Source organism: Rattus norvegicus, chromosome 10 (assembly GCF_021556685.1).
Source record: "Rattus norvegicus strain SHRSP/BbbUtx chromosome 10, alternate assembly SHRSP_T2T, whole genome shotgun sequence".
In the NCBI taxonomy this organism is placed as follows: domain Eukaryota; kingdom Metazoa; phylum Chordata; class Mammalia; order Rodentia; family Muridae; genus Rattus; species Rattus norvegicus.
Window position 1 is genome coordinate 52,133,944 of NC_141543.1, and position 102,528 is coordinate 52,236,471.

Genomic DNA, 102,528 nt, shown 5'->3' on the forward strand with positions numbered 1-102,528 from the left:
CGTTTCCAGGCTAATCATTAATGTGCTCTCTAGTGTTTCCTTATACGTTCTGCATGTGAAGCCTGATTCTGCAGCTAAATTGCTGCAACGAATATGGCTTAAACTACCTTCCGGGTCTGGATTTCAGTCACTTCCTCCAGAAAAGAGATGTTTTCTTTTCAATGTTTATTCATTAAAGAAGTCGTTCCCAAGTATTTTCCATTGGCCGGACCAGGACCAGGCAATGACGGCCCCCAGAGTCGAGCTGGGGATCTAGAGGCAGAGACTAGCACTAAGCCACTCTGAATTAGACAGTGATAGAGTAAGTGCAGTTGGATCCAAGCGCTAACAGATGCGTCTACTGAGGATGCTGGTGACTTGGGATCAAGCTCTGATATCCCTGAGCTGCCAGTGATTCTCCAAAAATGGGTGATTGGTTCCGTGGGCTCCAGCTTCTCATGCAGGAGCCAGGACTTGGACAAGTGGATTCTCCAAGTTTCAATGACAAGAGCCTCAAAGGGCTAAAGGGCACATCCTTCACCTGAGGCAATGCACTGCGAGATGCCCGCTGGACCACACTGCGCACTAGTCTCCCCAACTGTGGCGCCTGTGCGGTCGCTGCATGTGGCCACAGCGACATCTCCTGGAGAGAGGTAACTCTAGCACGTGACCTTCCGCGAGCCTGAGTCCCGGTGCTGCTTCTCAGTATACAGCTTTCCGGCCTGCGAGCTTCAAGCATGGCCAGGAGAGTGAAGTCACAGTCCCTGCGGGTCCGAGGACCCGACCCTGGGGTTTAGGTTTCGCGCGACGGAAACGGAGGACGGGCCCCTGGGTCGTAAACAACACTGCGCCTGCGCACTCTTGCCTTTACGCGAACTCGTCACCGCTTGAGAAATTTGTCCTAGATGAGTTGCCATCTGTTTCCAAGACAACCCAGGAGCCTCCTGGCAAGGGCGCGCGGCCCAGCCTGCAATGGCTGCAGCAAGTCCCAGTGTCTTCCTGCTCATGGTCAACGGGCAGGTAGAGAGCGCACAGGTAAGCAGCCACTTACTCCTCCCGTTCCTCTCCCTGGGCTCTCTCCTCTGCTCTTAGAGAGTCAAGCCATTGCTCTGAGCGTCTCAAATAATTGGGAAGGCGAACCAGCATTTGAGAACCTTGGTGCCAGGTTGATGGACCGGACAAGCACGAGTGAAAACTGACCTCGAGGTGTTGAGCTGGTACCAAAGTCACACTATGGTCTCTTGCTTGGCTCCTGTTTACTTGGTTGAGTGATGGTCTAGAACTAATGGGATTCAGCCGATCATTTAACAGCTAGGAACTTAGCGGAAGGCAGTGGCCAAGTGGGATTTGACCCGGGTCTGACAGACAGAACTTTGCTACATTCTTCTTCTGGGCTGCTTGTTGAAAATGCTCATTATTCCTACATGTTCTGAGGTTTGGCTGAGATGATTTAAGTTCTACCAGGTCTGAAGCTCAGTAGGTGTTCCTGCCTTCCCATTCATTGGTACTGCATCCTCCGTTTTCCAGTAAGTGGATGCCTACCTGGGCTGCTTCCTCTGGACACCTTCCTTCAGCTTCTGCTCTGGGCCTTCCCTTCTTCCCGGCCCTCAGTTCTAGCCATGTTCTTTGGCCCTGTAGCTTCTTGGGTTCCACTGTAGCTTCTTGGGTTCCACGGCAGCTCATTTCTGTAGCTCTAACTTATGCCCCGAGGCATGAAACCCGTTCCTTCCTCAATCTAACAGGGCTTGTCAGATAGACATTGGTTTCCTGGATGCAGAAATGCAGAGGAGCGTTGGGAGCCAAGCGATGATCCTTAAGCCAGCTAGAGAGTAAAGAATTCCCTGAGGGTGAATTCTGAAAGATGGGCAAGGGGCCTGCCACATGATGGACTGGGAAAGACAGAAAACAGAGCAAAATAACCCGTGATAATTGGCAGTCTGGGACTAACCCCAGTTTCATTTCCATTCCCTGTCCCTGCTGAAACCCATGTCCACATCCTCAACCCCAGATTTCTCATGTTCATGATTCCTACCCACTGCACCTGCCTAGCTAGTGTGTGGGTCCAGTTTGCACTTTCTAGACCAAAGCCTGTATACTTTTCTCTCAGTTTCCAGAGTACGATGACCTCTACTGCAAGTACTGCTTTGTGTACGGCCAGGACTGGGCCCCAACAGCGGTGAGTTGGACTCATGGGCCTCCCCTAGAGCTCTTGTGATTCTTAAAGTTTTCTCATATGCTTCTATTCCAGACCCAACAGGTAGACACTAAGGTCAGAGATGACCCAAACATGAGCTCCTTTCTAGCAAAGCTAGTTTACAGTATACTACGGGGTTCACTCATCTGTGTTGGTGGCAGTCAAGAATAAGAAGTGGCAGCCTTCAAAAAAGAAAGAAAAAAGAAAAAAAAAAAAAAAAGACGTGGCAGGCTCTGGAGAACCAGCTGCCAATGGCTATGGACACCCATCAGCCAATACCCCCCCCCCCCCAAAATGTGGCCCCTTCTCAGACAACAAAAACCAACCAGAACAAAATAAAGGGTCTGTTCTCGAGGTTTTGAGTTCTTTACCACAGGAAGGGGCTGCAGTGAAGACCACCACCACACCATACTTCATTGTTTGCATAGCCTAACCTTCACAATAGTTTAAAAAGCCAGCCAAACATGATAGCATCTGCCTGTAATCCAACACAGAAGGCTGAGGCAGGAGTGTCTCTAGGAATTCAAGGTCAACTCTGGGCTACATATAGGAGGACCACACAACTGGAAAAAATAAAAAATCCAACGTCAGGGTTGGGGATTTAGCTCAGTGGTAGAGCGCTTGCCTAGCAAGCGCAAGGCCCTGGGTTCGGTCCCCAGCTCCGAAAAAAAAGAAAAAAAAAATGTCCAACGTCTTTGAGCCAGAGTTTCTTCATCTGTACCACAGACATGTTAATACTTTTTGGGTTTTCTCTTATGATACTTGCATAGAGATTAATTCTATTTTAAGTTGTGTGTCTATATATCTGTGTATGGGTATGAATGCAAGTGGAGGCCACAGGTCAGATCCCCTGGAGCTGGAACTGCAGGTGGCTGTGAGCTACCTTTGGGGCTGGAGAAAATTACTGAACAGAATATGTACTTTTGCAGAGGACCCCAGCTTGATTCTCAGCACCCACACTGTGGCTCACAACCATTTATAACTTAGTGACTATTATTGAGTCCCCTGGGAGTGACCAATGTCTGACAGAGTCCCCATCTTTGTGGAGAACATCTGTACTTGTTAAGGAGACACTACGTAGGATACGTTCTGTGCTACGTTCAAGGACAGGTGGAATGAAGAGGGAGTAGATCAGGAGCTAGAGTGTACAGGTAACTAGGAGGGTAGAATCTAGACCAAGGCATTTCAAGGGCGGGTAGAGACAAGCAACACAGAACTTACATGATCTCTCCACCTTGCCTGCTTAAATAGAAAGGTCATGGGTTCCTGGCACTCAGACCAGCTGTCTCTGCCAATGTCTATACAGGGTCTGGAAGAAGGGATCTCACAGATAGCATCCAAGAGCCAAGATGTACGGCAAGCACTGGTGTGGAACTTCCCTATCGACGTGACCTTTAAAAGTACCAACCCCTATGGCTGTGAGTCTGTGGGCCATGATGGAAGGGGTAGATCTTTACCACATCTGCCACCAATCTCCTTTAGGTGGCCACTGCCAATGCCTGGGTTTGTGCCCTAGCTTTTGATACACTCAGCATCTTCCTTTTTTGTTAACTGCAATCTGCACATGGAGCAGTGCTGTGCACTTGGATGGAGGGTCTGACTCCACGTCATCCAACTTCCTGTTACAGTACTCTAGTCAGCTCCAGTATCTGCTCCTCATCCTGTGCTGGTTGCTCAGGGCCCACCCTCTTCTGAGCCTTTTGTTGGTATTCTGGGCAAAGCTTTCCCCTCATCCTATAGCCACCCTTCTAATCCTGAGCCCTTACAAAGCTAGGAAAACGAGCAAAACAATGGAGGCCGCCAGGACAGGTTACGGTTGTTCTGTAAGGTTAGCAAGAGTGTAGTCCAGTGAAGTTCAGAGAACACTGTTGGGGGAAGCAGCCATTGAGAGTACAGCGTACTGTAGTACTAACCAGAGAACTGCCTGCCTGAGTCCTTTACTGAGCACATACCCAACAGAGACCAGCACTCAGAGGTGAGTACAGTGTGACAAGAGCTTATGTGTGACTGACCTGAGACTTACTGCAACAGTTCTCAGAGGAACAGCCCATGTGCCCACAATCACCAACAGTTACAGTTAATGGGGATGGCCAGGTATGTAGCACTGAGAATGACAAGGCTGAACAGGAACTATCTGAGTAACTCCCAGGTCACCTTTGGTGGCAGAGTGAGAGGCACAGCTTTTTTTATCCTTCACTGAGCACCACCTGTGTGGTGCCATTCTAAGGTTTTTAGACACAAGAAAGATCATGAGAGAAAAAGTTGGTCTAAGGCCATTCAACGGTAACTACAGAGCCAGCTTCCAGGCCTCACCTGTCCTTTGGAGTAGAAGATAGTAGTGGGTCTGGCTGGGTGTGAACAGGAAGCATTTTTAAACGTCAGTATGTTAAGGAAAAAGTACCTGAAAGGCCATGATTTCTTCAGGGTGTCAGAGTTGGTAAGGCCACACAAATCAGCAAGGAAGGAGGGGCTCAGGGTGGGCTCAGGGTTGGCACAGGGCTTCCATAGGACTTCCTGTGTCTACTCAATGTTCTAGCTCTCCTTCCCAACTGCCAGGCCACCAGCAGAGATACAGAAAGTAGTGGGGGAACACAAGCCCTGGGTATGGACTGGGTTCCTAGGGCTCTTTTTTTCTGGAGCTGGGGACCGAACCCAGGGTCTTGCACTTGCTAGGCAAGCGCTCTACCACTGAGCTAAATCCCTAACCCCTAGCCATCACTCTCTTAAATGTCTGTTCCAGCTTTCAACTAGGCACACCAGCTACTACTCCCCTTCCCTGATTTTCCTACATGTCAACCTTGTCCTTTCCAAGGGCCACAAATTGTACTCAGCGTGTATGGACCGGACGTGTTTGGGAATGACGTGGTCCGAGGCTATGGAGCAGTGCATGTGCCCTTCTCTCCTGGACGGTAGGTGCCCATGCTTGACTTGGCCCCTGGCCTGCAATTTGCCCCTTACCGAGCAGGCAAACCTTGAAAATAGTAGTTTTAGACTCAGACTCTCTGGCCACTGCTCCTTCCTCTGACTTGGGCAAGTTACATTCAGGGACCTGGGTGGCCTGGCACCTTGGAAAAGACCCATGTAAGTAGGATATATGTACCGCTGGAGAGGGACAGTAGTGAGTGTAGAAGGAAGAAAGTCCAGTGTGGAGCCACACACTTTGATCTGTTCCTCAGCACATCTCTGTATGAAAACACTTGTTTCAGGCACAAAAGGACCATCCCCATGTTTGTGCCAGAGTCTACATCTACACTACAGAAGTTCACAAGGTAGGTCTTCTGCTTGCCCTTGATCTAATGGATAACTGATTGGCCAGCACCTTCTACTAAAGCCTTCATGCATTGGCACCACAGGGAGGCCATTTTGGGTAGGAACAAGAGCAGCAGCCATGCGGAATCTGGGAAGCATGTTCACACATAGGGCCCTTCGTCCTCTTTACAGGCCCTGAGGAAGACTTAAGAGTTAGGAGCAGCCAGTGGCCAGGATATGACAGTGAGAAGGTCCCATACAACAGGACAGAAACCTTGGAGAGACGCCTTAGAGGAAAGGCCTTCTACCCTTTGCCACATCCAAGTAGGAATTTGCTAGACCAGCTCTGCTGTATGCTATCTCTGCTCCCCTCCTGGTTGAAAAGGATGAGAAGAAAATGAAGGGCCACTGGGTTCTCAGGCAGCAGCCAATGAGAAGCTTCTTGCAAGCTAGTATCAGGCAAAGGGACCTGGGCAGAGTCCTGATAGGAAGAGAAAGCGAGCTCAACCAAGGAAGTCATCTGAAGTCTATACAAGGAAGGGACAACATTCACCATTGGCTCCAGCCCTAAGATTCAGATCCCCATTGCCACAAAATACTCTCTAGGAGGAGCTCTCAAGAAAGAAAGGGCTTCTTAGCTGTTCCTGGGCTAGGATCACCTGGGAGAGATACCACCAACCTTCGGGACTGAAGTAGTAGGTCAGGTCATGATAGTGGGCTTAGATAGAAGCCATAGAAGGGAACTAGACCCTAGTTTTCATAGGGCTGAAGAAAAAAAGGTTCTGGGCTTCAAGAAAGACTTATGGCTGGCTGCCTTGACAGTACCTTGCCTTAACCTATCATGATAACCCAGGATAGTTTCTACCTTGTAGTATTCTTAGTAATACCTATATAGACCCTCTTCACAAATCCGGTCACCTTCTCGGTGTCTCTGGTCCTCCCTCAGTATTCCTAAAGTTGTTACTCAGACCACTGCAGTATCTCCAATCCAGTCCTTCCAGAGTCTTAGGGTGTTGTTGCTGCTGGAAGCACTGTGGCTTACCCTCTGCATTTGGGAGTCTCTTGAACCAGGATGGCAGTGGCCTCCCTTGTTTGCTTCCCTTTTATCAGCCCTTGGATTTTTGAGCCCACGAGGTTCTGCTCTGCTTCAGCCCTTGCCTGGAACATTGTTCTGTCTCTTCTCAAATGGAAAAAGATTTTTTTCACTTAAATGTAGAGAGAACTTTGTGGAACAACTCCACCAGCATTCCGGTTTGCCTGAGGAGGTAGGACTTTGTCTACTTTCTGGGTAGTTTGGAGCAGGCTTTCTGGTAACCATGACTGTAGAAGAGAACTGGAAATATGGCCAGGGTGCCTACATGCCAGGATTGCTCTGAGACTCCTCATAGTACTGAGTGCAGTTAGAACTTTTATGTTGGGAAACAGAAGAGAGACACCCACTCATCTAGTTTCTAGAATGCTTAGCTGTAGGAATCCTGGCTTCTCTACTTAGGTTGTCTGAACTCTTCTCCTACGGCCCCCTCAGGAACTCCTACCCAGCAGTTTAATAGGACTGTGATGTCTAGCCTAGAAGTCCAGAGATCTAGCCATAACCTCAGCATAGCTGTAGGTTGTGGGTGTGTAGTCATGGTTACAAGAATGCCTGCTGCAAACTGTCCAGGTAGAAGACGAAGTCCTACCTCTTCAGGCAAACAGGAATGCTGGAGTTGTTCCACAAAGCCTGAGTTAGTCCTAGCTGCTGTGCTTGGGCTAATTCTGTATGCTCCAAGCCTATACAAAATGCAGGGTCTGTATCCATATATCATAGAGCTGTGGGTGGGGCCCAGGATCTGAAGTTTGGGTGCAATAGGATTGTGAATTACAAGACATTTGTAGGAAGTGCTTCTGAGTTTGCCAGCCAGGGCCTGGGGGCTGAATGGTACCCTTGGCTAGGTGAGACTTTTAAAAGTCAGATGACCTGTCGCTATCCACAGGCTTCCAGGGCCAGATCCTCCCTAGAATGGGTAATGTTTCATACAGCAGGTGATAGGGTGCCTTCACTTCACAGTCTCATGAGGTAGGTGCTATTATTACCCTATACTAGATAAACAGGTTCAGTGGTGGGGTGTGGCTTGTCCTGGATCCCACATAAGGAGACAAAGCTTAGGAAGCTGGATCTGGCCCTTCTTGGGGTTAGGCTTTCTCTCCTGGTTGTACTATTGGCCCTGCATCTCTCTCAACATTCACCCTTGGCTTAAAACCACAAAAGACTTGGCCAGGCAGGCTAGACACCCCTTGGAGCACCTGGCACTATTAGAATTGTTGGCAATGGACCCCTAACAGGGGACATCTCCTGGCACCCCGCTTGGCCTATCAAATAGGTAGGAGGTTGCCCTGGCACCTAGAGGAGGGGTTGCAGGAGAAATGCTACAACCTCTTAAGCCTGGAACACTCTTGTTCAGTGTCTGAAGCCAGCAAGTCCCAAGTGCTCCTCACTGGTGTTTTCCTGTTCTCAGCTGGTTCATGGGACGTCGGCCAGAGTACACTGACCCCAAGGTGGTGGCCCAGGGTGAAGGTCGGGAAGGTAAGACTGATGCTTCAGGTAACTTAAGGGTTGAGATGGGTCCCCAATCCCTAGGAGCCCAGAAAACACATGTGTGAAAGTCAAGGAGCTTCCAGACAACTGGGACCTAGTGATATACAAGACACCCAAAGAACTTTCTAGACCACCACCTACCTACACAAGGGCTTCAGCAGGTGGTTTCTGTCTGTCCCAGTCAAACCCAGCTAATGCTCAGCTTCTGTCCCCAGTGACCCGTGTTCGCTCTCAGGGATTTGTTACCCTCCTCTTCAATGTGGTGACCAAGGACATGAAGAAGCTGGGCTATGATACTGGGCCTGTGGACACACAAGGAGTCCTGAGTCCCAGCCTGCCACAGGGAAACCCACAATAAAAATGTCAGCTTTTCTCTCCACCACTGTGGACCAAATACCTTACAGCCCACACACAACCAAGGACATACCAACCTGGCTGAGAAGTGGGGGAGATAAAGATAGTTTTATATAATAAAGTGTCACTTTTTTTTCAGAGATTCTGGGGCCTGCATTTCTTGATTTCTTCATTAGCACCTCTCTAACAGAAACAGGCCTGGCGCCCAACAGGATGTACCCAGTAGAATGTCATGCTGGAGTGGAGGCCTCTCCAGGACTGCTGAGCAGTTTGCACAGAGCTGACCCCCCCTTTCAGTGTCTTCTTCAGCATCAGGAAGTTAGTCACTTGCTCCATGGCTGGCACTGTGACTATTTACCGTATTGTTAGCAGACTCCCAGGGCCCTGAGCGGCACCTGCCTTCCACCATGCATTCCTGTGCCCTACTTCCATCCTGATCTTCGTGTGCTGCCTGAGGATAGGGAAAGAACCATCCCAGGCAGGAGACTACCACCAGTGCGGGTTCCGGGCAAGCGCCGTAGCCCAACACCCTGACATCTGTGGGCCCCTAGTTTTCTCCACGCATGCTGGTAGTGTGACACATGAATTAACATGTTGTCAAACTACTCCACAACTGCTGGTCTCACCAAAGCTTGCTGTGGTGCTGTCTTCTCCGCTGTTCTTGTGAAGCACCTCTTCCACGCCCTCCACCCTTGCAGAAGGTATAGACCTCACAGTTCAGCAACTTCATCACCCAAGGTCTCTCCCTCAGTCCAAAACTCCCTTCTACACCTGATGTCCTTTCTGTACACTAGCCCTCATGGCTGTCAAGTCAAGGCACAGAAATATACCATTTCCCAAGAGGCTCTTGCATGTCTGCCAGTCACGGTGAGAAACCACACAGAGGAGAGCTTTGGAGCCCAGTGACTGGAGCATATCTGGAATGTAGGATTATACTAGACATGTGACCATTAAGACACATGACACCTAGGTTTATCGTTTACTTACTGTCACAGCTGTATCTACCAGACTGTTCACCTTTTCCTAATCAAACCATAAGACTACATTTCCTAGGCCTCTTCTGTCACACTGTTAAACTTATGAAATGCTGGAAGGTTGTTCACCACATAGAAAGCCTGACCCCTTAAACCTCCAGAGTTGCCCTTACTCCTGTCCATGGAGCCCTTGGACATCCACACTGAAGGCAGCAGCATGAGAGAATAGTGTGGTGTCAGATTCCAGCCAGAAGGGGTGCTTCAAGGATACCGGTGCTGGACATTTTGTGGGAGTAAATTCTATTATGTTCTATCCTGAAGAGAAAAAAGGGAGGCAATGGGACTTAGTCCTGTATGAACTCTTGACAAAGAACTGTTATAAGGAAAGAGCTTATGGTGTGAGTGAAAATCAGAAGGTATGGCACACAGCACAGACTGCAGTGGGGAGTAGGCAGGAGTGAAGAACACACACTCAACAGCACAGAGCCACTGGCAGAGCTCAAGGAAGGTCCCATGGCTGAGCCAACAGCTCCAGGGAGGACAGCAGCATATGCCAGAAAAGCAAAGTTTGGGGAAAAAAACAGGCCAGTCTGTAAAATAAGAAAGGAACAGAAACAAAACTAAAGAATATTAACATCGTAAGATTAGGAAAGGACTGGACAGACAACTCAGCAGAGAGCATGGCTGTTCTTCTATTAGACCAGGATTTGACTTAAGTCCTGGCAACCATATGGTAGTTCATAGCTGTCAGTCACACCAGTCTGAGGGCATCCAATGGCATCTTCTGGCCTCCAAGAGTGGCAGACATGCACATAGCTTAGACATATATTCAAACAAAACACTCATACACAATAAAATTTAAAAAAAAAAAAGGCTAGGTGAGAGGACTCTAAAACCCAAATATAAGACTTAAAATTAGGGGTTGGGGATTTAGCTCAGTGGTAGAGCGCTTGCCTAGCAAGCGCAAGGCCCTGGGTTTGGTCCCCAGCTCTGGGGGGGGGGGGGGGGAAGACTTAAAATTAAAACAAAACACCCTAGTTTTTTTAATAAAGAACAAATGTAGAGCCAATTATGTGGCATGCCCCTTTAATTCCAGTACTTGGGAGGCGGAAGCAGGCAGATCTCTGGGAGTTCAAGGCCAGCCTGGTCTACAAAGCGAGTTCCAAGACAGCTAGTGCTGTACATGGAGAAAGTCTGTGTCAAACCAAACACAATAAAAGCAGTATGTGTCAATGGAACTTACAAAAGCAAAGGGCTCACAGACTGCTGAGGTTCTGAGGGAAGCAGTCTCCTGTCAGGGTCTCTGTTGCTTAATAAACACCATGACCAAAAGCAAGCTGGAGAGGAAAGGGCTTAGTGGCTTAGAATTCTACCTTGCAGACCATCACTGAAATAGGTCTGGGCCACTGAGGGGCACTGCTTATTGGCTTGTTCCTCGTGGCTTGCTCAGCCTGCTTTGTTACAGCAATCAGAACCATCAGCCCAGGGATGGCACCATCTACAATGAGCTGAGCATTCACCTATTGATTACCAAAATGCCCTACCAGCCTGCCCAATCCTATGAAGACATTTTCTTAATTGAAGCTTCCTCATATTCCAATGTCTCTAGCTTGTGACAGAAAAGCTGACGTAAAATTAACCAGCACAAAACCACAGGATCTATGAGCTTGGTACTCAGAACAAGTCTTGGCTGGTAATACCTACGTGCAGGCAAAAAGCTGGCTCCCAGCTGCTCACTCAAAGGATGGGCCTCCTGCAGAGCTGAGCCTGAGGCCATCCCAGACCCTTTCTGGTACTGGAGGCCTCACAGAGCCCCAGTACTGTGTATTTATGGTAGTGTCGCTCACCCTGCTACACTGCTGGCTACCTCGAGAAGCCTGCCTCCACAAGCCCTCAATTTTTGTTTTGTTCTGTTTTTTTTTTTTTTTTTTTGGTTCTTTTTTTCGGAGCTGGGGACCGAACCCAGGGCCTTGCACTTCCTAGGTAAGCGCTCTACCACTGAGCTAAATCCCCAGCCCGCCCCCCCCCCCCTTTTTTTCCCCTTTTTTCTTTTTTTCGGAGCTGGGGACCAAACCCAGGGCCTTGTGCTTGCTAGGCAAGCGCTCTACCACTGAGCTAAATCCCCAACCCCAAGCTGAACAGAGAAAGAACCAATCTTTGGTCTGAAAGGTAAGACTGAAGGCCTGGGTGCTCAGAGGGCTACCTGTAACAGTAACTGGTAACCTGTTAATCAAACCTACCTCCTCCTATCCAGGACACGTAAGATATGTGCCCGACTGACAGAAATCCTGTATGTGTAGAGGGTGGGGAGGTATGGGTACTCATGATCAGAGATGTGGAAGCATAGCCAAATAAACCCTTTCCTCCCCAAGTCGCTTTAGTCCTGGTGTTTCAGCACAGCAATAGTAGGTAGCCCTAAGACAGGAAGTGGATGGGAAACCACTAAAGCTTACTGAGAACTGGCCTCAGAACTGACAGCCATCTGGGCTAACATTTGCCCAGCACAGCCTTCAGACAGACTATGGCAATGTCCATCAAAAACAGAGCTGAGCCTGACTGCAGACCAAGCCAGCCCTGCCATACCTTGTCCCATCGGATGCTTAAAGACAGGACAGTGAAAGGACACAGCCAAAACCCACATCATGATACAAATGATAAATTATATTTATACAGTAAAGTATCAACAGTCAACACAAATCCAAAACCACCCACCAGCCCTGGGACTGAGAAGCAGCGGGGTGACTTCCTTCAGGGTATTCATCAAGAAGGGCATGGTGGCACGTGTGCAACACACATGGCAGTGGCCAGCGGCTTCATGATCAGTGCAGCGGGTAACAGGGACATGCGCTGGGTGGCCTGTGGGAGGAAGAGCCCAATGGCTACTGGGATGGGGATCCAGTCAGATGGGCTCTTGTCTTCTGGAGCAGAATCACGGGCCCACAGCAGGCAGTTCTGGCCCTAGCCTATACCATCTGAAGGAAGCAGTCTGGACTGGTGCCTGGCCTCCCTGCCCTGTGATACCTCCATCTCTCCCAGGCAGCCATCAGCTCAGCCTTCCTGAACAGCAGAGCCCAAGCCTCTCCCTAGGCCTTGGGTCCTGGGTGGAAAGGGTAGTTAGGAAGGGCCCTTGGCTTGTGGGGCCTAGGAACAGCATGTAGACTCAGACTCAGGAGGGGCCTAAGTGCAGTCCTCTCTCAAACAGTAATCACTCAGTCAACTATGTGGGTGCTGAGGGTCAAAACTTTCTCTGGATGCAGAGAGGAACTGGCAGGTGGCTGGGTGTCCTTGGAGCTTAAGGTTAAAATTCCATATTGCAGGAAAGACACACAAACTGCCAGGACCAATAAGGGGCAGTCCTTCCTTTGAAGAAATGCAATTCAAGATTTAATACTTTCCTTGAGGGTGAGGAGTGAGGACAGCAGGAGGTTGGGAGAGAAAGGGTAGTATCAGTGCAGTATGTTAAATCTATGCCACCTGAGGACTTTTTCTTCTCCAAAATAGGATACGGTTACTTCCTGGTCAGTAGCCTGAGTTGGAGCTGGCAGGAAGACAAATCAGGGCCAGTCCCTGTCATGACTCAGCTAGGGGGACCATCCGTGGTGACCTCTGAGCCCACAAGTGTAGAGTCACCTCCATTTTCACACAATCTCATTAACCTGAGCATGATGGCAGGGCAGCCAGCCACACTTCTGGTCTGCAGTAAACAGAAGTCCCTGGCAACCCCTGCATCCCAGGTACAAAAAAGGGATTAGTTGATAAAAACTGGCAAGTCACAATCATGCGTTGTTTTTCCTTTTAACCTTAAGATGTCAATATACTAGTAGCAAAAAAGCCTCTCAGATCTAGGTAAAATGCTGAAGTCAATTGATTTGGTAATTCATCAAAAGAGCTGAAGAAAGGAAAAAGGCAACTAGAGGCTACGGGTTTCGTTATTGTTGGATGTTTTTGTCTTGTTTTAATAAAATTCTTTTTGTATAATCAAATTCCCGGTTTTTTTGCTATAAAGAATTTTGCTTAGTTTTCCATAAGGCATATTTTGTCATCCAAATATCTCTTCTTTTAAAGTCTTCTTACAGTTAAAACCATAAATAAGAGAAATTAGACCACTAAAATAATACATGCCAAGACCTTAATTCAGCCAGACTTGGTCAATTCTATCAAAACTAGACAGTTAAATAAGAACCACGTTATAAAAATATTAGCCAAAAAAAGACTATTAGATAATTTTGCAAACTCAAATATGAAACTGTACTCAACAAAATGTGCAAACGTGCACAAGCACAGAGCCATAGGGCAGGGTCGCGCTCCAGTCAGCTTAAAGCTCCACACTGGTAGTAGTGTTTACCTTGAACTCACATTGAGTCAAAGGAAAATAAAATATGCACAACCACTTCCCAACGGTCAGTGTCAAATGGAGTCAGAGCTTCACCTTGTCCGCACCCTGAAGATAACTGGGGTGGGCAAGACACACACAATGTGACTGTCCCAAATTCTGGGCTAGACAGCATCCCAGAATCTTGAGCAACACTGATAAATACCTCCTTTCCAGACCTTAGAGGAACTGAGCACTCAGGAAGACACCCAGGGGTCTGACTAGGACAGTGAGGCCACCCTAAAGTCTGGATTGTAACAACCACCCTTTCACCAGGAAGCTGGACCTGAAGCTCTAATACCCCTACCACCATATTCTCAGCCACTACACAAATCAGAGTGAGTCCCCACTTGACGTCCTTGGCCCAGCACTCTGGGTGTTCACTCAGGCAAGTCCCCACGGGGCACTAGAGAAGGAAAGGGTTGGTTGTGCCCGCTGGCTGAGCTGCTGATGGGGGAATACCCACACTGCCTACCATGTTCATTGCTGTAGGGCCTAGTGGTGTCAATGAGGAGCCAGTGGCCCCCAGTGCTGAGTGTGGAGCTACAGAGGGCATGGGAGCCACCGTCTCCACCCCTGGACCAGACCCAAAGGACGCACTGCTTCCCAGGACAGGGCTTCCCCGAAGCTGGTTCAGTGTCAGTGGCTGGGGCTGGTTGACCTGAAAGGGATTGACAGGAGCTGGAGCAGCAGCACCTGGTAAAAGAGAAAGAATACAGGATGAGCCACTGGAAGGTACCACCTCTTCAGGAAAAGTGCACAAACCCTGCCTCCACTTTTGGCATTCCAATACTGATCTGAAGGGCAGAGCTGTGTTTCTGTAGTCTCCAGGAGACACTGGCAAACACGTACAGACTGTTGAGGCCAAGAAGACTATCACTGTGAGGAGGGTGAAACTAGTCCAGGGCTACAGAGATAGACAAGGCAGAGCCAAGAGTACTTGGGCTTGGATATTCTAGCTCCTATGAAGAGTGGGTACCCACAATGTCGCCAGCTACCCTGTTCCCTCTTCTGCCAGCCAGTCGTGGTTACAGGTGCCTGGGATAAGCCATGCAGTGGTCCCAGGACATAAACACTGGCACCAGGAAGACTTGAGAAGGCCTGCTGTTGGGAAGTTAGCCACCCAAGTCTGTCTCAGCTTCTCTAAACCTTTCTCACCCGAAAGGCTTTTCTACCTGTTACGACATAGCTGGTGGGTCTTACCAGGGTACATGGAATGCTATTAAGTCCCTCTGAGCTTATTAGGCACCACTTACCATCATGGTCTGCTCATCAAGGGGCAGCATGAGACACCATGACAAAGAGGAAGCTGCTATACTCTGACCTACTCTGAGGATATACTTCTACCAGAACCATTATGGACTCTGATGTAACCCCAGGTTCACTGAAGACAAAGGGGCTATGTAACCCCTATTCAGAAATGACAGATCCAGGCCTACCCATGTAGCCCAGATATCTGCCAAAACATCCTCCATCTGGCAATGGCTCCTAAAGTCTATGATAAGATTTGTAAGCAAGGCCCACCACAGTGCTTGACCCCCTGACACCTCTTGGACTCTGGCACTGGGAACAAGAGGCTTTTGGGCAAGCATGGGAACCAATCTAGATGAGGACCCAGGTCCTGTCCAGTTCCAGCCACAGGGCAACCTTTCTCTAGTTATACAATGCCTTCAACCATTAGGACCCTCAGAGTGGGATGGAACCTAGAAATTCCACAGCTCCAATTTCTGCCCACAGGCCCTAAATCTTAGTTTCTAGAGATCATATTCCTCTGCCAGGATCTGTATGAACAGAGAAGTCAAGTCCTGTAATCCCCTGAAACACAGAGCCAGGTCGGAGTTGACACTGTTAGAGGCCTAAGTCTGAAAGAATCCATGCAAACCAAGGGAAAGGGGGATGGTGTACTAGATGAAGAGCTCAGCTGGGGGGAACGTGGAAAGAGGAGGAGGATGGGCAAGCAGAGTGGATCATAGCCTGGAGTTTATGACTGCTAAAATCTCGCAGGTGGTTATTTAGCTGAAGTGTGACTCACGTGGGGAGGAAGGGGTTAAAAAAAATGGGTAGAAGAGGGTAGAAAATGAGCTGGAAGGTTAGAGGTCAGAGGTCAGAGATCAGAGCCAGGCCGTGGGGACCATAAGTACTAGTTTCAATGACTGGGCCTGTCCTCTGGCCAGTGCAGTACCTGGAACATGTGTAGAAACCTGTGCCAGGCATTATGACAGGGGCCCTTCAGCCTTAAAGGGTGGCTCATGCTAAAGGACTAAGGTAGTATTTCTCCTATAACATGTGATACACAGGACAGCCAACACCCTTCACTAGACCCAAATCTAGTACTAATAAGATCCTCCCTGAAGGGACAGTGCAGATAGCTTCTATGGCAAGTTCCTCTCCAGGAAGTGGTTTCTTCCCTAACCTCAGCATCTATACCCACCCCACCAGGCAGGCCTAGAGACCAATAGCAATGTGGAGTTCCTGGGGCTCTGCCCCTTCCCAGACACAGGTCAGCCATCCTTGAGAGGGGAGAAAGGGCTGGAAGCCAGCTGTAGATAGTACAGCAACAGATATAACCCAGCACATGCCTACCTGGTGCCAGGAAGGGATTGAGGGACTGAGCTGGTGGATTAGGCTTAGTCACCAGTGAGTCCAGGTTCACCAGTGCTGCATTGGGGCCCAGGAAGGACTCAGGTGTTTTCCGAGCACTGCTAGGCTTGCTCGAGGCAGAAGTCAAGGATTGAGACTCAAAGAGGTCAGGGCTCGTGGTTCTGCTGTCCTGGGGTGGTACTGAGGCCCCTGACTCAGCTGTAAGACAGAAACAAGGCAAGTTGTCTTCTCACCCATTGTTTATACTACTGTAAACAGTGTACACACACACACACACACACACACACACACACACACACACACACACACACACTAAATAAGTGAACAAATGAAAAAATACAATTAAAAAGCATTAAGTGGGCAAGCAAGACTCACAAAGTACTACACATAGCCCACTCTTCCTACCAGAAGATTAAGACTAACTAAGATGCTGGGGTGGACAGCAAAGTGCAGATGCATATTTGTTCACATTTACTTTCTAGTTTCATTTCCTAAATTTTCTTTCTGAATTCTTGTTAATATGTAAACAAACTATTGGGCCAGTGAGATATCTCAATAGATAAAAAAGCATGTTATTTCTAAAATCAACTAGGTGGTCAAATGCACAAAATGTTAGAAACCATCTATATGTACCTGGTTTTTTTGAAGTTCGAAGGTTGTCGAATTCAGAAAAATCGTCTTTAACTGTACCGTTGAAATTACTGAAGAGCTCAAAGGACCCTGAGGGGACATACAAGCTGATGACTGAAAGCATCTCTTTCCACTCCCCAGCACAACAGGTACCCAATCTGCATGGGGATAATGGGTTAACACAAGACTAGGGCTTCTCTCCCAAGTGCTCCACATCACAGTGTTAAACTTGGGTCCACGCTTTAGTCACTTGCTAGACTGGGAAGGCAACAGGTAGGATCAGAGAACATGAGTGCCTGCCACGACCTCCACCATACTCCTTCAAATGTGGAAAGGGCTGACAGTGTAGGAAATGTGTTGTTCTGGACACTGGGATAGAGTCTGTGGGAAGTGTCCCCAAGGAGTCCTGAGGTCAGTCTGCCACCCAAAAAGGAGACCAGAGCTCACATTTGGGGCCCAGTGTAGCACCTCTCTCAACTGTGGGTGTGCAAAAGGACTTTTGATGGCTGCTCCCATCTGGGATGGGTGCGGGAATAGTCAGTCAGCAAGCTACTACCAGTGCACCAGGAGAGAGGGAGAAGTGGTGAAGCTTCAGGGACCAGGCTGAGCAAAGTGATTACCTGAGGCAGGACTAGGCTTGGCAGCCCCCCAGGCATCAGCTGTTTTTCCAGCATCGGAGGCAGGCTGCTGTGAGGCTGCCCAAGGGTCTGAGTTCTTGGGGACAGACTGTATGCTGGCTGTGGTAGGTACTCCCCAGGGGTCCACAGAGGCAGCTGGCTTGGTACCTAAAGAAGTCAAGAGTCAAATTCAGAACAGGAGCTGCAAAGTGTTAAAAGAGTTTCTACTGCTTTTGCAGAGGACCAGGGCTTGGGTCCGAGCACTCACAACAGCATGCTCACTGTAGTCTGTAACTCCAGTTCCAAGGGATTTGACATCCTCTGGCCTTCTCAGGCATAGGCAACAAAAAAATGGTATACGAAAACAAACTCACATAGCCTTACATATAGACACATACCGTACCAGTAAGAACAGGCAGAGTCCAGAGGCTGCCAGATAAAAATGCCTAGAGACTGTCTTCTGGCAAGTGCACAGCAGGCAAAGCTAAAGGCCTTCTGAACATTCCCCATCACACAAGGGGCTCACAGGGGTTCCCCAAACCAAATGAAACTATAAGGAACATGTCTACTTCCCCTATAAACACAGGCTCCATCCCAGACATGAAGTTTGGTAACCCACATTCCGACTACTTAGCTCCCCAGAGGTATTCTCCCATCAGTCTTGGTTGGGCCCTGCTTTCAAATGGTTGAGAATCAAGGAAAGAAAGTAACAGAGTAGGTGCTCACCACCAGCTTGAGCAGTATAGGAGCAACATAGGGTGGTCAACTTATTGCATCACAACTACCCTTCTTCACAAGGGCGGAACACAACTGGTGGAATAGTTCAGCCGGTAAAAGTGCCTGGAAACAAGCCTGGTGGTCTGAACTCATTCCTCAGGACTTAAATGACAGGAGAACAAACTTCTACTAGTTATCCTCTGACTTCTACACACACACACACACACACACACACACACACACACACACACACATACACACACACACGAAAATATGAAACAAATCATTCCTCCTGTGGAAGACAAGAAACGCTTAAACACTGCTACATTCCCAGGTCCACCGCAAAATGTCCTGAACCCTGAGCCATTTAATGCACCTCATGCTTTGCCTTTAGTTTATCCCACCTTGAAACAATATACTGGACAGCTATGTCAGATTTCTGAATTTATCATACAAATAAGGTAAAGGTGTGCGTGTCTGTGTGCACCTATGTGTATGCTCACTTTCTGGTGACTAGCTTTAGTTACTACACATTTTATCTGTGACACATAGCTAAAATGTACCTATGAAAAGTCTCACAGACAATCATTCTGGTGGGCCCTGGGTGTGCTCTGTGTGGTTGCCTATTCTTGTATCGCATCTCTTTGTTCTGTGCACACAATGTCAGTTGTTGAGTCACAGATCCCTGCATTTTTAGCAAGTAATGCCAGAACTATTTCCACGCCGGTTCTAATGGTTTATAACCCTCTAAGCAGGACCTATCACCCTGAAGTTGCCTCAAACTTTCTGATGTAACCCAGTTTTTCCATTTGTGCCAAAGTGGTACTTAAGAAGTCTATTTTGCAATAGTTTTATGTTTGCTCTCTCCCTAATAAACATGTATATCTTTTTACACCCTCCTCCTACAAGGTCTTGGTCTTTTATCAGGCATCCTCTAGGGTTTGTCTGCCTAACTAACCTCAGCAGCATGAATTACAGTGCCCATCCATTCCGGCTCAGTCAGATCTTCAGTTGTCCATTACTGGGCTCCTTAAGCCTGTTGCACTGGCCTACTTACGACTCCTTCTCTGCACAGTATTAATCATCTTCACATATATTATGAAAACGATTCTTTTCTCCCTAAACCCGAGTTTCACATACCTCAGGCTCACTGTGTGGCTGACAATAACCTTGAATGTCTTTTTGTGACTGCTTTCCTATTTCAGTTATCTGAGACAGGGTTTCTCTATGTAGCTCTGACCGTCCTGCAACTCAATGTAGACCAGACTGGCAAGATCCGCCTGCCTCTGCCGCCACAGGAAAACCACACATTTGTTTACATCTTTAGTAAGTCCACTTCTAAGGACTTGGTTCTGACAGAGGAATTTCCACAGTATTCTTATCTTTTTAAAAACTTTCCTGATTTATATTTCTTTCCAATAAATCAATATTCCTAAGTGGCCTTGACCTAAAATAGTTGAACCCATACTGTCTAACTTGGTGTCAAGTTTACCTCAGTCTCCAGAAAACAGCAGGAAGTTCTTATTTTGTGTTCTTTAAAGGGAATTTAGATGTTCTGAATGCTAACAGAATTTACCTATAAACTCTGTGTGGACTTAGAAAGAAAGCATTATCTCTCCTTGTATTTTCTTCCTTCATGTGACTCAGGGTAGAACTCCATAGCCCTTTAGTTCTTTTTTGTTGTTTTGTATTTCAAGACAGGGTTTCTCTGTGTAGCCCTGGCTGCTCTGGAACTCACTCTGTAGACCAGGCTGCCCTAGAACTTAAAAGAGATCCGCCTGTCTCAGCCTCCCAAGTGCTGGAATCAAAAGTATGCACTGTGCCCCCCCCCCAGCTTTAACAATGTTTTAGAATCAACAAAAAGATAATTAATTATTAAATATGCATTTAAAAACTATAGTCAAATCTAGTGTGAAAAATATTTCTGCCTCTATTGTTAGTATTACTGTTTATACTGTAAATAATAATAAAGTGCTGTGATTAAAGAAATGCCGCCGCCACCTGGTGCCTTCAAATATGCTTCCGCAATTATCCTCTGAACAAAAGAGGATTTTCTAGGACTGCTGCCTAGGTAGAGACTATGATTTCCTGCAAACACACAGAAGTTGCTACCACTGTCCTCAACACTGGCACTATCCGGTTCCTTCCCTGGACACAGTCTTTCTTTGCTCACACAATACTGGAATAAGCTGCCTGAGTATTCTTCAGCTTCCTGAATAGTAACGTTTATAATGTTCTTCTGGCTCATTATCTCCTTCTAAATGAACTCTTCAGAAACCCCAAAAGTCATTGAGCTAGAAGAGATAGCCACACAGCTTCCATGCTTAGCCTGGCCACTGACTCCCTATGCTCCTTGAACACACCAAAGAAACTCTGCCTTCTGTCACAAGCCCCACTGAACCTGTTTCTTGCCCTGGTCACTCTGGAATCCTCCACTTACCATTCATCTAACCAGGGGTCTTTTCCTGATTGAATTCCCTATGGTAGAAGAGTGAATAATTCTAGCCCCAATTCTAGCCATGGAGGAACACCCGACAAGACTGGGATGTATCAGGACTCAGAGAACAGGGACTTGTCAGTCTTAGAAGCTAAGGACTGTTCTCTGAGATCTGAAAAAGAACTCCATTCCCCTGGACAGCTCCTGTGAAGTAGGACACTCCATGGGTGTTAAAGATGCCCCCATCATTAGTCTTTCAAGCACACAACTTTATGCCCACAGGGCTCTAAAATGCCAAAGGACCTACTTGGGTCCTACTCAGATACTGCAGTCACTATCCCCATACCCATGTGACTTCTGGTCTGACAAGGCTACTGGCTAGTATAGTGCAGCATGAGGGGGAATAAATGCAGCCTTCACTTCTCCCTAGGCTTGTTGCAGTGACACACCCAAGAGCTGTGAGCTAGCTAGATGAAGCAAGAAGCAAATCAAGAGGCACTCTCAAATCGCACTTTTCCTGTTCTCATGTCCTGCCAACTCCTACTTGGCCTTTCTGTCTCTAATGTTGCCAGAATTATTAGGTTTCTAAACCTTCCAGAAACAACTATCTCCCTGAGAACTACCACTAACCTTCTACCCCAAGCCTTCTAGTTTCCCTATGGGCCTGGAACTATGCTTCCAGATCCTCTACTAGCTGTGGGATGCTTTGCCAGGACTGTGACCCTGGCCTCAGTTGGATTCACACTACAGTACAGGAATGGTGCCTCATCAGGCATGGCTCTGTCCCAACTGGAGAGAGTATTATGGTAAAAATTCTTTGCCAGGGAGAAGGCTGGGCAAGAAGCCAGAATAGCTGTGGTATGATGACACAGAGATCCCAGGACCAATGCCATATGGGAGTCCTAGGGACTCAGCATGCCTTCCTGCTCTCCCCACTACTCACTGATGCCTTACAGGCTCATATAACAAACATTCCACTGCAAGGCCCACTGTTCTCTCAGCTAGATGTACTTGAGGGACACAGGCTGGGGAGACCTCACTGTCCTGTGGTCCCTGGCAACACCGAGCATCAGTGCCTTTCAGAAGACTGTTGCGGTCTTTCTTCTTGCCCCCATAAGGAGGCACATCCTACCATATCCAGCCCCTACTGCCCTTTTTTAAATGAAAACCTTAATGCTCCATGGGAGAGTTTTCCCCTCACCCACTCCCACAGTTTAAGGGAGTCAGATATTGCCTTGACAACCAGGGAGAATACTCATGGCTAAAATAAATCTCAACTCCCAAAAGTCATATATGATCTACAGAGTGAGCTTCCCTACTCCCTAGGCCTTGGGGACAGAACATGCAGTTAGCCTTCCAGGGAGCCACCAGGCATGTAAGAGAGCACTGTCTCAGACAATACAGCACAATTCCCACCCTGCAGGGCTCTCATACAGTGACCTCGATTCTAAGTGCCTGTGCTCTCTCTCCACAGGTGCTCCTTTTACTCTATACCATGCTGGCATCAGGACTGGAGGGAACAAAGAAATCTAGAGCTACAGGTACAGACATGAAGAGCCACTCTCATGGCCACACTCAAGAGTCTACACAGGAAGTACCTCAAGGGCTTAAGACTCAGTGGGATACTAGGGACAAAGGGTGTGGGACCATGGTTGTCCTTAGAAAACCCCTGGAGACTTTAGTAAAATATTACACTGTCTCCCTAAGCACACAGATTCTGGGAAGACCTAATAAAGATATTTAGTGGGTCTATTATGAGGTAAATAGGAAGCCAGAATGCATGCAAATCTAAGCTCCTAATGCAATCAAGAGCCCTGCACACAAGCCCCTCTAATGCAAGAGCCACCTACTCAAACACATAATAACCTAGGCTTCCTGCATAGTTGTCTTATTCTACCCTATCAATTTGGTTAGCATTCCTTCAGCCAAGCCCTGGGATGGTCCCTGCCTCTAAGAAGAAACAAGCCATTGTACCAACCTGAAGACAACAGGAAGCCAAGAGCAAGAACAAAGGGTAAGGGGGGATTCTGAGAATAAGATGACCACACCTCCACATATAGACACCCAACCCATGTCTTTAAGAAGAGTGGAGCTGGAGAGATAACTCAGTGTCTCGGGTACTTGACTCTCTTCCAGAGGACAGAATTTGGTTCCCAGAACCCACAGCAGGTGGCTCACAACCTATACTTCCAGCTCCAGGGAATCCAATGCCTTCTTCTGGCTTCCGCAGGCACCCCTACACTTGTGGCATACACAAACAAATAAAAATGAAATCTTTATAGAAGTTTCTCATGCAGAATAAGACAATACAAAGATTTGGAGGAGGATGAGAGGACAGGCTGCCTACACCTCACAGTCCAAGTCCTAGAGCTTACCCCAGCTACCCACCACCAGTCTGCACACCTGCAACACTCCTCCTAAGCCAGCAGCACGCAGAGCCAGTGGGAACAAAGTAGTCAAACTCAGAGCTCTGAACAGAGAATGAAATGCAGGCACAGCTCAAACCCTTGCCCATCTCAAATGACACAGATCATCAGGGTCAAACAGTTAAACCCAGGGCTGGGGATTTGGCTCAGTGGCAGAGCGCTTGCCTAGGAAGCGCAAGGCCCTGGGTTTGGTCCCCAGCTCCGAAAAAACGAACCAAAAAAAAAAAAAAAAAAAAAAAAAAGAAAACCAGTTAAACCCAAATGAGCTGTCAGGTTTCCATTCTACAAGTAATGCTGGGGTCCAAGGTGTGTGTAACAAGGACTCTGAAAGCTGATGGGCTGAATTTAGTGAAAGATAAAAAGAACACCATAGACACAAGTCGGTAGTCCTGTAGCCAGTAGAGTTTGTGAAGAGAGTGCCCTTACCCCTAACTCCACAGGAAAGTAGCAGGCACAGGAGAGAAAGGGCAATGAGGCCATTACAAGGCTCTTCTATACCTTCAGGGTCTGGCATCACTAGGTCCTGCCGTGTCACACACCCAGTAAATAAAGGCTTATTTAAAGCTCAAATGAGTAGAAGGGAGAATGGAACTAAGTTCAGAGAGACAGCAGCTTCCGCCTCCTCTGTAGGTCCATTCACATAGAGCCCAGAGGATGAATGAATATTCATGAGCATAGCACAGCCGCAGTCACAGTCCATACTGGGGTCAGCAAGAAGCCAGAGCACACCTGCTACCGCCAGGCGGAACTTACGCTCAGTCCTGGCCTTGGCTCTGGTAGGTGGGTAGACAGTAAGGGGGACAAACCAGCCAAGGCCTTCTGAATTACGAGGCTGTGAGGCCTCTTCAGACCAGGTGGCAGCTTTGTGTATGTAGAACAGAGGAGGAAGTGCCCCGCTGACCTGGCAGGCTCCAGCTTCCCTCCTCTGGGCTCTTAGCATTTCCTCCAAGGCCACTTGGCTCAGCAGTGCCCAGTGCTGTTTGGAAAGAACTGGTGACAACGGGCCCACTACAAATGGGGGCTTTCAGAAAAGCCTTCCTTTCATGCAGAAAGCAGCTCTGTGCTGTGGGAAGAGGCTTTAATAATTATGAGTATCCTGGGACTGAGGAGCGGCTCTTACACTTGGGTTTTAGCAGAGGCTGCGCAGTAAGCCCATATCACGTCTGCTCTGGAGCCTCAACGCTGCAAGAAGTAAAGCACCTGCCCGGGTCAGGGGGCTGGGCACGGCCCCGAGAACACAGTGACTCTGGCATCACTTTTCAATAGCACATCCCAGACAGGACAGCTGCTGAAAAGCTAGTGGCCCAGTCACACAGTGCCAACCAACACCACACGAATGAGTACCATGATTTCCAATGATACTTGGGCACATTTCACAGCACAGCAGAAGCTGGGAAATGTACGTGTGTCTGGGTGTAACTATACACAATGTGACCTCAATTAGGTTGCACAAAGTAAGGGGGAAGTGGACAGTTTAGATTTTACCAACAGCTGTCTCCATGCTGGAAGGAGATACTAACGTAGCAGAAAGCACAACTTTCCAGCAATCCAAGATGTACTACCACAACCCCTGTCTCTGAGCAGGGCATGGGGGTGTTTCTGGGCTTTGGTGATCTGTGTAGTCCTCCAGTCACCAGTAAAAATGTCAGGTGTGTGAGAGCCAAGAGTGGGCAAGTCCACAGAGAAAAGCCACAGGGATCTGCCTCAGAGAGCTATCCAGGAACAACACCCATGTTCAGAAAAGTTTTAATCCTCACTACCATGTAAAAATAGATATTGATCATTTGGATTTTAGCTCAATCTTCTCTTTTGAAAGTTAGACTCATAATGGCCAGAAACTAAACACAATGCAAATGTGCAACAGGAGAGTGTGTGTGTGAGGTACCACATCCACAGGGGAGATTTCTGGTCAGGAAAAGACTAAATTGCAGATAGACTTCCAACAAATGAAGGCCACAGTAATGTGACTTTGTTAATATAATGCACACAACAAACAAGTCTTTAGGAATCAAGGCATAATAGCAGGTTGGTGGCTAGAAGTTAAGTAGGGGTTCTTTCTGGAGTTATGGAAATAAATTCAATTCTACCTAGTAGCAATAGTTATATAGTTCTGTGAATGTGTGGGTTTTGTTTTGTTTTGTTAAATACTCTAGCTTAAAAAAGTCTGAATGGTAAATTTCCTCTCCATTTGAAGATCAAGGAAAGGACATATCCCAACAGAGCTCTTGGCCCCTGTCCCCACAGCAGCCTGTTTCCTACCCAAGCTTCCTGGCACAGCCTCTATATGTGACCCTGATCCCACTCACTAGGAATTCTCTATAGCTGGACCTGGATAATGGTCATTTAATAAAAATAACTATAGCTGTGTTAAGATCTGGGAGAAGGGAATGTCAAAGCCAATACTAGAAAATCTATCCCTAGGGGTTGGGGATTTGGCTCAGTGGTAAAGCGCTTGCCTAGCAAGCGCAAGGCCCTGGGTTCGATCCCCAGCTCCGAAAAAAAAGAATAGGAAAAAAGAAAGAAAGAAAGAAAGAAAGAAAGAAAGAAAGAAAGAAAGAAAGAAAGAAAGAAAGAAAGAAAGAAAATAAATCTATCCCTGGAGCACCACAATACTTTCATATCTGCCTATACTCTGCTCTTCAAGAGTACACCCACCAAAGGATCCCTGGTCTCCAAGGAATAAGAACTCAGGTAACACTACTTGGCCCCAGGAAGTCGGCAAGCTCCACATCACTATAGCCAAAAAAGTATGCCAAAAAGCATCTGAGGCTGACACAGCTTTTAGATCAAATACAAGCACTTGCAAGATAGAAGCCAGTCCCTGAACTGACACCCACTCCTTTCCCCTCACCTTTCTACCTGCGGCCCATGTTGCAATGCATAGGTCCCTGTGTCTGGATTTGCATATGCCCCCGGCCCCAGCATGATTCTCACACCTCCTAACACACTATTCTACAGAACACTATGTTTCTTAGTGCCCACCCACCTCTAAGATGCTCATCTCACTGCTCTGATCTGAGAGGCCCTTGCCAAGGCCTGGCTCACACAGCACTGCTACCCATTATCCCCATCCTGCCCAGGACAGGAGCCATTCATCATCTGTGTGTCCCAGACTCTTCATATGGCAGGACAGTGCCTAGCATTTGGTACACTTTAACAAACATCAAAGAACTGGGTGGAGTAAAAAGAAAGACTAGTTTAGGAAAAAAAAGAACACAGGTACACACATAACAGGTGCCAGGAATATCACCCGCAATAAATTAATTCTGCCAAGTTCATGTTTCAAATCAGATTAAAAATTCTCTCACATTTACCAATAAGCAAAACTCAGAAATAAAACTCATTAAACTTATTATTGCTTTAAATAACAAGAACAGCAGCAAACATGTCCTGTCTTCATTAGTAGTGGTGGTAAGCATATCCCATATCCAGCTTGTCTCGGATTTCTGTGTGTGTGGTGACTATGTGAGCTTGAGCTGGGTGCAGCTCTAAGAACTGAAATGTAGTCCACAGAAGGGACCGGTCGTTTCTGATACGTGGATGAGGCAGTAAGACATGAGCCAGCCAAGAGAAAGAAAGCACCTATCTCCCCAGCCAACAGGCAAGCCTAGGAAAAAAACAGCAATCTATTTACCAAATGAAGGCCAGGGGTCAGAAATGTTCGCAGGTGCCACGGTTCCACCCCAGGGGTTGGTCTGGTTGGCAGGGGTTCCCGTACTCCACGGCTCAGTTTTCTGTGCAACAGGGCCTGAGCTGGGGAGGGCATCCATTAAATCCAACAAGGTAGTCTGCTGCGAGTGGGAGCCTGGCTATTAAGACAAACAGAAGGAATGGTTTCATCTGGTTACATCCATAGAAAATATCCATAAACTATGCATAAATATTAGTTCTCACCACAGCACAGGCCTTCTGGGCTAAGTCCTGAATAACTTGGAAATTGAGCTGCTCCAACCCCAACCAACCCCACTAACGCCACTGCTTCCCAGAGAAGCTAGGAATCCAATACACCAAGGTACTTAAGGTTTGCCACATGCCCACAAGTTCCAAGAGTTCTCAGGACTCCCAAACTCTCTCTGGATAATTCTGGCATTGGCCCAGACTGTCATCACTCATCATATCCTGTCTGGTTTCCCAGTACCCAGCCTAAAGGAGGAGAAGGGGCAGGCTGGCTCGCTCTCTGGCTTCACACCCTTCCTATTCTCATGACCACAACATTTGTCATCAGGGCCCTGTGGCATCACTTCAGATGATGCCAGTAGTATCGCTGGCCTGTTAAGTTTGCCAGAAGTGGAGCCACATCCTGGTCACCTCTATGTCATAGCCTAGCAAAGTAGAGGAAAAAGGAGATAGGGTGAGGGGATGAAGACCAGTACAACCAATGGCTTCTGGAGACCAAAAAATGTTCCCAAGTACCACTGTGAGCTGACACTGCTGCTGCCGTTCTCCTTCTACAGGTGGCATCAAGTGTCTTCTCCTGGTCACTTTGTGTTTTTGTTACTGTGTTCACCACAATATGGATGGGTTCAATGTGGATTCAGCACCCTACCGTGTGACCTGAAACAACTTCAATTTCAAATACTTACCTTGCAGCAAGCTTTCACCTCTTTCTTTTTTGGAACTTTTACTGTGTCTCTCCGGCTTTCTTCCAGAGCCATCTGCAACCTGAGGTCATCACCCCGCCTGAGGCGTTCTTCCTGGAGTAGGACAATGGAGCTTGAGGCTGGGGGCAATGTTGACAGCCACACAGCAGGGCACAAGGCCACAGTGGCCAGCAACAGGAAAGGCCCTGCATCATGTGGCATTTCAAGGGAGAATATAGTTCAGCTGGAAACAATGGCTTTCCACTCCCAGAGGGCTCACAGAGGTTCCTCCTCCAGAGGCTGTCTGAGGTCATACCAGCAACACTCAGGCACCACCAAAATTGGGAAACAAAATATTTAATCTCAGGGCTGGAGAGTTAGCTCAATAATTAAGAGCACTTGCTTTTACAGAAGACCCAGATCAGTACATAGCACCCACATAGTGGCTCACAACCCTCTTAACTCCAGTCCAGGGGATGTAACAGGCATGCATGTGGTACACATACATACATGCAGGCAAATCATTCATCCACATAGAATGAAAACAGTGTTTCCTTATAGAACACAAATCTGACAACCAGGAAAGAATTAGAAAGGCTGAAAAACACATCATTCCAATCCCCACAGTGGACACTCCCTGAACAACTGTGCAGTTGAACGGTTTCTAGTGGAAACAATTCATCTTATTTAAGGGTAAGTCACTTGCAAAAGACAGTCTTGGCCTAACTTCTACATGATTAAAACATACTCTTGGGTTTTAGCTAAAAAGGCTGAAGCCATCCACCCATCCCAGAAACTTGCAGTAAGACGTCCTGGGCACCTTGATGATCCCGTGGAGCCATGAGCTTCCACATGGGTAGATTTAATGGCTGCAGGTTCTCTACGGGGGCAGAGGCCAGGATCAAAGCTGCCCATTGTTGCTGTTACAGACATACCAACTATGCCGGCCAAACCTCTCTGTGTTCACATTTAACACCCAACATTCTTCTCTCCATACGAGGGGTGTACCTTGCTGCCTCTGGCTGTCTGCACGCTTTCTGATGACTGAAAGCAAAGGGACACTGTCTAAAGGTGTTTGAATTGCCCCTTTTGCTCCTCCATTTTAAAGTAATGCATGCTTATTAAAAAGAATAAGGTATAGAGGGGGACAAAACCACACACAGGCTCAGTATTAGAGCACTTCCTTACAGAGGGGTCTGGGTTCCACCTTACACCACATGCCCGCATGCACACACTGTCCTGAAGCTTCCCTTCTAGCCTTCTACCTTCTCCTACACATCTGCCACTGGGTATACTGCCCTGGCAGGGACCAGGCCACCCCACCTACCGCCAACCTCAACCCAGGCCTGTCCTGCTCACTGCCCTGTACGCTGGTACCTCAGGGAGGCTGGAGGCACACAGCTCCCTCAGGAATCCCTGGACGATAAGTCTGCGTAGGAACTTCACTCAGGCTTAGCTGTTTCTCTGGACACTGACCTCCCTGAAACCCTTTCCTAGTTATAGCTCTGCCTGGGCTAGGGGCTCAGAATGCACTGTAGCCACAAGACAGAACTCATCAAGTAAGTGCCTTAAAGACAGGGCTGTGTGTGTGTCATCCTTTCTGGGAGCCATCACCCTCCCCCAGGAACGCCAAGGTAAGGACCCCACGGGCTCAACCCCCCCCACACTGACCTGTTCTGCAACCTCTCTGCTCATGGCAAGTGCCAGTTGCAGCTGCAGCTCCTCTTCTCCGCTGGTCTGTGGCCGGGCCTGCTCCAACTCAGAGGACACTCGTGGGGAAGTAGCTGTGGAATGGGGGTGGGGTGGGGGTGGGGGTGGGGGTGGGAGATAGGGAACAAGTCATCACACGCAAAGAGCTATCTCTCTTATTCCTACTAGCACAAGATAGTACTCAGTTTTCATCTCAAACCCACATGGCCCAGCCAAAGGATAAGATAAAGCCACAGGTATTTCAGAATTAAAATTAAACAATAGTCAAACAGTTGCACACCTAAAGGAGACACATGAAACCTTGGCTGGAGGTCAAGCCTCAGGAAGATCAAATCTCAGTCTTCACAGCAGATCTCTGCTCCAGAGAAATGGACCAAACAGAAACCTAAGATAAGAGTTCTTGGACGGCCTTCAGTCATGTGAAGTAGCCCAAAAGACCAAAGGCTCCAACCAAAACACTAATGTTTAGACTGCATGCTTAGGAAAAGGAAGCCCACACAGTTCTGTGTAGACCAAGTACACGCGGGTGTGTTTTGCTCAAGTATCTAGCTAGTTAACATTGACAAGAGGCTCCTGTGAATAGTGTTTTTATTGAAGGTGTGAAATGCAGAGTCCTAGCTGAGCTACCAAATCCCAAACCAGGAAATCCACATTCATAGTAACTGGGGGACCTTCAGGTTAGGAGTTGAAATGCAATGGGATCCGACGTCCAGAGTACGAGCGAGCATGAACTGAGTGTGTACCCACCTCTGTACACTCCCAGCTTCAATAAACCCTGCAGATGGAAGCCTACCCACGGAAGGAGCCATTGTGTCTGATGGATCCTGGCTCAGGTCTGCTCTGGGCTTCTGTGTAACACAGCATGCACACGCGCACTCTCTCATCAACTGCAGAGCTTTAGCCTCCTGCATTGGGTGGGACCTACAGAGTAACCAGCCCTCACCCCAGCCAGTAAACCTTTACACAGTGAATGGCTGCGTTCCTGAATGGGTGGGTGGGTAAGTGGGTAGACAAAAAGAAGGACAAGTTAATTTCATAGCTTGGGCTAATTGTTTTAAATGTTCTAACCTGTATTAATAACTTCCTTTTTTCATGCATTCTAGCAAAGAACTACCCAGACTGCTTACCACAACAGTTTCTCTACCTCTAGTCTAAACTTGGTTCCTAGGAGCTGCCTCCTTGGCAGAAGGTAAGAGGTCAGAAATAACTGCTGACAAAGATGGTTTCTAGATAGCCAGCCACGCCCAGGCTACAGAGATTGTAAGGTTTAACTTGGAATTGGTGGTGGTGGTGTAAGCAACCAATTTTCTCACATCTCTTGTCCTGAGCAGGCAAAACAAAAGCTGCAGTAAAAAACTCCATCCTAAATAAAAACCAAACCTAATCTCATCCTAAAGCATTGCATTGCCCCAATTATACTTCTCACAGGACCACTTTAGAAACACAAGTGGCTCAAGGGGAGGCCCCAAGGTCTGACACTATTACTGAGGTTAGGGAGTGGTCACAAAAAGGGGCCTATCATATCTGCCCTCTGAAAGACCCAACAAGCAGCTGAAAGATTCAGACGCAGATATCTGTACCCAAACAATGGACAGAAGCTGCAGATCCCTGTGATGGAATTAGGGGAAAGCTGGAGGAAGCTGAGGAGGAGGGCAACCCTGTAGAAGGACCAGCAGTCTCAATTACCTGGACCCAAAAGATCTATCAGACACTGGATCACCAATCAGGCAGCATACACCAGCTGATATGAGGCTCCCAATACATACATACAGCAGGACTGCTGGGTATGGGTTCAATGAGAGAATATACATCTAACCCTCAGGAGACTAGAGGCCCCAGGGAGCTTAGAGATCTGGTGAGGTGGGGACATCCTCGTGGAGACAGGGGAGGCAGGGAGGAAGTATGGGATATGCAACAGTTGGAACGTGGACTGGGAGGGGAAAAAAAATCTGGAAAAATAAATAAAATGCAAGTGGCCTCAAATTCACTTTACTGATTAGAGTAACAATATACTTTTTAAAATATATATTTTTGATTGATTTTTGTTCTCAAACTCACTGATAGGTCCCTACTTTCTCATACTCAAGAAAGAAAGAACTCATCAACTAGACTGGAGGGGACAAAGGCAGTGAGACAGACATATCTAGGAGGCAGACCTAGGAAATTCCTGCTTCTTGTACAAATCCATACCAACCCAGGAATGAATGGTTGACAAATCCCCTGGTGAGATCAGACACAGTAGCAACGATGTCCTGTTTACAACTGAATGGAAGTCCTGGGAGTCACACTGGCTTGGAGAGCTCAGAAAAAGGATCTAATCCTGCAGAGAAAGCTGCTCTACGGCCATCAAGTCACCGGAGATCCACCAGGTCAGGAAAAAACAATGCTCTGAGCAGACTGCTGCAAAAAGATCTCTCAGTTTTCAGGGCTACTAGATATACCTGTGAGACCAGATGAGCTTCAAATGCAAATGGAACATACTGTTACAGTCACCAAGGTGGTGAGAGTGATGCAAAGACAGGCAATGTGGGACTTCAAGACAAGGGTACTAAAGGGTATTCCTCTACACACTGTGCTTTTATAAATGGATACACAGCTCTCAGCTCCACAGGTGGCAGAATTCACAGCCACCACCCACACAATCAGCTGAGTATGCACAGCAGGCCCTGGCTTACTTAGAGACACTCTGGCCTTAGTGATGGCATCTCAACCCCACAAAGAGACTTTTGTGCCTGGGTGCATGATAGGGAACACAGATGTTCCTGTGAGCCAGGCCTGAATGGATTCTCTGACTAATTAACCTGGCCCTATTCTGAGCATCTGAAGGCTCACATTTACAGAGACACAAGGAAAAACAAGCATTTCCCTCAAAGTCTGTCCCCAAAAATGAAGACACAGGCTCAGTGAATAAGAGTTTGCTGAGCAAACATGAGTTCTAATCCTCAGCACACATTTAAAAAGATGGGTGCAGGGGGCTGGAGAGATGGCTCAGTGGTTAAGAGCACCAACTGCTCTTCCTGAGGTCCTGAGTTCAAATCCCAGCAACCACATGGTGGCTCACAACCATCTGTAATGAGATCTGATGCCCTCTTCTGGTGTGTCTGAAGGCAGCTACAGTGTACTCATACAATAAAATAAAATCTTTAAAAAAAAAAAAAAAAAAAAGATGGGTGCAGCTGTGCCCTCAGGTAAACAATGCTAGAGGTGGTGAGGAAAAGGAAAAGGGAGAGTCACTGGGATTCGCTGGCTGCCAGCATAGCTCCACGTACAATGAGAAATCTACCTGTCTCAAAGTAGAGTGCTAGTGCAAGACTCAACGGTCCTTTTCTGGCCTGTAAACACCAACAGTTGGTTCCAAACAAAGCCATTGAGACCAGGGTTCCCCAACTTGGCAGTGTTCTGACTATTCCTGATGAAGCCAACACCAAGTTAGAGGCTAGTCTAGGCTACCAGAAGACCTGTCTCAATAAAGACAAAAGTGAGCACAGGAAGTTCTGCCCCATAGCACATGCCTGTTATCTCAGTACTTAGAGACTGGGATGGCAGTAAGGGGTGGGGGTGATAGGCAGAACAGCTCAAGGACAGCCTTGACTGCTTTTGAGTTACGTACAGGTCAGTATGGCCTACCCTGTTTCAAAACAAAAACTGAACAGATGAGCAAACAATCTAACCAAGACATATATTCATGAACAGTTTGTCCCTAGCTTTCTATTATCTGTATAATACACAATGTTGGGACCAAACTCAGGCCAGTTGTTCAGATGGGTCAGACAGGCTACCCTTGGGGGAAGTGGACCCTAACTGTCAGTTCTCTTGTTGAAAGACCTGCTTACTGTCAACAGCCTGGAGGCTCCCAAATCCCCTCAGGTCCCAAACTGGGGCCCTGTCACTGAAGACTGCTAAATTAGCTGCTGACTAAGATAGAAATCTTTTTGTTGTACTTTTTGTTTTGTTTTTTGAAGACAGGCCTTGTTATGTAGTCTTGGTTGTCCTGGAAGTCACTAATGTAGGCTGGCCTAGAACTCACAGAGATCCACCTGCACCCGCTTCTGTCTCCAGAGAGCTGGGATTATATGTGTGCACCACAACAACTTAAAATGGGAATCTTAGGCAGAGCAGAGCAGAGTGGAACAAAGTCAGTCCTGTATCAGTGAAGGGAAGGTGTGCAGATTTTTCTTCTATTTCATTGCTCCCCGAAGGATACATAAAGCAATGGTTCCTTAGCATTCTCACAGCCAAAGATATCACAGTCAATACAGGGCTGTCTCACAGCAGGAGTGTCAGCTCATATACAACTACTGCAGGCCATGGAGAGAAGCTTCCAAGTCGTTGGCAGTTCTGGATCCAATACTAAGGATAATCAGGCACCACTATGATGTGTGTAGCTGTTAAAATATTTACAGACTTGAGTGAGAACCTGGAGAAATGCTTCTGTTAGGACAGCATGAGATGGAAACTCCACCTTCATTCTTTCTCACTCATATAATGAAAACTGAGCAGACTGACTTACCTGGGCCAATATCACACACACTAGTGACTGCAGGAGAGGTGAGCTCATGGGAAGGAAGAACCTGGCCTGAACAATAAAGGAGGAGGGGGCTGCCTCCAACCATCCAAAGGGCCTTGCCACTGGCCGTCAGGAAAGGGAGAGGCAAGGAAGACTGCTGAGGAACACTGCAGCTGAGAATAACCCAGAGCTGTACTCTGCAGTCTCCCAGCACCTCACACACCACTGGTACAGGATTGTGATTTGAGGTGTGGTCTAGCTTTGGGACTTGTGGAGCTATTAAAAAAGTTCCTAGACAGGGGCTTGATATGGTAGACTGCTGACCTGGCATAAAGGAAGCCCTCAGTTTGATCCCTGCACAATATAAACTGGGCATGGGTGGCACACGCCTAAAACCCCAGCACTTGAGTAGAGGCAGGAGAAAGTTCAAGGTCAGCCTTGGCTATATACTGAGTTTGAGGCCAGCCTGAGCTACCAGATACTGTATTTATAAAAAAAAAAAAAGTAAGGGGTGGGAGCTAAACACTGCAGCAATTAAAAATACTGGCTGTTCTTTCGGGACCCAAGTTTGATTCCCAGCACCAACACGATAACTCACAAACAACTAACTCCAGTTTGAGGGGATCTGATGCTTCTGACCTCTGCTGACACCAGGCACAAACGTGGTTCACACACATACACTTAGGTATACACACATATGCATAAAGTATTTAAAACACATGAATACACATCAAAAAATAAAGGCATTCTTATGCAGACAGCTTTAATTAAATTCATTCATTATGTCATGCTCAACCCCCAAAATAGTAGTACATAGAGTTGGGAAGAGAGGACTTGGTAGAAAGGAACAGGAGAAAAAACGGATGTGACGGCTCAGGTTGGCAAATGCTTGGAAGCTTGGCCATGTGTGCCTGTCACTGCTTTCTATCAGACAGACCAGGTCCTAGAGACCACAAGCCCAGTCCTGCTTGAGACCTTTCTACACCTGCCCAAGATACCTGAATTATAGAAAGAAGAGCACTGTGTACTTCTAGTTGAGGCCCATAAGAAATACACAAGAGCACTGGGATTTAAAATATGACATGGTGCCCTGTCTGTTTATAAATAATCCCTGAAGAATGAAAAACTATTTTGGGAGTTCCTTGAAGAACTTTGAAAGTGGATAAAATATTTATAAATTATTGAAACAAAAAGGAAAGAGAAAAAAGATAATTTTAAAATGAAAGTTTCTGCACAGGCAATTTAAAAGATGGTGGCACAGACAAGAGAGGGAAGACAAACCAAAGCACATGAATCACACCGTTTCCTAACTCACCCTTTGTGAATCTGGGTTTTGTTTTTTGAGACAAGGTCTCATGTAGCAGGCTGACCTCTAACTCACTATGTGGTCAAGGGGCCCTTTTAACCCTTGATCTTCCTGCCCCTTACATCCCAATTAAACCAAAAACAAAGGTTTACTTAAATTCATGAAGTATCTAAGTGGATTTGACCTGTCTCCTTAGCCATGCTGACTTCATTCACCTGCCTGCACGAAGGCATGCTCCCATTCACTCATGTGCTCTCCAACCCCTCCCCCGGGTGTGGAGAAAACTCAATGTCCATACTGACCTCAAAAGGACCTGGACTCTTGTCTGCATGCCTGCTGGGCCACCAGAGAGTAAAGAGACAGTCTATAAGACTGATGGGTTGGCAGAGTTGCATGGTGACACAACCATAGGACTACAGGATGTGCTTCCCCAGTGTGGTCCTGTGTCTGGGCAGCTGCTCCCTAGCCCTGCCCTCCTACCTGCAGTTACAACACCCGGTTCTCTCATACCTCCTTTGGATCCTGAACTCTTGTTCAAAACCAAAGAGAAACTGCCCAATTTGGGGGTCAGTGCTGAGACATTCAAAGCCAAATTTAGATCCATCTCTAGCAAATGTATATGTCTCACTCTTATGTCCCTTTTGTCCCACTTTCTTCTAGTACCTAGTTAATCCTGTGGTATTGCATGTGTTTTGTAAGCCCACTCAAATCCTCTGTGAAGTGAGCCCAGCAAAGACATGAAATGGTCATAATCTCCAGTAATCTCCTGGTAAGCCTGTCACGGTACAGGAGAGCAGTAACAGTCTTTGCATGGATTGCTGAAGCTCAAGGATTCCCCGACACTTTTCTTGGACTTCCCTAGAATCACACCACAGAATGCTAAAGGCTTCATCTAGAGAGGTGATTCAGAAGATGAGGTGATTGACAGCACCCACCTAGGACAAACCACCAGTTCCATGGTTCCTACACCACAAAGCACTCTGAGGCATTAGAGCACACTGGAGGCAGCAAACTCTTCTGCTTTCCCCTCCTCCCTCCCTCCCTTACTTTTAAAGAAGAGTAACTCTCACAGTTAACCTCTCCCCACAGTATCAGACACCAAGGAACAGTTTCCTGGCTTCTATCAGGATACAGCAGCAGCTCTGGCTCCAGAGGCAGATTCAGGAGAACAGCAAAGTAACCCATGACATTAGTGGGCTGGGCGCCCTAGCAGGCAGGACAGACAGGAGGAAGGAGGGAGGAACCCTGCTGTACTTGAGCTGACAACTGTCAAATCAGCCTACAGCAGCCTTCTTCCCCAGGTCTTGTTTTTGATCACTGAGGATTCTCCCGTCCCCCTCTGCCACATCTGATGCAGATTCTCAACCCCTCCCCAACTACTCGCTCAATCTCTTCACAGCTGTAGCTTTGCTAGTCCCACAGTACTTGGTGCTGGTACCTCAAGTAGGCCTGACAGGTGGACTGCTCACATCTGTACTCTAATCCAAGCTAGCTGTCACTTCTGTGACCTGAAACAAATTCCAACCTTGTAAGCCTGAGAAACTCCCCTGGCTTCTGTTGACACAGCAGTCAGTCTCAAGCACCAACTGCATACTCCTCCAACAGGAGGCCAACAGAGACAGAGGCCCAGTCCTTGTGGGGAATAGCCTTTATGTGAGTATGAGCATAGGAGGCTAACAATGCACAGTTAGAAGCACTGGGATAGAACAACTGCCTCTCTGCACTTCAACTCTCCCTCTTCCCTGCCTCTTGGACAGAATTTTGAGGCCTCAAAGCTGCCCTCATCTCCTCTCCACATCAGCAAAATCCAGGCCTCCAATAAGCCTTCTTGGGTCTTCTCTAGAACAAATCCAAAGACTGATTGCTTCCCACCTATCAGGCTACCAGTCCCATCCTCCAATCAGTGAGGCCTCCTGCTCCAGCTCTGCCTACCTCAAGCCAGAGAAATCCTCCCAACCCTTCTCAAGTGCTTCTAAGGTTTAAGTACCTATCCACCCTGATTCCTTCCACGCTGTGTACAAGGTAAAAGCCTTTTTTTTTTCCTTGCAGATTCTAGTCAACTGAGCCAGGTATGTAACCTGCAAAAGTCAGCACAGTGACAATATTTAGAAATTCCTATCAAGAATTAGGAAAGCCCTGTCCCCTACAGTCCCTCCACCAGGCCCTCTCAAGGAGGTCAAAGGAGATAACCCTGCAAGGAATCAGTACTTAAGGGACTCTAAAACCATTACAAGGGTGGCTAGAAACAGAGAGGTTGAGGGCAAGGAAACTAAACAGAAGCTAACAATGGATACAAGTCACAGATGAGATACAGAACAGAATTTGAGGGATTTCCAAGGTTATTTATACAGATTTGAAGGCAGTGTGGAGGAAAAAAAAAATTCTGGCTTGTGAAAGAAAAGCTATCCTCAAACCACCATCATGCCATCTTTGATCTGGACAAATCAAAGTCCCAAGGTATCTTCCCCTGTGGCTACGGTGATGCTAAGTCTTCCCCTGCCCCTGAGGGGTCTAGGGACCTAGGTGTACCCATCTCAAATAACTCACCTGAGTCACAGCCTAGGACAGAGGAAAAGGAGATGAACTCCATGAAGCTCTAGGAGAACCTGAGAACAGATCCTATGTAAGTGGTAGCAAAACAATGGGTATGCAACTTCCATGTCACTGGGAAACCCTTCCAAAAAGTTCCAACCCTGACACCAGTTACTGTGCAAAGCTGGTCCTCCTTACCTTTCCGAACAGTAGAAGCCAAAATCCCACACAAACTCTTAGAGGACAGGACACAAAGGAAAATATCCCAGGACTAAATATAGTGATCACACAAATACTCAAGTTAAGCAAGCTGTAATAGTAATGAGGCATGAATGAGTGAGAACTGTCTCCAGGGCTCAATAGAGGTTGGCTACCTTATCAGGGAAATTACACAAAGGCTTGCTGTTGGTGCCCCTTGGGCAAAAGTAGAAGAGAGCTTTCTTCTCAAGTGGGAACCCATTTATGACCAAAAGGAGATTAGACAGAGTATTTTCTTGTGAGCAACAGTGAAAATCTGTTTCCAGTTTAACCTGCAACAGTGTAGCTCTGACCAGGATGCATTATTAATTAGGCAAAAGAGAAGCCCCATTTTTTAGTTACCCATTGAATTCAGCCTCTTCAAACACAGTGACCTAGAATTGACAGTACAGCTAACTCTCTGTTCATTGTGACAATGGGGATTTCAGCAATGATAACAGGCCATTGGAAAGCAAAAATAATCCCACTGGAAGCCCCACAGTTTTCAACTCCTACACTGGGAATGATGGCTTCCAGTGACCATCACTGAGGGTCTGCTACTAGCTTTCAGAAACTGAAAGCACACATTCCCATCTCAAAAAGCCAATCGCTTGGGTCCACTACCACTCTGTGGCCTGGCAGGCAGCAAAGCACCCTCTGGTCTGCAGAGCAAGGGATACAGGGAAGATAGGATCATCACCCACGCCTACCCACTATGTAGTTCCCCTTTAAGCTGGTGGTATTGACTGTGGGCAGGGGAGCACAGGGCTGTAAGCTCCCAGAGGAGAGGCAGAAAGGATTCCAAGCACTGGAAGCTAGCTAGACAGGAGGTCCAGCAGGAGGCAGGGAGAGAGTTGGCTGTACTGGCATGACAAGCCCCACCCTCAGCAACCTGCATGGCATTTCTACGAAGAAAAGTAAACCGCTGTCCCACCTCGGGCTGCGCGGTCACAAGTGAGGCAGGGCTGGGCCCAGTCGCCATTTGGGTGGGAGGCTAGGCCCAGGTGCGGCAGGCAGGGGTGGCGCTGGCTCAGTGGCTGCAGCTCCTCACTCTGACCCAGCATGGCCCCTGTGCGGTGCTGGGGGCACAGAGAGGCCTCTGGCGCTGTTGAGCAGGGACACACACACATACACAAAAAGAGACACACCATTAGAGGATGCGCAGCAGTGCGTAGAGGACATAGGCCAAGACCACCCAGGGTTCTGCCTCATCCCTGAAGTCAGTCCCCTGTGCCTAGAAGTCATGAAAAGCCTGTTGCCACACCCTGACCCTGGATATTTCAGTTCAAGACCAAAGTCTAGGAAATAAAGAACAGTCAGAGCTAAAGCATCAGAACCTTAGAAGCCAGGCAGGGTCAATGACTAAAGATCTCAGGCATGGTATAAGAAGGGTCTGATGAAACAACCAGGCTTCCACACTCCCATCTTGTCCCTGTACCTTGACTTCCTACCCTGTTTAACTATAGTGGTTCCAGCCCCTTTGTATCCTCCACAGGAGGGTCCTTGAGGAAAATAAAGCCAATTCTCCTAATAGGCCAATCTTATTTTTTAAATTATCTTTAGTTTGTTTGCTTATTTTGGTGGGCAACTTAATCCTTAATGCAAGGAGGCTTAAGTCTACCTTCGGGTATAAATTATCTCACAAGTCATCATCATCACATAACGAAAGCAATTCAAACTCAAAAAAAGAAAATTATGATAGCCAGAAATAATATAAGAAAATGTTAACCTGCTCCAACCCTAATAATAACTTAGAATTCCTAGAGGCAGGAAGCCTGACTTTGATGTGCAAATCCCTTACATAAGACATTCCTCAAAATTCTAACAGTGGTACAAAGAAAGTCAGACTGAAGCCTATTATACAGTGGTGGGAAATGCTGGTGTGCAGCAAATTAAGAAGGAAGAGTGCTCTGCCATGCTGGCCATGCAGATAGCACACACCTGTCATCCAGCACCCTGGAGGTTGCATAAGGAAATAGCAAGTTTGCAGCTAGCCTGGCTACACAGATCACTTTCAGAAAGCAAAAACCAAAAGGTTTCTGTTACACTGACATAATGTGCTGTTCCAAAAGATACGGGTTTGGAAGCCCGTTTCTGCTGCCAAAAGATGAAGCTTAGGCATCTGAGGGCCACCAGAGACACCTCTCTCTGAGTTCAGGGTCCTTAGTAGCTACCCAGTCCTGAGAAACAGAAGATGAACAGTGTGCTTGGGTAACTTCTTGACAATGCCCAGGAAGCCAGCAGGATCAGAAAACAGCTTCTACAAGGCCCAAACACCACTTCCTCTCCCCGAAACCTCTTCTGAATATAAAACAAAGACCCAAAGTGATCCAACACACAATCAGAACATAGATCAGCTCTGCACAGTACAGACCCAGCCATACAACCAAATCAAATCCTGGAGACTCTTTTGCATATGTGAGAAGGAAGTCTTGCTAATGCTAACAGTGTTCCTTTCTAGGTGAAACAGATATCCAGCCTTGTATCTCTGGTTAATGACCTATAATAGTAAACCCTGAGCCTTTACAGAGACCTGCAATTCAGTCAGTTCAGAACAACACTGAGTGAATGCAAGGTTCAGAAATAGATGATCAAGTGCAAGAGTCGTTTCCTCCTGGCTACCAGGTACTTGAGTCCCTGTAGGTTTGGACAGCAGGGCAATCCCTTTGCTGACAGACATTCTTGGACAAAAAAAAAAAAAAAAAAAAAAAAAAAACCTGGCAAGACTGGCCTTGGAGCCCACTCTCCCCCCCAAGAACTTAAGAAGCCTTGACTAAATCCCCAGAAGACCCACAGAACAGCCAGGGGATCAGAATCCCCTTTGTAACCAAATCAATCCAAATCAGGGAAGCTGTCACCTGGGTGCCAGAAGCTGAGAACTGAGGTTCTCAGATGCTCAGCCCCAGCACCTGCCACTCAGTGCTCGAGTAAAGGTGAGGTACTTTGTTTACTCACAGCCGTGGTAGGACGCCGGCGAGCCCCCAGCCTTGCCATACTCTTGCTCTGAGTAGCTGGTAGAAAGGTTGGGCTGGCTGGAGCCTCGACCGAAGGTGATCTGGTTGCTGCCCACACCAGTGGCCACCTGAGCCATGCGCTCTTTGGTTTTGAGAGCCTGAACCCTCTCAACCTTCAGCCGCTCCTCATCCTTGAGGAGAGCAACCAGTTGCTTTGACTTCTCTCGAACATTAATACCCTGGTCCTTGCCATCACGGTCAATGTACTGGAAGTCCTTCAGAGTCTGTATAGCAAAGATGTTCTCCCGACACTGCTGGGCCACCCGCTCAGAACCTGTCTTGATAAGGTAGTCCAGCAGTGTCAGCGCCTTGTATACATGTCGCCAGTTCTTGCCATGGTCATTAAGCCGCTTCCAAACCATGCTCATGATCTCCGAGAAGGCTACCACATTATAGGTCAGGTCAGCAATCTCAGTCATCAGAGAGCTGGATGGGCCCCATGGGTCATTGGAGGTGGCTTCCCGGACTTTGATTTCAGCCTCTGAGTAATTGTTCACAATGTTTTTCATCTGCCGTCTAATAGATGAAGTTGTCATTTTTATCTTGTTACAAATGTGAAGCCCTTCAAGAGAAACTTTCCTGTCCCCTAAGCCTGCACCCTAGGAAGTTTCCGTGTCAGAAACGCAGATGGAACAAAAAGGCCATCCACAGTCATTTCTTCCTCCAAAGCCTCAGGTCCCAGAAGCTGGCAGCCATGCCCTAGAGAGAAAGAACACATTACTTTGGTTAGAAGCACTGGTGATGATGGGAGAGCCCAACACAAGCTGTGTACGAACATACCTAGTTCCACGGACACAAAAACACCCATCCTGTTTTCAAAACTAAGATCGAGTCAGAAATGCCACATGCTAAACCATAAACCTTAAACTCGAGTTCAAACTGTAAGTAAACACTGTGATCACTTTCCTATCTCCTAAGGCTTCTGCCGGAGTGGCTAGCGTGCAGGCTGTATCTTCAATGACAACCAAAAGCCAAATACAGGAAGACTGGAGTATTGGGGAAGTTGTCCTGATAAATGTATTTTAACCTTTGGTGCTGGGTACTGAACTGTGAGCTACATATCACCCATGTACCTCAGCACTGAGATGTACTCCTGTCCAGTCCTGAGAGTCTTACATGTGGGGGCAACAAAGCCTAATTTCGAGAATACCTCACGAGTCCCTAACTGCCTAGAAAATCCTCCTTAAGTGCCGTTTCTCTGTGACCCTTCCTGAGCATGAATTAGTGCAGTGCTGACTGCTCCTCCAGAGAAAAGCTGACAACCTACACTACCACCTCCCATCCCCCATCTACCCCAGCTCTCAGGAGCTTCCAGCATGCGAGCAGGGACAAGCCTAACCCCTCAGCTCACAGGAAAAGCAGAGACCCAGAGGTAAATAATGACAGGCTCCAAGTGCACCCATCTCCTTTCTTTCTTCAGATGAACAAGAGCTTGAGCAAGGTCCACATCTCACATCTCCAGCATGTATGGTGGTCACCATCTGTCCCAGTCACAGTGAATACCCAGCATCCAATACTGTGCCCAACATGAAATAAACACTTGAATAAATATTACATTTAGAAACAGTCTTCTTGTCCTCGGGCCACACCCCCCACCTGTGAGATAAAGAAACTGAAACCTAGAAGATTCTCAAGACAACTGAAGACTAGAGAGAAAACAAGGGCTCCATCTAGCCAGCCCTGCCATAGTTGCTCAGTCCCTATGGCTTAACTCCTTTAACAGTAGATATGGTTCCTTCCCATCCGAGATGTAATGCACGAGCGAGGTATGGACTCTTAAAGCTGTCTGGCCACTATTAACAGGCTGTGAGACCTCCCTACCAATGCTCAGACAGCCCAGAACCTGGCCCCTAAAGTGAACCTTCCTCTTCCTGGACTGCTATGGTGTTCCTGTCATAGAACCACCAGATATTCCTACTTTCTTTCTTTAAGACTCAGTCAAGCAGGCAATGGGTTCATCAAAAATAAACAAAAAGGAGACACAAAGAATACAATGGTCATTCATCACCTACAGCCACATAGGTAAGAGGGAGACAATTCATGAAGCTTCAGATGCCTTCTCTGCTCACTCAGATATGCTGAGGAGCCTGTCTGTGCCTGAGGCCAGAGCACTGACTTCATCTGATGGTGGGCATGTTCTGCCTCTCTACCCATCTGTTCAGCTCTTCATGAATCCCCAAAACCTGTCAGAAAACAGAGATAAAACCTTTTTCAGAGTGACTATACGTTTAATTAGGTTGTTCACTCATAATTTACTGCAGGCAGTGATAGGATGAGCCTCATAAAAGAAAAAAAGAGAACTCCAGTGAGCATTTCAGTGATTTCCAGTGAGCATTTCAGCTTAATCACAGATGTGTCAAAGTTGTTAAGTCATTTCAGAGCCACCTAATGCCCAGAACTTTGAGATATGTCACTTGATTTGATATCCAGCAAGTATTCCTGGCCTATACTTAAGAGGTCCCAGGTTCAATTCCCAAAAGCTATATGACAATCCAGGGAACCAGGCATTTATGCAGGCAAAGCCCTAATACAAATAAAATAAGAATAAATCTTTAAAGCCAGGCAGTACTCAGCAAGCAATAGACAGGCAGATCTCTGAATCAGAGGCCAGCCTGGTCTACAGAGTAATTTCCTCCAGGATAGCCCCTGTCTCAAAAAAATAAATAAATAAAATAATGAAAGTCTTTAAATGAATAACAGTTTCTGAGAATGACTACTATTACAACCACAACAAATGGATGGAACTCCAACCAACAGCAAAGCTGAGTTCAAGAGCTGGTCTGGAGAGCTATTGAGCCGTACAGTAGCAGAGGTTACTTGATCCATGAGGCCCTGGATTCTAACTCCCACTCAATATAAGAAAGAACTAAGGGGCTGGAGAGGTGGCTCCATGGCTAAAAGCATTGGCTGTTCTTCAAAAGGACCCAGGTTCCGTTCCCAGCACCCTCATGACAGTTCACAACTATCTGTAACTTCAGTTCCAGGGGATCTGACACCTTCACACCTATGCACATAAAACGAAATAAATTATTTTTAAAATAAGTAAACAGATAGGGAGTGGGACAGACATGGCTCTCTGCACTGCAGCTACTAAGGAAACTAAGGATGATTGAATGTCTGAGGTCAGCTTGAGCTACATAGTAAGATTAAAACTATTGAGGGAGGGGTTGGGGATTTGGCTCAGAGGCAGAGCGCTTGCCTAGCAATTGCAAGGCCCTGGGTTCGGTCCCCAGCTCTGAAAAAAAAAAAAAAAAAAGGAAAAAAAAAAAAACTATTGAGGGAGGGAAAACAAAAAGGGAGAAAAAAATGTGCATTACATGGGAGCTTTGAAGGCTCCAGAACAATACTGAGTAATGGAAGGGTAGGTATACTTTTACAAAACAGGCACTCTTGTATAGCCTAAGTTGGCCCCCAAACTATGTGCACTATCCACTTGACTTCTGATTACTTTCTAGCCTGTAACTGAAATATGCAAGTGAAATAATCATCTCCCACTGTCTTAGAAAGAATATCGCAGTCCTTTTTTGGAAACTGAACTGAAGGACAGGACAGAGGTGGGACCAATCAGAGCACTGGAAACCAGAATGGACTACTTGGAGACCTCTGAATAGGTATTTACCTAGTAAGAAACAAAGAATGTTACTAAACTTCTGGAATCCATCACAAGACCAGGACCAGAGGCTACTGAAAACAAAAGCGAGACATAGGAGAAAGCAAGGAGGCTTGTTTTGTTTTGGGTTTTTAAATACTCAGTCAATTTCTAGGAAATTTACAAAAAAAAAAAAAAATCAAAGGAAAGCAAATTTTAGAGACTGAGACAAATGCCACTGTTCTTTAAGGAAAGGAGGGCACTAGCCAAAGCATCACATGAAGCCCTGGGTCTACCTTGCCCTGGACTGCTCAGCGGCAGGGAAGCACTTGTGCTCTGCAGTAAGGTATGTAGTCATAAGCAACACCTGAGAACTCAGAGTAGAGCGGTGGCAACAACAAAGGGGTAGGGAGGTAAAAGGTAAAGAACTCCTTGAGCCCCAGAGGGGCCTCAAATAAAAGCCTGGCTTAGCCATACTAGACTCTAGCACAAATGCCAAGATGACGTCAAGGGAACTTAGTACTGCCCCAGAAAGCACCACAGTCAACAGAAGAGTGGGGACCACCTACTCTCCTGCTAGTGACATGACAGGAAACTCAGTAACCATCACATCACTAAATTTGGAGAGACTGGGGAAGTAGAGTCCAAATTCAAGTGACAATGATGACTGAAAAGAGACAATGAAAAACCTGGATAGAAACTCCAAGGCCAGGGTGATATCCCTAGAGCAAAAATAATCCCATAAAAGTATGCCCTTAAGACTGTACAGCTGGGGGATTGGGGATTTAGCTCAGTGGTAGAGGGCTTGCCTAGGAAGCGCAAGGCCCTGGGTTCGGTCCCCAGCTCCGAAAAAAAGAAAAAAGAAAAAGACTGTACAGCTGGGCAGGGAAATGCCTTCCAACTCAGAACTGCAAGGCTCTGAGCAGCCTAGCAAAGAATCTGTCAAACTTAGGGGTTGGACAGATGGCTCAGCAGTTAAGAGTTCTGGCTGTTCCAGAGGACAGAGGACCAGGGTTCAGGTCCCAACAACCACAAGGTGGCCCCCACCCATCTGTAACTCCGATTCCAGGGGCTCAGATACCCACTTCTGGCATCTTTGGGGATCATACATATTATACATACATACTTGCAGACAAAACACTCAAATATATTAAATAAATAAAAACAGTAAGGAGAACCTCAACCATTAGTTGACCCCAAAGCAGCTCCATAGTTACTATGAGGGACACAACACCTGTCTGTCAACACTCCCTCCCCGAACCTAAAGACACAGGTCATTCCACAGTGATCCTCACAATACAGGCCCAATCAATAAATTACTAGATTGACTGGGCATCCTTGCCTCAGATGGAATCTCAAAATGGGAGCCTGGCAGCTTCCTGTGACTTTACACATATTTCATCTTTCTAAAAGAAGCTGACAGTCTGTGAAGTGGATGTGCTACATTTCCACCAGTACCATGCCAATATGTTCCACATACCCTTTTTACCACAAGTTCCTGAAAACCTATTCATAATCCAGAAGCAGAAGCTGGGGCCGGGGATAGGGGTGGGGCCAGAAGGCACAATGAATAGAAGCCACAATCCTTACCATCATATGAGTAGTAGGAACCTGAACAAGGTGTAACTTGGTGAACATTAATTAACTGGCTATCTCCTGTACAGGGAGTCTAAAAGAGGAAAGACTTAAATCATCTTTAGAGACAAGTACCATGGTGCCCCTCCGAGGAGGGTACTGAGACCACACGGTTCATGTGACAGAGCCAAGCAGGCCCTCCAGAGGACAATGGCCCAGTCAGAACAATATGGACAGTGCCACATTCTTTTTAACAGTGATCATTTTAGTTTGAAGAGAAAGGGCTATTGTGTCTCTGCCTCAGCCAGGCTAGTTTTAACTTAAAGCCTCATAAACTGCTCACACAGAGGGGACAAGTGAAAAGGGAAAGCGCTCTCTCCTCTTACAACATAAAAACAGTGGAATTCAGCCATCAAAAAAAAAAAAAAAAATTCTTCTCCAACACCTAGCCACCTTCATTCCAGTAATTTCTGGCTGGTTTAAAAAAACCAAATGTTCAGTCCCCAGCTCCGAAAAAAAGAAATGGAAAAAAACAAAAACAAAAAAAAAAAAAAAACAAATGTTATATCCATGGTAAGAAAATGGGCTTCAGAAAACCTTTACATTCAAAACCTTAAAGAACCCAGAGAGAAAACAAACATGACAGGCAGGTAGGTGTTGGGGCAGATAACATCCCAGTTTTACATTTTTCTTATAGAGTCTGACAGTGTCGGTCCACCTCTATTAGCAAGGAGACTGAGAGCTAATGGAGCAGGAGAACCAAGTCCCATTTGGCTTAGCATCAGTCTTCCGGCAGGCAGGAGGTCTTCCACAAGAAGAACTGAACACTGCAACAAGTTCAGGAGAGCTGACAGGTGCCGCTCAGCCTCCTGTGATTTTCATGTCCACAACTTAATCCAAAAAAAACAAAAAAGAAAAAAAAAACAAAAACAAAAACCCATACATGAGGTATTTTCTTTTCTCTTTATTAACAGGCTCCTGTTTAGCCCTTGGTTAGAGCAGTCAGTGGACACAGCTTACACAAGTAGTGAGACACAATCATGAATTTGGCTAGTGCTGTTGCTGCTGATACAGAGGTTGGAACTGATGAACTGTGCCTCCCACTAGAGTAGATGATCAAATACCCTGCCCTCTGCCCAAAAGGGCCCCACAAACAAGTCAACAAGGACACAGTCTTTTGTCCCATGTCCCCCCACCTTGTTTGGTTATTTTGCAAATAACCAAATCATGGGCAGCGTTATTAAAATCATGTGAAAAGCATGCCAGGTGGCATGATGGAGAGTCAGGAGGAGAAGCAGGGAAACAAGAGACCACACTACTGAAGGTTGTGCTGGCCCAGCAGCTACAAGAAGGCAAAGGACCATGGTTCTTAACTCTAAAGCCATGGGGTTAGATTAGATGCTCTCTGCTGGGCAATGGGTTTTTCTATTAGCCCATCGATTCCTTGTTGACCAAGGGAGGGTTTCTGGCTTTTGCAAGTACAAAGAGCAGCCCTCAAAACCTCATTCCTCAATGCCAGTCTAGGCTACAAGGTAAGTGCTGAGAGCGAGAAGGCTACAAGGAGAAACCCTATAAATGGGTAGGGAGACAGGCAGAACCAAATCACTTCCTCCAAGAATGTGACCACAGTCTATTGGTTAGATGCTGTGACTAACACTGGTAACAGCTGGGAGGCACAAATGCCCATACTATACACACCTGGACTGGACTTTCCACCTAGAGGCAGGGTGTAGATGACAGTCTCAGAACTGTCCAATTCAAGAAGCTCGAGGAAATGCAGAGCTGCCTGGGAAAATCTCAAGTTCCCATATTTTGTGCTTAATTTAGACCTGGCTGGTGACTGGATGGTGCTACTGCTTAGCTGCTGGCATCTCCTGAGGACCCAGTGCATGGAAGCAGCATGGTAAGAAGTGGAACGCTCAGCCACATGCCACAACCTCAAGGCTTCCGGCCCTGCAGTGATTTCATGCTTTCCCCAAAGGAAGCTGATGGTGGGTGTCTGCCCAGAGTAGACCACAATTGAGGAAACTGAGTGCTTGGCTCCCTTCTGCACTTCTTGGGGTCAGCTTAGCCTCTGCCCACAATGCTGTGAGGGAGGGGATGAATTCCTGTGGGTGCAAAGGGAGTTACTTACACAGACTGCTGGCATTGGTGGCTGGCATCCCCTGAGCCTGCAGCTGGCTATGTGCCCCACTTCAGCAGCACTAGAGCAAAAGACAGAGACATTTAAGCTCCCCACCAAGCCAAAAGTAGATGCTCTGGGGACGGTCAGGCTTGAGAGTATCTCTTCTAGAGCCACCTGAGTACAATACCCCTCCCCCTTTCAGCCCCTTACTCGATTACGAAACAATACATCATCTTCCAGAGAAACCTCCCTGCCAGACAGGCTCCTGCCTAGAGCCCTTCCCACAACTGCTTCCCAACCATTTTCTTCCTTCTCAATTGTCACTGGGCTGGCTCCTCGTCATTTCTGTGTTAGTTAAATATAAATAGGCCCTCCTCGAAAACCAATGGCATTCTACAGGCCCCTCTTCGCCTTTTTCCATTTTGTTTTGCTGTTTGTGGTTTTTTAAAGACAGGGTTTTTCTGTGTAGCCCTGACTGTCCTAGAACTTTCGCTGTAGACCAGGATGGCCTCAAACTCAGAGATCCATCTGCCACAGCATATGCACAGTCATGCCCAGCATCACTTGACATTTTCTTGTTTCCAACCTGCAGGCCTCACACCCTCCCTCCCTCTATTCAGTGACAACAGAGTGCTACCTGTCTCTGCACCAGTATCCTAGTACAGCACCTGGTACCTATAAGCAAGCACTCAATCCCAGGAAGTAAACACAGAAGCCAAAAGTCTAGAATGTCTACATTCTGCATACTTAGTTGATCTGAGTTAAGCCCCACTTCCTGCCTCTCCTCACTCTATCTGGCCCCTCTGAACCGCTGCACTGCCCAAAGATAAAATGTTTAGTGATGTAGCACCCACTACTTCTACTTACAACGAAACAAACACCTGCTGCGCCGAATGCCCAAGGTCACGACCTGGAGTCACTTAGCATTCTCTCAGCCTATTCTTGGCAGTTCGTCAGTCTGGGAAATGTGCACAGGCTCAACCAGACAGTTCTTCCCACCACAGAATCTACATCTTGCTATGTGGCCAGAAGACAGTAGATGTTCTTGCTTTTCTGGCTAGCAAAAAGCAATACCAGCTGCTGCTGAATGGAGCTGGCAAATGACAGGTATCAAAAGAGCTCCTCCCTTACTTGGCCCAGAGACACATGCATGTCACAGGGGGATATTCACCAGGTCCTGGGGACACTTAGCGGGATACAACACAGAAATTTCTCTCCCAAAGAAAGCAGAGAGAGACCACCTGGAGATATGACCTCTCCTTCCAGACCCAGTGTGGCTAGAGTACTCTTCTCATATGGACTGCTTTTTAAAAGGTCCTGGCTCCCAGGGACAGTATCAGAACTAGAAGAGTTCTAGAAAGCAGAAGGGAAAAAGCAGAAGCTATGAGTACTACCTGAGCCCACCAGATGCTGTTTCAAGGCGCTTCAGGTGTCTACTCTTTAATCTTCATAATACTATGAGGGAAATATCTCATCTCCATTTTTATGGCAAGGAAGTCAAGGTATAAAAAAGGGTAAAGATCTAAACCTAAACTACGCCACCACCAAGTAGCAGGATCCCAGACCTCAGGTTTCTAGTCTCTCTTCTTTTCTCGTTCAGTTGGTTATTTTGTTTTGTAGACAGGATTTCTGTGTGTATCCCTGGCTGTCCTGGAACTAGCTCTGTAGACCAGACTGGCTGCCAATTCAGAGATCCACCTGCCTCTGCCTCCCACCATGCCCAACAGCTTTCTGTTCTCTTCTTTCTGGCTTTAGATTAATCCATCCCTCAAAACCATTAGAACTAATTTCTCCCAGTTGAATCTGAACTGCAAGCCTGGGAAAAACCCTCTTGTCTAGGTGTCTAGAGGTAGTGGCTGGGGAGCAACTGTTTCTTGCCTGTCCATGATCAGGACCTGGAGTTTCCAGATCCATCCAGAGCTGCCAGCACTGGAAAGACTCTGCCTCTCTTTAGAGTGTCTTCTCACCAGGCAGATCAAGTCAGAGTACAAAACAGTGCAGTCTCAGTTTACCACACAGACTCCAAAATGGAACAAGAATGTGTTTTTTCAAGCCAGCCATGGTATTTACTGGACAAGAAGATCCTGAGTTTGAGACTACCCTAGGCTATCTACTGAGATCATCCTTTTAAAATATATAGATATATTTGTTTTCCTAACTTGTATTCTTAGGAAATGATGTCTCTTTGGCTAAAGCATCCATTTGGACTGTGAGGACCTAAAGTCTACACGCTTCCTGTGAAGTGGCCTCTTGTCATCTAAAACATCAGAGAAAACAAACCTCCAGAGGCTGGAAGGTAACCTTTTTTGATGCCCAACTACTGCTTCCTTCTTTTTTCCTCAGAGGTAGCCCAGGTTTTTATCTACTGTTCAACACTGACTGGTATGAAACTCTGCGTGCACGGGGTGCATGTCTGTGCATGCATCTACGTCAGAGAACAACTTGTACAAGTAAACTCTCCTTCTACCATGTATATTCCAAGGATCCAATTCATTCAGATTGTGAGTGGCCATAAATACATTTTATTTGCTTAGCCATTTTGTCTTTTTTTTTTTTTTTTTTTTTGAGACAGGGTACTGTATGGACCAGACTGGCCTCATAATGAAGAAATCTGCCTCTGCCTAAGTGCCAGAATTAAAGGTTTGTGACATCACCCAGTCTCTCTCTCTTATTCAAATACCATCAGCAGTCCCAAGAAATGAGGGAACAAGCACTCATGTCTTTTGGCTGCTTTTCTATTTGTATAATGTTCTATTTGGTATGCTGGATATAAAGAGGTTATGAACAAACCAGATATACAACACAGACAAGTGAGTTCCAGGGCACCATAGCCCTCAAGGTCTGAAGCACCACAAGGTCAAAGGAGGACCCACTTCCCTACTCACTTCTCTACCTTGAGGCAAGAGCTTAAGGCCTAGGTCTTCAGTCCCTTGCTATTATCTAATTTATTTTCTGTATATGTAAGTATGGGCACACATGCAAGCCATACATGGAGGTCAGAAGACAACTTTTTAGAGTGGATTCTCTCTTACATTCCATGGTTTCAAGATTATTAGGTCTATATAGCCTTTTCTGACTGAACTATCTTGCCAAACATACTTTTAAAGGGAGGGTGGGGTGAGAAGGGTTACACTAAGTTACCCAGGCTAATCTCAGATGCCTGTGTATGAGCTATTCTCCTCAGTTTCTCAGTAGCTAGGGTTATCTATAGGCAGGCCCCACTGAGAATGTGACTATTTCCTTACTTTAATATAAGAACAACTATACCTCACATTGCAAGCCAAAACAACCACTTGTTTATATCCAAGCTTCATCCCCGTCACTCCACACAAGGTACAGCTCAATCCTAGAACTGTTCAATCTTAAGGCCCAAGTGCTTTTTGCACTGTATTTTAAACTATTTTTGCCATTCCATTTTACAACATGAAGTATCATATACATGTATTGGCAGTTTAGTTGATAATAGAGGACACTTTCTACACAATGGATGGTAAGGGCACCAAGTACAAGGTATTCAGGAACATGTAAGATAACACCTTTTTTCTGGATTAAAGGGCAGCACCCCACACAAGACAACAGACTCAAGTGGGCACTCCAGACAGTTGATGAGACGGGCAGGGAGGACTTCAGGACCCCTGTGGCCCTACCCAGGAGAAGGGAGACTGCGCCAGCGTCTAATGGAAGAAGAGGGAGCCTTGGAAAGGCAGGAAAAGGCAATAGAGGAAGCAGCTGGCCAACCACCGACAAGCACACATCAGGAAAATGCAAGGCTGTACAGCCAAAGCCCCACCAACCAGCCTGCTATTCCCCTTCAAGGCACTTGTCATTCCCTCCCTCACAGTGCCAATGACTAACAGTGACAGTTCTTACGCAACGCTGGACTCTCTGAAAAATGGAAACCCACTACCACTTTAATACTTGGGGGATTTTTTAAAAGATTTCTTATGTGTAAAAGAGTTTGCCTGTATGTACATCCATGTATCACGCACATACTGCCGTCAGGGCCAGAGAGGACATCAGGTCATCTGCAAATAGTTTTAAGCTGACATGTGGATACGGGGACTGAAACCAGGTCCCTATGCAGCAAGTACTCCTAACAACTGAACTGTCTCTTTAGCTGTGATTTTCTTTACTCAATAACTTGCTTTTAAACTCAAATACCTGTTTTGAGTAACAATATATGTGAAATCAGTTAGTTATCCCTCTGGTACGGGAAGGTGGTTATTTTTATTGACAAGAATCACACAGCAGAAAATTTCACCACCCTAAAGCAGACAACTCAGTTTTGTTCCAGCTCATTTACAATCTTGTACAAGCATTACCATCAGATTAGAATATTACCAAACCAGATCATTTTCATCTTTCTCAAATCCCCCGTTATCCATTACTAGTCATTGCCCTCCTACCTCTAGATCCCTAGCGACCGCTATCTATTTTCTGTCTTTATGGATTTCTTTATATATAATGGAACCAAGCAATATACAGCCTTTTATGTCTGGCTTTTTTTTTTCCCACTTATTTCCAAGACTCATACAGTTGGGCATGGTGGTACACACCTTTAATCTCAGTACTCAGGAGGCAGAGGCAGAAGGATCTCTAAGTTGAAGGCCAACCTAGTCTACACTGCAGGTTCCAGGACAACCAGGAATACACAGAGACACCTTGACCCCAAAAATAAAGACTCACTCATGCCACATCAGTGAGCCACTCTATTTCGTGGCTAAATGATTGGCACTGCATGGACGTACCATGCGCTGCTTATCTATATAAATGCAGCACATTTGTGTATCCATTTTGGCTGATTAAAATTTGGGGATATTATGAATAATGATGCTATGAACATCTAAGTATAAATACTGTATAGCTACATTTTCTCCTGAGCATATACGACTGGAGTTCTACTGAGTAGAACTGCTGGATCCCCATGTTCATTGTGTGCCTCTGAGGAACTGCCAAAGTATGAGGGCATTTGAAAGAACTATTTGTTGTTGTTGGTTCATTGTTGCTGCTTCTCAAGATAGGGTTTCTCCGTGTATCTCTGGATGTCCTGGAACTCTGTAAACCAGGCAGGACTCAAAGTAAGAGACCCACCTACCTCTGCCTTGAACACTGAGATTTAAGGGGTACAACGCTACCACCTGGCTGATAAGGAACTATGAAAACTACCGCTGAACTTCACAACACTGGAAGGTATTTAGGAAATACTACCAACAGCCAAGCTACTAAAAATGGGTTTGTCTGTCTGTTTGTTTCTTTTAGTCAGAATGGTATCTGTGAAATCTTCATCAGGGAGTACAGACAGAGGCCAGGTGGGGACGACGAAGACAGGACACAACTCGAATGCCACAATGAGAAGAGCTGGATAGGGCAAGAAAAGTGAGAAAAGGCAAGGAGAGCCATCAAAATCACCATGATCAAAGACTCCTGATAACTATATGTCATAAGGTCCAAGGCCCAGAACAGCAAATAATGAAGAGGCTTAAGAAGCAGGAGCTTAGTTTTCATAACCGACTCAGCTAGTCATGACAATCCCAAAAACAGATGTAGCAAGTGACAGTTAGTACTGGGAAAGGCATGGAGGAGCCTGGAGTCAACATGTTCACCTGGAAGGACCAAGGAAGAATAAGGAATCAGGATGTAGGGTGCAAAGGGGTTCGCTTTCACATGGTAACAGATAAGACCTGCCTTCTACTAAAGGATTCTCAAGAATAATAGTGCAGGTGCCCCTGTACACATGCAACTGCACATCCATCCCACAACAGATCTGAGGCCCCAATAATGTGAGGGATTACCTATCTGCGATCTTACCACCTGTTGCCCAGGTCTGGACAAAGGACTGAGAGGCCCAGGAACTTGCCTAGACTCAGCATTGTCTGACAACTAAGACTCTTGGTGGATAATCTCCATACTGATTTACGCTGGGCCTGGCCAAGTGCTAGCATACATCTGCTACAAGAGTGAATGACGGGGCTGGGGATTTAGCTCAGTGGTAGAGCGCTTGCCTAGGAAGCGCAAGGCCCTGGGTTCGGTCCCCAGCTCCGAAAAAAAAAAAAGAACCAAAAAAAAAAAAAAAAAAAAAAAAAAGAGTGAATGACACCTCCAGGCTATGAATACAGCCATACCTACTCACATTCTTCCCACCTTCTCTCCTATGGACTCACTTACCCTCCATACCCTCACTGAATGTAAAGCAGTGCCTATCAAGAACAAAAGTGGGGTGTTTGTGTACATCCATAATTCCATCATCTCAAGAAGACTGTATAGTATTGTATGTAGACTGTAAGGTCAGGCCAGTCTAAGATACACAGATCCTATTTCAAAAACAAAATAAACAAAACCCTACCACGGTACATGGATAATGTTACAGCTTTAAAAACAACTCAGCAAGGGCAAAAAGATTACTGTCTACCTACCCCTAGTCACCACCACGTACCCCATCTATAAAATGTGTCCTCATTTATAAATTAGGACCAGTCTATAAGCATCAGCAAGGGGCCTGAGAGCTTTGGGAGAAAGACTAACAGCACCTATTCCACTATAGGGATCCCCAGCAGCCTGAAGGATTCTGACTGATCTTTTCTGTCCCACTGGTCCCTTGACCATACCGTCTCCAGAAGAAAAGCAAAACAGAGCAGACTAACATGGGACAGGAGGAGGAGTCTATTTCATACTAAATTTAACAAGCATAGACAAACACGTCTGCATACCATAATTTAATTCTTTAAAGATTAGAAGTATGTTGCCAAATGTCAAAACAAAAGCATCAAAAGGAAATGAAAGTTGTTATTTTCCATTTGGTTTTCTACTAATTGGCTAAATGTTTTAATTTAGTGTTTATACTGCCACTGTCCTGCTTTGTTTAGAAAAATAACAATCTAGGGGCTCATTTTAGCACTGACAACTGCAAGTTATGCAGACCTACATGCCCAAAGGCTCCTTCCTTTGCCAAAAAAACAAACAAACAAACAAACAAACAAACAAACAAAAAAAACACCCTCTCTGCTTTAGAAACTCCAACAATGAGGCCAACAAAGAACAGTTAGTTGACTTGTCCTCAAAATGTGGGTGGCTACATATCAGCCTCTCTCACTCCAGCCTCCTCTCCTCCTTGCACCATGGGGGGAAAACAAGGCCAGAAGAACTGGGCAATCCTGAAGCATCTTCATGTCTCCCAAGAAAACCAAACTCCACCACACATGCCTCAAGAGTCTACAGCAAAGTCACAGACCCTGTATGTCCTGCTGTTCACACAAACTAAGGTTAGTGTCTACCACCTACCTGACCAAGTGCTACCACTATACCCAGAGCTAACGCAAGCAGCCCCCAGTACTGGGTCTGAGACTTTGCTGGAGAAGTACTTCATGAACTAAACGGAGCCACTGAGCTGGAAGGATGAGGCTCTGTGCTCTCACTGATGAGCCACAAATGAGACCACCAGTCCTCAACTCCAGTCCAGTGCTGACAAAGATCTGCAACATAAAACTAGCCTATGATCCACAAATACAGAAAGAAACTTAAGGGCTGGAGATATGGCTTAGTTGGTAGCGTCTAGCATGATGAAGCATAAACTGGGTATTGTAAAAGTGGTAGGATAAGAAATCCAAGACATGGGGTTGGGGATTTAGCTCAGTGGTAGAGCGCTTGCCTTGCAAGCACAAGGCCCTGGGTTCAGTCCTCAGCTCTGGGGGAAAAAAAAAAAAAAAAAGAAAGAAATCCAAGACATGAGTGCTTGCCTAGCAAGAGCAAGGCCCTGGGTTCGGTCCCCAGCTCTGATTAAAAAGAAAAAAGAAGGGAAAAAAAAAAGAAATCCAAGACATTGGAGAGATGTCTCAGCAGTTAGGAACACCGACTTTTCTTTTGGAGGACCCAGCTTCAATTCTCAATATCCTCACTAAAAGACCCATAGCTACATACAACTCCAGTTCCAAGGAACTCCAACGTTCAGTGGCCTCTTTGGACTCCACAGACACACATATATACACACAATTAAAAAACTCAATCCTAGGGGTTGGGGATTTAGCTCAGTGGTAGAGCGCTTGCCTAGGAAGCGCAAGGCCCTGGGTTCGGTCCCCAGCTCCGAAAAAAAGAACCCCCAAAAAAAAAAAACAAAAAACAAAAAAACAAAAACAAAAACAAAAACAAAACCCTCAATCCTAAGGTTGGGGATTTAGCTCACTGGTAGGCCCTGGGTTTGATCCTCAGCCGGGGGTGGAGGGGGGCCTCAATCCTAGCCATGCACAGTGACACGGCTTCAATCCCAGCACTCAGAAAGCAGAGATAAGCAGATCTCTGTGAGTTTGAAGCCAGCCTGATCTAGGTAGTGAATTCCAGGGCAGCCAGAATTACATGGTAAGATCCTGTCTCCAAGACAGACAGGAAGAAAGGAACCTTTAAAATTTTAAAATATCCACAGAGTCCTTCAACATGTGATAGTATGATAAGCTCAACTTCAGAAGAATACAAATTAAAACTATACTGAAACACGTTTTACATTTGTCAGGTCGGCAGGAATCTAAACATGTGATTCTACCTGAGGCTGGCAAGGCTGTGGTGGAAATGAGCAGCCATACTGTTGGTGGGAAGGCAATGTGAACACTGGAGAAAATCCGAACAATCTGTCAAAATGACTCCAGAGGTAACACCTACCATCAGACCTGATTTCCTGAGTTAAATTCCTAGAACCCACACAAAAAGAGAAGCAACTCTTCTGTCGTCTTTCTGACTTCCACATGCACCACGATGCAGCACACACCTGCCCATAGACAGAATCAATAAATGTCAAAAGTGGATGGATGGATGGATGGATGGATGGATGGATGGATGGGGTAGAAAGTGAGAAAAAGACACCTGGTGCTTACCTCTAGCCTCCACAAGCACATGAGCTAGCATAGCACATCAGCAAATCTCCATGCATACAAACAGAAGAGGGGTGGTTGAAAACACACACACATACACACACACACACACACACACACACACACACACACACACACACAGAGCAAAGCAAACACCCACATCCTTGATCCTATTGCATTTCTGTGAGTTCCAGGCTATCCAGGGCTATTCTGTGAGGCACCACCACCACCACTCCTCAAAAAAAGTAAAAGTAATAGAAAGAAATGAGAATGCTGAGATTTATAAACAATATGCTTTTATTTGATAAAAAGAGGAAAAAAGCTGGGAGTAGAGGCAGACAGCCTTAATCCCAACAGCTAAGAAGTAGAAGCAAGTGAATCTCTGTGAGTTTGAGGCAGCCAGGGCTACTTGGTGAGATCCTGTTCCAAAAGAGAAAAAAAAAAAAAAAAAAAAAAAAAGAATTTGGGAAAAAAAGCCACACATGTGCTACCCTACCAAGTAATTACCAAGGAAAACGGCAGGCAGAACTTAGGTGATCAGGACTGAAGGGAAATATTTCCCAAAGTATACTTTTTTATGACGTCTATTTATTTATTTATTGGGCAGCACACATGCCACAGTGCAGATGTAGAAATCAACTTACAAGTGCTTTAAGGCACTCACCATCTCACCAGGCCCCTGAAGTCTTTTAATAACCTTTCATTTATAACTGAGCATTTCACTAAAAATTTTTTTGAACGTCTTATCCACTTTTTTTGATTTAAAAAAAGAAATACCAGAGCCACACCAAAATCTTTAGTTAAGCAAGTGCCAATTCAGACCCCACTGTGATCTCTGCGTCCTGCTGTGAGCAAGGGAGAGGTAGGCACCAACAATGGCCAGCTAGGGGCAGGCAGGTACCGGCCTTCCTAAGGTTGTTCCTCCCTTAGTGAGGCTCCCCTCCAAGCCCTTCCAGCTTCCCATTTCAGTGGATTCCACCACAGTCCATTCTAGCCTCAGTTTTCCCACTGGTGGGCCCTCCTGTAGCCATGTACAAATCCTACCTAGTGGGTATCCTAAGCAGGTCTGTGCTCTCACAAAGTGCCAGGTCACTCAAGCTCCCTTAAGTTTAGCCATTCATGCACCAGGCTTACCCAGCACCTATCCCCGGCAGGCCTGGGCACAAAACTGGAACATGCAAACCAAACAGACACACAGCTCACTCTCCAGGAGCTCAGTAGACACAACAGAGAGAAGGACAACGACAAGGACAATCAACTTATCCTCTCTTTGAGCAAATGGAGAGGAGCTGCTACCCCAAGAGCTTATCTCTCAATACAAAGACATCTCCACCTCAGTCGCCCCTCAACTTTCCCCTAGATCAGGAAACAGACCTAAGTGGCCTAAAGCTCAAAGCATGGAAGATCATCAAGCTACTGTTCTCAGTCACCAAGAGCCACAACAAAATCATGTTCCCACATCATCCACCAGAAGGAGAAAACCTCAGACCAAACAAACTACTCTAAACTATCTCCATGGGCCTCAGAGGGCAGAAGTACCGAGTGCTTGACTAAGCATCAGTAACCACAGACTGTGCTTTCTTGATAAGAAAAACAATTCTCCTGTCTGAGCTCTAAACTGTTTTTCTTCTAAACAAACTCTGTAAGTCTTTTATTATAGCCTTTATGTGCCTAGCAAATAAATTTTTTTTAAAACATTCAATGTAGCTTTCAAACGTACCTTTTGCTGGACACACTGCACACAGGTTCCTGCCAGCTTACTGATAATCAAGTCTTGGGGAGATCAATACATACACATCCACACTGGCGGTGGGTCTGTGAACCAGCCAGGTAGACCTAGCACCACTGCATGAGACACCCAGGATTTTCTCACCACAAAACTTATTCACAGGGATTCATACAACTCTGATTTATCCACATGCAGAATGAATGCCAAGGACCCCAGAAGGAAATGACTAGGCACAGCATGTCATGGAGAGGTCTGGTTGGCCCACAGCCTGTTCCAGCTCCCTGCTTGTACCACAGTTAGCCTCAGGCAAACACATTTCCTGGGCAACAGGCCTGTTTTCTCTTTTTTGGGACTCCTGCTTTTTTTTTTTTTTTTTTTTTTTTCCCTTAAAAAAATAGCAACAGGCTAAGGAGAAAGGACCAAGCCTGTTAAGCCAACATAGCCTACCAAAGGGATAACACATACTCAAGAGAAAATGACCTTCAGTGCAATGCTGCTCTCACTTGGACTGGAAGGTCTTAGAGGCACTTGGTGCTGTGCAGCAAATGACTCTTTTCTTTTATACCATGAAGACAGAGAAAATGAGAGCCAGTGACTATTCAGGAACCTTGCCCAAAGGGCCACTATACCACATTGTGGAAGCCTCCAAAGAGCATGCAGCAGTGCCAACAGTTTGGTTCTACAACTCAGCCTTAATCCCCCAGCCCTGCTACTCTCGCTCTACACCCTAGAGCTCAGCAACAGCACCAAAGCACCCCAAACTGCTCATTCCTTCTACCAGAACACTTCCAGGTCATCCCCAAGTCCTCTATTTCTCACAAAGGTCCTCTCACGTCTGACCCAGGCCTCTGAGGACTTGCTAACCTACTAACCCCCCACACGTGGTGGGGGGCATGACAGCTCTCCTAGAAAGGGAAAAAAAATTCAGACCTCCTCACAGACAGTGAGCCACCAGAACCCCATGGGTAGGAGAATGGGAGGGTGGTGGATATAAACTGACAAAAATAAGTCTGAAATCAATAAATAGTAGTCACAGTTGACAACTGTCAGACTTAACAAGCCTTTAGGTCAAGTCTTCAGTATATACTTCCAAATTTCTCTGATGATCTTTGTCAGAAACTCAAAGTAAAACCACAAAATATGGTGGTTTTGGCATACTTGAGCACGTTGAATTGAACAGCAGTGGACAGCCTCAGAACTGAGACCCATCTAACCATCTTCTATCCTCCTATCTGTTGTCTCTTTCTTTCCCAAGACAGGTCACAAAAGCCAAAAAAGGTCCCTTCTTCCCAAAGCCAGTCACACACTAACCAGGAAGCCCTGATTACTCTGACCACCTCCCTACTACCCACTACTCTGTCAAGGAGCTGGCCATATACTGACTTACCTTATCCACAAATGGGTCCTAAGATGTGCAAAATCAGAGTCCTGTCCCAAACCTTGGAGCAAGGAAGGCCATAACTAAAAGATCGGGAAGAAGCAAAGACAGATCTCATTGATTTTTAACCTCAGTATTTAGTACAGAGTTCATACCCTGTCTATCTGACCCCAGTCTGCTAAAACAGACATTCTAAAGGTTTGTTGACACTTAAAATGATTGCGGAGGTCAGCTACACTTTTCTCTTGTATATTTTTCATCATGGTGATATAAGTTATGGCCCTATATAGAAAGACTGGGATCCTACATCCTTAATAATCTTAGAGGACTTTGTATAAACAGCCAGTACCTTAGCCAGGCCGAGGTAAAACAGAGCAGAATCAGTCTGTGAGTTTGAGGCCAGCCTTGCCTACAAAGCAGGTCCAGAATAGCCAGGGCTATACAGAGAAACCCTGTCTTTGGGGGAATGGGAAGGGAGGATTAAAAGAAAACTCTGAACTGAGCTTCCTAGAAGCCTCAAGTCAAGTGGATTTACACTCAGTACAAGTGGAAAACAAATCAAAAATCAAAGGGATTTTCCTCATCCTGGACCCTGAGATGAATGATTCTTTGAATCCTCCAAAATGGACACATGATATGTTCCCCAACTCCATGGATGGAGATGAATGAGTCCCCATCAACAGAGCATGGGGCCACTGTCTTCTAGAAGCAGCCCTTGAGAAGGTGCCTACTATCAACTCATTGCTGCCCAGTAACTCCTATAAGAAAGCAGTGCCCAGCATGCAGACCATTCCATCACACCCACCCAGAACCCACTGAGTTGACAAGGACTGACTTGACCTATCTCTAGGACCCAGTACATGCTCCAGGAAAACACAAACTTATAACTTTGTAGGCTAAATAAACAAAGACCCTGACTTGGAACCATGGGATGAATCCCATGAAAACACAAGTTTATCTCAGAAAACAAGAGCAAAGTTTCAGACCATTTCACACATCCTTCACACCAGTTAAGTCCTACACCCATCCTAACTCTGAAACTTAGACTAGAACCAGAGAAAGGGTGAGCTTTTCAGCACAGGAGCAGTTCAGCTAACAAAAGCCCAAAGAAGACCGAGCCCTTAAATGCCTCCAAAACGTGTAGAAATAAACAGAAACAAACCACTTCCTACCCCCACACACGTGATACTTTCATGATCCATGAACTCTATCACCACATTTCAAATTAAGCAACTTGCAGTTAAATTAAAATAGCAACTATTCACAATGGCCAAAATTAAAATTTCAAATGACTATCAACAGGAAGGTAAACAAGTTGTTGTCTACTCATACAGAGATTACTCAATAACAAGAGGTAAAGTGCTGATCCATGCTACAACATGAAAAAAACTGGAAAGAGGCCAACCAACATCCCACATGACATAAGCATAGGGGATGTCTGAATCAGGCGAACCAGAGTTAGAAAACAGCTTAGTGATTAGAGAGGGTGGTACACACCTCTATCCCCAGTCTAACATGGCTGCAATGGTAAACTTCATAAATACTTTGCAGTAACAAAATTAAAATAGCAAAACTGTTACTGTTTTGCCCTAATAGAAGTGACAGCAAAATTCAAGCCAAGTGAATATTTTTGTAGAGAGATCATTATTTCACAACTGGAAAAAGTCAGCTTTGAACATGGAGCATGTGAAAATCCCCATGAAAACCAGGCATGGTGGCACACTTTAATCTCAGCATGGATCCCTTGAGTTCAAGGCCAGCCTGGTCTAAAGACAACAAGTTCCAGGACAACCAGGACCACACAGAGAAAACCCTGTCTGGAGAAAAGAAAAGAGTAAGAATTAAAAGGGCCAATAGAGTAAGCTGGCTTGGTTGTCCACACTGTAACTTGAATGCTTAGAGAGTCACTGAGTCACGGGAAAGCCTGAGTTACAGAATAAAATCGTCTCAAATAAAACAACAGTGGCAATTTTCACCAAGTTTACAAAAAGTCCAAATCTATTAAAAATATGCAGTTAAGCCATTATCACCACCAAGTAAGTTTACAGAAAGTCCAAATCTATCAAAGATGTACAGCCAAGCCATTATCAATAAAGTTTGGGGTTGTTTTGGAATAATCCATGGGAGAAACCTAGATTTAAAATGCTGAAGCTGAGTGATGAGTTTCACTGAATTATGCTGTTTTCATCTGTTGAATCCTCCATAATGAAACCAAATTTACAGCCCAAGTTTCTGGATTATACTCTACATAGATAAAAGTAGCAGGTACCCTTAGCTGTCAGATTCCAAGGGCTCTACCAAGTGTCCCCACCCTGAGGCAGGGTCACTTAATGCATATCCCTCTACAGGAGGCCACAGAAAAATGGCCCTTCAGAAGAAAATCAGAGTCTCAGTTCAGATTACCAAGCAGGAGTACAAAGAAGTAACCAATGTAAAGAATCCTATAAAAATTTCAGTTATCAACTATGTCCAGGAAGTGTCTGGACACAAGGGGATATTTGCCGGAAATGCCTTTAACAAGAACTCCAAAAACAGCCCTTCAAAAATAAGATAAGCAGATGGGACCACCAGCCTAGGAACTGAAGAAAACAGATTCCACCCCCACATGCAGTAGCATCCTGACACTGTCATTGCCCAGTCTCCTGGTTCTCTTTCTTTCTCTTTAGAATGAGGCTTATATGGAAGGCAGCCTCCTAGTATTCTGTCACATTCCCAGTATCCAGAGGAGTGCTTGGCACTAAGATGTCTGACCACAGACTTGTGAGATTTTGACCTTTGACTGAAATGGCTCCAGAAGCACATTAGAAGGACTCCTTTTCAACTCTAAGCATGAAACCCAGAGCAAGGTACCAGAATACACTACAGACTACAGTTGGGTGCCCTAAAAAGGAGGGGATAGGAAACAAAGACTCACAACACAAACAATACCATCTAAAATAGCATCGGCAATAGTACAGAGCACAGGGCCTTGGGTCAGGCGGATATGGAAAAGTGGGTGCAAGTAGAAACAGTGGAGACTTTGGGTCAAGAGTCTGGAGACAAGAAATGAGGTAAAGTGCAGGGAGTGAAGAGAAGAAATGAAACGAGAAGGTGGTGGCAAGCTCAACCACCTGAACAGAGAACACTTCCATGACTGGACCTGGTAAGTCCTTGTGTTCCCAAAGTGAGGAACAAGCAGGGGGAAAAATTAGCAGGTACCACGGAAGCCTACAGAGAACTGGCACTCACAAGCCCCACTCACAAGAGATGATGGCACCCACACTGACTCTGACCCATTGTTGCCAAGCAACAGTGCAACCTCCAACTGCTAAGTGTTCCCATTTGTGCATGAAACTGCAAATGTGGATGCTGCATAGGATCTGCTTTTGATATTGGCAACTAGAGTGGGCAAAAAATGGTCTCCCAAAGGCCTAATCCCAAAGACATCCACAGCCTAGTCCAAGAACCTGTGAGCCTGCTAGCTTATAAGGGCAAGGAGACAGCAAAGAGAATGAAAGCGTTATCCCCTAACTTGAGATAGGGAAAGACCACCCAGTGGGTCAAACAGAAACACAAGGGTCCTTTAGAACGGAGATGGGAGACAAGTGAGGTCATGTCACACTGATGCTGTAAGAGGGTCAAAACAACCACAGCTGGCTGAGACTGGGCCATAAGCAAAGAAATATGGAAGTCTAGAAGCTGATAAATGTAAGCAAGTGTACTCTCCTCAGCTCACATCAGGACTGTCAACACAATGGCCTTAAAATCCAAGTCAGCCCAGAAAACTGAGGTAGCACCCAAAAGAGACACCACATATACAGCCAAGATTGTCCTGTGGTTTAATCCACCCCAACATCTTTCTCTTATCCATACCAAGAACTGCAGGCTAGAATCATCTCATCTCCCTGATACCCAGTACCCAGCTAGGGACAGTATCTGACATGTGTCTCAAACTTACCAGAGTTCCTTATCTTCACCACATGGCCATAAAATTCTCCAGGGATTTCTAGAAAACAATGCTCTAAGTGTGGGCATTCTAGTCCCGGAGGACCAAGCACGTCGCGTCAGCACCCGCCCAGGATAAATTATCATTCTGGCCCTGGGAAACAGGGTGGGGCAGGAACTCTTTCAGCCCCACCCTTCTCACTGTCAGTCACTAATAGTCTTACTGTCCAGTGCTACAGGAGAAGCCTCAGGTCCATAGGACCTGTTGCCATCTAGCTCTCCAGTACCTGTAGAAGATGGCACTCTGACTGATCTTAACACTGCAACAATTAAGCTGTGTTGCCTGCAGTGCAGCAGGCCACTCTGGTAAGGACTGGGTGGGGCCCTCAGCACTCCCACTCAGCATAAAACCATAGCTATTAACCGTTCAGCCCCACTCAGTTGTTGCTGGAGCTGCCCAGCCACCCCTTCTGTCTTCCATTCTCCACTCCACCAGGCATCATGTCTCCAGCCCTTGGCACACACAGCAGCACCATTGGTTCTGCTCCTCCTCTATCCCCCATAACTCTGTACTTTCAAGATCCAGATGGCTTCCAGTTTGGTTCCTAAAACTTTCTCTGACCCTCAGATTCCATCAACGTCTAATACCACTTTTTACATTTGTCTACCTGCTGAAACACCCAGGGCCAACATTATTTCTCACTCTGTCAAGAGCCAACATCTACAGACCTCAAAACCTGAAGGCAGAGACTTCAATTTTACTAATTCATGTGTCCCAGACCACTAAACACACAGTACATGTGTACAGTACGCATCAAATAGGGGCATAAACTGAGCTACCTGTCTGTCTAGAGCACCATAGTGATATGACATTCATTAAATACTAGGCTAAAAACCTCACTTGTTATTCCTGACTAGTAACATTAAATATCAGTTATGAACTTTTTAGTACAAACTTACTTTTAAAAACATATGATAAAAAAACAAAGGGGAGAGGCCTAAAAATAAATAAAACAAACAAACAAACAAAACCATAATTTTTCTGAGCATGGTGGCATACATATTTAATTCCTCCCCGCACTTGAGAGGCTGAAGCAAGAGAGTCACAAATTTTTGGCCAATCTAAACTATACTAAGACTTTACCTAAAAAAAAAAAAAAAGCAGAGGGGCAATAAAAGGAATTGCAATTTACAACCTACATTTTGCAAATATTGGACTTGGAAAGAGCTCAGTAGTTAAGGAACTGGCTGTTCTTCCAGGACCCAGGGTCAATCCCCAGCACCCCATGACAGCTAACTACAGGTCCAGGGGTTCTGATGCCCCCTTCTGGTCTCCAGTGGCACCAGGCAAGTACTTGATAAATGAACACAGAGCCAGGCAAAACACCATGTAATATAAAATCAAAACAAATTTTGCAAATACTGCCTGCTGAAATCATTATAACAACCTGGAGTATGGGAAGGAGCCCTTGATGGGGAGATAAGAACCGGCTCTGCCAGCGCCTTGCCTGGGGCTCAGGTGGAAAGGATTACCCAACAGATCACAATCTCTCCTCCTGTACTTACTTTCCTTACCCTTTGCTAAAGCACCCACTTTTCCAAGGTGGTTTAGAGGCCATCTTCCTTCCGCTCTTCATCTGCTCCACCTTTCCTCTGTGGCCCAATCCCAGTGACTAAGAGAACCCCACGCTCTCTACTCTCAACTCCTTCACACACAGGCTCTCTCTTCTCTCTAAGCTCCCATTCCCTTGGATCTTCCAAGCCCTGGTGTTCGTAGAGGCTACCCTAACTCTCTCCATACACACAATTAGAATTGTCTGGACACTTCTAAAATCTTTGGTCCCTCCCTGATTGGTCCGGGAAGAGCCCCATTAGAAACATTTTTTTTTTTTAAGAAAGCTTTCCAGACTTCATGACTTGTAGGTGTACCAGGAGCAAGAGCTCCCGGGGCATCAAATCCAAACTCAGATTCAACATAGCACACAACCAAATGTACACACAAGGGCACCCACACCCATGCCCACCTCGGGAATCCATTCATCCATGGGAAATTCCTTCCCATTTGTTGATAATGTTCTTTTTCCTTCCAGACCCACTCAACCCTACCTGATATCCTCCCTGAGTTTTCTAGATCTTTTTATTCTACCTTCCTAGTCTCCTGACAAAAATCAAAATCACAACTCAACACACTGATGGCTTCTAATTTTCTCACAAATATTAACTTTGTCCTCTCGGTCAGACTAAGTGTGTTAGCAAGAAACATTTTATTCCCACTCATTGACCTGACACCAGACCTCAAATATCCTACCTACAGTCACAAAACTGTCTGTCCTTCAAATGTACATACTCCTGCGCCTCTTGGTTCCTACTCAGAAGGCAATAGAATTTTTTTTCCAGATGAGGTGGGATGGTGTGAGCTATTGTCATAGAAATGACTTCATAAAATTTCAAAATCAGACTAGTGTCAGACTGAATTAAAGCACATTGCTAAGCCCCCTTCCAATCTGAGAGACTGATCTGTGAAATGCCACTCTTAGGACTGCTGTGAGAACACAGCGAGGTTATAGAAACACACAGCACATCTCAGGGTAGGAAAAAAACAATAAGGCTTGTTCTGAATTTGACATGAGTGACTGTAAAATATGAGCTACAGAGACAGCTTAGTGGATAGGAACACATTATTAACATGTGGACTCCAATCCCCAGGTGAAAAGCTCAGAATAGAGCTCACACCTATAACCCCACGTTGATGGGGAAAGACAGGCAGACCCCAAGAGTTCACTGACCATCCAGCCCAGCCAAACGGCAAACTTCACGCTCAGTTAAGGATCCTTTATCAAGACAGCAGTTACAAACCAACAAAGACACCTGGAAAGTCCCGCTCTGGCCTCCATATGCATTCCCAGAACTCACAGCATGTACCACACCACAGCCATCCCACATACTAACATACACAGACAACACACACTCCAAACACACAATCAAATACTACTCATTCACTTTGAGCCTGAAACAGGTTGCCAAACCCTGAGTATTAGTTCCTTCAAAAATGCAAGAAACACGGTGATGGGTGGAAAAGGGAAAATTTTTCTCAAATTCTATAAACGCCAAAGAATATTAAATCGATCTAAGTTAGGAAATAATTTTCATTAACACTGGGATGATTAATGACTCTGAGTTGTTCTGCCCAGATAGACCAAAGACCAAAGACCAACACCAACAATCACCTCTCCAAGCTGCATCCCTAAAAGGCCTAGAAAGTCATCACCACGGTGCTGCTCACGTAGGAATGCACCTGCTTTTCCAACAGGAGGGGATTTACTGCCATTCTGAAGGCCATTTTTATCTCACATAACTATCTTTAAAGAAAATGAACCAACTAACTCTCACAGGGAAATGCTTGTAACCACGTTCCAAATCATAATAGGAAAAATCAAAATGGGAACAGTGCTCAGAGAACCCAAACTCCTTTCTAAATGCCACCCTGCCATCTTCAGAGCACTATTTAGAAGGATTCTGATTTCCTCTGCACAGCCAGCTGATGCTAAGATACCTCACAGGCCTTCTTTCAGTCCTCAGGCCAAGATTCCAAAGTCTAGTCCCCAAACTGGCAGCATCAGTAACATGCAGACACTGGCTAAAAACGTACGCTGACAAGATGACTCAGGAGGTAAAGACACTTGCCACCAAGCCTGACAACCTGAGTTGTAGCCCTGGGACCTCCACAACAGATGAGAACTGATTCCCACAAGTTATCCTTTCTCTCTCTCTCTCTCTCTCTCTCTCTCTCTCTCTCTCTCTCTCTCTCACACACACACACACACACACACACACACACACACACACAATGTTGTGTGCACATACATGAGTAATAAATAGGGACCATAGGGATGGCTTAGCAGTTAAGGGTACCATTTAATGCTCTCCCAAAGGAACTGAATTTAGATCTCAGTACTCATCTCTGGACGCTCACAACCACCTATAACTCCAGCTCCATGGTATTAAATGTCCTTTTCTGGATACTGTGGTCACCCTCACGCACATAGCACAGATGCATTTATATAAATTAAAATGTGCATATATAAATATAAAATTATACACACACTTGCCTTCAAGAAAATAGCTGACCGACTCAGAAGGCAGATGTGGCAGATGGATCTCAGTTAAGAGGCCAGCCTAGTCTACCCAACAAGTTCCAGGACATCAGAACTACATGGAGAGACCCTGTCTCAAAAATGTAAAACAAAACTAGTAGTAAGTGTACTTTTTAAAAACTTGAATATGCATTCCCAAGACTGGATATGATAGACCCAGTGGTACAATGTCTCGTCGAGTGTGCTCAAAGCCCTGCTGAGTTTAATCCCCTGCACCAAATAAACAGTAAGTAATCTCAGCATTTAGGAAGCAGAGGCAAGAGATTTATAACTTCAAAATCATCCTGAACTACACAGTGAATTCAAGCCACCCAAAGCTACACAAGAACCTATCCAAGGAAGGGGGATAAAGGTGTTGTCAGGTTTTATCTACTGAACTGGAAGCTCTGGGGTGGAGCCTGGCAACCAACTGAAACCAACCCTCTAGGGAATCCTGAAGCACAGCAAATTAGAGAGTGGATGAATGTCTTTCCCATGAAGTAGTCCTTGTTGGTCTTACTTTAGAACAAATCAAGCTCAATGATGGGTGGGTCCCACCCCACCCAGCCAGGAGACCCACTAGACCAAGGCCCAATGCCCAGCTCCAAAGCAATCTGCCATGAGGCTGTGGCAGCCGAACTATGCCATTAGATTCTCTAAACCACTACGCTGCAGGATAAGAGAGATGTGACAATGACATTACCAAAGAAGGGGGAGAGCAGATGCAGCCTGCATTCAAGTGATTAATTATAAATGCTTTTAAATTCACATCATGCATTAGCCCTGGATGGCCAGCCATCCCTCAGGAAGAGCTTATTTCTCCATTTGTCAGCTGAGTTACATGACCAAAGCCTTAGACAAAGTCCCTATGGACCAACTCTGCGCTGCTTTGAACAGAGAAAGCGGAGATACCATTCTTTCTCCAGAACACCCTTAAAAGCAGTACACTCCTTAACTCAGATCCACAGGAAGCCAAACCGGGATCACAGAAATGAAGCCCAGTCCAGGACCCAACAGTGCTGGGAGAGTTACCAGAAGAATCAATCAAATCTAAGGAGGCAGGGACCTCAAAGAGGCATGGTTTTGTTTCTGTTTCTTTTTTTTTTTCTAAACTCCAAACCTAAATAAAACACTTATCATAAAAGTAGCCCATTCAATTATTGACATTCAAATCACAGTACTTCCACAGACCCTAAGGTCTGGAGAAAACAGGAACTTTAACACATTTATAGATCCCAGCCTTTCAAGGGATTCATGGACCCAGTGTGGAATACTATGCTGAGTCTTGCAGCTTAACCCAGCAGTTCTAACCGTTTCCACTCACATATGGGCTTCAATTCCAATCCTATGCTCTGATGAAAATGGTTCTGTTTTAAAGGTTGCTAAAAGAGCATCAAGATTTTTAGGACTCAGACTTCTCAATCATCAGACTGCTAGCAGGTATGGTCAAACAAACCTCTAGATACAGTAGCTGAATACACACTTAACTATATACATGTTTCTTTGGACTTGTTTTTCTAAGTTTCTATTTTTCAGGCACTATAAACAAACTAAGAAAATTCTAGGCCAGATGTGGTGGCATTTACCTTTAATCTCAGTACCTGAGAGGCAGAGGCAGGTAGATCTGTGAGTCCAAGGCCAGCCTGATCTACAGGACAGTGAGGCCTACATAGAAAGACCCTGCATCAAAAGAAGAGAAAGAGAAGAGGGACAGACGGACAGACAGATAGGCAAACAGGAAATAAATTTGGGTTGGAGAGATGATTCCACGGTTAAGGGCACTAATTGCTCTTCCAGAGGTCCTGAGTTCAATTCCCAGCAACCACAAGGTGGCTCAGAACCATCTGTAATGTGATCTGATGCCCTCTTCTGTCATGCAGATATACAGAAAATAAATTTGGGGGGTGGAGAGATAACTAAGTTAAGAGCATTTGCTGTTCCTTCAGAGGATCCATCTCAGTTCCCAGCAACCATGTCCAGAAGCTTGTAGTATCCCACACCTTTTTCTGGCCTCTGAGAGCACTGTACCCATGTACACAAAGAAATGCACACACATAATAAAATAATAAGCAATAAGACAAGTCTTAATTAAGAAAGCTAGTCATGGGGCTGGAGAAATGGCTCAGTGGTTAAGAGCACTGGCTGCTCTTCCAGAGGTCCTGAGTTCAAATCCCAGCAACCACATGGTGGCTCACAACCATCTGTAATGGGATCCAATGCCCTCTTCTGGTGTCTGAAAACAGCTACAGTGTACTCACATACATAAAATAAATAAATCTTAAAAAAAAAAAAAAAAAAAGAAAGCTAGTCATGGTGATGAATACCTTTAACCCCAGCACCAAGCCAACCTGATCTACACACTGCATTCCAGGGCAGCCAGAGCTAAATAAGCAGTGAATGACTTATCAGAATGTTTGTCAGCTGGAGGCTCGATACATCTCAATAGCAGAGTTCTTTGCTTAGCAAGTGTGAAGCCTTAAATTCAATTCCCAACACTGCACAGGAAAAAAAAAAGAAAGTGATCCACTGGACAGTCATTTCCCGATACAAATGGTGAACAGTAGTGGTTTGTGTAGGAGCAAGTTTAAAAAGTGGGACTTGTACAGAATCATAGAAACATCACCCTGGCCCGCAGGACTACTTATTAATAGACCTGAGTACTACTGTATGTCACAGACTGAACCAAGCCTTGGAAATCCAAAGAAAGACAAGGCAACCCTGGTCTCAAAGATGTCAGTCTCAAAATGCCCAGAGTACTCTAACAAACCCTGTGTGGAGGGGAGGCGAGTAGAGGAAGACGGGCCCAAAGATTGGTAGTTGGCAAAGGCTTGACAGAGAGGCAAGCTTAAACCCAAATAAACTTAACCAGCAGACCAAGGGCCAAGCATGGCAACCCATGCCCTGTAATTCAATCCCTGGAGAGGGTGAGGCAGGAGAATCAAATTCCAGACCAACCTGGGTTACACAGTGAGACCCTTTGGGGAATGAGTTCTCTGAGTATCGCTCAGTGTCACCAGGTGCTCATGGCAGTCAATCACACCCCATGCACAGGACAGGACAGCTTTGCACACAGTGGACAACTGAGTGAAATTCATTCTTTCCATGATTTAGTCCACAAAGAACTCAAAAGTTGCCACTATTAATTACATTTAAAACGTCCTTTAACTTCTAGAAATAATAATAATAATAATAATAGCACAAACCATTAAAATAAGTCAGATTCTCCAAAACTTTTCGACTACTTTCACAGGACTCTTATCAGAACCTCCACTCTTGGGAAATCTATTCCTCATTATGAAAGATTACATAAGAGGCAGTCATATTTCCAGATAGGTTCTACAAAGGACGGGCCGTTTTTCAGGACTACAAACACCATGCCAGGTATTATCACTTAGAAGTGATACACCTGGGCTAGAGAGAATGCTAAGCAGTTAAGAGCACAGACTTTTTTAAAGAACCAGAGCTCACTTCCCAGAACCCCCATCAGACAGCTCCCAACTAAATATACTCCAGCTGCAGGGAACAGGACAACTTCTGCACTCACAGGGCACCTACACTATACACTGCCCTCTCAGCCACACGCATACAATTTTTTTTAAGTTTCCCGTTTCTTTGTTACTCAGATGTTTGGCACCATACACCCCGCAGGGAAAGGAGATCAACACTGCCCCCATCCTTCTACCTCAGAGCTCAGGGAGAAATCCAAATACCCCACAAAATTACTCAAACTCAGCCCATGTGGTACAGTACTTTGCAATTAATGTTTACAAAACAACAGCCCAGTCACATAGTTACAGATAACTAGCTTAACTTTAAAACTAGGAAAACCAAACTTTAAAGTCACAAAAGCAGTCTGGGTGTGGTGGCCTTTAATATCTCCACCCAGATGAGGGTGGATCTCGGTGCATTCAAGGCCAGACTGACAACCTAGTGAGACTCTGTCATAAAACATAACAAAAGCAAACATACAAATAAAAAATGAGACCTACAGGTGTTCCCCAACACAGTCATTAATCACGAACACCCTTCAGAAGCAAGCTGCAGTTCTTCCCATGCTCATTTAAATACAGACAAGAGCTTCATTACCAACAAGATATAGATGGAAGGCTTAATTACCAACGCAAAGCCGATCACTGTGGATCCAGTATCTACCGCTATCACTCTATCTCTAGAGTTACAAGACCACGAAGTTCCCGTTAAGTCTTCGTTATATTACATAATAATGGGGATGTCGATCCTAGAAATTCACCTTTTTCATTTCAACCCCATTTCAATCCCTTCTTCCACGGGTTATTTTCTTGAGTATGCAGAAGAATTCACACATCTTTCTCATCTTTCTTTACCCATTTTCTTGTATGAATGTTAAAAATAACAGGCAAGCGACTTGGGGAATCCTTAACGTTGAAGGAATCCTTAAGTGTCCCGGAGTTGGGGCTTCCAGCTGTGTCAGACACCCTATCCCTAGATGACCTTGGGCAAACTAACACATTTTTTGGGCCTTAGTTTCCCTAGTCAAAAATCACAAGAATGGCTAAATCCTATCCTTCCTGAAACAGACTTCAAATGCGTTCCCAAGGCAGCACTAAAGTGAAGAGGCCGCTGGGAAGGACTGAGGCCCCAGACCAAGGAACGAACTTGTACCGACCAACCTAAGGTTTCTAGGGAGCTCAGACGGTCTGCTCCCCCTGCAAAACCACTGGGCCAACTTCAGGTTGCAAACAAAAACCTGTTGGCCCGGACTCCTCTAGGAATGGCCTGCCTCTCCCAACGCGCTCGGCTCGCGCTCGGACGGAGCCGGCCCGCCGGCCCACAGGAGAGCGAGGGTCTCCCGGAAGAGGCCGACCCCACGCGCGGCTCGCCCACCCGGACTCGCCCAACAGGGCCGCCAGGTCTCTGCCATCCCACGCGGAACAAAAGGCAGCTGGAGCCTGGCTTCGCCGCCCCCGTCCCCGCTGTGCTGTGGAGTGGGGGCCGGGTAGGGGAATCCAGTCCCGGGGGCGAGAAAGACGTGGGTAAGGGAACCCCTTCCCCCGGTCCCCTGGGGAAGGCCGGCCGACTCGGACCCGGGTGAGCCGGGGGAAGAGCATGCTCTGGGGAGGGGCGGGGTTGTTCCAAACTGAAGGCTCGGGAGATGAGGTGTGAGGCGAAGACAGGAGCCGAGGCTGGGAGGCAAACGTCCTCTCTCAGCTCAGAGCGGGCTCAGGTGGGGCGGAGCCTGGCTGAGCAGTCCAGCCGGGTGGGGTCCGGCTGGCCGCACAGTGCACGCCCCGGCCAACGAGGGGGAAGCCGGTGCTCTAGGGGAGTCCACGCACTGGAAAGAAGGTCCGCGCCCCGCCCCGTCCCGACTCCCGAGACACCACCACATCAAGCCCCGCGAGTCCCGGCTCACCTCTGTTCCCGGCCAGCGCGAGTGCAAGGCTGCAGCCGCCGGCGACGCTGGAGAGGCGGGAGCGACCCGAGCCCGTGCAGCGTTTGACACCCACACGCCAGCCAACATGGCGGCCGAGAGGGGGCGCGCCGGCAGCGAGCGCGCGCGCGCAAGCCCCTCCCTCTGAGCTCTAAGGCTCCTCCCACACGCCCACTGGCTCCGCCCTTCTTAGCTCCTAGGCTCCGCCTCTAAACCGGTCCGCCCCTCCCACAGATGCCCCCAAGGCTGCCTCTAAATAGCTCCTGCTACTACGCAAACCTAAACAAATTTATGAAGCCATAACTCAGAGTCCTACACATTCCCCCCGACCTCTACAATTCCCCAGGGCATACATAACTACCTTAACCTTCAATCCATGCTCCTCCCTTAAATCCTCAAAGAACCCCGCCTAGCCTGCTCAGAACCATGGCCACTTAGTCTTTCTACTTGCACATGGAAAATGTGCAATGGAAGCTGAGACAGGAAGGAGGCCAGGTGCTGGACAGGGTTGATTTATTTAGCTACAAGTACGTTCACTTCGTGGAGATTAATTTTTATGCATATTTCAGATTTGTGTGCTTTGCCTGTGTGTGCATTTCCATAAAAATGTTGAGTCTAGAACTTGGCAGCCCAAGTGGTTGAACCCTCGGAATTTAGCAGCCCCAACTGCAAGCCTACAGTCTCACTCTTAGGTACCCAACAAAGCAATGTAGGGTCACATGCCAAACTATGGGGGGCACACAGAAACAGGCCAGAGATGAGAGCAGAGCCTATCAGGAAGACAAGCAGGGTCCTGACTCCCCTGAGGGAGGATCTCAGAAGGGTCAGAACTGAAGGCTAAACCCCAAAGCTGATAGCAGACAGCCCTCATAACAGGGCCTAGGACATGAATCAAGGCTCAAGAGGAAGGTACAAGGTACCATTTCAGTTGTTTGAATATGCTTGGCCCAGGGAGTGGCACTATTAGGAGACTTGGCCTTGTTGGGGGTGGGGGTGGCCTTGGAGAAAGTGTGTCACTGTGGGAGTGGACTTTGAGACACATCTCCCAGCTGCCTTGAAGCCAGTCTTCTGTTGGCCTTCAATTTAAGAAGTAAAACTCTCAGCTTCTTGAGCATTATGCCTGCCTGGACTGTGCCCTGCTTCCTGCCATGATGATAATAGACTGAACCTCTGAACCTGTAAGCCAGCTCCAACTAAATGTTGTTCTTATAAGAGTTGCCTTGGTGGGTTGGGGATTTAGCTCAGTGGTAGAGCGCTTGCCTAGCAAGCGCAAGGCCCTGGGCTCAGTCCCCAGCTCCGAAAAAAAAAAAAAAGAAAAAAGAAAAAAAAAGAGTTGCCTTGGTCATGGTATCTCTTCACAGCGATGCAAACTCTAAGACAACTTCTATTACCAATCTGCTCCCCAAATTTTCATCCTGCCTTTGCTCACTGAAGGAGAGTTTGCAGGTCATTGTACTTCTCAGAACCACACATACATTTTTCCTATAAAGAACTCACAAATTCACGTTTTAAAAAAAGTCACATGGGTCTCAAAAGCAGGGAATGTAGAATCCTTTTCTCTGCCCACCATATAATAAAGCTGGAAGCCACCCCTAACACATTTGCAAGCTCACGTGGTCACTTTTCTTTTGAAAGTCTAACTTGAGAACATTCTGGATGCTGGAAGCCCTGACCCATAATTTACTGCTACAGTGGGTGCCTGGATTAATAAATGAAATCACACATTATGTACCTACTTTGCTGTGAGAACTATAGTTCCATTTGAACTGGCCCATCTGGTGGGGAAAATGTGTCTGTGATTTATCCCCACCTTATCACAAATTAACAGCCAACTCGCCTGTAACAAAAGACCAGTTAAAGAAAGTGGGCAAAAGGGGTTGGGGATTTAGCTCAGTGGTAGAGCGCTTGCCTACGAAGCGCAAGGCCCTGGGTTCGGTCCCCAGCTCAAAAAAAAGAACAAAAAAAAAAAAAAAAGAAAAGAAAGAAAGAAAGAAAGAAAGTGGGCAAAATACAGCTGATTTGATGAAGGATGTGATTAGACCGAACAGGGTGGCGCTACAATAAGAGAAGAGACCAGAGAGGTTTGCCTGTTCTGAATCTTAACTTCCCTTTATGGTATGTCTTTCTAGATGCAAGCAGAACCCATTCTGATTGCAAGGTCTGGTGACTGAAGGCTAACTGAGAGACCTTCTCCATGGCCAAAACAGAAAGATTGTCTGGGGATTATGGCTGGCTTTGGTGGAGAGGAATTCTAGTTCCTATGGCTTGCCTTGAGGGCTGAAATGCTGTAGGATATAGAAAGGCAGGAAAGGGTCACAAAGAGACTTTGCCGGCAACACATTTCTTATTAACGTCTTTCAGTTCAAAGGACTCTGCATGTCAAATGACACAGTTTGGGATGTCACTTCTGAGCCCTAATGACCTCATTATGGAGAATGGAGTTTAGAGAAGAGAACTGTCTTTAAATGATGAGGCCCTGCCCCATTTACAACTCCAGACTGACAGTGACAGCAGCCTGGCAAGGGTGAAGACAGCTCCATGCTCTGAACAGCCTGGAAGATTCTCCTCAGAGGCTTCCACTGAGGTGAAGCCGAGACACACGAGAAAGGGCAAGTTCGGAGAACAAAGGGGAAGAGAGGAGCCCCTCACTCTAGAGTTTGAATGAAATCTTTTGCCAGCTAAGAACCAAGAGTTCCACCACAATTAAGAATAATTAATACTATTTCCTGCGAAGGTTCACAACATAAAGTATTCATTTTTATAAAGAAACATTTTCGGGGTTGGGGATTTAGCTCAGCTGGGTTCGGTTCCCAGCTCCGAAAAAAAGAAACATTTTCAAATACAAGTGTCAAATGAGGTTGGGAGTGGTGGTGCACACCTTTAATTCCAGCACTTTTCAAGCAGAAGCAAATGGACCTCTGTGAGTTTGAGGTCAGCCTGGTCTGTGTAGTGAGTTCCAGGTCACCAAGGTTATATCATGAGAAAGAAAAAGAGAGAAGACTTAGAGAATGTTAATGTAATAATAAACCAGGCTTTATCCCTGAGTGAATATGACCTGAGTCAGGGCTTATACTTCTCCCAAACTTTGTTTACAATGAAGATAACTTCCTCCTCACTTCCTGCCTCCCAGGGATCTATTACCTTAGCAACTGCAACCCTATCTGATATTCCTCAGAAACCCTCCTAGGATTTCATTCAAATTCTTTAGCAACTTTTGAAGGCAAATAGTTTCAAAACAGTCCACAAGGGTACATAAGGCTATGTAAAGCTTTTGCAAAGTCCCAGCACTCAGGAGGCAGAGCCAGGGGGAAGTCTGAGTACAAGGCTAGCCTGGTCTACAGAATGAGTCCCAGGGCAGCCAAGGATACACAGAGAAACCCTGTCTATTTAAAAAAAAAAAGACAATGAATTCCTCACATCTTAGCTCTCAGGTATGTCTTAGTTTCTTCCAAAGAGTCTTTTTTTTTTCTTTTGACCTCATGCTTAAATTAAAATCTATATTAAAATCTCTTTTAGGGGGTGAGAAGATGGATTAGTAGTTAATAGTGCATACTGTTCTTACAGAGGACCTGAATTAAATTCCCAACACCCACATCAGACACTAACAACCACTCCAGCTCCAGAGGATCCAATATCTCTGGCATACAAAGACACATAACTAAAAATAAATCTTTTAAAAGTCTCTTCCAATAAACTCTAACTCTGCTTCACACTGGCTTGTCCAAGTTTTGTTTTGTTTTGCTTGCTTGCGTGCGTGCTTGTTTGTTTGTTAGTTTGTTTTGGAGAAAGGGCCACACTACGTAGCTCTGGTCATCTCAGATCTCACCTTGTAGACTAGACTGGCATTGAACTCACAGAGATCCTCCTGGAATTAAGAATGCTCCACCATGGTTGGGGATTTAGCTCAGTGGTAGAGCGCTTGCCTAGGAAGCGCAAGGCCCTGGGTTCGGTCCCCAGCTCCGGGAAAAAAAAAAAAAAAAAGAATGTTCCACCACACCCAGCCAAGGGAAGGGTCTGGCTTATCTGAGTCAAGGTCCTCAAATATTAAGGGAATGTCTCCAATTGCTGTAGGTGACAGAACAGAATGTCACCTCCATCACTGCTAACTCTGGACCCAGGATTTTTCACAGCAGAAAATAATTTGAGGGTGAGCCAGTGTGAAGCAGAGTTGGAGTTCATTAAGAAGCGGCTCATTTTGTCTTGTTTTGTCTTGAGACAGGTGCTCATTATAAAGTCCTGGCTGGTGGGAACTCTCTATTGTTAGGTGTCAGAAACGTGGGACCTGAGGCTGAGGTGCACATTAACATATCAAAGCGGATGCTGGCCAACTCTGCCAGCATCACTCAGTACCTGTGGTTCCTCCCAGTTCTTTATCTCCCTGCCCCCTATCCCAAACCTGTCCTTCCCAGGGCTGGTCTTCCACTTAGCTCCTGATTCCCTAAGCCTGATTTCTACATAACTGGGCCATTTTGGCTACTGCTCTCGCTCCCCTCCCTTCTCTCTTATGGTCCAGTTTAGTCGGCTGACCATATTCAGCCTGGACTCTTCCCTCTCCCTGCTTCCATATATATATTCTTCTCCAGGGGCTGGAGAGATGGCTCAGTGGTTAAGAGCACTGGCTGCTCTTCCCGAGGTCCTGAGTTCAAATCCCAGCAACCACATGGTGGCTCACAATCATCTGTAATGAGATCTGATGCCCTCTTCTGGTGTGTCTGAAGACAGTTATAGTGTACTTATACATAAAATAAATAAATAAATTTTTTAAAGATTTATTTACTTGGGGCTGGGGATTTAGCTCAGTGGTAGAGCGCTTACCTAGGAAGCGCAAGGCCCTGGGTTCGGTCCCCAGCTCCGAAAAAAAGAACCAAAAAAAAAAAAAAAAGATTTATTTACTTACTTAATGTATATAAGTACACTGTAGCTGTCTTCAGACACACCCAACCCCATTACAGATGGTTGTGAGTCACCATGTGGTTGCTAGGAATTGAACTCAGGACCTCGGGAAGAGCAGTCGGTGCTCTTAACCGCTGAGCCATCTCTCCAGCTCCCCAATAAATTTTTTTTTAAAAAAATCTCCTCCATACTTTTAGACGTGGTCCTGTCCTCTTATTTCACTGTTTTTCATTCAACTGTATACCTAGGTTGGCCTCAAACTCAGAGCTCTGCCTGCTTTCCCTCTGCCTCCTAAGTTCTGGAATTAAAGGTGTGTGCTACTATGCCTAGAGACAGCCCTGTGCCAGAGAAGGACCTAGGATATCTACCTGACGTTTGAGTGAGGAGCTTTTTTTCCTGTCTTTCTATCCTGTCTCAGGATGAGCGATAGAACATTACTGGTACATACCCAGGCAGAGAGGACATTACTGACTAAATCACTGTCTGATTTTTAGATTGAACCCAGGCTCTTGTAGATGCCAGGCAAATATTCCCAGCCCACATGCTCCACCCTAAAATTTTCAATGATGGGAATGTCTGTCTGTCCCTCCCCTCCTCTCCCATATACCCCACCCCAGGGTTTCTCTGTGTCCCATGACCGTCCTGGAGCTCATTCTGTAGACCAGGCTAACCTTGAATGCAGAGATCCTCCTGGTCTGTCTCCTGAGTGCTGGGAGTAAAGGCCTGAGTTGCAACCAGCTTTCCGTGCTGTCTTACTTATCTGGTGACCCGGGGCAAGTGAGAGCAGAGCTGTGGTGTGCCTGGGTCCCTGCTGTTGGAAAGAAATGTTCTCAGGGCAAAAGTAATTCAGCAAAGTAATTTGTTCAAAAGGAGTGCACCTGAACTGGGTCCAGTCTACCAAACATACTGAGGCAGGAAGCTCGCTTAGGTTTCGGGTTTTGTTTTTTGTTTGTTTGTTTTTGGTTTGGTTTGGTTTGGTTTGGTTTGGTTTGGTTTGGTCTGGTCTGGTTTGGTTTGGTTCAGTTTCAGACAGGGTTTCTCTGTGTAGCCCTGACTGTCCTGGAACTCACTCTGTAGACCAGGCTGACCCCAGAGATCTGACCACCTCTGCCTCCAAGCAATGGGGTTGAAGGCGAATACCTACAGTACAATGGCCAGCTACTTTCTCCCATTAGCTGTTGCCCAACATCTCAGTCTTCCAGACTGGCTAATTAAAAAAAAAAAAAAAGAAAAAATGAAGGGGGAAAAGGTCAGGCACTCTAGGTCATCAAGTTCCTGGAATAGGGGGTAGGAGCTTAAAATAATAACAACAAAAAAAGATTTGTATTCCTTTGCATAATTGTTTTACATGGTGGGAGAGATTTATAGAATTTTGGCCTTGTCTAGGCTAACTACCTGAACACACACACACACACACACACACACACACACACACACACACACATATATATCCATGACCTCTGAAAAGTCCAGGAGTCTTCAGGACGCATCTGAAATATCTGAAATGCATCAGTTATAACTAAGAAGGTGAGTTTTTTTTAATTGTATGAGATTTTGGCTGCGTGTGTGTGTGTGTACCACATGTGTGACTGGTCTCTACAGAGGTCAGAAGAAAGCATCAGATCCCATGGAACTAGGGTTATAGACCATTTGGAGCCATCCTGTAGGTGCTGGGAATAGAACCCAGGTCCTCTGCAAGAGTGACAAGTGTTCTTAACCACTGAGCCATCTCTCCAGTCCCTAAATGTACATGAATGAAAGATGAAGTCTTTACATTTGACCTTTCTGGGGCTGGAGAGATGGCTCAGCAGTTAAGATCACTTACTGCTCCCACAGAGAAGACCCAGGTTCAGTTTCCAGCACCCCCATGTTGGCTCACAACCATCTGTAAATCCAGTTCCAGGCAATCTATTACTTACTTCCAAACTGGGTATTTATGTGATGCATACACATATGCCAACAAAACGAATCTTTATCTTTTTTTTTTTTTTTTTGGTTCTTTTTTTCGGAGCTGGGGACCGAACCCAGGGCCTTGCGCTTCCTAAGCAATCGCTCTACCACTGAGCTAAATCCCCAACCCCTTATCTTTTTTTTTTTTATTAGAAAGTCAGACACGATGGCTCAGGCCTCTAATCACACTACTGGGAAGCTGAGGCAGGGAGATCTTCAGTTCATGGCCAGCCTGAGCTACATACTGAAAGCATGTCTCGAGAAACAAAAACAAAAGTCAACAAATAGATTGAGTTAGCTGTGGCCAGAGGTTTTTTTTTCTTTTTTTTTTTTTTTTTGGTTCATTTTTTCGGAGCTGGGGACCGAACCCAGGGCCTTGCGCTTCCTAGGCAAGCGCTCTACCACTGAGCTAAATCCCCAACCCCGTGGCCAGAGTTTTTAAGGCAGGGTTTCTTTGTGTAGTCCTGGATGTCCTGGAACTGCACTTATAGACCAGGCTGGCCTCAAACCCAGAAATCCACCTGCCTCTACTCCCTGAGTCCTGGGATTAAACATGTACACTACCATAGCTGGCCACATCTATTTTTTTTAATTACATATTTTTGTGTGTGTAGGTCTATACTTGGAGGTAAAAGGACAACTTAACAGGAGTCAGTTCTCTCCCTTCCACCACATATGAGACCTAGGGAAGGAACTCAGGCTGTCAGGCTTGGTAGCAGCACCTTTACTGAATGAGTCACCCTGCTAGCCTGAGGTAGGCTGCAGAAAGAGAACGGGATACTGATTAAGACACGAGGTGCTGGGGCTGGGGATTTAGCTCATTGGTAGAGCGCTTACCTAGGAAGCGCAAGGCCCTGGGTTCGGTCCCCAGCTCCGAAAAAAAGAACCAAAAAAAAAAAAAAAAGACACGAGATGCTGGCCTTCAGGATAGGATGCGAATTGGAAGCAAGAGATTGGCAGTGCTTAGGAGGTTGTGTACAAGGTCAGAGGCATTACTCCTGTTGAGTGCAAGCCACTCCCCCCAAACCCATTTGGAAGTGTACCACCCTCCCTCACAATCCTTTTCTGAAGTCATCTTCTGAGATCAGACAGAGATCGGGCTTGTTCAGGGTGGTATGGCTGTAGACGAATCTTCATGATGATATTTTGGGGGATATTAAAGACAGCCACCACCACCCCCCCTAGGTTTCTCTGGCATTGAGGAGGTCATCCCAGAGGAGTATGGGAAGACCGAAAGCCTGAGGACAGGGAGTGCTCCAAGTCTAGGGTGTGTTTTGTGACTGTTTGTGCCAGAGAGACTCACTCTATAGTTCACACTGAATTTACTATATAGATCAGGCTCAGCTCAAACTTGTGACAGTCCTCCTGCCTCCTGGGTGCTGGATAACAAACTAAACCCACCATTCCCGGTTTCCAAAGATCTGAACACTATGCTCAAAAACACTGTTCCAGGTTTAGTGGGCAGAGCTCAATGGTAGAGTGCCTGCCTCAAGTACTGAGTGCTCTGGGCTCCATCCCAGAACCACTGAAATAACTAAGGGCTGGAGAGATGAATGGCTCATGGTTAAAAGCAATCACTGCTCGCTCCTCCAGCAGACCAGAACTCGGTTCCTAGCACCACCTCAGGCAGCTCACAACAGCCTGTAATTCCAGATCCAGGGATCTAATGTTCTCCTCTGGCCTCCAAGAGCACACATGTGATATAGACACAGAGAAACACAGCCATGGATAAATTAAAATATTTTTCTTTGGAAATAACAGAAAAAAAATTTAAATGCCCCCGCAAAGCGGGGCATGGTGACCCACACCTGTGAGCCTTTAATTCTATCATTACTCAGGAGGCAGAGGGCAGGGAATTGAACAAAGGCCTCACCTCACATAAATGAAGCCCTACCCTGCCTGGTCTTAGTCTGTACAAACATCAACGTCCTTGCTTATACAAGCTAAAAGGTGTTCGAGGCTAAGATGTCAGCTGGTGCTACGGGTCACATACGTGGTGGTGTGGCTGATGGGACACTTGAGGCAGGGTGACTGCATGGTCTGCACCCCCACACACATGGAATGGCGCTCTGTGTGCTCAGCCTCCCACTTGTCTCTTCCAGAAGAGTATGTCAGAGCTTTTCCGTACCAGTACAATGTAAGGAGTTCCTTGCTTTTCTTGTCTTTTTTTCCCTCAATCCTGGTTGTGTAAATTTTTAGGTCGTCGGGGTTTTAAAACCATTTTATGCATATGCATAATTGGGAACACACATGATTAAAATCGGATGCATCATGGAAAGGAACTCAGTCGAAACAACGAAGAAAAGAGAAACACAAATTTCACCCTTTGGCTCCCTCCTTCTTCTTTTGAACCCCATAAGAGGAAGTCTCTTGAAGACCCTCACTCACGAGGCCCACCATCAGTCTGCACAGTGTATTCCTCTTTTAATCTGTGTGATCAGTTCTGATCTTGCTTCTTTTGCAAATCAATGTGAGCCCTTATTTTCAGGACTTTGGTTAAAAGACCAAGATCCTGAAAACACCTGACCTTGACTCCTGTCCAGGAGAAGGAAGGAATTCCGGGATTCCTGCTAGGCAGGACCTTATATTGGGCTCTCAGACCCAAAGGTAGGATTTGTGCTAGCAACCAAGGACAGTTTGTGTGCTGTCAGTCACCTTCCTATCCACATGAGTGTGCTCCACTGGGTTAATTGTAGCATCTACCCACTGTGTCAAGAATAGTGTCGCAAGCTAGCAAGCACAAGGCCCTGGGTTTGGTCCTCAGCTCCAGAAAAAAAAAAAAAAGAATAGTGTCACAAGGTAGGGGTAATCCCAGCACTGGAGAGGCAGAGACAGTTGGAGTTTATGTAGTTGGTCTACATATGAGTTCCAGGAAAGCCAGAGCTACACAATAAGACCCCGTCTCAAAACAAATAGAAAAACAAGCAAAAAAGAGTTTGCTTGCCAAACCTCACTTCTCAGGTACTAAAGCGGTCTGGCATAGTGGTGGTCTTTCCCAGCCTTGCCTGGGCTGCTCCATTTCTTTCCACAAACTTCTCTCTCTCTCTCTCTCTCTCTCTCTCTCTCTCTCTCTCTCTCTCTCTCCCTCTTATATATTACTGTTGAGAGAGAGGGATATGTACAGCCCCACACAGGCGGTGCTCTGATGTGTCCAGGTCCATTGTTTGGGGAAGGGTATATGTTACATAGTACATGTTCCCCTCTCCCACTGGTAACTAGAATCAATTTCTGTTTCTCCAGACCAAAGAACTTTACTTGACCTCTTCCTTCTCCAACTATGGTTTAATCATGCACAAAACCAGTTAGCAGTTCTCCCAGTACCCTGGCTCATTCACACCCTTCATGAAAGACAGTGAACTGTGCTAAGCCTCTGCTCCTACTCATCCTCGTTTCTTGTTGAGATTGAATCAACTCAGACTACTCACTGAATTCATGTTTGAATCTAGTCGGCTTTTACCCCAGGCTCTTCCACCCAAGTTTTATCCGCAGTAACAAATCGCTTCCTGCTTGTTTTTGTTGTTGTTGTTGTTGTTGTTGTTGTTGTTGTTTTTGGGTGGGTTTTGTTTTGTTTTTTGTTTTTTTTAACGTAGAGAGAAAAAAAAAAAAAACTTGCCACTAAGCTGGGAACTGTCCCCAGTAGTCTGATGGCTCCTAGCTTGCACCACGGTCTATGCCAACATCAGCTGATCATTTGGAACAAAATGTCCCAATCAAGACTGGGATGCGTTCTCTGGATGTGTGGTCTCCGATGCCATGGTCCAAATCCTAGTTCCGCCTCTAAAGAGTTGACGTTGCCTCCCTCAGGGCCTACACTTTCCAACCAGCTCAGTAGAGCTAACAATCATAACATTGCTATCTTAAGACTTCTGCCAGGATCCCATGAGAGGGGTCAGATCAGAATGCTTCCACACTCTGTTTCCTCAATTTCCTGTCTAAGCCTCTTTTTTCCTCAGTTTAAAAAAAAAAAAATGAAGCACATTTCTGCTTCACCTGCACGACAGGAGACTCCCATTACTCCTAAGATCTGGAAGTGCTGTGTATACAAGGAAACGTGTGTGACCTTTGGGGCTGCCCCAACTATGCAGTGCTGCTTTGGGAATCCCCAGAATCCTAATCCCCAAAAAAGCAAAAGAAGCCATCAGGACCCGGAGACCAAACCCTGCCCAACTGTTCTCATACAGGCCCAGCAGGAAGAAGCCAGGCAGTCAGCTGCACCTTGTCCTTGGTGGGAAAAGGGATCTATGGAGTAGGCTGGAGAAACTATTCCTTTTCTGCCCTCCCATTTGGAAACTATCCCCCTGACTAGACACAACCCATATGCAGCTGTTGAAAACACAGTTCCTAGCAAAGAGGCCTTGCCACACCACCACTGCGGTGTGGCTGAGCTTAGATTACTGTTACTCTCTGAGCTTTGAGCTGCCTTTTGCCTCTGGGGAATGATGGATGGGTAAACTGCTAACTCAGAGGAGCAGGGAATCGCTCTATGCGTGGGAAGCAGCTCAGGGCCAGGCTGACCCAGCTCAGCATCTACAAGGCCACCTAGACGCCTGGGCACCTGTAGTCAGCTCTCCTGCTGCCTCTGCCCTTGCTTCTACTTTGCAGGACTGAGGCCGCACATCTATCTCAGAAGTGACACAGGCATAGCTACTGAGAAGTCAAGATGTAACAATCCAGAAAGAAGACAAGACTGGGGCCCCGTAGAGTAGGAGAATGAAAATTTAGCCACACACAAAAATATCCCCCAATCTTTTGTGGTTGTTTTTTTCCGTGTGTGTGTGTGTGTGTGTGTGTGTGTGTGTGTGTGTGTGTGTGTGTGAGTGTGTGTGCGAGTATGTGTGGTGGAGGAGGTGAAGCAGTAGATTCAGGAATCAGGAGATTTGACTGGCTAAACAGAATGTCCAAGACTAGCCTCCGCTACATAAGCCCCGTCTTAAAACAAAGAAAGGTAAGTTGAAAAATATACAGCAATAGTCATTAATAATTTGTATAAATGTGCTTAGCTGAGAGGCTCTGAGCAAAAAGATGACAAATCGCACCCCCGTTCTTTCCATCTGGGCTGCTAAGCACAGCCGCCTACACACCAGGCAAAGGCAGAAGGGCACCTGTCAACCCCCATCCTGGTTTTACTTTCACATCTCTGTAGCTATCCATTGCACAGATGGGGAAACTGAGCTCCAGCACGGAACAGGACTGCTCTCTGGCTCGTCTGCTAGTCCTGTTCTTCAGGCTTCTCACACCACAGTTCTTAAGCATCTTTGGCCCCTGAGTTGTCTGCCTATGGCTATTTCTGAACATGAATGTATGCACCCAACCCCCTCCCACATACAGACCTCTTCTCACGTTTGCTCTGGCCAGCACTAACAGGGTTGGAGATCAGGAGTCACCCTGTCCTGGGGACCTTCTCTGGTGGCTCATCCTGCAAATACCCATCCCTTAGATGAAGACACCTAGTTAGGTTGTAATCTGGGGGACTGTTCTTATTTCCTTGTGGTTCTGACTTGTGTGAAGTCTTGGCTTGCAGAGAGCAGTGCCTGGGTACATTTGTTGGGTCACAAACAGCAATGCCTGTGAATATTTGTTGGGCGAAGAGAGGAAGAGACAAGATACCCCAGTGGATCTGGTCCTTAAGTTGTGGTTGAGTGTGGCTGAATGTAGGCGGGGCTGGGTCTACACCCGGTGTCTAGGGAGACATCGTAAACTAAAGCTCCAGCCTCGGCCCAAGGTTGTAGGTATACGATGTCAGAGCAGAGATAGCTTTGAGAGGGAGTAGCGGTTGGCCTTCCTGTGACTCTCCTACCAGCCAGGGGCAGGACCCCAACACGGTAGTAAGAGAACTGAAGTTCATAGCACATCTGAGCACTCTGAATTGAGAGATAGCCTTGGCTTCTGTTTCTCAGAAATGGGAACAAGGTCTGCACATGCATGGCTAGGGGTGGTAGAGCTGAGAAGCTCAAACCATGTACTCGAAGCGGATGGCTCTACAGAGCCCACTCTACAAGACCCATGGTGGTTAAGAATCACTGTCTGAGGGGTTGGGGATTTAGCTCAGTGGTAGAGCGCTTGCCTAGCAAGCGCAACGCCCTGGGTTCAGTCCTCAGCTCCGGGAAAAAAAAAAAAAAAGAATCACTGTCTGGGGCTAGGAAGAGTTGTATGTGCCCATAGCAGGATGGAGCCTAGCCTACTATTATGTGACAAAACTTTTCCTAGGAAGATGTCACGTAAGAGTCTACTCACCTCAGACAGGGAGCTCAAAACAGGCCAACGTACAGATAACACCAAAGTCTGAGTTTTATTTCTGATGAGTGACAAAACTTATCCTGGCGAAATGCAGCACATATGGCTCCTCACCCCAGATAAGGAACCCACACAGACCAAAGTCCAGATACCACCAAAGTCCAGTTTTGTGAACTGAGTTTTAAAGGGGTTACTTACAGGAATATGGGTGAGGGGTTTACTTTCAGGAGCAGAAATGACTCAAAGGCAGCTGTACCATCAAAGCCCACCCTAGCACAATGACAGCTCACAAAGTTTGGAATTTAGAGCACATTGCACAGCCTATAGGCCGCTCAACAGGTTGGAGAGGGTCCTTTCCAGAAACCTCAGTTGGTCTAAGCTTCTTCCAGAGAGTTGGTCTGGTTTCCAGTCCTTCCAGGTCTGGTCTCAGGGTCTTTTTTTTTTTTTTTTTATCTTCCAGCTTTGTTAGAATCATTGCAGCAATGAGTTCTGAGTCTCCTTTGCAGCTTCTCTTGTCTTGTCTTTGAGGGAGTCCCACCTTCAAATGCTTCCTCTGGCAGGGAGGGACCTAGTGCATCTTGTCAGTTTCAGGAACTTCCTGAGATTTGAGGGGTTTACCTCCCAGTTTAAAGAGTGCCCCTGCAGAACTGAATGTTTCAATGTTGGAGGAAACTGTTACGTAACACCTATGTAGTAGCAAGGTCCTGCCTTAAAAACAGCCATGGGGGCTAAAGCCATGAATCTACACTTAAGAGCTCCTGTTCTTACAGAAGACTTGAGAATTTGATTCTCTGCCCTCAAATCTGGCTGCCACAACTGCCTATAACTCTAACTTCAGGGGTCTGACTCCTTCTTCTAAGCTCTTACAAACGGAGTTACAAACAGTTGTGAGCTGCCATGTGGGTGTTGGGGAACCCAAGTCCTCTGGAAGAGCTGCTGGCAAGTGCTCTTAACCACTGAGCCATCTCTCCCCTATATTTCTTAATTTTAAAAAAAGATTAGGTGTGTTTATTTTAATTTGTATGCATGGGTGTCTTGCCTGCATGCATGTATGTGTATTATACGCGTGCTCCATGCCTAAAAGGTCAGAAGAGGTCATCAGATTCCTTAAATTGGAGTTAAGGATCTTTGTGAACCATCACGAAAACCCAAGTCCTTTGCAAGAGCAACAAGCACCTTGACTGCTGAGCCATCTCTCCTGCCCGAAATACATCTTTTAAAAAATTCTCAGAGACACAACCATATCATGTCCAATACAGAGGTCAACACTAGCGGGAAACCACTGAACTAGAACAGGACCCCCTTGGGGGGAATTAGAGGAAGGATCGAAAGACCTGAAGGAGCTTGCAACCCCATAAGAACAACAATGCCAAGCAACCAGAGCTTCCAGGGACTAAACCACTACTGAAAGACTAGACATGGACTGGCCCAGGGCTCCAAATGCATATGTAGCAGGGAATAGCCTTGTTGGGGCACCAGTGGAAGGGGAAGTCCTTGGTCCTGCCAAGATTGGACCCCCATTGCAGGGGAATATGGGGGGCAGTAAGGGAGATGGATAGGGGGAATACCCATGAGGGGGAGGGGATGAGGGGCTTATGGACAGGAAACCTGGAAAAGGAATAACATTGGAAATGTAAGTAAAGTTGAAATATAAGTAAAGAAATATTTCTAATAAAAAAAAGTAAAAAAAAATTTCACCATCTGTTTTATTGCAAGAAAGTTCCACACACCCGACCCCAATTGTCTGCTTTACACTTTGAATCTCCCCTGATGTTCTTTCCTCTTCCCTCTGTCCTTCCCTCAGATTCTATTCCCTTCAGCTCAACCTCAGGACATGGCTTGCTAAAATGGTGGCTCAGACTAGCCTTAGTTTTACAGCATCCCTTACCCCTGGCAGCATGTCAGAGCCTTATTCTTCTGTCTAAGTACTAACCAGGCCTGACCCCACCTAGTCTCTGAGATCAGGTATACCCTGGGTAGCTTAGGGCGGTGTCCCCAGAGCCAGCTCAGGGAGACTCAGTCAGGGTATGGTGAAGCAATGGTTAGAAGCTCAGGCAGACATCCAGCTGCCTTGATGGAAAGTGGTTCCCCTGGGCTTTGTGGAATGGGTAGCATCCAGCCTCTCACTCTGCCAGTCCTGGCTACCAGCCTGGGGGATGCAGATCTGACTTCTATTTCTGAGAAACAGAGCCAGGGCTTCCCCTCAGCTCACCCCACACACCATGTTCTTGAAAACCTGAGTCACAGCCACCTTTTCTGAGTCAGCCTGGCTAGGGTTCCAGTCTCCATACCGCCCCACCAGCTGCCACACCCTATACCCAGAGGAAGTCTGCAAACCTCTTTAGACCTCTGTGCATCGATGACATGTAGGTGTTAAGGTGCCAGCCTTAAGGAATGACTCAACAGTGGTGAGGGGGAGGGGTCCCTCTCTCTCACAGAACCACAGCCAGGACCAACAGCATCCTCTACCTAGAGACCAGAGACCACTATAGCAGCCTTGCTCCTCAGCACTGCCAGGCCTGCGTGGAGTGGGTTCATGTCTGCTCCTGGGTACAGTTTGAGGAGAAGACTTTTATTGTAGATATGAGGGAGAGAACACAAGGCATCTGGAAGAGTCCAGAGCAGAGAGAGGAAGTAGACTAGACATGGCCAGGAGACTGAACTGGGCTATGAGAAGAGAGAGATGGGGTTTGTCGAGAGAGGAGAGAGCAAAGAGAGAGGGGACCAAGAGAGCACACAGCCGAAATGGCAGGGTTATATAGGAATGAGAAGCTGTGGGAGGGGAGGCCTGTGAGCAGGAGAAGGGTAGAATAGAGAGGGACTGAGAATGCTGGGTGGAGCCACAGCTATTCCAGAGTGAACCTGGAAGCCAGCAGACACTTTGGTATGCTAATAGGCATCACAGTTGGCCATTTGTCCCAAGTTTTTTTTTTTGGACCTAACAATGCCGTCCTGCTTCAGAGCCATAAAAGAGAAAATTGCATCATGGGAAAGTGAAGTCACTCATTTCTGGTCCTGAGATGGCCAGATAGAAGAAAGAAACCTAAAGACTGTGTTTCCTTTCACACCTTCCAATTCCTCAGAACTTGTCCTGAGGATGCTGAGAGCTTCCTCCTCAGCTTTCCCTGATCTTTGAATCCGCCCAGAGAGGTGGGGGTTGTGAGGAGCCCACTTTACACCAGGGTACCCACCTGTGCGGGCCACCGTGGCCCCTCCTCACTAAAATCTGACTGCCATGTGGTCCTGTCAGGGTTAAGGTGTCTAAGATGGGCTCTGGTCACTAATGGGCATGGCGCCTATCAGGGGATGAAGTTAATCTTCTGGGAGCCACAGAGCCCTCTCTCAGCAGCTCAGCAGTAGAGGAGAGAGAGAGAGAGGCAGTACTTTGAGTGGAGCAGCACCCACTGTGTTAACCCCTGCTTCTCTTCCTCCTCCTCCTCTCAGCACTGGTTGAAGGAGCACCAGGCACCTTGAGAGAAGCTGACTGACACCAACACTGTGACCTTGGACTTTCCAGCCCCAGAGCCATGATGCCAATACATTTCTGTTCTCTGCAGCTCTCCTGTCCCCAGTGCCCTGCTATAACAACAGGGGGCAGGGTTTAGAGGACCAGGCTTGTCAGAATTAGGATTCCGTCTCATCTTCAACCCTGATTCGGAAGGACAGCTTACTCTGAACCCCTCAGGGAAGCCATATTCTTGGTTCTGTCCTTGGGGTCATCTTTGTCTACCCGCCGTGCTCTGGAAGAGAGGTATCACTGGGAGCACCCCAGATTCCAAGGAGCAGGAGCAGGCTAGGCCACAACCTAAATGTTAGGGGAAAGAAAGGCTGGGCTCAGGAAGCCCCAACATGTCAGCTATCTGTCCCAGTATGCCAGTTAAAGAGACACATTGAGAACAGCAGGTAAAGAGGTCCAGTGACCCCCAAGTTCATCTTCAGGTTAGCAGAGAGGGAATTGGGAGGAAGACAGGAGGTGTGCATACCTCAGCTCTGGTCCTGCAAGGTGGTGCAGGAAATTGTTAGTCCGCTCGTTGCTGTATTTCCTTGATGGGACTAACCCAGTTCAGGAGATCTTCCCTAGTGTGCAGCTTCTCCATCCTAGGTCCCTGTCCTCATCTGAAGGGGTCTGTCTGTCCTGAGAGACCCTGCTGTTTCTGGAATCCTGAGTGAACATTAACTTAGGGCATGACTTATCTCCTTTCTTTCATCCTGAAAGCTGAAAGGACAAGGAAAGGGACAAGGAAAGGAAGACAGGGTAGAAAGTTATTCCTTGTAATGAGCATTCCTATGCATATTCAAGTATGGGTCTGAGCTAAAGTAAAGGAGACTGCAGCAAAGACAGAGACCCAGGCTTCGCTCCATGCTTTCTTACCCTGGGGGCCCAAGGAAGAAGCCAGCACCTTATAGCAAAAGCAGATTCTGGGCATTTGTTCTAGAGGGGCAATTAGGAGACTACACACACACACCTAAAGAAGCCTAGCCTCTACTTCCAGTGCCCTCACCTCCGAGCTGTGCATCACCTCCCATCTGTGCCCTGACTTCTCAGCTGTTCCCTTACCTCCCAGCTGTGCATCACCCCCCAGCTGTGCCCTCACCTCCCAGCTGTGCATCACCCCCCAGCTGTGCCCTCACCTCTCAGCTGTTCCCTTACCTCCCAGCTGTGCATCACCTCCCATCTGTACATCACCCCCCAGCTGTGCCCTCACCTCCCAGCTGTGCATCACCTCCCAGCTGTGCATCACCCCCCAGCTGTGCATCACCTCCCAGCTGTGCATCACCCCCAGCTGTGCTCTCACCTCCCAGCTGTGCCCTGACTTCTCAGCTGTGCCCTGACCTCCCAGCTGTGCATCACCTCCCATCTGTGCCCTCACCTCCCAGCTGTGCATCACCTCCCATCTGTGCATCACCCCCCAGCTGTGCCCTCACCTCCCAGCTGTGCATCACCTCCCAGCTGTGCATCACCTCCCAGCTGTGCATCACCCCCCAGCTGTGCTCTCACCTCCCAGCTGTGCATCACCTCCCATCTGTGCGGTCACTCCTCACTTCCCAGTTATGCCATCCCCTCCAGTTATGCTCTTATCTTCCTACTGTGCAGTCACCTTCCAGCTGGACCACCACTTCCCAGCTGTGCATCACCTCCCAGCTGTGCAGTCAACTCCCTGTTGTGAGACTCCTGCTTGCACTCTTGCACTTCTGCAATCCATCAATGTCTCTATTTATAGAGGTTTTCAGAGTGTTGGAATCTGTGGAGGGCAAACACGTTCCATTCCCCCAAGGCTGTCCAGTGTGGGCCAGACTCATTTTCTGGAGGCTCTAGCAAAGAGGGGGTGGGGGAGAATATTAAGCCTCCATGTCTTCCCAAAAGAAAGCATGTCCCCTAAACCCTTGCATCCATCCCAGGTCTCTCTCCCCAGGCAGTTCTGTCTACCAAAGGTGAGACCTTACTCAAGCCACCATCCTGCTAGGAAAGGCCTGCTAGGCCTTCAAAGTCGAACTGAAGTGCACCATCTTCCCAAAGGGGCCAGATCTCACAGTGTGAGAAATGTCTTCCTTGTTTTGTTGTATCAAAAGTACCCTGCCTGGAGTTGGGGATTTAGCTCAGTGGTAGAGCTAGCAAGCGCAAGGCCCTGGGTTCGGTCCCCAGCTCCGGGGGGAAAAAAAAAGTACCCTGCCTGCTAAGCGCCAATAAGATGTCATAAATCTCCCTCTCTTCCACCCTATAAAACTTTTATACAAATCTCTTAATCTCCCTCACCTGGTAAAATTTTTTCTCTAGTAAAGGCTCTGCATTCCTGAAACCTGGTGGTCTGGAGCACACACCCCTTCCCCCTTTCCTTTATTTCCTTTGCTCTGACTCTTTTTAAACTAGCCAGTCTTCAAAGTCTGTGAGGTAGGACCCTAGCCAATGGGGGAAAGACAGTCACCACCTTCCTTAGCAAAAGGCCGAGTGAACTTCTTGCTCCTTGTGCTTGTTACCACTGTTTGAATTCTGGCGCTCCCTTTTTACAACAAGAAATTAATTTCCTTGCCAAGCAACTTTGTTTATATGTTCCTTTGTGGACACCAAGATTTTTCTTGGTTTCTAACACCGGGTGCTCTGGCCTCACATCAACCACACTGGGTTGATCCCTTCTGCAAACAGCTCCTGCCTCCTCCACCAGCCAAAGGGGTCAGCAGGCTCAAGCAGCCTATGGTTGAGGCTCTCCTACTTCAGAGTAGGGTGGCCCAGGCTCAGGGGAGCAGCCCAGCCAGTAGAAGCCTGACTGAAAGACTAACAGTCGTCACTGGGTGCCATGGGGAGCCTGCCCTGAAACAGTGGTCTCTTCCAGGGTATGATCAGGATTATTTAAGAGGGTGAGGCAGAAAAGGAAAGGGTCCCATAAAGGAGTATGCAGGATCACCTCAAACAAACGGCCTGAGACTGGAACTCAGCTTTGTGGGGGCATTGGGGTACCCTGAGCTAAAGCTCACTCTTTGATGTGGGAATACTGGGGGAAACATGGTCAGTTTTGGGGGCAAGGAACTCCAGCCAGCTTCTTTTTTTTTTTTTTTTTTTTTTTTTTGGTTTTTTTTTTTTTTTTTTTTCCGGAGCTGAGGACCGAACCCAGGGCCTTGCGCTTCCTAGGCAAGCGCTCTACCACTGAGCTAAATCCCCAACCCCTCCAGCCAGCTTCTTGATAAAGTTCCTAGGCTCTTGGCTGAGAGTCTTTGGGGTCAATGTATCTGGAGAAGTGCATTCTCATGGTGAATGAATGAAATAAGGAATGAATGGCTGTGGGATGTCATTGAACAATTCAGACATTCCCAAGCATTGGGCAGACCTAGTGCTTCAATCATGTGACCCTGGAGTACTCACCGTCCCTCTTCAAACCATGTTTCTTCAGTAAGGCAGAATGCCAGCCCTACCTTTGCAAGAGATAAAAGGTGGGGGTCTCCAGAAAGTGAGAAGGGTGACACTCAGTCTCTCGGCCCCAGCCTATCCACAGGAAGCAAGCAGAACATGGGCCAGTGAGGACTATGTGGGTGAAGAAGCCACAGAAGGCAGGCTCAGTGCCCAGATTAGAACCACAGGAGCCCTACAGAAACCACATCAGGGCCACCACAGCCCCACCCGCCCACAGGGACTTCCGCTGTTGCCTCTCCCAGGCGAAAACCTCCACAGACCTGCTCACTGGTATGCTCCTGTGTCCTCAGCAGAGGCTGCTCTCCTACCCCATTCTAAAGCCTTGGGGGCTCCTGCTCCTATGGTTCTAAGCTCATACTCCTTCATTGCAAGGACAAATCCCGATGTCACTTGTGATTCTAGGCTAGATCAACAACTGCACATCCTGTATCCCGCCCTCTTCAGGCATGGTACCCACTGCACCAGGATCTCTTTCCAGCCCTTTCCTCTCTGCTCAAGCAAAATCTCTGTGGTTGTCTTAGGTGCTCTTAGGGAAGGGAAGCTCCAACTGGTTACACTGAGACAATCCCCATGCCTGGCACTCTTTCCTCATAGGTTAATCCCACGCCTACCTCCTGTTTCCTCCACTGCAAAATCCACGGAGCTCCACCTGCCTCTGCCTCCAAGTACTGGAATCAAAGGTTCATGCCACTCTGTCTAGCTTATTTATTGAAATTATATATATATATATATATATATATATGGTATGTGTGTGTGTGTGTGTGTGTGTGTGTGTGTGTGTGTGTGTGTGTGTGTGTGTATGCGTGCCCGAGTGTCTGCTATACATCACATGAATACAGGCTCCTTGGGAGGCCAGAAGGGCCTTGGATCCCATAGCACTGGAGTTACAGGCTGTTGTAAGCCACCCAGTTTTGGTGCTGGAAGCCAAATCTGGGTCCTCTGGCAGAGCAGCAGTGCTCACAACTATAGAGTTGTTTCTCCAGCCCCTTGGGGGCCACCCTTTGTGCATGGATGGGTTCATCAACACAGAGGCTTACTTTCTTTCCTTTTTATCACTTCTCTTTAAGGTTTTATTTTTCTTTCTGCAATGTTGAGGAACAAATGCAGGGGTCTACACACATTAAGCAAGCACTCTGCCACTTAGCTATATCACGAGCCCTCCTGTTTCTGCTGAAATATGAACATGTCTTATACATTGGTCTGTGCTTGCCCCCTCCCCCACTTAGAAAACCTCACAATATGTCATGAGAGTACTTCTTATCAGTATTCAAAGACTGTTCTTTTCCCTGATTGTCTTAGTTAGGGTTTTACTGCTGTGAACAGACACCATGACCAAGGCAACTCTTATAAGGACAACATTTAATTGGGGCCAGCTTATAGGTTTAGAGATTCAGTCCATTATCGTCAAGGCAGGAAGCATGGTAGCATCCAGGCAGGCATGGCGCGGGAAGAGCTGAGAGTTCCACATCTTCATTTGAAGGCTGCTAGCAGAATACTGGCTTCCGGGCAGCTAGGATGAAGGTCTCAAGCCCACACCCACGGTGACACTCCTACTCCTACAAGGCCACACACTAGGAGTAATCACGCCACTCTGTGGGCTGAGCATATACAAACCATCACACTGACCATGGAGAACTTCATCATGAAGGGTCTCCTCACCACCTCTGTCACTGCAGTCTAGGTCGTTTCTAACACACAGGCCTCCGATGGAGAACTTCACTGTGTATAATTGGTAAACATGAACCAGGCTCTGCCAGATAAATTCAGGATTTCATTTGCACACCGCCCTTCTGCCCTACCCAGAGTTAGTTTGAATGCCATGGATTCTGCCTCCCAAGTACCTCTGTTGTTGATGCTGCTGTTGTTTATCCATGTTTACAACAGCTTTGCCTGCTTGTGGATGCCTGGGGCTGGGAGAGGCCAGAGGCACTGGTTCTCTTCAGATTGGAGTTACAGAAGTTCGTGAGACACCGTGTGCGGGCTGGACATTGAACCTGGGTCCTCTGGAAGGTCAGCCAGTGTCTATGACCATTCAGGCAGACCCCCCCATTTAAATATTTATTTTTCATTAGGCGTCTGCTTGTGTCTGTGTATAGGTATATACACATGTGAGGGAAGGCAGTGCCTACAGAGGCCCAAAGGTATAGTGACTGCCGCCTTTAAACCTGGAAGCAAGGGCTGGAGAGTTAAGAGCACTGACTGTTCTTCCAGAGGTCCTGAGTTCAAATCCCAGCAACCATGTGGTGGCCCACAACCATCTTTAGTGAGAGCTGATGCCCTCTTCTGGTGTGACTGAACATAGCTACAGTGTGCTTAAATATAGTTAATAAGCAAATCTTTTAAAAGCAAGAATTTGAGGCCAGGCTGGTTTACAAAGTGAGTGCCAGGCCGGGCATGTCAGAAGCAGCTTAGTCTTGTTTTTAATTTTGTTTTGTTTTTAATCAAAGGTAACCAGTCCACCAAGGGCCGGTATTCTACAATTGGCACCATTTTACTGAGAGCCCAGTATGGCGATGGATACCTACAATCTCAGCTCTTTAGAGGCTGAGGAAGGAGAATTGCTGTTTGAAGCCAGCCCTAGCTACATAGAGAGTTCTAGGCCAACCTAGGCTACTGGATGAAACCACGTCAAAACCAAACAAGGAGCCAGGGCCATGGCTCCCCTGGTAAAGCACTTACAGCCAAGCCTGACAACCTAAATCCAGACCCCGGGGAACCACATGATGGAAGGAGAGAACCAAATCCAGCCAATGTCCTCTGATCTACACACAGACACAGACACAGACATGCGCACGTGTACACACACACACACACACACACACACACACACACACACACACAGAGAGAGAGAGAGAGAGAGAGAGAGAGAGAGAGAGAGAGAGAGAGGAGAATAGCTAGATTGAATCAATCAGCTAGGAGAGGAGTTTGAGCTGGAACAGCTGAGTCGAACCAGCCAGTAAGAGTTCAGAAAGAACTAGAAAGGGTGAGCTTATTCAGCAGTCTCAGAGGCTGAAAGCATCCTAGGCCTACATTAGATTGTACAGAGGCTAGGCCTAGGTTAAGAGGGAGTAACCTTCAGAGACAACAATTTCAACAGGACAATAAAAGTTAACCTTCATAGTTTCCGAAGCAAGCTGGGCTTCATCTTTACAGGGTCAAGCAATGGCCTCTGAGAGCCTCCATTCAGGGACTCCTCTGCCATGCGCCTGGCCTCAGTGGCTCTCCTTAACAGCAGAGGAAAATTTCACAACTCCTCTTCTGTATACTTCATAACTCTAAAGCTAGAACCACATGGGTGATGTTCCCCAGTTGGGCTGCCTGCTTGGGATGGAGCCCAGCCCTCCTCCACCATGCCCCCAGTTACATTTGCAAAAGCTTTCCTTCCTTGTTGATTATTTTAGGAGCAGAATATTCCTCAGGCCTTTTCCTTTCATAATTTGGAAGTTTAACTGGGTGGGATCTTTTTTTTTTTAAATTCATGTTTTTTTTTAAAGATTTATTTATTTTATGCATATGAGTACACTGTAGCTGTCTTCAGACACACCAGAAGAGGGCATCAGATCTCATTACAGATGGTTGTGAGCCACCATGTGGTTGCTGGGATTTGAACTCAGGACCTCTGGAAGAGCAGTCAGTGCTCTTAACCACTGAGCCATCTCTCCAGCCCGGGATCTTTTTTTAAAAAAAATATTTATTTATTTCATGTATGTGAGTAAACTATCACAATCTTCAGACACACCAGAAGAGGGCATCAGATCGCATTACAGATGGTTGTGAGCCACCATGTGGTTGCTGGGATTTGAACTCAGGTCCTCTGGAAGAGCAGTCAGTGCTCTTAACCGCTGAGCCATCTCTCCAGCCCACTGGGTGGGGTCCTGACCTGAGGGTGCCCCTCCTTTATATCCCATCAAGGATCAAGCCTCTCTTTAATCACCTTAATACTTCAGCACAAGCCTTGGCTCCAACCTTCAATGTCCTGGTGCTCTTTTTCTCTTCATCTAATATACATTTTGTATTTCTTTTCACCTTACTCACTCTTTTCCACTGTAGACCTGTATAAGAGTGATCCCTAATAACCTCACAGTGTAGTTGATATTAGGCTGTCTTAAGACCTCCCCCACTAAGGAAATTAGTGCATTGCTTTCCAATTGAGTCTCAGGTAAATTCTCAGGACAAGGGCAGAAGACAGCTACAGTATTTGCAAAAACAATAACAATCACAATAACAGCCTTTAGCCCAGTTTGCTAAAACTGTTCCCCTCTGAAGCCTTTCAAGCTGGGCCTCCACAGTTCATGTTGCTCTTGGCACTGCCTTCCAAGTTTCTAGTTGGATATTCCATTAAACTCTGCTTATAGCATTCAACCACATTCTTAGTCCAAGTACCAAGACCTTCCACATTCCTCAAGAAAACCCCACATGGTCAGATCTGTCATAGCAATAACCCACTTCCTAGTACCAACTTCTTACTTTTCTACTGTGACAAAATACCTTGACCAAGACGACATATAAAACAAAATGTTTAATCGGAAGTATAGTGTCAAAGGGTTAGAGTCCCTTTGGTGGGCAAAGGCTTGGTGGCAGGAAGAGCTGAGAGAGGTCACATCCTGATCCACAAGCACAAAGCACTGAGCACTAAATGGAAATAGCATGTGGATTGAAACCTCAAAAGCCCACCCCGAGTGACACATCTCCTCCAAGACTACACCTCTTTGTATAGGTTTTTCTGGCACAAGAGCATCTTGGCTATTGGGAGCCAAGGCATACCACACAATGAACCTTATACCAGAGATTTACAGGGGGAACAGTATGGCTGCCACAGAATGGGAAGAGAGAGAGCAGAGGGCTGGGCAGAGGGGAGCGCTTTTATAGGTTTTTTTGGAGCGTGTTCAGGGAGCTGGTGGAAGAGTACAGGGTGGCCCGGAGTACTGTTTGGCTGACAACGCTGAGTCACCCCACTGGGGATTTCCAAGTCTCAGGAGCTCCAGGTCAAGCCAGGGGCAGGGTGTTTTTCCCTTTGCACTGGTCTCTGACTTGGGGGTCAAATCAGGGACAGGGTGTTCATTCCCTGGCCCCTTTTCCCGGCAGTCCTAATCCTATCCAAACAGTTCTACCAACTGGGGACCAAGTATTCAAGTATAGGGACTGTCCTCACCACAACCTGCCTTAAAAAAAAAGGAGGAAGGAGAAAGAAAAGAAAAGAAAAAAGAGACTCAGTGTTACAATAAGCTTTGGTTCAAGACCTAAGAGCTCAAGAGGCCAGGGCCATGCATGCCTGTAATACTAACACTTAAGAGGACAAGGCAAGAGGATTGCTATGTGTTTGAAGCCAGTCTGGACTACCCAGTACAACTAGGCAGGGCTACACAGCAAGATCCAGAAAAGAAAGAAAGAAAGAAAGAAAGAAAGAAAGAAAGAAAGAAAGAAAGAAAGGAAGGAAGGAAGGAAGGGGAAAGGAGGGAGGAGGGAGGGAGAGAAAGAGAGAAAGAGAGAGAGAGAGAGAGAGAGAGAGAGAGAGAGAGAGAATAGGAAATAGGGCTGAAAAGATGGCTCAGTGGTTAAGAGAACTGACTGCCATTCCAGAGATCGTGAGTTCAATTCCCAGCAACCACATAGTGGCTCACAACCATCTGTTACCAGATCCAATGCACTCTTTTGGTGTGTCTGAAGACAGTTGCAGTGTACTCATATAAATAAAATAAACAAATCTTTAAAAAAAAAAAAAGAAAAAGGGGTTGGGGATTTAGCTCAGTGGTAGAGCACTTGCCTAACAAGCACAAGGCCCTGGGTTCAATCCCCAGCTCTGAAAAAAAGAAAAAAAAATAAAAGAACTCAAGTGATACAGTATGTATCAGCCAGCTATGTCTACTCTGTTGCTGTGTAACAAACACCCCCTTCTCAAAACTCAGCAGCTTAACCCAACAGTTATTTAATTCTCACTGTAGGGACATGAGAGTTACTAGTCTTGGCTGGTATGTCTGGGTCCTTCTGCTTCAGGGAGTACTTGAGTACAGGCTGTGTGCAGAGTTGTGAATGTCCCACATGTCCCATTCTGGGGCATTAATAAATGGATGGTGGTTAGGCAGAGGGACAACTTTCTTCAGGAAGAGCCTCAAGAAGGCACCTGCCAAGCCCGCATGTTTGTAGTCTTGCTACATCTTCTGTTACTATTCATTGACCAAAGTCAGCTCCTTGGCTGAGTTCGGCATAGAGGCCAGGAGCAATGTACTATACTCGCCCTGAGGCTGTTTTTGGCACTCCATATTATCCACACTAACCAGTGGACTCCCACTTGCTTTTCTTATTAGGGGACTCTAGGGTCTTGGGAAATTGATCCACTGTGGGCCAGTTAGGACCTGGCTCATCTCTCAGTCTTCCAAAGCTCAGGCCATCTTGTCAGTAACCTACTGGTGTCCTTAGGGCTTTTGCTGTGTGACAACTTTTCCTGGGGAGATTCAGCACACATGTCTATACATCACAGGTAGGGAACCAACCCATGACAGACCAAAGTATGGATACCACCAAAGTCCAACTTGGTGAACCAGTAAGTTTTATTGGGGTTACTTACAGGAGCAGAAATGACTCAAAGACAGCTGTCACACCAAAGCCCATTCCAGTACCAGTGGCAACTCACAGCCTACAGGCAGCCCAACAGATTGAAAAGTGTCCTTTCCAAGTGGCTTTGGTCTAAATGTCTTCCAAGCAGCTAGTCTAGTTTAAGACTTAGCAACTCAGCTTTGCTCCTCTAAGGGGAAATCTCAGCTTTTACTGCTTACTGTGGCAGAAAGGGCCCTAATGAATCTGACCAATTTCAGGAACTTCCTGCAGCATTTTGAGATGTTTTCCTTTCTGTTTAATGAGCTTCCCTGCAGCATGGAATGTTTCAATCTCAGAGGAAACTGTTATACAATGTTCTGGACTCTCACAGACCTGGGTTCTCTTCCCTGCTTCCGGTAGAAAGCAGTGAGGCTTCTCTCTAAGCCTTAGCTCCTTTTTCTTGTATACTAAGTCTCATAACACCAACTTCAGAAGAACAAGAAGAGTCCTGCTAATGTTGGCTCATGATGACCTCCAGTCTGTGAGTGATTGTGAGTGCCACCTCAACTGGATAGAGATATCTAAGAAATTAGCATAGTCGTTCAGGGGCCTGTGAAGACATTTACAAATGTGAAGATTCTGGGTTAAGCAATGCTTAATCTACAGATAGATTCAAATCTTGAATAGATCTTTCAGGAGAAGGTAGAACTAAGGAAGGAGTGCCAAGGTTGGAGGAGAGAGGTCTTTGGGGGCCATGTCTTAGGTCTTCTTTCTGCTCTGACTCCTCAGTCTGTCATGAGATGACACCACACTTTCTACTCAATGCCCTGCATCATCACAGGTCTAGAAACATGGAGTTAACCTACCATGGGCTCTAACTGTACCCAAAATACATCTTCCTCCTTAAAAAAAAATTGGCAGGGTCAGACTGGAGAGATGGCTCAGCGGCTAATAGCACAGGCTGTTCTTCCAGGGGACCAGGGTTTGATTCCCAGCAACTACATGGACAGTTACTTCTGTAACCAACCCCAGTCTCACAAGATGAAATGCTCTGTTCTGGCCCTCAGGCACTGGTGCACAGATATACATGCAGGCAAGCACTCATACACACGACATAGAACTAACCAAAAAAAAATTTTTTTTTGAGATAGGATCTCACTATGTAGCCCTGGTTGGTTTGGAACTCCATCTGAAGACCAGATATTCACAGATATTGAATTCACAGATATTCAACTGCTTCTATCTCCCAAGCATAGCGAACAATGCAAAAGAGACACTTGAAACCTAACTTTAACTCCCTGTCCTCTCCCTTTGAGAAACTAGGAAGCTTTGGGTCATGGGGAGAAAGGAAGAGAACAGACAGTGACAGTATGTGGGTCAGTCCAATACCACCTTGGACCACAAGTTCTCCAGGGCTTTCCTTTCTAACTGGATAAAAATGCCACAGAAGACTACTAATACTTTAAATTGGAATTAATTATTTTAACAAGTTGATTTCTAAGGGACTTAAACATAGGGTTAAGATCTCCTAAATGGCACTAAGGTAACCGTCTCCTCTCCTGTTTCTCCAAGTGCTCTCAGAGTAACAGCACCACCTAAGAGTTTTGAAAACACCTTCCCCTCCCCTCTGCTTCTTTTGTGGGTTTCTTTTCCCAGAAAGAGCTGTACTGAGGGGCCCAGGAGAATCAAACATCACAGGTACTCAAAGTTATGATTTGTGGTCTGACATATGGACTCTCTCCTTCCTTGTTTTGATACCATGGAATTCCTTTCTCTGCTTCTTGACTTTTCTATTTTGGGCCTACTTGGACAGAATAATTTCTTCTGTTATATTCATGCTAATATAGTATGAATGCTTGTTTGAAAAAAAAATAAAAAGAGTCATCGTCTGCATTTAATTTGTATGATGTGTAGATCCCATAGGACCTTTTGCCATAGTGGGGAATGACCTCATTTTGTCATTCAGCTCACCATAAACAAAAAGTTATTGTGTGGTTTGTTGCTATTTTGTTGCCAATGACATTATCAAGACATTAAAAGGGCCTTGCAGTTCATGCTATTAAGACCCAAGACCATGGGGCTGGGGATTTAGCTCAGCGGTAGGGCGCTTGCCTAGGAAGCACAAGGCCCTGGGTTCGGTCCCCAGCTCCGAAAAAAGGAACCAAAAAAAAAAAAAAAAAAAAGACCCAAGACCATAACACCCCTAAAACTTCCCAACACCATCGAGCTCCCAGGAGATCACCATGGCCCTAGAATTTCCTGCACCACAGGCATTCAGTTAGCTAAT

The 102,528-nt window shown here is 46.5% G+C and overlaps 2 protein-coding genes across 39 annotated transcripts; one reads left to right on the top strand and one right to left on the bottom strand.

Annotated features, from left to right (window-relative positions):
- The first annotated feature begins 892 nt into the window (after window positions 1–892).
- On the top strand, window positions 893–13,308 carry B9d1 (B9 domain containing 1). Of its 12 annotated transcripts, none has more exons than NM_001105786.1 (7): window positions 893–1,014; window positions 2,087–2,155; window positions 3,480–3,591; window positions 4,986–5,082; window positions 5,380–5,442; window positions 7,918–7,985; window positions 8,213–8,492. In NM_001105786.1, the coding sequence occupies exons 1-7, from the start codon at window positions 952–954 to the stop codon at window positions 8,353–8,355; spliced, it is 615 nt and encodes a 204-aa protein (NP_001099256.1). In that variant the 5' UTR covers window positions 893–951; the 3' UTR covers window positions 8,356–8,492. The 12 variants fall into 12 exon arrangements, 10 of the variants coding, with proteins under 10 accessions (NP_001099256.1, XP_087426515.1, XP_087426506.1 ...); XR_015630348.1 differs by having other exon boundaries at window positions 935–1,014; window positions 7,864–7,985; window positions 8,491–9,196; XR_015630347.1 differs by having other exon boundaries at window positions 935–1,014; window positions 7,864–7,985; window positions 8,213–8,493.
- Window positions 11,966–73,828, bottom strand: Epn2 (epsin 2). 27 transcript variants are annotated; one of them, XM_087574064.1, is made up of 14 exons: window positions 73,709–73,816; window positions 48,310–48,379; window positions 43,024–43,194; window positions 40,953–41,710; window positions 38,932–39,102; window positions 29,377–29,489; window positions 28,714–28,749; window positions 27,709–27,819; window positions 26,760–26,934; window positions 17,549–17,713; window positions 16,932–17,018; window positions 16,281–16,496; window positions 14,173–14,393; window positions 12,977–13,048 (listed from the first exon to the last, which is right to left on the bottom strand). In XM_087574064.1, exons 4-14 carry the CDS (start codon window positions 41,545–41,547, stop codon window positions 12,977–12,979), a joined length of 1,962 nt encoding a protein of 653 aa, XP_087430190.1. In that variant the 5' UTR covers window positions 41,548–41,710; window positions 43,024–43,194; window positions 48,310–48,379; window positions 73,709–73,816. The 27 variants fall into 27 exon arrangements, with proteins under 27 accessions (XP_087430167.1, XP_087430166.1, XP_087430171.1 ...); XM_087574041.1 differs by lacking the exons at window positions 12,977–13,048; window positions 28,714–28,749 and adding an exon at window positions 11,966–12,181; XM_087574040.1 differs by having other exon boundaries at window positions 11,966–14,393.
- Window positions 73,829–102,528: the final 28,700 nt, after the last annotated feature.

Bases quoted from the DNA above. Each gene is read 5' to 3' on its own strand.
- B9d1 (XM_087570380.1), top strand. From the start codon at position 952: ATGGCTGCAGCAAGTCCCAGTGTCTTCCTGCTCATGGTCAACGGGCAG. The intron at 1,015-2,086 runs GTAAGCAGCCAC...CTTTTCTCTCAG, and splicing joins GGCAGGTAGAGAGCGCACAG to TTTCCAGAGTACGATGACCT. The intron at 3,592-4,985 runs GTGAGTCTGTGG...GTCCTTTCCAAG, and splicing joins AAGTACCAACCCCTATGGCT to GGCCACAAATTGTACTCAGC.
- Epn2 (XM_087574064.1), bottom strand. From the start codon at position 41,547: ATGACAACTTCATCTATTAGACGGCAGATGAAAAACATTGTGAACAAT. The intron at 26,935-27,708 runs GTAAGTATTTGA...TTGTCTTAATAG, and splicing joins AGGTGAAAGCTTGCTGCAAG to CCAGGCTCCCACTCGCAGCA. The intron at 16,497-16,931 runs GTACATATAGAT...TCTGTCTTACAG, and splicing joins TCGAACTTCAAAAAAACCAG to CTGAGTCAGGGGCCTCAGTA.